The following is a 116,059-nucleotide window of genomic DNA, read 5'->3' on the forward strand; positions in this document are numbered from 1 at the left end:
AAAATACATCAGTCGAAAAGGTTTGCCATCCTGAGTCCAAAACTGTAATTAAATATCAAAGAGATGAAGGAGCTATGAGGTACAAGTTTTCACTTGAAAAAAACAACAACAAAAAAGCTCAGAGTCATTCTGTTAAAAACATCATAGTTCTAGTGTAAACAATGTTATCATTATCCTTTGAAGTTAGCTTTCTTACAGAAATTTGCTGTTCCTTTCAACAGTTAAGTACAGGGTGAAACAGAAATAACCAGCCAATAATAAGTGAACTATAAATATTACATGTTCTAAATAAAACCTTACTATTTCTATTGAAACACTCCAATAAAAAAACAAGCAAAAATAAAGAAAAACTTTCAAAAAATGAATTAAATGTTGGGATGGCTAATATCAATCATTCAAAAACAGTGCAAACAAGATAGTAGGGATGACAATTGCATGATAACAACATAATAACACAGCCACACAGTGTGGTAGAATATTAATAGACAAAAATAAGATAAACTAAACTTAGAGGGGATCAAATAATTACAAATATACATTGATAAATGTTCATTCTTGCCTTTTCTATTATGTAGGGATGATGAGGGCTAAGCTGATAAAATTGTTTCAAATTTGAACCATATATATATATCCTTTGAATGGATGAGCATATTAAGTGAAATGAGAATAAAAACTGCTACTCCCAATCTTGAGTCCTATTTAAAATATATCAGATTCTAGAATGGTTTATTATACTGTTAACAGATGGAATTATCAGGGTATGGTCGTAATATTGGTACTATTTACTATCAGAAAACTGGCTTTAGTAGATTCTTGATATTGAGTTTTTCATTTTCCAAAGACTACAAATCAACTACAGTTTGGGTTAATCCGGAAGGAATAATTTATTTTTATACATTTCATTGTAAGAACAAGAGATATACTTGAAAGCTGTATTTATTCAGGTGTTCTGCAGAAATATAAAAGTTTTACTTTTAGTGCTAATCCGGAAGAGGTTGTTTGCTTTAATATATTTCATTGTCAGCAAACATAGTTAACTTGGAAGCTGTATTTATTCCGGTAGATTCTATAAACGAAAAAGTTGTGTCTCTGAGAAAAAGTACCACAGGTCTTTTAATGTCGATGAAAAATGTATAACATACACCTGGCCATCTTCTCCTGGGTGTTTTATTGTATGGCTTTTTATGATCAGAAAATGACATAGAAATTAAAATATTTTTATTACCTCTGTGAACCATTAGATGACAGAAGACACGTTTTATTATTATCAATCAACGATATGGGATTGAAAAATAGAATTAGACCAACAACCATTAACAGCCCGAATATCTAGAACATTACAAGAGTTACTTCATTACTAAAGTGTATTACAAATATATTTTTAAAAGTTTAATAGTCATAATTTTGACAAACGTTGACGAAGTGATAATTTTCAGATGATAAAATTGTATATAAATTAATGACAAAGTGTTTTTCAACTATAACACTTCATAGACAGGCATCTCTTTCACAAATAAAAGCAAATTACACTGAGTGAGTTTATAAAATGCCTCTGAAACTAGATCAGTGGCTAGAAGGTTATGTAAACATTCTTTCCGAGGTTAAATACACATAGACTGAAACTGTTAACTGATGTAAGAACAAAGAACAAAATATTTTGTTGAAGGGAATTTCCAGTATGCTCCAGAGAAATTGAAAAGCTCTCAGAAAAAAATCGGTCAGGAAAGTTATAGAATCCGAAACGACACACTAACCCAATAAGAACCAACTTTCTCATTCACAAAGTAGGGCTATGGTTAATAAACATAACCCAAAATGTATTGTGATAAAATTAGGCATATCTTTGGTGCTGTTCTCTAAATAATAAACTAACATTCGAAACTAACGAAGCCTCACTACCCAGAACTTTATATGTTTCTAGCTATGTTTCTAACTTAATCTGTCCAAAAAGATGGCTAGAACAATCGAATCATCTTCTCACATCACCCAACGAATGTTTGTATCTTTTTAACTGTTTAAACATGCGCTTAGAAATTGTAGACCTAAGACATCAGCAATTTATGGAAACCTTCAGAAGAGAAGGTAGAAAACTTTAATTCGGCTGCTTTCGAAAGAAATACGTTATGCAAAATTCCCTGAAAGGCCAATGTCAACAGGCAAGGGAAGCAAATAGAGCACTACAACAAGAAAAAAAAGTCTTTAGTAGCAGTATGGAATATATTGACGACTGACGGCCCGGCGTGGCCAGGCGGGTTAAGGCGTACGACTCGTAATCTGAGGGTCACGGGTTCGCATCCCCGTCGCGCCAAACATGCTCGCCCCTTTTAGCCGTGGGTGCGTTGTAATGTGACGGTCAGTCCCACTATTCGTTGGTAAAAAAGTAGCCCAAGAGTTGGCGGTGGATGGTGATGACTAGCTGCCTTCCCTCTAGACTTAAACTGCTAAATTAGGGATGGTTGGCGCAGATAGCCCTCAAGTAGCTTTGCGCGAAATTCAAAAACAATCAAATCGATGTGAAAAAAATCGAGAATCAATTTTTATTGGTTTTTCTTCATGTAACATTAAAAAAAACTCTCGAAAAATTGTGTAAGAACCAATCAACAAGCTTTTACAACTATATAATTCATTTTAACACCACGCTTTCTTTTATAAGCGTATTTTTTAAAAAGAATATTCAGAATTTTAATATTGTTCTTCTTTGGTGTAAGACATTCCTCGAAGAAAACAAAGTGAAAAATTCCAGTGAATTACTGTAGTTTATTTAACACTAAAACATTCATATTAACACAGAAAACTCCTTATCAATACTAAACCAAGGAAAAGGATACTTATAAAACACAATTCATGAAATAATTCATGATGCTATCTCTATCAGTTAATAATTTCATAAACTTCTTTTAAATCCATCATCGTTTATAAACAGAAGTACAAAAATAGTAATGTTACACAAATGACCCATTTTTATATAACACAACATACTAAAATATTTTAAAAATAAAAAACATAATTAAAAAGGAATCATATAATGGATTATTTGCAGAATATTATCGTAATACGGATTTTTCATTGGCTTTTATATATGATAAAATTCTAAATCAGTTTCCTTGAGAGAGAAAAGCAACAAAAAGTTTTATCGCCTTTAACTGGAGTAATGTCATTTATTTATATAAATCTAATTAATCTGCACACACCTGCCCTCTAGTGAGATAAATTAAAAATAAAGCTGGGCTAATTGAAAAATTTTATTTCTGTTGGAAATAGAAGCATATTTTTCAAAACTTTAAAAAATAGATAAAGTATGATGCAGTTTGTTAAATGCTTCTCTGATTCTCACATTTAAAATCTATTCTTGTCATTCAATGCTCTCCAAATAAATCTGCACACTATTAAATCAATAAACCACTAGATTCTTGACGTCAAACTGTCGCGCCAAACATGCTCACCCTTTCAGCCGTGGGGCATTATAATGTTATGGTCAATCCCACTATTCGTTGGTAAAAGAGTAGCCCAAGTGTTGGCGGTGGGTGGTGATGACTAGCTGCCTTCCCTCTAGTCTTACACTACTAAATTAGGGACGGCTAGCACAGATAACCCTCGAGCAGCTTTGTGCGAAATTCAAAAAACAAGCAAACAAACTTCACGTCAAATGTATAACTTTTTAGCTATTCTAGGCCTATATTGATAAACGTTTCGATTTAAACGTCATGTACTCTCTAGCTTACACATAAATGAAAACATCAAAGTTATAGCTCACGACACTTCACTCTTCCAGAATTGCGAATTCATTTGAACAATCCTAATATAAAAATAAAACACTACAGTGCACAGTCCTTTTGCCAATTTTTCTCGACAGTTTTTTATTTCGGAGTCAATGATATTCATATGAGATGGTGTCTCGTTTATTGTTGTAACTGGTTGTACTGTTACTGGAGGAGGTATTCCTTTGCAGATGACTAAGTGAATCCACTGAAGACTAAAAACGTTTCATTCTCAAGTTCTTTGCTGTAGTTATCAATTTAGTTTTTCTTTCACGTACATGTTTCCGAAGATGACCACAGTGGAGCTTTGACTTGGATCACCTTTAAACTACATTTTTTGATTATTTTCTTGTGATGGGTATTGTATAGGTATGCTATGTCATTTTGATAGAATCCAGTCTTATTATCACTAATGCCATAGTAACTGTTCATGATACCACTAGTTGAATTAAGGTTTTCTTAGATAAAGTCAAGTATGCTATCAGTGGTGTTCCTCAATCTTTCTACGCTTCTATTTGAGACTCTTCTGAGTAACTGTTTTCTATATGAAAATACAAAAGGTCCAATGGTACTTTAAATTATTTTCAAACATCAGTGATCTTATTGAGCTGCCTGCTATTCCACCTACTGCTGTATGAACAATGATGATCCATCGGTAACAAGGGAATACCTTAATTCAACATTTTCTAATGTTCATTCACATAAATGGTTAATTGATTTAATACTAATCAAATTTACTGCTAATCCACAACATCAAAAGATGGATGAAAGGTTGTTGTCCTGGTCTTTTGTATCATTAGATGACACATTTTCAAGAACAAAACTTATTTAGAGTCCCTTCCCGGTTTAAGTGAATATCCGTAGGAAGACATCAAATCTTGAAAAGATTTGTTGATCAGTTTCCTTGCTAGAGTTTTTCTTCCTGGTTAAAACAGCTTTGTTTGTGTATATCATGAAATAGTCAACCACAGCTATGATTTACGTATTTCCATTATTTCGCTGTGAAAGAGAACCAAGTACATCGATAGCAAGTGGTGCTCCAACATAATAATACTGTAGCTGCCTATGCTATTCCTTTTGTGGACCGTTTTAATCACAGCACAATTCACATCTTTTACACAAATTCTCTACAGATTTCCAACACTCAACCCAAAATAAACATTTTCTAATTCACTCCAGTATCTTTTTAACACCTAAGCGTCCAGTCTTTGAAATGTTTGAAAATGACTGAATGCTTCAAAATGTGTACACACTGAAAATACCAATTATAGCCGTTGTTTCTTTTCACTGACATTTTCTCATTTTCAAATTTTAGCATTATAATTCTGTAAACTTACCATTTTACCAACCAGGAAGGTCTGGCATGGCCAGGTGGTTTAAGGCGCTTGACTTCTAATCTGAGGGTCTCGGGTTAGAATCCCCGTAACATCAAACATGCTCGCCCTTTCAGCCGTGTGGGCGTACAAAATAATGTTACGGTCAATCTCACTCTTCGTGGGTAAAAGAGTAGCCCATGAACTGGCATTGGGTAGTGATGACTAGCTGCCTCCCCTCTAGCCTTACACTGTTAAATTAGGGACGGCTAGCGCAGAGAGCCTTCGAGTAGCTTTGAGAGAAATTCAAGACAAAAGTTACCAGGGAGCCGTTGAAATGGAAATACTTCGCTAATGGTGCTATAATTAATATGAAAATAAACATAAGTAACTGAATATATGCAACCACTATTTCTTCCATTGATGTCTCTAATTTATTTCCACAAATATAATAAGCTTTAGTTACCAGGTGGAGAAATAATTTGTTGTATTTTTTATATCTCAAGTTTCTAGTAAATTACTAGGTTCAACATTAAGTAAACAAGGAAGCTTGTTTATAAAACTAAATGAACTGTGATGAACTGAAAGCTACTAATTGATAATAGATTGTTTCTTCGTTTTTGAATTTTGCGAAAAGTTACACGAGGGCTATCTGTGATTTCTGTCCCTAGTTTTGCAGTGCAAAATTACCAACTCTTGGGTAACTCTTTTACCAACGAATAATGGGATTGACTCTCATATTATAACGCCCCCACGACGAGCATGTTTAGTGTGACAAGGATTAGAGCCCGCAACCGTCGGAATACGACTCGAGTGCCTTAACCACCTGGTCATGCCGGGCTCTAATTGATAACAGAACAAAACGAATAAACGCGTATTCTAAAATTGTGCAGATTCATCATATGTTCATGTATTCACAATACAATTGTGCAATGATAGCTTCTACAAAGTTGTGCAGACCTTGTTCATGAGGGTACTCTTTTATATCAATATTTCATCAACTATTGCAATACTGCTTTGCAAAATATAACTCTTTCTCCGTTATTATAAATGTTTTGCCTATATGTTTTTCTTACGTGTTTACCAATTCTTCTTTGATATACTTAATAAAGTAAATTCAGTTATAAAGAATGTCAACTCCATAGTCATCTTAGTCAATATTTTTACGCTCTTATTTTGTTTGTTTTAGGATTTAAGAAAGTATTATATATTTGTATCGCATCTATCTGTGGTATTTATCGTTTTCTAAATACTCTACATTTTTCTCATGAAGCATTAAAATTTTATAGCTTGAAATAGTCCCATACCCACAGGTCCCCGTAGCCTTAGCATGCTGCTTGTATTTCTCATAAAATGTGTTGGCTTTTGATCTCACAACTCGCAATACTCCTTTCAAACTTTCTGTGTAAGGACCTGTATTACTTTTACACATAAATAAAATCAAAGTAGATGTTTTATATATACCGTAAAAATGTTGAAGTAATTCACAATGTTTACCCTTACACAATAATTTAAATAAAAGAAAATAACAAATGATCTGTTAGGTGAGGTATAGGTGGAAAAGTTTGTGTGGCCAAGATGCAATTTTTTATTGTAAAATCACAATTTCAGAGATATATTACAACATACTTTTCACAAAGAAATACACAAACAGTTAAAAACATGTATCATGATATTAATTTGCCTTTTAATGTTTTCAAATTCTTTTGATCTTTCACCTTCTTCTGACTATCATGTACTAAACGATGGAACCTACCGACTACAGCACAAATACTTGAAAATATTACCAGAGAATTATGTAACGAGTTACAGAACAAAAGATAGAGATACCCAGGGCGAGAAAATTGAGCTGGTTGAAAAAGGCATTGTTGCAGCCATGTGTATTACAGTTACAGACGAGCATGTAATTATTTCCCGATCTTTCGACACAATCCAGTTCATGGTTTTTATCTGTCACCCATCCACAGCTTCGAATGTATTGATACTCGTTGTTCACTAACAGAATAAAAAATAATTATACATGTAAATAAATACATTAGTGAAGTTGTTATGTAAAGAGTTAAAATAAGTTGATATATTTGTTCACAACATTTTTATCATTTGATGTGCGATATATATATATTATTTTGAATCAGCGTATTCAGTTTTTTTCAATCTAATATCCACTGGGGAAAACAATAACTCTAAATATTAATGTCCTAACTCTAGCAATATATGACCTTATAAAAGTAATATTTCAATAGCACACATGTAAAAGCATGTTGCAAGAAATGTTTGAAACTGTATTTTATATGTTGTCAAAAAAACAACACAAAACACGATTTTTACACTTTAAAATATTTACTTTTTAAATAAATTAAAATATTCTAATATTTCAAAAGTACATAGCACATCAACTACTGGCAATACTGTAAACTATGGAAACTTCAAAAACAAAAGTTAAGTGGACATAAAACTACTTCATAACATAATATAGTCACAAATGAAAGCAAAAAGAATTGGGGATTCTTCATTATTGGTCTTTGGTCGTTTTTTAAAGATTCGAACTTCTGAAAGCAAACAATACACACACTTTAAAACTACTACAGAAGTTACTTAAATATATATTTATCATGAAGAAACCCGCGGTATCTCAGAGGTAAGCTTCATGAGCTTATGATGTTATTTAGGGTTGAGTCTTGCAATTGGCAAAGTACAAATAATAACTCATTCTTTCATGCAAGATAAATTTTTACGTGTTACTTACATATATATATATATATTCACACACAAAATTATACATAAAAATATAACTTTTTTTGCAGAATAATTACCAAACTGATGTTTAAAATTAATCCTTTTGTTTATAACTTGCTAAGTCTAAGTATTTATCATTATAATCAATACAGTACCAGCACTAATATTTGGTGTGGGAAGGGGGAGACAAGCCGAAATTTGTTACGAGGTACCCAAAACATGACATCTAATTCTCACGTGTAATTTTGAAGTGACTCGATATCTCCCACGTTAATGCTAAATTACGCCGAATCAATGTTGGATTTCAGAAAATGCTATGTATTAAGTTTTGAATTCCCAAAATACTCACAGACCTTAAAATATATTAAAAGGTTTTTGACCATTCCAGCATATTTAGCTTGGGGTGGGGAAGTGTATTGATAAATAATTGTCAAAATCATTAACTTACCAAAACAACAACCAGAACGATCCTCCTCTTTGATTTTAAATCAACATTAACCTTGTATTTGGAAACTTAGTAACGAACATGTCAGCAACAACATCAAGATGAATAGAAAGAGTACGCTCTCTGTTGGACACTAATTACTTTTACACACTTCAGTCTCTTTTCTGTCACATTGGTTCTAAGGTGATTTCGATCAGTTTTAGCTGGCTAAACTCCTTTCACAGCCGGCTACACTAACCTGGAGAGTTACTGTTGTCTTTTTAACCTCGTAAAATTTAATAAAAGACGTACAAAGGAGTTTGAGGTAATATGCACACCACTCTACGGCTCCACGTGTCACACCTGAACGATCATTCATTCTCTTAACGTATTTCATTTGTACGTCTTCAAGGAAAAACAGCAACAGCGGTAAGCTGAATAACGTATGAAGTTAATTTTCTAATATACAAACCATAGACACCGAGTTGTCAAGAACATGTCAAGAACGCTTTAACTTGTTCATAACATAAATACATTAAAAAGGCAAGCACAACCAGTTTACGCCAGCATTCATATTATGTTGACAGATATCAGATAACTTTTAAAAGTAATCTTATTTCAAGCAGAAATACACATGAAAGTAAAAACAACAACAAGACTCTTATATTGTTATCACATGGTTCTTTCTCACATGTTATTTCTAATTATTTGGTGAAAATAATTCAATATCTCGTGATGGGTGCTCGTAAAAAGGGGCATTCAAAAAATGCATATATTATGCAGTAAACTTTTATTAAAACTGTAAATTTGTGTTTAAACCCATATAACACATGTTATTTTAGTCTATTGGCTTACACTGTTAAAGCTGATTTCCTGCACAAATGGACTCCATCGATAATATTTTTGTGGGCATTCACGTATCCATTTAATTTAAATAACATTAATTCAATTTATTTCTAATATTCTAGAACTTTATGTCACATCCTTAGAACAAGAAATTACACTCTTAGAGTTTTTCTTAAAGTTTTAGAAGTATCTTAACTTCCTGAACTTAATTTTATCATCAACGACCTGCAACCACCTCTAGCCAACAAATAACAGTTTCCTTTACAACAATAAGAAAACAGAGCTTACAACAATATTGTACCTTGGAGTCCGATAATGTGAGAAAGATTATGACGGTGAAACCTGAAGTGTAGACACATTAAATATAAAAACAGAAACGACATCATCTTTTCTTCACGTAAGAGATTTTGGTCATCAAATTGATTTGAAACCAACAAGAATGTTATACAAATAGATTTTATTTCGTAATTAAGCACAAAGTTATAGAATGGGTTATCTGTGCTCTGCCCACCACGAGTATCGAAGTCTGGATTTTAGCGTTTAAGTCGTCAGACATACCATTATATCACTGGAAGACAACTGGAAAACAAATAAAAAGAAGAACAATCAAATGTTGCTTAATAAAAAGTTTGGATAATTTCAACACCTCCCAAGGTCACTTAACCTTAACAGCTTGCTGACCTTCTGTGTCATTATGGAATTCCAAGATCCTGGATCATCTGGGCGTTCACACGTTTTTTGTTGTTGTTTTTTTGTCAAAAGACAACGTGAAACTAAAGAAGACGCATGAATGTGTTGACAATAGTTTATCTAATATTAAGACTTTGTAACAGTTTCAACCTTAACGGTACCACAACTATTAAATCAATAAAACAGACTACTCAGTTTATATATCGAAACACTGACTTGGGGGGCTAATTCTACCCAAAATAATATTCCCGGGTAAAATGCCACTCTGCATCCGCTAACTTGAGACCAAATCGTGAAAATTTGCAACGCAAGGAAAGTTTTTAAGAGAAGCCAGTCACCACCGTAACCTTGATCAAACAAAATCAATGAAATTCAACTCAAGGCCGCAAACATCATTAAATAACATCTTTTCTCTAAACGTAGACAATGGTTTAAAGATGCCTTAACAATATCTTTAGCATGATATAGGCAATTTGCCTTAAGGGCAGTTGATATTTACAGAATAGGAAACACTGCAGATATATTTGAGCCAAATTTGTCAGTAAGAATCGTAGAAGAAAAAGAAAATTTATTTAATTTACGGGAAGCTACAGAATTCAGGAAAAAAAGATAATTGTTTCACATATTACAGTTATTACTACCACGGTTCCGTAAGTGAAGGCTTTATCACCAGGTAACTAGTTTTAAAACATGTATATACACATACATATATATTTGACCCATGAACCGGGTGGAAACCTATGCACTTACCCTGGGACAAATGAGGAAAACTTAAGTTGATTCGGTTGTTTATAGCTTTGTACGGATTCATTATTCGACTTCTACTAATTTTGAATGTTTCTTGTCAAGCTAATTTTTTTTTTTTACCTTTTCACACACATTAAAAAAATTTCAGTTTTTCCTTTCTTTTTACCGACGAATTGATGTTCAGTTTTCATAACATGAAAACAGAAAATGAGTCCACTTTTCCCGATCTCCATTATCATGAATTTTCTTTAATTCTTATTTACTGTATAATGGGTGTAATTCTTATTTTCTCCTTAATTTGTACAACACTGTACTCAGGGTCCCGCAAGGCCAGTGTGTTAAGGCGTTCGACTTGGCCTGGCATGACCAAGCGCGTAAGGCGTGCGACTCGTAATCCGAGGGTCGCGGATTCGCGCCCGCGTCGCGCTAAACATGCTCGCCCTCCCAGCCGTGGGGGCGTTATAATGTGACGGTCAATCCCACTATTCGTTGGTAAAATAGTAGCCCAAGAGTTGGCGGTGGGTGGTGATGACTAGCTGCCTTCCCTCTAGTCTTACACTGCTAAATTAGGGACGGCTAGCACAGATAGCCCTCGAGTAGCTTTGTGCGAAATTCCAAAAAAAACAAAAAACAATCGTTCGACTTGTAATCTGAGGGTCACGGGTTCGAATCCCCGTCACCCCAAATATGTTCGCTCTTTTAGCCCTGAGAGCGTTATAATGTGACAGTCATTTCCCATTATTTATTGGTAAAAGAGTAACCCAAGAGTTGACGGTGGGTGGGAATAACTAGCTGCCTTCACTCTAGTTTGACATTGCTAAATTAGAGACGGATAACGCTTGTGTAGTTTTGCGCGAAATTCAAACCAAACAAACTTTCTATCCTATGGCAAATTGTCCATAGCATGTGTAATCCTATATCCCATAATAACTCTATCAACTCGATTTTAAAGTATCTCACTGAACATAAAATATGATTATTTAGTACAATTTAAGTTCTGTCTGGACGACTTTCCTGGACAGTGTGATTGGAGTGTTGTGATACCAAGTTATCTAGATCCAAAACTTACTTTCCTAAACTACTTCCCTGCAAAACGTGGTTATAGTTAAAAGCACCAGTAGTCTAGTTACAAAACTTACTTTTACGGAAGACTTTCTTGCACAGCCTGATTGTAGTGTTGAAGTTCCATTAGTCTAGTTGAAAAACTTATTTTTCTTTAACGATTTTCCTGTAAAGCCTGCTTTTAATGTTGAAGTACCAGTAGTCTAGTTGAAAAACTTACCTTTCTTAAATACCTTTCCTTCACAGCCTGATTGTAGTGTTGAAGTACTAGTAGTCTAGTTGAAAAACTTATCTTTCTTAAACGACTTTCCTGTACAGTCTGACTGGAATGTTGGGATACCAATAATCTGTCTTCAGAGCTTACCATTCTGAAGTGCTTTCCATCAGATCCTGGTTGAAGTGTTGGGATGCAAGAAACATATCTTCAAAACTTACCTATATGAAGAACTTTTTTGCACAAAGTTGCTGTTGTGTTAGGGTAATCAGGCAAGGATTTTTGGTTGCAGTCTATCAAAGGCATGGTCAAATTATTGAACGGGTCACTACATTTCGGGTCGTATTGCGAATTACACTCCCAGCATTTTATGGCAGCCCCTAAACGTGGTTAGAATTACATAATACATTTACCAACTTCAGTATGCAAGACTGTAAGCTACTGGTATTTTGTTTTTGTACAATAAAACAAAAAAACAAAAACAAATTCGAAAACATTTCACCGTCTGAAACTTAAAATACGATATCCCATAAACAAACCTCAAATATCCAGTTTTAATAGATCTCATTATTAGCAGTAATTACAAGAACACATGTTAAGAAACTTGTCAATATTTGATACCAAATACTTCTAATGTGAACCAAAATGAGGTAAACTACATAATCCTACATTTTTCGTTATTTTTAATTATTTTTCTTTGTGATTGTTTTAATTCTATATTTTTTGATAAGTGCTTCATTTGAATGTATATGTCAGATCAAAATACTAGAATTATCAATAATTAAATTTATTCTGTGTTACAGTACAATATACACAGATTCGAAAATGTTTATGATACCTACAGGTTCACGAATATCCATGATTACAAAGTAAAAATAATAAAGACATTCACTGTTTTGTTTCTTTGTTTTCCTTTTCGATAAAAGGAACGTTCTCAGGTATTTATTTTTAAGCCTTTTCGAATTGTTTAATCATGGCTACTGTAAACACTTCACGCATTGAAACTAGAAAACAATAAGATATGTTACTTTAATGTATAAAAATTCATAAATCTATCTACTTACATTATTACCACAGTTGAAAATCTACGAGTTAAAAATTAGTACTAGATATCTACTTAACGTACATTTTGAAAGGTTGTATTAAGGAATCTGCTCGAAAGTAATCGCCCTGTTAAAATGCTTGTACAGAGAGGTATTTCGTGATGTCAATCTCTGTTCAGGTAAACATAAGGGTAGAAGAAAATGGAATTGAGCAATTGAATGAGATTTGTACCATCGTGGGAATTACCGCTGTTACCTTTCTGTACTGAAAGAAATATATATATATAATATTTATCAGTGTCCTATTACTTTTGAGCTATCCTGTAATGAGGACTATTCTAACGCGAGTATATACTTTATCAAGTAGCTTAAAAATAATTATAAAATTCAATCTCAAGTGTTTATATAACGAACTCAAAAATGAAAACTATTTCACGTTCATAACCCTAAATATGAAATTACACTAAATGCAAATACCAACCAAAATCAGTTGATGAAGACAAAATCTTACTTATTCATCCCACTTATCTTACTTTACATTTTATTTGATTACGTCTTTGTCGACCATCTTTCATGTGCAAAATATCCATTATTTAGATAGAATTGAATGATAATTTCTATTCGTAGTTTAAATTTTATACATCATTAAACAAATGCAAAACCTTCACATCTGTCTAATGATTTAGGATTCATGTATTCAGTCCTAACTTATTGTACCGGAACAGAATATTGTACTAGGGTTACTTCAATAAAAATAAAAACACATTTTCAACTTTTCTAAATAACCATAAAATGAAAAATATTTGATAGCTTAAGCGGTGAAAACAAACTTAAATGCACAGTTGAGAAAAACTAACGCAATGTGGAACCTACGATTTTGTATTTTATTTTTAGGTTCTCAAACTATTTTATTTATTTTTCACATAACTATTTCTCTCCAAAAAAATGAAAATAACAAAATAATCTTCTTATAATACAACTCCACGTGAACGACTCTATAATAATGACTCTTCGTTATAATGACAGCGAAAAGCAAAACAAATAACTAAATATATAAACAACATAAGCTTAAAGTTATAATGTTATGAAGTAGATAAGTTTAATCTAATGAATTAGATTAGTTTAACAGCTAAATAAAAAATATTTTAGATGGTAGTAAAGGTGTGCAGTGCTTCACCGGTATATGTTAAAAAAGTTAATTTGTAAGTATCAGCTGAATATGACGTTATGAACTTGCTACCGATTCATACGGAAGCACTTTAGTACACCGTATATAACTAGTAATCTCCTCGTACCGGCTAAAGCACTATTGGGAAGAATTTATATTACAGCTCACAAGATGCTTCCTTTTTTTGAGTTAATTTTAGCTTTTATCCTGCATTTTTGTTACCTAATATATTCCTTTATATTGGTTTATTTTGGGCTTTAATAGTTGTATAAGTAAGGCTTCTATAATTTTGCCTTTGTTTATGTTTGTTTCTTTATTTAGTATTTGGGTGTTTTCTATGGTTATATCGTGTTTATTTGATTTGCAGTGTTCGAAAACGTGTGAACGTGACTTTTTGTGTTATTTGAATCTGGTTTCCATTTTTCTACTTGTTTCTCCTATACAGAAGTCACTTATCACATTGTATTTTATAAATAATGTTAGTGTGGTGTTTGTCAGTGTAGTTTTTGCATAGTATAGACCTTAGTTTTGTGCCTGGTTTCGTCATATTTTGTTACTAGTTTTTGCCATATGTTGGTTATTTTCCTGCTGATGTCGGGAATACACGGTATGCAGCAGTATATGGTTTCGTGATTTTCTAATTCGTGGGATATATTTACTTTTGTTAGCTGATTTTGCTTTTTGTCTAAGTGTGTACGTATAATGTTTTCAATGGTATGTGGAGGAAACTTATTGATGTTGATGAAGTATTGTCTTATTTTGTCTAATTCTTCGTTAATTTTATATGGTGAGATAAAATTAACGACGAATTATACAAAATAAAACTACACTGACAAACACCACACTAATATTATTTATAAAATACAATGTAATAAGTGCCACAACTTGCCCCCCCAGTGGCTCAGCGGTATGTCTGCAGACTTCCAACGCTTAGGAGCGGGTTTCGATACTCGTGGTGGGCAGAGCACAGATAGCCCATTGTGTAGCATTGTGCTTAATTCAAACAACAACACAACTACCACGACTTCTATATTGGAGAAACAAGTAGAAAAATGAAAACCAGATTCAAAAAGTCACCATCACACGTTTCAAACACTGCAAATCAAATAAACACAACATAACCATAGAAAACACCCAAATACTAAATAAAGAAACAAACATAAACAAACGCAAAATTAAAGAAGCTTTTCTTATACAACAACTCAAGCCCAAAATAAACCAATACAAAGGAATATCTTTATACCTATATTAATAAATATCGTCAACATCTAAGCATGCCCTCTACATTCCTACACTCAGTTACACAACCGCCTTTAAACATGTGGCCAGCTATCGGTCAGTTACCTCTTTGTGAACCTGACGATGACCGAACAAAGTCGAAACGTTGTTCGCTCCTCAAAATAAATATTTTTCTTAACCCAAACCAGCCGTTTTTACATATATATATTATTTCTCTACAAGTGGGTTTTCTCGTCATTACTGAAATGACACTATTAACTTTTTTGTGTGTGAATACATTTTTTGTGAGGTTTGTTTGTTTTGAATTTCGCACCAAGCTACTCGAGGGCTATCTGTGCTAGCCGTCCCTAATTTAGCAGCGTAAGGCAAGAGGGAAGGCAGCTAGTCATCACCACCCACCGCCAACTCTTGGGCTACTCTTTTACCAACGAATAGTGAAATTGACTGTCACATTATAACGCCCCCACTGCTGAAAGGGCGAGCATGTTTGGCGCGATGGGGATGCGAACTAGCGACCTTCACATTACGAGTCGCACGCCTTAACACGCTTGGCCATGCCGGGCCAGCTTTTGTGAAGTGTCACCCTTCAGATTTTATATGGAACCATTAGATAATAAAAAATTGTAGTTATTATTATTATTAAAAGCTTATTAGTAAACAATTTTGATACAAAGTGTTTTTATGATAAAGAAATCATCATCAGAAATAGTACACTGATGCCAACTCTTAAGTCTGACTGGAAGAGCAAAGCAACGCGTTAGAAAATTCAGTGTCCTAACTTGCAGAAGCATTTCCGCTTGCCGTATTCATTACTTAACAGTGAATTTGGGACATGGAACTCAAACGGATTTGATAATTTATATAATATGTATAAGGCAATTAAAAGACATGAAAATTCCTCCAGTGATATATTTTCAACTCTCGACCCAGTTAGAGTTAGAAAATCACGGATTGAATTCCAACTAAATAACCAACATAATATAAATATGCAAATGCACAATGAAAAGATAAAGAGGAATAGAGACATTCTAAAAAGATTAATCGAAGTAGTATGCTAATTGGACAAACAACAATTAGCTCTTAGAGGTAGTGATAAATCACCAGGCGGCCCGGCACGGCCAGGTGGGTTAAAGTGTTTGATTCATAATCTGACGTTCGCAGGTTCGAATCCCCGTCGCACTAAACATGCTCGCCCTTTCAACCGTGGGAGCGTTATAATGTTACGGGAAATCCAACTATTCGTTGGTAAAACAGTAGCACAAGAGTTGGCAGTGGGTGGTGATGACTAGCTGCCTTCCCTCTAGTCTCACACTATTAAATCATGGATGGCTAGCGTAGATAGCCCTCGTGTAGCTTTGCGTAAAATTCCAAAAAAAAACAAACAAGAAAAAAACGAATCATCGAGCAGTTATATGGAACTGATAAATTTATGCAAGAAATATGATCCATTATTGAAATCCCACTTAGAGAAATCAAATGTATTTTTCTGGCCTGTCAAACAGAATCAAGAATGATCTGGAAATAAAGACTGATTGTTTCCATGAAGAGGAGTTTGGAATTAACATATAGGTAAAGCAAGTCATCGAATATGTCTTGTATTTATCTTTAATTAAAAGTACTTAATGTTAATTAATTTTACCTTTATTGGCCGTCCTGTACATTTTTTTAATTTTTATAATCCACTTTTTTATGATTTTGCTTCCCCATGAGAACAAATCACCGCACGCCCATGGATAACAAGTTTTCTTGGCTTAAAATTTGGAAGATATAAATAGATATTCTTGTTTGTAAGTGTCGTTATTTTTTACATTTTTAGTTACTTCCATATACGTGTATATCAAGAGTGTAAGTGTAGTCTTCTATTCAATAAAGTTGTTTGCATTTGTAAGCATGTAAAAATTCCCATTTTGTTCATTTCAAAATCCTTTAAGCTCCAATGAAGTTACAATATTTATTATTAAATTTTTCATGAAAAGTCTGTAAGAGAAAAGGAGAATTAAAAAAATAAATTTTAATTTGTGAAAGATGTAGTCACTTTTACCTCATTGTAACGTAGTACGATGGTCATACTCGTGGTGGGAAGCTTTAAAAGTTAACCGTGACAGAGATAGTTTACATGTATTCGTCCCCAACCTTCTTAAGTGTATACTGGGTTGAAATCATGACATCGCGGTCTCTTTTCATTTATCGTTTTTTTTATGTAAAATTTAATTAATAATTTCACTACAGTTATCCCAACTCTTCGAAAAAAGCAGTTGCGCAATACTTGTGATAAATATTTGTGTATTAATATAGGTGTAACAAGCCGAAATAAAGACCTAATTACTCTGATAAAAAACCCTATAAACTGAGCACTTATTTCTTCAGGGGTAAATTAGGAATGGTGGTGTAATCGAGCAAGTGATATATTAAGGGAAGTTGAGCGACGTCATGAACGTCATTCGGTTTTGTAAGAAATTTTTGATATATTTTTTCGTATACGGTTATAAGTTTCTTATTTTATGTGCATTGTAGCACGCGACGAGAGCGTTATATGAAAAAAACGTTAGGGACGTTTTGCTAAATATTTGTACATATATAACTACTCTTGTTTTTTGAAGGTAAGCCCAAAGCTACATAATTGGCTATCTGTGCTCTGCCAACCACGAGTATCGAAACCCGCTCCTAAGCGTTGGAAGTCTGCAGACATATGGGTATAACTATACTTGAAAAAGAGTTTTAGTCTGATTGAAACTGATTGAAAACTGATGGAGACTGATTGAAAATTAGATATCAAGCATTACGTAAAAAGACGTTAGGGATGTTTTGCTTCAGAATTGGCTAAATGTATACATGTAAAACTATACTCAAGAATTTAAATAAAATAAAGGCGACACCTAGAGACTGATTGAAAATGAGATGTTAATCTAACCAATTTATGCAAACGGATATTGAAAATTACCTTAAATAAATGATAAGTTTAGTAAAGTTAGGGTTTATGCTACATGATAGAAACAAGTAAAGAATAACAAATATTTTTCTGATAAAGATGAAACCAATGATCAGAGATCGCCGACTCAAAAATCTAGATTAAACGGCGTTTAGATTAGCGATCCAATATGTTTCTTTTATCTCTCTAACAATTATAGTTTTGAATCCTGTTTCAGTGCGGATGAGAGTAACATCGTTAATGGAATGACCTGGTTGGTTAAAGTGTTGACCAATAAGGATGTCGTTTTTGGGGTTAACAGAAGATTTATGTTGCAGGAACGTTCTGTGAGAGTTGTTTGGGTATGTCCCACATATCGGGAATTGCATTTTTCACACTGTATAAGGTAAATGGTATTTGTGTTACACAAGTAATTTCTTGGAATGAAGTTTCTTTTTGCTGTGTTTGTCACAAAATGAATCCGTGAGTTTTATGAAGTTGCAGGTTTGATACCGAGCTTTATTGCAAAGATGAGAACCATTTTTGGGTGCGATGTATTTCACTTTTATGTGAATAATGAAGTCTTTTATTAGAGTTCTGTTTTTGTTTGAGAGGAGAAAATGGGAACTTCAGCAAATATTTGTTAAATATTTGTTGAGTTGCAGGAGATAAAAATGTTTTTCGTTTTGTTTTTTTTTGCAGAATTAGTGAAATATTCGAGTTTAAATTGGCAGGTGATAATAAGAGGATTTACATTTAAAACTTTAGTATTATTTCCGATTCTCCACTGAGTGTTGTTAGCCTTTTCGATCTGTCTGTCGATTTCAGTATTTTTATATCCTCTTCGTAACATGGTTTGTTTTAGGTCACTGGTGTGTTTTCTGTAGTTTGTTTCATCTAAGAGTTTGGCTGTAGGTAGTGTTCCGTTTAGTGAGAGCGGAGTGACAGTTTTTATTGTGAATATATTATGGTCTGTCTGTAGGTTGCTTGTACAAGTCAGTATTGTGTAAAATTCCGTTCTTTAAAAAAGACAGTAATGTTAAAAACGTTATTCTGGGTAGGCTAGTAATCATAGGTGAACTTGATTGTTTCATTAAATGAGTTTGCATGGAAGACAAATTCTTTAAGTGGTTTAAGACCGGCTGTCCAAATGAAAAATATATCGTCTGTGTAACATTTCCATGTATGAGGTTCTACAGGGTTAAGTTATAAAATTTGATTTTCAATATACGCCATAAAAATATTGGAATAATTAGAAGCTATTTTGGTACCCTTTGCAGTGCTATTAACCTGTTCGTTATTGAATTCAGATTGTTCAGAGTTACAACCAGGCTGCTAAGATCAGTTACTGTTTAAAATTCTGATGGTTAGATGCGTTTAATGCAGGCTTTAGAGTTTCTAGTCCTTCATCATGTAGAATATTGGGGTAAAAAGAAGAAACATCCATCGTGCAAAAGAGATTGTTGGGTGGTAACTGTCCATCAATGTTAATATATTTTATGATGTTAAGAAAGTGGATACTATCCTTTATGGAAGAGGGGAGGGTACAGGGAATACGCTTTCGTCTCCAGCTACATTGTACCTGAAACAAGACATTTACAACAGTACGAGTAAAAACAAACTGAACATTTCCTGGAAAAACAAAAGAGGTTCATGGCGTCACTTAATTCCTTTTATATATCACTAATTATATTAAACCAAGGAGCTTGCTTGTTTAGATGTTTTGTTAGCAGTTTTTCGACTTACCTTCTCTAACCTGTCTCGACTTCGCCTTCACGTTTGCTTACCAGCCTTAACATTTTTTTCCTCAAAGTGCAGCCAAGTGGAGTATTTTTGGGCATTTAAAATGCTTCAAATATTTAATCATTATGTGTATGAAGGAGAAGTGTGATGCTTATTTACAAAAGTATAAAAATGGTTATCTAACGACGATTGCCGTGTTGAGAAACTTTCTGTTTCTATGATTATACTAACTACAAGCTGACGCTATCGAGGTCAAGGGAGAGTTACGAAAGTCTCAGTAAAAAAACGAACTGAAAATGTTCCCCTACAGCTTGAAGACGTCGCAGTATGAGCCAAAACTACAGAAGATTAATGGTTTTCATGCACAAAACTGCCAGAAAAGGCATGAAGCCGATGTTTTGAAGAAGTATCAGTAACTGGAATGTGGGTATAAATACATAAGAAGAGGCTGCCAATTTACCGACTCTATCTTCAACCAATGAATAAGCACTTTTGTTTTTGTTATTGAGTATTGCACAAAGATCGAGGAAAAATAACCAATTAAGTATGAGTACTACTTGCGGGAAGTTACGTATACTATTTGGAAGATCGTAAGAACACTAGGAAGAGATTGGATAAAAACTCATGAACTGATCGGAAAAAATCAGTTATCAGGAACTTAAAGAAGGTTACTTGAACACCACGCCAGTTTCTGTCTCTGAGTTGCAGCCTAAGCCCATTGAAGTTTGAAAATAACCATGACCAAAGCAGTGATGAATTCTAATGTGTTCTCAAGACGGCTGATATGAGTATTAAAAAGTTAATTAAAATAAAATGCAGGACAACGTTTAGACCTTGTTAGATCATCTTTAGGTAAACGCTTGGGTGGTAGGGTATTTATCACATTCTATCATGACTTCTTGTACCTACGTGTTTTTCTGACATCAAGTCTTAACTTCTATTATTTTTTTAACCCTTAGGTCAGATCTTTCGTACCTTCGAGTTGAAAGGAGTATGAACAGGGTCCTAATGATGTAAACATATTTTGTGACATTTGTTTACAAAACAGAACACATTTGTTCTAGTGTGCAATTTAAGCCTTTTTTCTTCTCATTTATTTGTTGTAGTTAGACCCTTTTCAAATTCACGTGTTCACAACAACCTTTTCTTTAACCTTTTTACAATAATCTTCTTATTTGAAATAGTAATTCGTTGATATATGTGGCATAATAAATCGGAGACACGTTAGAAATAAATTATGATACGAAACAGACTGTGGAAAAACAACATATATAGGCGATATGTAGAATATAATACAAATTATGGTTTATCACCATAATCAGGTCTGTAAAAACACAAAATACAAATATCATCATCCTGACCTCCCTGTTATATAACAACAAATGTACCTTACCTTCTTGAACTGTCATGAAGAAGATTACGAGAACGCAAAATGTGTGTATCTTCATGTTGACCCTCGTAATCAAAATGTTATTGTTAGCCCTCTTTAATGATACTGAAGCGAAGATGTTTGGCTTTTTACAAAAATGTTTGTGACAATACTATAGAACTCCGCGTAACTCGAAAAAACTCTTTAAGAGTTTTGTGTTGGACTGCACACTCTAGAAATTTACTAAATTGTATTAAATAAGCGCAGGTTGAGAACGTCACAACGCATGCGCAGTAGGGTTACGTTCCACAGTGAAGCAACTGTCGTACTTCTACGTTGTTTTTTTTTTTTCTACCCGGCTAATAATTAACCGTCTCCATTAAAAAAATAATTATCTGAGCGTTGGATGGTAGGTCAAGACAGGAAGTCGTTTATTGTGGTGCATAAAAAAACCAAGAGAAACAGTTGAGACTACAGAGTTAAAAAAAAAAAAAAAATGATTTTTAGAACTATTCAGCTTTTCTCTGCAAGTCTAACACTATAACAAACCAACGTCTTATCTGAGTGCACAATTACACTGATAAGTTATTTATTAAACGAAACTGTGGCAAAAAATTATAAGCTTAAATATTGTTTCCAAACTAGACCCAAAATTCGAGCTCTTTGGAATAGTTTAGTATTCTACTTGTGAAGAATAAAACACGTTTGCATTCAACTAGTATAATAAAATGCACAGGCACAAATGTCGACGCCACTTAAACCGGATATCCAATATGTGTTGGCCTTCAGAAACTAGCCAACTGCAAACACGACTTCCACCTGGTGTCGTCTTATATTTACTTTATCGTGAACTAAGTATGAAAGCGCTTTTACTTTATATTCATAAAAAAGACAAGGCAGTTCAGCAGTCGGATTCACCAAAGTTTTATTTTATGATCTTTGTAATACAAACGTTTAGCTACTTCATCAGATCTTAATGGAGAATCAATTTACAGTTCATTTGTTTGTTTGTTTTTGAATTTCGCACAAAGCTACTCGAGGGCTATCTGTGCTAGCCGTCCCTAATTTAGCAGTGTAAGACTAGAGGGAAGGCAGCTAGTCATCACCACCCACCGCCACCTCTTGGGCTACTCTTTTACCAACGAATAGTGGGATTGACCGTCACATTATAACGCCCCACGGCTGGGAGGGCGAGCATGTTAGGCACGACTCCGGCGCGAACCTGCGACCCTCAGAAATTTACAGTTCAACATTTTGCTGTTACGACTTAGTATAGCGTTTCTTCAGATGACCAGCAATTTAAATGTTAAACGTCAACAAAAACAACAAAATTCATTTCTCGATCTAAGTAAACATATAAACAGGATTAATGGGGAAAAAAACTTGTTTGTGTACAAGTTTTAATCTAAATCTCAAGAAAATTTTGATATTATATGAAACATTTTCCTAGTGATTCTTTTAGATCGCTAGAGCTACGATGAACAAATTAAGTTTGGTTCAAATAATCTCCCATGTTTAGCGGACTGGAGGGTCACACAAAACAACTTGCGGGTTTTGCACATTTGTTTTAATGCTCCTAATCTCCTGTTAAATATTTCACAAAAAAATTCATAACAACGATTTTGTATTGCTGTCTTCCTCGAGTAAAATTTATACCGTCGTTAATTAAAGTGTGGACGAGTTTCACACTATTTTTTCCAGTAGTGCTACAATACGGATGCTACATATGTTCAGTGCTGTTACATATCTGTTTCATATACATAATATTTAAAACTTCCCTCAGTTCTAGTTCGTGTGATGTATTTACTATTATATATTTATTTTCATATCAATGTTTTTCAATTAAGTATTTATTTAAAAATGCATGCAGTGTATACTGTTCAATGTGCATTGCGAAATTCCTACCCATTAACTAAATGTGTAGAAAATTCTCTAGTGTAAAAACCAACAGTATATGTTTCTCGAAAGCACCAGCACATCAAAAGTATTGTTGTACCAGCTGAAATTTCTAAAATTTGCCTAACGCTTATAAAAGATAATCAACGCAACACGGAAAGAACAGTATCTATTATTGGTTTGCTGCAGTTGATATACAGTAAACCCCAGAAGCTTTAAATATGATAAACGCTTATTACTTGCAAACTTCAGATGCTTGACAAGGAACGTTTGTAGATTTCGAACATTAGAAATCATTTAACTTTAGCGGATTGACATCGAAAGTTAGTATTCTTACGAAGACAGTATATAATTTCAGATGTGAAAAATGTGCGTGTGATCAGCGAAGAGCTAGCTAGCTAGCTCCCTGATAAGTAAAATGGACCGATATAAACTAAAATTAATTCACTCATCGTGAACCCTCAACAGGATATCAAGGAAATTTCTGGATCAGATAGAACACTCAATGTTGTTTATAAAGCTGTTGTATATAAATCGTTATTTGTAATAACTGTTATAAACTTTATCATTATATGTTAAAATATATTTGTATTAAGAAAGAAAACTGTGTTTAATAATCTTGTTGTAAACATAATAAATTTGAAACATCTCTATATTTAAATAACTTATAAATTTAAATTGCGTATAACTGAGGTTCAAGCTATTTGAAATCGTAATATTTAACATAATACATTTAAGGCTCCTTAGCAATAAATAATAATACGTAACACTTTAAAAGCCCCAACTTTGGTGAACACTAATTCACCATAGTGACAACAGTACATCATTCCTCAAGTTTTGAACCTCACACTTATTGACTTATGGTGTCAGATTTTACCCAGGATAAATTTTCAAATCTTGATATGCGATTATTCATTTTCGTTTTTTTAAATGATTATGTAAAATATTATTATAGAAGATTTTTATACTTTCCCACCATACATGGTATTCTCAGATGTAATGAATTATCTCTTGATAATTATTCAAAGATAATTAGATGTTTTGTCAAGAACTTCGTAGCAGAGTAAATATAGTTATTACTTTGGTTGGATTTGGAGCTAGAAAGAGACTGAACATAATATAGCGTAAGAGAAAATTAATCTTTATTAACAAAAGTAATCAAAGTGGACGATGCAGTGAACAGAAGCCGATGCTTTAACTTAAGATTAGGACCAACTTTGAAACATAAAAGTTTGTTCCAGACTAGGATAGCATTACATTATATTGTTGTAAGCTAAACTTTTACGTTGTAATTTAAATGTTAACTTGAGAGTGCATGATGTTAAGATGAAGTAAGTTTGTTGGAGTAGGCCTAAAATGTTCCAAATTTGACGCCACAAAAATCTAGTAGCTTTCATATAATTATCCAGGCTTCTCAATTAATAAGCTCTGTAGTTGGCAATGAGATTAGAATCTATTAAAGCCGCATATGAATAACCAAATATACCATCTCGAAGTTACAAAACTTGTCGATTTCAGCTGACGATAACCTAAAATAATTAGTTGGAGAACTAGTTATACAGAATGTAGGAAATAAACCACAAGACAATAAAAAGGACATAGAATAGCTAACAAAAGCTGGCAGGAAGTAATAACTATCACTTCCAAAAGGTACCAGTAAGTGGATGTAGGAAATCTACTTTTATGTAACAGAGATTCGAACCCGCAATGTTCAAATTACGAGTCGAGCGCCCCTATCTTTATTGTTAAAGTATATTTCATTAACTTAGGTTTAATGTTGGCTTAACACAAAACACTATCTATTGTTCTCAAGGTTATCCTGTCAATATTTGCGGTGTGCTTTCTTTTGGAAAATAAACAAATATAAGTAAGTGTAAAGTCGTCAGGTGGGACAGCAATGAATTCAAAGTCTTGCAGCTCTAAGACCTGGTGTTCGATTCCTACTGTTGGAAACATTAGACATCCTAATACGGTTTTGCTCTAAAACAAATTGTAAAAATTATTCTTGGATTATATCTTTGCGATTATGATTTTTAAAGAAAAGATTGATCAATAATAATAACGAATTGTCATTTTTCCCTAGAGTCTCTGTTTTCGAGTTCCACAGCATCATGGCAACTAACCATATCATACCTTTTTTCTTCTAATTTTAATATTATGTGTGGTGTCACACTGTATCAGTGTATTAGTTTTTACTCCTCTGACTAGTGTTAAAGGCCTATAAATTATTCTTCACATTTCAATCTCTAACTTTTTATCTATGATGCAATTCTTCTGCGATTTAATTATTACTATTGTAAATCCCTTTATGGATCCACACTTTATATATTTATTACCTTTACTTCCACGCATCACTTTCAATTAAAACAACTGTACCAATGATACTGTATTTTTAGCTTGAATTATACTATATTTCAATTATATAAGTCATTGTATCTGTTCTAAATTTCCGCGTTTTTCATTTTTTAAAAATATTTTCACGTGTTTTATCTTACTATAACAGACGCAAATTCCACATAACTTTCCAAATCTACCGTTAATATGTAGTTTCGTACTTCCCTTAACTACATTGCTAAAAAAAATAATGCAGTATATATGAATTTTCCAACTATGAGAAGGCACAGCTGCGGGAAGCGACTTGTCAAGAACACATTTATGGGTGCAAAACCTGGGACTTTTTTTTTACTTTGTTTAATTATATCATAAATTGCCCAGTTAACGGAACATTTATGAATGGAAAGCGATCGATACACGTTCGTTACTTATTGTACCGATCGTTAATACGAAATCACCTAGATAAATGAAAAAGGTCATCACATCACATCACATTCATGTTACGTTCACAAATATTTAAACACAGTTCAGAATAACCTACGTTCAAAGAGATAAAAACAACAGAATGTTATACAATTCCAACCCTTTAAGAAAGGTTATGTGTAGAAATGGGAGCATTGACATAAGTTTTTAACATAAAATTATACATTAAATATGGAAAGACAAACGATATCATTTCTCTTCGTGAGAGAAATTTTAACCATCAAAATTGATTTGAAAACAAGTGGTTAATTACATAATGCTTTAGGAGAACCAGTGACAGCATACGGTTCATCTCCAAGTAGAGGTGATCAATTAGACGTAGCTCTGGTCAGGGCCTATTATCCACTGGGCACTGTATTTTGGCCTACGAAAAATGTTTAATCCCTATCTGTACCGTAGTTCAGTTTACAATAGTTTACCGAAGTTGGTCTAGTTCAACTGACTAAGCCTTGGACAATTTTGTTTTTAACAGCTTTTCCACAAGTCAGGCGCCCAGTGTTTTGCAGAACCTCATTTTAACCTCATTCCGGATAGTTTATTTATTGACTAACCAAATCCTTAATGAAAACCGGATACACACCTGGCCACAAACCAAATATCGATATTCTGTGAGAATGCGTATTGATCTTGTATTGTCAAAGCAAGTTAATAAAGAAAAACAATAAAATGGCTTGTAAATGCAAAGTGCGTACCTGTGGTACTTGTGAGAAATGCTCTCGATGTCAGTGTATATACAATTCTTTAGACACAGAGGTCAAAATTGTACGAAAAGCAGGTGGAAATCAGCCGCAGAGCAAATTAAAGACAAAAAAGAGAGAAGGAAAAAATTATTACTCTATTCCATTGGAAAGTGATGAAGATGAAATATCTACAATTTTATTTGAGGATCCCTGGTATTTCGTGACATTATAAACGAGATACAATAAAAGCAATAAAGTACCATTGATCAGAATTATTTTACTGACGCCAAGTAAACAAAGAACAAGAACTGGAACAAATAGCTGAGAACAAAACAAACCATGTTTGGTTTTAATCAAGTGACTGAGAGGATAAGTGATTCTCACAATATCACACGTACATCTTTTAAGTTTATTACTGTGTGGTATAGGAGTAAAAAACTTGCGATAGTGTTACTAAGTCTACGATTTTTTTGTAACACTTTGTGGAAATTTTAGTGCTCCCTGAAAATGTCAAAAATAAGATTTTAGCTCATTCTGAAATGATGTTATATATTAAGGTCTGCCATGCAGCCGAAATCCTAGATATCTGGCCCGTGGTAGCATTGTTAATATATCATGTTAATTATGCTGGTAATTTATCTCTAATAATGACAAAACTGTTGTCTGTTTTACATGATAGAATAGGCTACAGGCAGTTAATTTTCGTGGAATAGATTCGGTGATTTTCATAATTTGTTTTTTCAACTTAAAACCCGTTAAAGTTTAATTATTTTTATTCAGACACGTGACTGTTATGAATTTAGCGACTGTAGACGTAGTTGTAACAACATCTGGGCCAAGTGATAATTATCTAATTATTGAGTTTTTGATATATTTTCTACTTGTTGTTCCAAATTCCATTACAAACTCTAAGCTATATAACTATACAATATTCATCTCAAACAGTAAAAAATTAAATTTTATTTCCTTTTATTATGCAATAATTACCAAATGTTTAAAACAGTTTAATCATGCAGATGCTACATTTGATACTTTAAATAAGGTTTTAAACTTTTAATGTGTTTTTTAAAATATAATTTTAATAAACCTTACGAATATATCACGCTAAGTCATGTAGGATACATTTTTGTTTCATCAAATAAAAAAGTTCCATCGCTTTTCTCAAACAAAAGTAAACGCTGAAAAATGAAAAAAAAAAGTTTTTTATCTGAAATGAACATTAATTCAACCTTATATGAAGGAAGTGAGAGAAAGTTGAGAAGATAAGTGTATATTACTTACAAGGTACTTCCATAACTACAGTGCATTGTCTATATTACACAGAGGCCGGGCATGGCCAGGTGGTTTAAGGCGTTCGACTCGTAATCTAAGAGTCGTAAGTTCGAATCCCTGTCGCACAAAACATTCTCGCCCTTTCAGCCGTGGGGATGTTATAATGTGACGATCAATCCCACTATTCGTTGGTAAAAGAGTAGCCCAAGAGTTGGCGGTGGGTGGTGATGACTAGCTGCCTTCCCTCTAGTCTTACACTGCTAAGTTAGGGACAGCTAGCATAGATAGCCCTGGAGTAGCTTTGCACGAAATGCAAACAAACAAATACAGTACATGGCTACAGACATATCATTATTGTTTATTTTTAATCGTGGTCAGGCTTAACAATGATAATTAATTCTGGTGACTATTATATTTTTTTATATTTGCAAAAGTGTTTAAATTGTTGTCCTTATATATTTATTATTAAAGTATCATTACGCAGTATTGTCATTTGTACAATAATTATAGTTTGGCATAAGAAATTACTTGACTCTATTTTATTAATTTCAGGTAGCCAAAATATCTGATGGTTATATACATCATCATGAAAATGGAACAATTAAAAAAAAGAAAACGAAGACGGAAAACAGAGAAAAAGTATGTCAAGCTCAGATCTCGCTTTTGTTAAACACTCTTCAGAAATATGTTGAGCTAAGCGTAAACAAGAATCTCTTGAAAGTATCTATGTAATTGAAGTTAGAAAGTAAAAAGAAATGGAGTCCAGAAATGTATCGCTTAAAAGATCTGAGCAAAAGCAGTGTTTCATTTCAGCTACTGATCAGAATGTATTTAGTTGTAAACTTTTTGTTTGCAGAGCTGATACATCGTTTCGTTGAGAACCAGAATATATCCACGAGAATCCTCTGGCATCTTAAATGCGCCCCTTTTCGTGTTTATGTGTTCAAATAATAAACTTTACTTTTTCTTCTATTTATAGAGAATATATATCTATAATCATTGGAACCATGACACATAACAAGAAAGCGATAATACACATGCATATTATTTTGAATCACAGTAGAAATAACTTGGTATAAACGTGAAAAATAAGAAAATACAACAAGGGGGAGCGGGCACAAGCTCCTACCTTCATGTCCTCTTGTCGCAAATGCGTTCTTTTCTATGTCATACAAATTGTTATTAACTGCAAAAGATGCAATCGATTCCACACTTTGTTATTATAAAAAAATCACTTTAAAAAATGGCATATAGGATTTCACAGGTCTTAAGAACAAAAACGAAATTTTGATATGTTATCAGGTATTAATACGCAATAATTCTTTGTTTTATTTCATATCATAAAAATATTATAAATCCATCTGAATAGCGACACAAGAGAATGCGTTCGATTCTGTAGTTCTTACCCTGTATTTACCCGAGGCAACCACCAGTCCTTACAGCCTCCTCTAACAACTCTTAAAAAAATGCAAACACGTCCTTTTTAGTCAGTGAGCTACTGTCCTGCTAATGGCTTCTGCATATTACTGTCGTTAAAGCATCGTAGTTTGTTATCAGTCTCCTTTAGCCTCGTAAAGTGATTTAGAGAATCTGTAATTGACGAATTTCGTGTTTTAGATTGTTGTTTTGTTTTGAATTAAGCACAAAGCTACACAATGGTCTATCTGTGCTCTGCCCACCACGGGTATCGAAAACCGGTTTTTAGCGTTGTATGTTCGCAGACATACCGCTGAGCCACTGGGGAGCCTCGTGTTTTAGAGACAGCACTTTATTTTTGAAAGCCAATAGATACCAAATTAAATGAGATATGTGGTTGCCAATGGAGAGAAAACAATTTGTTCGAGATTTTTTTAGAATGGACTTGTTTGTTTGTTTTGGAATTAAGCTCAAAGCTACACAATGGGCTATCTGTGCTCTGCCTACCACGGGTATCAAAATCTGGTTTCAAGCGGTGTGAGTCCGCAAACTTACCGTTTTGCCACTGGAGAGTGAACAGGCTTGTATTTTGTCTTAGACAGTCGTTTATTGTAATGTTGTAAGAATTTAAAAAGAAATTTGATATGCCGTTAAAAAGCAAAGATTCTTCATTTTGGATTTCCTGCCAATAGCCCATACTGATGACAACTAATGAATCTGAAGTTTAAGACATGTGCCTGCCGTTAAAAACAATAAAAGCTTGTACAGTAACATTCAGTGAATGGTTAAGTGCTAATTTAAAGTTTTATAACATAGAATAAAATAGCACATGTAAATAATTAACACTTTCAAAAAATTATAGCAAAATTAACACAAAATTCAATCTAAGAGCATTTAATTTTCAAACATTTCCTGGAGGCATATCCCCAGACCCCTCCTAAGACTAGCATGCTTTCCGCACTATTCTGAGTTTCCTGAACAATTCCAAATTGCTTCTTCCACCCCCTGATATAACACGCATATTCTCTCTCTCTCTCTGTATGGGTATTTGAGTATTTATGTTTATATACCCAGGAGGGTCAGGTTTCGTCGACCTCTTCCTCCTTCCTCTAAATTTTGGTTTCAGCATCTGTCAAGTGTATTTATTTATTATACACAAGGGCCAGAGTAACCCGCACTTACTCAGGCCCCTATCAGGGCAATCAATGCCCATGTACTATCAACACATACACTCAGTGCAAATAAATAATTTCTCTTTATAGTTCCATAATTATTTGCACTTTCATTAGTTAGGTATAACTATAAAGCATTTACATAAAATGTTTAGTAATTAACCCTTAAAATAATGTGGAATCTAATTTATAGGTGACCTTTTTTTTATTTAGGAAAGGTGTTTAAGTCTATCCTCATCATGTATACAGTACCTGTCAAGTTCGCTTACTAGTTCACTTTTTCTCCAATTTTTGTCAAAATATTTTATTGTACTATGTAGGAGTCTATCTGCTATTGTTTCTATGTGTGCGTATTTATGCAAGAATTCAAATGATGTTGTTCTGAGTACTTTATAAGCTGTTGTGAGTAGTGTATTTTGTGTTGTTTGTAGTTTTGTTTGAAGTAGTTTTTTTATTTGCGTTTATACATGCAGGGGCTGCATAGTCAACGAGGGGTCTAATGAGCGTTTTATATATTTTTATGATGTTATCAGCCGTTGCTCCACTATTTTTACCAGTTAGACTGCTGGCATAGTTTGTTCTTCGCCAAATTTTTGTTCTAATATTATTTATGTGGTCTACCCACGTTAGTTTTGAGTCGAATGTAAGTTCTAAAAATTTTGCAGATGTAGCAGTCTGAAGGAGTGCTCCATTCATAAAATCTGAGGTTGTGCTTCTTTATGTTTAATTAACTTTGCAAATACTACTAGTTGCGTTTTAGTTGTGTTTATTTTGATTCTATATTTTTGACAATATTCACTTGTTCTATTTAACTGTGGTTGTATGTTTGTGGCTGCTATTGCCGGTGTTGGTGCACTTTTCCAGACTGCCACATTGTCTACGAACTGTGAGGAGTATACATTATTTGGATTTTTTAGAAGCATATTATTCACATACATGATGAATAGGATAGGGCTAACCACCCCTCCTTGAGGGACACCAGCTTCTGGAGTGAAACACTCTGAAAGAGTCCCTTCAACATTAACCTTACATATTCTGTTTTCCAGAAAGTTAGATAGCCAGCGAATAATTCCCCGCGGTAGTCCCATTTCTTGCATTCGTAGCCGGAGACCGTTATGCCAAACAGTGTCGAAAGCCTTCTCAATATCGAGAAAGCAAGCAACAGTGCATTCTCGTTTATTAAAACTATGAACAATTTCTTCGGTTAATCTGACTAAATTGTCTCTAGTTTGTCTGCATTTTCTGAAACCATTTCGTTCTTCTGGTAATTGTGATGTTATCTTCAGGAATGTGAAGAGTCTGTTACTGATTATTCTCTAAAGAATTTTGCCTACACAGCTGGTCAGGCTGATTGGTCAGTAGCTATTTGGGTTATTAGCTGAATTTCCTTCTTTATGGAACACCCAGTGCGAGAACACTGAGCTGGCAAAAGAAGCATTGTTGTAACCATCTGTATCATAGTTACAATATTGGATGTACATGTGATCACTTCCCGCTCTTTCAACGCAATGTAACTCATAGTTTTCGTCCGTCAACCAGCACACTACTCCAGATTGCCCCATCGGCAAATTTTTTAGGTCTGACCTATAATTCAAAACTAACTTGGATCAATCATGTGAACGAAATTAAAAATAAAGTCTGGCGAAAAACTAACTATGCTAGAGTCTAACTGGTAGAAACAGTGGAGCATCTACAGATAACATACTAAAATCTATAAAACATATATTAGACCTGTAATAGATTATGCAGCTCCAGCATGGATAACTGTAAGCAATAAAATAATTGAAACCAAACTACAAACAATCCAAAACACACTTCTCACAACTGCATACAGAGTTCCAAGAACTATATCACCTCAGTTCATTCACAAATACTCGAACATACCAACCATACCAGATAGACTCCTACATAGTACAATAATGTACTTTAATAAGAATTGGATGAAAAACGAATTACTATGCGAACTAGACAGGTACCTCATACATGATGAAGCTAGTCCTAAATATCTCTCCCCAGTTAACTTATATTTTAAATATAAAAATAAATAAAAAAGAAAAAATATATATAAATTTTAAATAATAATAATAAAAATATGTATACATATATATATATGTATTAAACAATAAAAAAAATGCCACCAACAAACTTGACATTCTGCTGATAGAATAAAATAATCACTATATACGAACCACAATACATGGACATAACCCTGAAAAGGATCAAAATAATATTCAGTTCTACAATTATAAATACCAATCCGTCAAGAACATAAGTACGGGGAGGAGGAAGAGGTCTTAGAGAACCTGACCCTCCAGGGTATGAACTTTTCTTACCCAAACACCGACGACATTCTTCGAACGAACCAGCCACAGTTTGGAATGTATCGATACTCGTTGTTTACTGGTAGAAAAAAGAAATTATACATGTAAATAAATACATTAGTGAAGCTGTTACGTAACGAGTTAAAATAAGTTGATATGTTTATTCACAATATTTTTATCATTTTATGTCGCAAGAAATGTTTGAAATTTTATTTTATTTCGTCTAAAAAAGCAACAACAAAAACCGGATTTTTTAAACTTTAAAATATTTACTTTTTATATAAATTAAAAATACTTAAATACTTTTAAAAACGCAAAATAGATAAAATACGTACAACACTATGAATTACGGAATGTTGAAAAACAAAAATTAAACTTAAGTAAACATAAAACCATTTCATGACATAACAAAAAAACGAAGTTCTTTACTGTTGGCTTGTGGTTGTTTTCTAAAGACTTGAACTATTGAAAAATATCATAAAGCAACTGTGAAAATGTTATTTAAATACTTAAATACCTTTAAAAACGCAAAATAGATAAAATACGTACAACACTATGAATTACGGAATGTTGAAAAACAAATATTAAACTTAAGTAAACATAAAACCATTTCATGACATAACAAAAAACGAAGTTCTTTACTGTTGGCTTGTGGTTGTTTTCTAAAGACTTGAACTATTGAAAAAATATCATAAAGCAACTGTGAAAATGTTATTTAAATGTATGTTTATCATGAAATATATCGCGGTTTCTCAGCAGTAATCTTTAGGGCTCATAACACCGTTTGTAGTTTAGCTTTGTTGTTGCCAATGTACAAATAATAGTTCATTCTCTTATGAAAGATAAAATTTAATGAGTAACTTATATGAAATGATACAAATAATATATATATATATATATATATACAACAGAGTTACCAGAGTTACAGAGCTATTAAACATAAATATACCTCTCTTTCAACGAACATCTGTTAGTCCTTCCTTTCAGAACTTGTCAATAGTTTCACTAACTTTTTAATCCCATATTATGTAAAACCAAGAGTTCCGCCTTCAATATGGCGTATGATTCTGCTTTCTTATACAATGTATGATTTCGGTTTTACTTTTGTTCTCACATATCGGGCCTGGCATGGCCGAGCGCGTAAGGCGTGCGACTCGTAATCCGAGCGTCGCGGGTTCGCACCCGCGTCGCGCTAAACATGCTCGCCCTTTCAGCAGTGGAGGCGTTATAATGTGACAGTCAATTTCACTATTCGTTGGTAAAAGAGTAGCCCAAGAGTTGGCGGTAGGTGGAGGTGACTAGCTGCCTTCCCTCTAGTCTTACACTGCTAAATTAGGGACGGCTAGCACAGATAGCCCTCGAGTAGCTTTGTGCGAAATTCAAAAACAAACAAACAATCTCACATATCGACCAGATTTGCATAATTTTTAACGACGTTTTGTGACATAATTAAAAAGCAAGAACGATCATGACAGTTACGGGACATATTCTGCATGTTATTATCCTGTACTGTTTCGAGCATTATTTAGTTAAATAAATAATTAGTTAGTGCAGTAGCATCATTAGTATAAAACACATAGGGTTAAAGGAAATACCTGTTATGGTAAGATATATCTGGTTGAGTTTTAGCAAACAAGGGAAAAAAACATCCCGCCAAACGGCAGTGCACGTGCGAACGCGCTTTCTTGATATACACATTACATTGCTTTCACGTACGTAGAATTAAATTGGAGGTGAGTGAAAAATTTGAGTGGGTAAATGTCCACTCCTCAAGCCCTCGTTAGTTGTTATAACATTATATAACAAAGCTCCCACTTTGAGTGTCACAATCTTTTATGAAGAATCACATTCTTATTGGACATTTTTGTTTGTTTAATGTTTTCAATACATCATTATTGACAAATTTCTTTATAATGTTTACACTGGAACGTAACGCATCACCTACAACAGTACTGTGATTTACTTCTGGTGTTAACCGTCATTAGTTGTAAAATACATGTAATCTTTTTGTAAAATTACTCTACATACAAAACTTCAGAAAAAAAAAGTATCTTCGAAAACATACTAAAAATCCATTTCAAATTTAGAGCAAACTTAGAGTAAATAAATATTGTAACCATGAATTTAGTATATATGCAATTGATGTCATTCACATAACGAGAGTCTACTGACATAGTTCTATAATATTCTTTCTCTCTTTCTTCGTAGAGACTACTGATATAGTTGTATGGTATTCTTTCTCCTTTTCTCCACGGAAACTATTGATATAGTTGTATGGTATTCTTTCTCTCTTTCTCCACAGTCAGTGAAATGTTTTGCAATATCTTCTTGAACTGTAGTTAAGTTATTGTGTGTCTAGTCTGATCGAATTTAACTATTACACAGCAAATTAGCCAGCTGTATATGCACGCTGACCATCTACCTTTTTTTTTTTTTTATCCAGGATGAGCGATCATTAGCGAAACCATTTCATTCCTGGATGAGAATGACAGTTTAGTGAAAATAAAAGTGTCCCCTCCATAGTTTTTCTGTTGTTGTTCTTTGTTCGTTTCTTGGTTGATATGGTGCTTACAATATCGCTAACTTTAATTATGATAAAGAGGATAATTAAAACACTATTACGATTATCAAACTTTAAGCTTTCGACTTGATCCCGCAATAAAAACTTATATCTAATCAAAAGAAATCAAAATTAATCGACAACGACAAAACATCATGTGTAAAGATTCTTTTAATCACGTGTTGTGAGAAACTCAAATAGGAGCAGATAACAACGCAATTAAATATTTATAATATTAGGCTTTTCTTTCATTTCTTACTAAATGAAATTTAACAACAGCGGTAATTTAGAGAACCTATGAAATTAATTGATCAATATACAAGCCATAGGAACCATCTTTTCAAAAACATGGTGTAAGAAATGGGTATTCTTTAATTTCTTTAATTGGTTGTATAAAAGTGCAATCCTATATCCCATAATAACTCCATCAACTTGATTTTACATTATCTCATTAAATATAAAATGTGAATTTTTGGTATAGGTTAAGTTACTCCTGGACGAGTTCCCTTCGTCTGGTGATACCAAGTAATCTAAATCCAAGATTTACTTCCCTGCACAGAATGATTATAGCTTGAAGTACCATTAATTTATTTTCAAGAATTCCGTTTCTGTAGAACTTCCCTACTTTTTGCAAAATGTGGCTGGAATGTTGGGGTACAAGTAATCTATCTTCAAACTTACCTTTTTGGTGGATTTTCTATTCCATCTCGGCTAAAGTGTTGAAGTACAAGAAATATAGCTTCAAAATTTACCTCTCTGAATAACTTTTCTACACCACCTTGCTGTTGTGTTAGGGTAAGGAGGCAAGGAATGGTGGTTGCAGTTTACCAATGGCAAGGTTTGATTTTCGAATGGATCCTCACATGTTGGGTCGTATATCGAATTACACACCCAGCACACTATGGCAGCCCCTAAATTAGGTGGAAATTACAGAATACATTTATTCACTTTAGTATATACGCTACCAGTATTTTGTTTTTAAAGAAAAAAAAGAAACAAATTGGAAAATATTTTTCGTCTTAAGCTTAAAATACGATATATCATGAACAAATCTCAAATGTCCAGTACAAATCTCATTATTAGTAATAATTATAATAAATCATATTAAGAAACGTTTCAACATTTGAGACCAAATGCTTCTAATGTAAACTATGTTACGCATTATGATTAATTTCAGACAGGTCTCCAGTTCATTACGTTACGTATTATAATTTGAAATAGTCTGACTCTGAGCTAAATTATAATTTGGATTTAGAAGTTAATTAAGTGTTGGAATGTATACAATTTATGACATCTGCCAACAAGAATGATACACACAGTTTTCTTTCTTAACAGAAGTATATTTTAACACACAAACAATAATACAATTTATAATAACGGTTATTATAAATAATTATTTATATGCAAAAGTTTTATATACTTACAAACAATATCAAGTCTTCTATGTGCTCTGGAACTAAATATTTTATCAACGGTCCACGATGAGCGAATTGATTTCAAGGTGGTATTGGTACAGTTCACTTAACGGGTAGCAAGCTAACACTGAAGTATTCTTTGCTGATCTCACCTGAGTTGTTTCTAAACTCTACTAAAGTTATACAGTGTCGTCGTAAAAATACAAACGTGCTAAGTTAATCCGCTGAAGTTAAACATTTTGTAATGCTCGAAATTTATAACGTTTCTTAATTAATATTCTACCGAGGTTTATACTATAACAACAGCAGCAAACTAACAATAAATACGTGTCTCACTGTTTTCTTTTTATAATACCTAGGAGATGTTCTCGAAATTTTAGGCGGTTTGTTTGTTTTTGAAATTCGCACAAAGCTACTCGAGGGCTATCTGTGCTAGCCGTCCCTAATTTAGCAGTGTAAGACTAGAGGGAAGACAGATAGTCATTATCACCCATCGCCAATTCTTGGGCTACTCTTTTACCAACGAATAGTGGGATTGACCGTCAAATTATAACGCCCCACGGCTGAAGGGGCGAGCATGTTTGGCGCGACGAGGAGAACTGCGACCCTCAGATTACGAGTCGCACGCCTTAACAAGCTTGGCCATACCGGGCCTATTTTAGGCGGTAACAATATTGGTAATCACCAGTGTTTGCATTGTTTGTTTACTGAATATCGCGCAAAGCTACATCTGCGCTAGCCGTCCCTAATTTAACAATGTAAGGCGAGAGGGAAGGCAGCTAGTCATCCCCTCCCAGCGCCAACTCTTGGGCCACTCTTTTACCAACAATAGTGGGATAGACTGTCACGTTATAACGCCCTCACGGCTGAAAGGGCATGTTTGGTGTGACGGCGATTAGAAACCGCGACCCTCAAATTACGAGTTAAACGCTCTAACCACCTGACTATGCTGGGTCAGTGTTAAAATACGCACATGGCTTATTACACTATGTAAGACAAATTTTGTTCTTGGATAGTATGTGTTATTTCTTAATTGCTTATGTTGTAAATGGCAATTATTTCCTTCAAACTTTGCTTTTGTGACCTGGATAATGAAATTTATAAATTACTCTATGTTTTATGTAAAAACGGGCAAAATTTGCACATTTTCATTTACATAAGGTCTGAATAAAACAACATATGAATCAAGATTTATATGTATTTATACTAAAGTTATACAAAAATGAAGATAAATATCAGGAAGTAAGTCGTTTCTCGAGATTTGCGACTGTAATGTGAATCACTTTCACGTATCAGCCCCAGATACAGTCTCCCATCATGTTTTCGTTATACGCTCTTTGGTAGCAGCATTTAAAGTCTAGTATATCTTGGTGGAAGCGCTCGCCTTGCTCCTCTGAGTATGCTTCCGTGTTATCCTTGAATTTAGCAAGATGAGCCTCAAGGATATGGACTTTCAGGGACATCCTGCAGCCCATTTTGCCGTAGTTCTTCACCAGAGCCTCAACCAGTTCCACATAATTTTCGGCCTTTTGATTGCTCAAAAGCCCCAAATCACTGCGACAAAGCTGCTCCAAGCTTCTTCTTCCTTTCTTCTGAACTTTTTGGGGAATTCTGTGGAGTCCAGGATCTTCTTTATTTATAGTCCAACGAAGACACCAGCTTTGACCTTTGCCTAAGACAGCTTAGGGAAAAAGTCTTGGAGGTACTTGAAGGCCGCAGATTTCTTATCAAGAGCTGTGACAAATTGTTTCATAAAACCCAATTTTATGTGTAATGGTGGAAGCATCACCTTCTGGAGGTCCACTAGTGGCTCACACTTGATATTGTGCCTCCCCACAGAGAACTCGGTCCGTTGTGGTCAGTGTTTCATGTTTTAGTGCGCTGCGGTGTCCCTGCTGTCCCAAAGGGAAAGATAACAAGGAAACTTGTTAAAGCCTCTTTAGAGACTCATCAGAAATGTCACCATATTGAAGTCTCCGATAATCTCCCAGCCATACTCATCATACTTCAAGGCTTCTAGGAAGGTCTTGACGCTGTTGTATTCCTCTTTGAGGTGCACTGAATCGAATGAGCCAGGGGAAAAGACGGATACTTATTCCCCGTTATGGAGCAGCACAGCTGTGAGGCTTCTACAACATTCCGAAAGTTCTTTAAAATTCTTGTAAGTTTGAGAAAATTCTCTATAAGCTACTCTGCACTGAATCTACCTGAAATGTTTGGGAAAATGGGTAAATTTGAAAATTTCATCACCAAGGTCACAGAAGCAAAATTTGAAGAGAAAAATAAGTCTTTTCCATTTACTTTAGGCAGAAGCAATTTGGAAATAACTATTTCTGCCCAGGAACAAGAAAAAGTAAAACTTTTGTTACATAGTTACATTGATTCTTACACTTGAGAATCTACACATTTAGGAAATAGATGGGAATTTCGCAATACACATTAAACAGTATAAGTTACATGCATTTCTAAATATATATTTAACTAAAACAAATATTGATATTAAAATAAATATATAATAGTAAATCCATCACAACCAAAAAAGAGGTAATCCACAAATTCACTCATTTTTCATTTTTTTAAATTATTTTTCTTTAGAATTGCTTTTATGTCTTTACATGTGCTTCATTTATATATGTCAGAACAAAATACTATAATATTAATAATCAATTTTTAAACATGTTAATACTACGTCCAGGTTCACAAATATCCATAGTTAAAAAAATTATTTTTTTTTTTAAATTCACTGTTTTATTTCTTCTTCCTCCTTTTAATAAAAGGAACGCTCTCAGGTACTTATTTTTAAGCGTTTTCGAATTATCTTGTTCTACTTGCTGTAAAAGCTTGAAGTATTTAAAGTAGGAAGCAATAGGATATTTTATTTTAAGGTATAAAACTTCGTAAGTCTATTTATTTTATTAACACAACTGAAAATGTACAAGTTCAAAATTAGTAAAATATATGTACTTAATACTCTTTTGGAAATGCTGTATTGATATGATTAAACCATTTGTATAAATATGTAATTGCTCGAATATAATCACCCACTTAAAACGTATATATAGAGAGGTTATTCGTAATTTCAGTCTCTGTTCAGATAAACATAGACGTAAAGAAGAATAGAATAGGTAAGTTCAAGAGAATTATTCCATCGTGTGAATTACTACTATTACCTTTCTTAAGTAATTTTAAAAACAATTATAAAATTCAACCCCAAGTGTTTAGATAACGAACTCAAAAAGAAAACTATTTCACGTTGATAATCCTAAATATGTAATTATACTAAATATAAACACCAATGAATTTCAGGTTGTTGATGAAGAACAGATTTTACTTCTTCATACTAATTTTCTTACTTTACGTTTCACTGCACTACGTCTTTCTCGTCCATCTTTCATGTGCAGCAATTACAAGTTAAATTTTTTATACACTAATAAACAGTTGTAAAACATATATACTTGTTTAGTAATTTATAGTTCATGTATTCAGCCCCAATTCCTCTCAGTGGCACAGCGGCATGTCTGTAGATTCTCACTGCTAGAAACCGGGCTTCGATACACTTGGTGGGCAGAGTACATATAACCCACTTTGTAGTCTTGTGCTTAATTCCAATCAGTTAGTCGACACTTATTGTGTCAGAGCAGAATGTAGTTAAATACTATACAAGTGCTCAAGGCCGGATTGAGGGTTTTATTGGCTCTAGGCTTTTCAACTTATAGAGGCCCTCTCGAGACAAAACCTCTACGTGCAATACATTTATAGTCACAACTTGAGGCCTCCAAATTTGTAGGAGGCCCTGAGCTTCAGCCCTGTAAACTCATGTCTTAATCTGGGGTTGCTAGTGCTTTTTCGATAAAAACACATTTTCAACTTTAAAAAAGAACCATAAGATGAAAAAAATATTTAAAAGTTTAAAGCTGTGAAAACAAATCTAACTGTGAAATTGGAAAAAAAATGGCGCAATGTCGAATCTAAGATTTTATATTTTATTTGTAGTGTCAAGCTCTTATCTATTAGTTACAAAAGCATTTATTTCCAAAATCATTGAAAATAACAAATCAGTCTTCTTATCGTACAAGTCCATGTGAACAAAGTGTACTAGTTCGTTATAATGACAGCGTAAAGCAAAACAAATAAATAAATATAGAAAAGAAACGAATATAAGCTTTAAAGTATTATATTATGGATAAGTTTAATTTGATGGAAAGATTAGTTTAACAGCTAAATTAAAAATATGTTACATAACAGATTTTGTTGGTTTAAAATTTGGAAGGTACAAATAGATCTTGTTTGTGGATGACATACTTATTTACATTTTTAGTTACTTCCATATATCAGAATTGTAGCTGTAGTCTTCTATTCAATAACTTTTTATTGTTTTTTTTTTTTTCGTTTTCAACCGTGTTAAAGATTTGCATTTTATTAATAATATCCAATTCCGTTAAGCACCAATGAAATGACAATATTTATTATTAATTTTTACATGAAAAAGCTGGTAAAAGATAAGTGAAATGAAAACATAAATACAAACATGTGAAATGCTTAATCTGTTACGCTTAATTGTAGCATAGTACCATGGTCATACTCGTGGTGGAAAACTTTACAAGTTAACGGTGACAGAGATAGTTTACATGTACTCTTCGATAACTCAGTGATAGATCGCTAACCTTCTTAAGCAGGGCCTGAGTTGAAATAATGATATCGGAGTCTCTTTTCATCTATTGTTCATTATTATTTAATAATTTCAATGACAGTCCGACCCAACCTTTGCAAAAAAAATCAGTTCAAAATTAACATGGTATCAGTATTTATGCTTAACATAAGAAGTAATGGTGGAACATTTGCATCCAAAGGATGCTGCTTCAGGGAAAGAGAGAACAATCAAAGATGAAGACATCGTAGTTTCAAACGCTGTCACCGGATAGCGTGTCGTCAGGATCGCCATGACAGTTGGCCATTATATCATAGTTCAACAAATTGTCATCAGAGCAAGAAGAACAAACTTATAGAGGGCTGATATTATAGTTTGATACCAGACAGACAGCCCTAATGGATGATTACATTATATACCACAAAGTGGAGAACATGTTTTTGGGCAGACATGAATCATACAAAAATATAATTAATCACGAATTTGTTAGTTAATTAAATTGTTTATAATTAAATCGTCATAAAATGGATCCTTAACACTAATTCACTGAATCCTTTAAAGTTAATTCATTAAATCAATTATAATTAATTTGTCCTTAAAAGGATGATTAACACTAATTCATTAGTTAATTAACTCATCATAAAAGAGGTCGCTTAACGCTAATTGATTAGATAATCAAATTTCCTTACCATTTATATGTCCTAAAAGGACGATATCTTAATTAAAACTTACTCTTTTAATTATCAATCAAGTGTTCAAATATTTTTTTATATAATTAATTGTCAAAAACATTAGTTAACGTGACATTTGAATCAGATTACAACTCATGGGGAACAGCATAAGTCCAAAATGAACAAATATATTTGGTAATATTACATAGTTAGTCCAAGGATCAAGCGATCAAATTTTAATAAAAATTTAGTATTTGCAACAAAAAACATTGTTAACTATAATAATTTTATGACAGAAATCACTAATTAATATTCACATTACAGAAGTAATTAAAGTTTTCTTTTTCTTTATCAATTATACAAAACATTTAAAAACTAATTCAGCCGTGAAGTTTACTTAAGTTTGAAACTAAACTTCAATATACAAATCAAGACTTGTAAATTGCCACACATACTAAAATACTGGGGAGTATTTAAATGTGTTCTCATGACAGTGTAAATAAAACAAACCTATTAGACAAATACAGACAGAAAATGCACCATAATCGATAGGTATTTCTATCTTATGTATAAAATGGACAAACAGCCTAGAAATTCTATTTCAGTATCTTTCAAGTATTTCTATGATAAAAGGATACCACGTACCTTTTCTTTCACGTTTTATAAATCTGATACGTTTACCATCAATATAAGATGTTGCATCCGTTATACTCTCTTAGACTAGAACTTGCATATTTGTTTTTTAAATCTTTATCCTTGTTTACAACTGAGAAAACTTTTGTTTCTTTTGGAATTTCGCACAAAGATAAGGTTTATAGCACAAAACTTGCAATAATCAACGAGCTGAGAGCAGCAATTGAAAGAGAATGCACCCAAATACCAAATGAAATGATTCGTGAAGCTTGCAATTCCGTCTGTCCGCGTTATCAGCAGTGCCTGGATCAGAACGGTCATCAGTTCAAACACCTGCCATAACGCAAAACATTCTACACTTGTCTTCTTAAACTTGGATTATAAAACCTAGATATATTTTAATAAACATTGTATTTATAATCATTCAAAGCGTGTATACATTTTTTTGGACACCCTGTATATGTGTTAACTTTCTTCCTATACATGACTAATCCACTAGAATGTAACAAACACGTATTTGTTTTACCTTCTGAAACAAAAAATAAAGGATGCGAAATATAGCTCAACATCACGTTTTCATTTCCGTATATATAACTGTGAAAACAACAACAGCAATGTGTATAGACGATTCTATTGACTTTCGGGTTATATATGCCTACTTCAGTAGAATATAACACAAGTTATGGTTTATTTCCATAATCAGGTCTGCGAAAGCACAAAATACATATATTTATATAACCTATATAAATACATATATTATATAACCTCTGTGTTATATAACACCAAAAGTACCTTATCTTCACGAACTACCATGAAGAAGATTACGAGAACACAAAAAGTATGTATCTTCATGTTGACCCTCTTAGTAGAAATGTTGTTGTTAGCCCTCTTGAATGATCTTGTGGTGCAGATGTTCGACTTCTTACAAAAATGTTCGTAACAATGCTTGCAGAACTTCGCGTAACTCAAGTAAACGTTTTGAGATTCGTGTGTTGGTCTGAAATCTCCAGGGATTTACTAAACTGCATCCAATAAGCGTCGGTTGAGAACAACGCATGAGCAGTAGGGTTTCGTTCCACAGTGAAGCAGTTGTCGTACTTCCAGTTTTTTTTTGTTTTTTTTTTGTGGTAGGACAAGACAGCAAGTTTTTTAATATGTTACATAAAATAACAGCAAGAGAAAAACAGTTAAGACTACAAAATTTTCTTTAAAAAACTCCGATTTTTAGAACTATACAGCTTTTCTCTGCAAGACTTAACAGCAAAACAGCATCTTCTTTGTGTGCACAATCACGTCAATAAGTTATTTATTAAACAAAACTGTGGGAAAAGTTGACGTGCCTAAATATCAAAAACTCTTCTCCCCAATAAAAACAAAACAAAGTGGGACAAGGCAGTTTAGCAATCGAGATACAGTTTATTCAGATGACCAATAATTTAAATATTAAACGAAAAAAAAAGAAGTATTCTATAGATTTTAGTAAATATATAACTATGATTAACAAATTAAGTTTTGTTGAAATAATTCCAGGTTTAATGGACTGCAGATTTATCCAAAACAAATTCATTGGGACAGACATTATAGGTTTTCTACATTCATTTTCACACTCCTAATCTTCCAATCCGCTGGCCCTCCACTAGTACAGCGGTAAGTCTACGGATTTAAAACGCTAAAATAGATAGCCTCATGTGGCTTTGCTATAAGAAAAACACACACGCTCTAATCCCCTTTTAGATATTTCACAAACTAATTTATAAAAATCATATTCTGCTAATATCTTCTCAAATTCGTATTATCGTTAACATGAGGACGATTTACATACTTTTATGCGCATAGCCCTCGTGTAGCTATGCGCGAAATACAAAAACAAACAGACAAACATACTTTTATCCTTAAAAATGGTGCTGTAGTAATGCCCCTGTGTTATTATATATGTATGTATGTATATTTTTAGAGAAAATTAATGTTGATAGAGTTAAGTAAACAAAATCAAAAGGAAGGACTGCGTTAAAAACAGCAAATTCAAACCTCTGACTAATTATATTAGTTTGTTATAATCAAGAAGAAACAAAAATAAATAAAACAAATAAAAACGCAGCACTAATTGAAAGGATCCCAGGGTACAAGATATAATACATGAATATATGTTTCATATCCATAAAATAAAATTCATACTTTTTTTTTTTGAAAAGCCTTAAATTCATCATGAAGTATTATTTCATGTATCAGAGACCGGTCACAAAACATGTATTGTATTTTACTATTCTTTGTGACTGGAGTGTTACTTCAAATACTTCAAGATTCTTGTGATTCAGGTTTCCGATTGGTTGGTTTCAGAAAGGCTATAAACTGTGAACGTAAGTTGATGTTTTCAAAGCCACTTGTTTCTGACTTGGAAAAGGCATGACTTGTCGGTGAAGTCTTGTCCATGTCATGTCTTGTCTGCTGACCGTGCATTTATTTAATGATTTGGAATTTCGCACAAAGCTACTCGAGGGCTATCTGTGCTAGCCGTCCCTAATTTAGCGGTGTAAGACTAGAGGGACTAGTCATCACCACCCACCGCCAACTCTTGGGCTACTCTTTTACCAACGAAAAGTGGGATTGACCGTCACATTATAACGCCCCCACGGCTGGGAGGGCGAGCATGTTCAGCGTGACTCGGGCGCGAACCCGCGACCCTCGGATTACGAGTCGCACGCCTTACGCGCTCGGCCATGCCAGGCCCCGCATTTATTTAATACTACAACGCAATAATTCTACCACTTCGCAAATTACTCTTCGATCTCTTATCTTCAAAAATGAAAGTTTTATTTTTATTCTGAATTCAACACAGTACCTTGTCTCTTTCATTCCACCACAACAAATTACCACATTTGTTCTGGCATGTGTTAGATTTATAAATCTCTAATTGTTGTAGCCATCAAAGAATTGTTATATTAATATATCAATATAAACTGAGTGAAAAGTAATCTTTATTGACAAAAATAACACTATGTAACAAAATTTTAACATTTTCTTGTTTCTGAGCAGAAAATGTTATTTCCCAATTGCTTATGTCTAAAGTAAATGGAAAAGACCTATTTTTTTTCAAACTTTGCTTTTGTGACCTGGATATTGAAATTTTCAAATTTACCCATTTTCCAGAACATTCCAGGTAGATTCAGTTTCAGTGCTGAGTTGCTGGTAAAGAATTTTCTCGAACTTACAAGAATTGTCAATACCTTTCTAGAATGTTGTAGAACTTACGAGAATTTTCAAAAAACCTTTTAGAATTTTCTAGAACTTTCCATAGTAATATATATACAGGGGTTCACCACTTCAGTTTAGTTCTAGTTGCCAAAGTGAATATATAGACCTATCTGATTTGATCAGAGATGGCATCAAGAAGCTGCAAGCATTCTCCAGACGCATTCTGCTATGTATGTGGCCAATTTAGCAAGACAAGAGCAAAAACATACTCGATGACAGCATCTGCTAAAAAGTGTGAAGCCTACAAGGCATATTTCGGCATGTCTGTCGGGAATCAAGACAAACCCTGGATACCTCCTTTTACCTGCGAGCACTTCAAAAGAACTCTGGAAGGTAAGGCGGACAATTTTTGCTTGCTTGAGTAGTAAGATTTTATATTACACAAATTTTAGACCTTTTGAAATTTAAATATCTTTCGGTGCACCTCAAAGAGTAATACAACAGTGTCAAGACCTTGCTAGAAGGCTTTAAGTATGATGAGTATGGCTGGGAGATTATCGAAGACTTCAATATGGTGGCATTCCTGATGGGTCTTTAAGGAGGCTTTACCAAGTTTTCTTGTTATCTTTCCCTTTGGGACAGCAGGGACACCGCAGCGCACTACAACAAGAAGCACTGGCCATAACGGACCGAGTTCTCTGTGGGGAGGCACAATATCAAGTGTGAGCTACTAGTAGATCTCCAGAAGGTGTTGCTCCCACCATTGCATATAAAACTGGGTCTTACGAAACAATTTGTCACAGCTTTTGATAAGGAATCTGCGGCCTTCAAGTACCTCCAAGACTTCTTCCCTAAGTTGTCTGAGGCAAAGGTCAAAGCTGGTGTCTTCATTGGATTACAAATAAGAAAAATCCTGGAGTGCACAGAATTCCCCAAGAAGCTCAGTAGGAAGGAAGAAGAAGCTTGGGATAGCTTTGTCGCAGTGATTTGGGGCTTCTTGGGCAATCAGAAGGCCGAAAATTATGTGGAACTGGTTGAGGCTCTGGTGAAGAACTACGGCAAAATGGGCTGCAGGATGTCCCTGAAAGTCCATATCCTTGACGCTCATCTTGATAAATTCAAGGATAACACGGGAGCATACTCAGAGGAGCAAGGCGAGTGTTTCCACCAAGATATACTGGACTTTCAACGCCACTACCAAAGAGCGAATAACGAAAACATGATGGGAGACTGTATTTGGGGGCTGATACGTGAAAGTGATTTACATTACAGTCGCAAATCTCGAGAAACTACTCACTTCTAAACATTGTTCATTTTTGTATAACTTTAGTACAAATACATGTAAATCTTGATTCATATGTTGTTTTATTCAGACCTTATGTAAATGAAAACGTACAGGTTTACCCGTTTCTTCATAGAGAATTGGTTAATTTCTAAATTTCATTATTCAGATTACAAAAGCAAAGTTTAAAGGAAATAATGGCCATTTTCTGTACTTTTACAATATAATCAATAAAGAAATAACACATACTATCCAGGAACAAAATTCGTGTTACATAGTATAATCAAAGTGGACGATGCAGTGAACAGAAGCCGATGTTTTAACTTAAGATAAGGACCTACTTTGAAACATAAAAGTTTGTTCCAGAATAAGATGGCATTGCATTATTTTGTTGTAAGCTAAACTTTTACGTTGTAATTTATGTTAGCTTCAGGGTGCATAGTGTTAAGATGAAGTAAGTTTGTTGGAGTAGGCCTAAAATGCACTAAATTTGACGTCACAAAAATGTAGTAACTTTAATATATTTATCTCTGTCGTTCGTAATGGGAGTAAAATATATTTAAATCGCATCTAAATAACCAAATATATCGCCTCGAAGTTACGGAATAGTCAGGCTTCCCGCTAGTACAGCAGTAAGTCTACGGATTTACAACTTTAACATTAGAGATTCGATTCCCCTTGATGGGGAATCGGATAGCTTGATGTGGCTTTGCTATAAGAAAAAACACACACACACGGAATAGTCAGCTCGGGCAGTATTGAAACGTCGATTTCAGCTGACAATAATCTTAAAGAAGTAAAATAATTAGTTAGAGAACTAGTTATACTGAATGTAGAAAATAAATCAGAAGACAATATAAAGGACATAGAATAGTTAACAAAAGTTGGTAGGGAATTATAAGTTTCATGCCCTAAAGGGTATCAGTAAGTGAGAACTTTTATGAATGTAGGAAAGCTAAACATTACAGTAGAGACTGCGATGACTCAAAAGCCTTTGATATTCCAAGGATGAGTCTTCGAGCTCAACAAGACTGAAGGAACAACAGTGGGATAACCAAAGATAAAGAAATAAGAATTAACTGAACTTTTATGATAAAGTTCAACTAAAAATACTTTAACTGCCCACAATAATATAAAAATTCATTATTTAAAGAATCCAGTCCATGAATACACGGATTTATTGATGCAAAGCCTTGAAGTATGTTAATCGACTCCTGTTCTAGAACAGCAACAATATATAGAAGATTTTGTATTTTCATTCATTTCAGTGTATATGTGCTACGTATATCACATTTGGTCATTTCAATAGTATAAAAAGAGAACACAATCTCAAGGTATCATCTGGCAAGCCATTGAGAAAGGTCTCTTTCCACCTTTACACAGTATAATACACTTTACAACAATCTTTCCCACGAGAAGGTGCATGTCAAACTATAAAAAAAAAGGGCTCATAACAATAGGGGACTAGAACGAAAAGAATTTTGTCACATTTTTTAAACCATTTATCTATTGTTGAAACTAAACAAACTTTTAAATATGAAAAATTTTCAAAATTCATGATAAACTTGAGACTTTACATTACTAACTAAAGAAAATAATACTGGATATGTGTTTTCATAACACACTGTATTGCTAATCTACACTTCTCATAATTTATTCCAAATTGTCGTTCACATTTAGTACAACGAATTCAACATTTTAATCTTTATAATTCTCAATTTAATAAGAGTGAAATATTATACATAATTCTAATTCACAGTTAATTCAAGTATCATTATTCCTACTCAGAAATTACCATACTTTTGTTATTCTACATTCGATGCACTTTAATAATCGCTGATCTTCCATTCCTTGTTGCTCGATTAACTACAATGCTGTATTTCCTACACCAAGACTTTATCGCAGGTAATCTGTTGAGCAAATCTTTCCGTATATTAGCCATCTTACTATGAAGATTATCCATTATATGTGTATCTGCGGGTTTGTGTGTGTAAGTATTCGTAACTCAGATTTGTGACTTTTGGTATTGTAATAGGAAACTGCCAGACGATACATAAAGGCTATTTTATTTTGGGATTTTTACTCGAGAGGAGAGATAATACCTGAAACAAAGCTTGCATTAAGTCAGAATTGGCTGGCTCCTTACAGTTTTTTTGTTGTTTTTTTTTTTATGATAACTGTCAAACGTGTAAGAGAAAAATTCTGTTTTTGTATTTTTGTCCAAGAAAAGAGTTAAAAAATATAGCGCACTTTCATTTTTCATAGTCTCTTGACTGAGAATTTAAAGACGCAAGTATTTAATCAGTTGAATGAGATATTTATTACAGAGTATCAGTTAGTACTTACTGAGATCGTTAGGGATTTAATAACAAAATAAAGACTGGAGATTGTATAATGTTGTCCTTTATACACTTTTCCATTCCTTAAACGTATCTTTTTATTATAATTTATCTATGATGCTTACCGTCTGTAGTCTCGTTATCTCTAGTTGAGATTTTCGTTGACGTAATTTACGAAAATTAACAGTCAAATACGATGTATAATGTATTCAATTACATACCTTGATATTTCGCTTTATTGTTAAATTATAGTTGATAAGTTTAAGTTTTATGATGGTTCAATATTAAACATTATATATTCCTCTCAAAGTTAACCTATCTATTTTGACGACGCGTTTTCTGTTGGAAAATCAACAAATATAAAAAGTGTCGGGTCACCCACTAGGATAGCGATATATTTAAGGGCTTATAATTCTTAAATCTGGGATTCAATTCTATCGGTAGAAACAGTAGTTAGCTCAATATAGCATGCTATAAAACAAACAAAATATAAAAATTATTCTTGGATTATGTCTTTGCGATGATATTTTTTTTTAAATCAAAGATTAATCAATAACTTTAACGAATTGCCATTTTTTTCTTACAGTTTCTGTGTGTACGAGTTTCATAGCATCATGGCCACTAACCATATCATACCTTGCTTATTTGGAATCATGATGTTCTTTATGTAACTAATATTCCGATTTCAATATTTTCCATCTTTATTTACAATTTTGTCTTCTAATTTTAGCCCTCGCTAACATTATATGTGGTGTCACACTGTATCAGTGTGTAAGTTTTCACTTCTCTAACTAGTGTTAAAGGCCTATAAAATATTCTTCATGTTTCAGTCTCTAATTTTTGACCTATGGTGCAATTATTCTACAATTTAATTATTACTATCCTAAATCTCTTTATAGATGTACACTTTATACATTTATTACCTTTACTTACGTGCATAACTTTCAATTAAAACAATTATACCAACAGCATTGTTATTTTTAGCTCAAATTAGATTATAATTCTTTTTTTAATTGTTGAATCTGTTCTAACTTTCAGTCTTTTTCTTTTTTTTAATTTTACGCGCTTTTACTTGCCATAATAAACGCCAAGTCCATATAAATTTATCGTTTCGTACTTTCCTTAACTACACTGCTTAAAATATAATAGTCCATCCCACTAGTACAGCGGTAAGTTTACGGATTTACAGCGCTAAAATCGAGATGTTTGAATCCCCTCAGTGGGCTCAGCAGATAGCTCAATGTGGCTTTGCTATAAGAAAAACACACAAATACAAAACATAATAATAGGAGTTTCTACGAGAATTTCAACTATGACAAGACACAAATGTAGGTGGTGACTTCTCAAGAATATATTGGCGACGGCAAAAACGGATGAGGTTTTCAACTTTATGTATTTATATCATAAATTGGCCAACTAACAAAACATGTATAAATGAAAATCGGTCAATACACGTAGCTTATTGTGCTCATCGTTAATACGAAATTACTTAGATGAATGAAAGAGGTCATCACAACAATATTGTACGCCACCATTCATGCTACGTTGACAAATATCCAAACATATTTATTACTGGTAATTTATTTATAATAACGACAAAACTCCTATTTGTTTTATACAGAAGAGGCTTCAGGTCATTAATTTTCATTGAATTAATCTAGTGATTTTTGTAATTTGTATATTAAAACTGAGAACCCGTTTGTCTCGCAAATATTAATTATAATTATATTAACTCAGAAACGCGATAGCTGTGAACATAGTAACTGAAGACGTAGTTATAACATCTGGACCGAGTGATCATTTTCTAACTATTAATTATATATATATATCTTGTTTATTGTTTTAAATTGTATTAAAAACTCCAAATTATATAATCACATACCACATCTATTTCAAACAATAAGAATTTGTTTTGCTTTTATAGATAAATATTACCAATTTTTAAAGTGGTGTAGTTATGTAGCTGTAAATTTTCATACGTAAAATAAGTATGAAAGGTTTTACATGTTTCAATGTATATTTTAACAAGTGTTATGAATATGTCACGCTCAGTCATATCAGGTACAGTTGTATTTTATTAAATAAAAATTATTTTGTTTTATTTTTAAACTAAACTTTAGTTCTTTTTAAAAATGAGCATTAAATCAACGGTATAGTCAGGCAGTGAAAAGAAGGTCGAGAGATTTTGTTTATTATTTAAAGAGAATTTCTCTGCAGTACATAACAATAGATGTGTCATTATTGTTTATATTTGAATCGTTTAAACGTGGTCAGGTTTAACATTCGTAATAATTCAGGTGACTATTATATTTTTTATACTTGCATAAGTATTTTAATTGTTTTGCTTGTATATTTATTTTTTAAAGTGTCATTACGCAATATTGTCATTTGTACAATAATCGTGGTTTGGCATAAGAAATTACTTGACTCTATTTTATTAATTTCCGGTAGCCAAAAATGTCCGATGGTTATAAACGTCAGCACAGAAGTAGAACAGTTAAAAGACCAAAAAAAAAGGAAGACGGAAAACAGAAAAGATATGTCAAGCTCAAATCTCGCTTTTGTTAGACGAACTTCAGAAACATGTTGAGCTAAGCCTGAACAAGAATCAACTGAGAGTATCTATGTAATCAAAGTTAGAAAGTCAAAAGAAACGGGGTCCAGAAATATACCACTTAAACAATCTGTTATCTCAGCTATTGATTAATTTATGTTACTTACGATTGTAAATATACGGTAATAGAAATACTTTAATACAAGTATAGTTGTAATTCTTCTATTTCAATATATTTTATAAAAGTGTTTTTTCTTATGTCCTGTGGTCTATAATAAGATTTTACAATTGTAAATAATATGCACTTGTATTTTTTCAATAGTTTTGAAATAAAACTGAAACGCAGTACACGGCAAAAGATACGAGAGCTACGCATTCAAATATTGTTATAAAATGTGAAACGAAATAACGAACAAAAAAAGATGACTTTGCAAATTAATTCGCTTCACTGTCTTAATGAATAACCAACCCACAATGCAGCCATAAAACAAGCCTTGCTCCATAATATCGCCAAAACTCTCGTCGACCGTATTATGTTACCTGTAAGAGATAAAAGACCGAAATTTGTTTACGTTTTCTTTTCCGCTGCACTTCTAAACTTTTTTTTTGTTTGTCTCTCTGTTGCACAGACACACACACTATCTTGTCATCTTCCTATACATACATATATATATATTTATTTATAGTAAAAAATCATAAGAGACCAGTAACGTTATCATGGGGCAAGTGAAAGGGATTTCAACCTCTGATGTTTAATTTTATTTTTAAATCGTTACATGTATCTTAAACCGAGTTGTGGACTCTTTCAGCAATGCAAGTCCCTAGACAGATATTTCGGTTGCCCTCCTTTAAATTTGGCCCTGAAAATTTGCACATCAGACCATAAGACTAGTCATCTGGCACTTGCTTTATATAAAGATTAATTCAGGATGCCATTGACATAACTTAATAGCAGATGTATATCATGTCATAGATAGTATTCTGAAAACCAGTGTGTTTTCTTATAGCAAAACCACATCAGGCTATCTGCTGAGCCTACTGAAGAGAATCGAACTCCTTATTTTAGTGTTGCAAGTCGGTAGACTTACTGCTGTACTAGTGGGGGGCTATTGTGAAAACATTTATTTTTTTAACTTTCCTGAATAGTGTATATTCCCAGTACTAGTGACTTATGGTGTAATATCTTCCAGTTTCCAAATATTCACATCTCTTCTAGTTTACATTACATACAAAAGTTTAACAAATTGATACGTGATGCATTATTTTTCATTTTTCAAACTGTGCCATATCAATCTTTTCACATCTTTCCCTTGCCATCATTGATCTATGCTCCTTATTACATTCTCCAGTTTCTTGAGAAATGCAACAGCTGAAGAATATGCTGTGGAATCAACTTGTGTATACATGACATGTCGCTTTTCTATATGAAGATACTTAATTATGTTCCATACTGTTGCCCAAGGAAAGGGGATGGCTTTTGACACTAACTTATGTTCATGGATTGCCACCTGTTATGCAGTGTTACTTTGCTTATCATTGTTGTAGTATGACTTGTTGCATAGCTCTTTCTGGGTGGTTCTGGAATCCAAGGTTGATCCACATTCCTTTGTTTCCTAAATGCCCCTAATAATGGATATTTCCAAACTTTGAAATTTTAAATTCCTGAGTGGAGCACATCTTTATGATCTTGTATTTATGAATATTTTGTGTTAGAAATGACTGTTACATACCCTTCAAAACCAATCACCTTTCAGTGGCATTACATTACCTATGAAATGTCAAACAATAAAAAACTGATGTTCTAATGCATTATATTCCACTTCAGCTTTACATCAGATGTGGCTGTCATGTGCCTGCCAATTTACATATTCAAAATCTCTTTAATATAAAGTACTCAACCATGTATATATGGCCTCACTCTTCTCAGCTATGTTTTTAAAATATCACTATTGATCTATTTTCAATATTACTTTCATTAATAGTTTTTGTCAGAATCTTTAATATACATTTATTTTCAATATTTATTATTATTATATATTTCATTATTGAGAATTTCTTTACTTTATGGTATATTGATTGGGATCTAAACTTTTTTTATTATTAGTATTAACTTTTGATCAAAGCAAGCTATCTGTATAAATCAGAACTAAAAATTCATTAAGTAATGAATATACCTGTAGCAAATTAATTAGGTACCAACATTGTTAGCAATATTTTGGCTTTAATCTAAATCATATCTGAAAAAGCTTAGCCAGCTGAGGGTTTTTATTCTTCCTGCTCATCCATCTAAGTAGAAGCCTACCCAAAATTCCATACCTGGCTACATCACTGTAAGTAAGAATGGTATATTAAGTCAGGTATATTCATTACTGGATGAATTTTTAGTTCTGATTTATACAAGTGGCTTGCTTTGATCTAAAGTTAATACTAATATTTTCAATACTTTGATTTTTACTCTCATCAGTCTATTACATCTTCTTGTATTTTTATATATGCTATCATTGATTACCATGAAATATTTTACACACCTTAATCTTTATTATAAACATACAGTTATTTTTGTATTCTTTTCAAATATCAATGCAAAAGTGAAGAACTTCACATAGTTACATCTTTACCATGGTTAATTCAAAATGCATTTTCTCTAACTTTTCTCAAAGCATGCCTTGATAACCTGAGATGTATAACCCACACCTTAACTCTTAACACTTAATCTATTGTTGCATTTTATCTCTAACCTACAATAACTTATACATCTCATGTTCTGACTTTATTATCATTGATATATGTGCACTATTTTGAATTTCTAAAAACACACCATCAATAACATATGGTACTATAATTAATACAGTTTATAATTATCAATTTTACTATATACAACATTTAAAAACATTTTCAACAACCTAGTCCTGGAATCATAACCATTAATATTAATTATTTTATTTTGTTATGAACATAGAGCTAATGAAACAGTAATTTTAATTCAGAGTCTGTCTTACAAGTCAAACTTTAGATCATACTGACTCTCTGACATTAGTGTGCATAATTTCCATATAACAACTTTACACATCATAGTCAGATAAATATATAAAATTAAATAAATGGGCCTTTAAAGAATGGTCTTTAGAAGTACCAGTTTCCAAAGATTTACAAATCAGCAAATGTACAGTACGTATTAACTCATAAAATGAAAGTGTAAAAGAAACTAGTCACTCTGATAATAAATCTCACCCTTTTTATAAATTGGTATAAAAATCAAGTACAAGTTAAGACAATACATGTATTAAGTTTATCCATAACACACTGAGAAATATGGTAGACAATACTTGTCATTAATAGTGAAAAACTTGTCCATGAGTTTTCTTCACAGGTAGTTTGCTGAAATGTCTCAACCAATATTAATATAACTCTACTGTTGAAAACCAAATCCAGCAAAAAATATATTATTTCCTTTCTCATAATAGAAATTGAAAACATTTAGAAGATAAAATTATCTAGCACAAATAGTGGTTGCTGAGATGAACAAATAAATCAACTGAAAAAGAAACAAGATAATTAAATGTTAACAGGTTTATGAAATATCAAATAATTTTCTACTTTGTTAGTTTTCCTTAAAATTTCTTAAAATAACATACTTATACACATAATATATTTTATATATATATATATATATAATGTATGTATAATATATTTATTTATGTATAAAAAATATCCAATCTACAAATGAAAGTATGAACAACAAATGTCTACAGCAATTCTTATCAAGGTAATAAATTCTGAATTATCAAGGTAATAAGTTCTCAATTATCAAGATAATAAATTCTGAATTTCTTTGTGTAATTGACAGAAGAATTGAACATAGGAAGCACTTCCACCACTTCCTTGGTCTTCCACCAAGTACCGTCGAAATATTAATTCCAATTTATCTCCTTGGCAAACAATCATCAGCTATTAGAGAAAACAAAATGCATAACTATATAAACCTGAATATTTTTTTACAATATGAGAGATAACTGTATAAAAATAATGTATCTATAGATGAACAATGACATACACTTCACAAGCAGAGCAAAAGCCAAAACCTTATTTCATTTCACCATAATTATATGTTTTTAAATAAATTAAATTCAAACAAAAGTTTTACACCTTCCAAATAATGCTAACTATGACTTGATTTTATATTTAACATTAAAGTTCAAGCAGTGTAAATTTAACAGAAACTTAAAACTGTGAGTAATGAGAAAGTAAATTGTTCTTCTAACTTACAGATGGTCTTAACAACACCTCTGCTTATCTATTAACAAACTCTTCAAAGTCACTCCAATGACTATCATTTCAGTTCGTTCAGAAAAGAAGTGAAGCATATTTTAAAGGTACATTGTCATATGCATGCTAGAATTTAGTATAAAAGTTACTAAATTTTTTGATTGATGAAAAAAATCATATTCTAGATGGTATAAAAATGAATATATAGCATACTAGTTCAATTACCTTAGGTAAAGCTAATCAGGATGTAACATCCAATCAGTTATGACTGATAGAAAATATACTTGCAAATTATAAAACAAGAGAGAAATTTAATGACTGAATTGCAGGTTTATCATTTGTAATTTCTATTACATGAGAGAAGCATCTTGTCCAACTGCAAATACTTTAAAATGTTTACCCATCATCCATCTCTCACTTAATGTAGAAAATCACATAACTGCTTGTATCATTGTCATCTCAACTCTCTTTAACATTTATCCAACTTAAAAAAAAAAAACTGATATTTTTAAATCATCATCTTTCTGTAAGTTAATATAGTAAATTGCATACCCTCATGCATCTCTGCCGTTCGTTTCTAATAGATTCAATGATATTGTGGATACGAAGAGACAGGGGTGTATTCAGCTGAGGTAAGAAAGTCTGAAAATACCATCAGATGAAGAACATTAGAATGATTTTAAACAACTTTGTACCTAATGATACAGTAAACATTAAGGTCTGTTAGTGAACCATTATCGATGATGTGATACTATAAATACATTTCTTAAAATGTAAAAAGTCAATAATAAATTCAGAATTTTATAGAATAATATTAATGATGTGATGATAGGCTTAAGATTAGAAATCATGAATGATCAGTAAAAAAGATATGAATGAAAATGTACATAACAAAACTGGAAGCAAAGTAATCAAACATTAGTATGTTGGCATGCATTATTTTTATAGTTGAGTTTTGAAAAACATGAACAAAAATAATTGCTAAAAATTAGTACTACAAATGGTGTCAGACAAATAAAGATTACAGATCTCAGACAGCCGTTTTACCTCAACTATTTTTATTCTATGTGAAGCCTCAACACCAAGCACATTCTGTAGCCAATCTGGACAAACTGCCATTCCTATCCACATAAACATGTGAATACCATTCTCTAAGAGAGAAAAAGAAAGGGTTCATGATTACTGTAAAGTTGAAAAGCAATTTAAAATTAAGTATAAAAACCTAAAATTACTGGCATATTTCTGAAATAGCTTTTATACACACACAAAAATATTATATAGCAAATATAAGTAATAATTATTTTTCAAGCTAAAATGTGGTTTATAAACCCACTTTGAGGTAATTATGAGACCTATAATATATATCATAAAGTAATTTCCTTCATATTATGATAATTTCCATGAGAAGATTTTAAAAGCTATTCAAAATATTATTTTTACTGAGACTCTCTTTCCATGCCTGTTTATGAACTAAACAGCTACAATACAATTTCATTAACACGACCAGTGCTTAATTTCTCTCAAAGCATATTGGACAGTTGACTGACTATAAGGTGGACCTTTTGAAAGAGCTCAGGTTATAGAGTTTCCATTTCATTCCTAATTTAGCAGTTTAGGACTATAAGGAAGGTAGCTTGATATCATCACCTACTGCCAACTCTTGGGCTACTCTTTTACCAATGAATAGGGGGATTGACTGTCACATTATAATGGCTCCACAACTGAAAGGGTGAGCATGTTTTGGCATTACAGGGATTCGAACCCGTGACCCTCAAATTACAAGTCTAGTGCCCTAACCACCTGGCCATGCCAGGCCTATTAAAGTTAGACCAATACTAAACATTTCTGGCTCAGATTCAGAAACTATATAGAAGTTGATCAAAGTTTAATGAAGCAAAGTACATCTTCAAGAAATGAATAGGGACAAAGTGTATTATTTAATGTTTTCATGCAACATACTTATATACTTTTCATTGAATTAAACCTATGCATTGTTGAACAATCTAGGAAACTGATGCAATAAAGGTTGTCTCATTCAGATAATTTTTGTTTTTTGATACAATCTTCACTTTATAAATAAATCCATAGTAATAATTATGTTTTAAATACAAAATATAAAAAAATTGTGCCCAAAGTGTAAAGGATAATTTGGAAGAACAAATAACTCATGGCTTTGAATTTCTGAAATAAAGCTTTTCAGGAAAAAAAACACAAAAATTTTGGTGACAAGTTCATTGAAATTATTTAAACTACCAATATCAATGGAAAGATTTAAACTTAATTCATACAACTAGTTATAAATGTTTTTCAGATTAAAAGAAGCTTACTTCTGGTGTCTAATCAACATGTACCTAAGGTCAGTAATAAGGAAGATGTATCAGTCAAACCTGTTTTACTTTGTAGTAACTGTATTTATGAATTTTAGTACACTCACCAAGTAGATAAGCACCATTTTCTCGAATATTTCCAATGGAACACCTCATGGGTCTAGGGAAATCTGTAGAGTTTGGATCAAGATCATGCTAGAAACAAAAAGCATAACTATTCCCTTTATTTTTTTAAAATAATGTGCACCAGAATTCTTAATTTTTTTTTAATGAACTGTGAATAAAATTCAAATAATTTTGTTAAAAATAAAAATAACCAACTAAAAACAACAAGTCACCTTATGTAGAAGAAGATTCATCAAATAAATAGTCTACAATATGCTTTTAAATGTTAAGTTGCTTTTTATAAATAAAGTTTAAGGTTATGGATACTCTTCTTTATTTTATACACAGAACAAGGATGTTATTAAGGAAACTACTTGAAAATTAATAACAACACAATTAATGTTTTACGAAAGTTTACTGAACTGCTGACTCTTGTGCACTGTTATTATAAATAAAAATTTTTATTGACGATCAAGTCAAAATCAATACTTTAAGTGTTGAATTAATCATGTTGCCTAGCACATTTATAATATTTTCTACTGCTTGTGGGAAATTAAGTAAAAAAATGTATCTGATAAGTAATCAAATACATTGACTATTTTTCTCCAGAGATACCATACTATGAATATTGACAAATCTCATATAAAACAAATTTTACAATCTTAAAAATTTAAGAAATACAGCAAAGGATATAAAACATACATAATAATGGACAAAAATATTTTAGCAGAGAAAATAAAGAAAAATACACAATACAGTATATGCTCCTGTTTCACTTCTCCTATTATCCTATTTTCAGCAGTTTTGTATATTCACTTTTATTTAAATTGACAAACAAATTTACAGTGAAGTACTATCTAGTTTCCCAAAGAACACTATTAATTTAATAAAAATATCAAGTAAATATATTATGTCAAATATTCATAATTCAGATACTGAAAAAATAACACATGTAAACCAATAATTTAACAAATAAAATAGTAACATCCAAGTAATATTTCTTCAGTTTATCCATCCTTATAAATCTTTGGAAGAAAGTACACATATGCTGACTTTGTTTGTATTTTCTAATAAAATTCACCCCCTTCTCTTCCTCTATCTGTGTGAATAAAGTGTTGATCAACCATTTTTTTATTTTATTATATATCACTGTGTTAATCATGTTCTTTTTGAAGGTTAGTAATAACATATCATTAGTCTCATAATAAAGAAAGTTAATTTACAAAGATAACAACACTTAGGAAAACTTGTCACTTAAGTAATATTTTGAGCAGCCTCTGCTTAAAATTCTCACCAATTGAAGGTAAGTGAAATTAAACTTGTTTTTAGTCCTGTGTCTCTCAAAAACAATTTAAAAATTATTACATAATGACTGTTTGTTTTGGATTTTTGAGCAAAGCTACACAAGGGTTATCTGCACTAACTATTCCTAATTTAGCAGTATAAGACTAGAGGGTAGGTAGCTAGACATCACCACCCACTGCCAAATCTTGAGCTGCTCTTTTACCAGTGAATAGTGGGATTGATAGTAATATTATAATGCCTCCACAACTGAAAGGGTGAGCATGTTTGGTGTGACAGGGATTCAAATTTGTATCCCTCAGATGATAAGTCAAGTCCCTTAACCACCTGGCCATGCTGGGGCCACACATAAAGATATACATTAGACCAAAAGTAAGTTGACAAAATGTAATATTTTATATAGATTCTCTCATTGTTTCTTATTTAATAAATCTGAAAATATTAATTATTTCTGAATGTTGACTGCTAACTTGTAAACTTATGAAGACTTTAAAAACTTCAGAGTGTAGAGTAAGTTCTGAGAAGTAATATAATCTGTCAACTTTGTTTAGTTAAAGTGAAAAGCTTTTAAATGTTTTCACTTTCCTTATTTTATTCAATGACAGTTCTCGTAAAGTTGGTGATTGTTCTTCAAATGAACATAATGAATTTTGATATTTTAAGTGATTCTGTTTTTATTGCTATCATGGTAACTTTTAAATTTTTTTTCATGTTGAATCTGTGAAAAACATAGTTCTTCTAGCATTCAATAGTGTAGTTAGTACTAAACAAACTGAATAAAGAGGAACAAAGATTTACGTTTATAGTAATTAGAAATACAAATTACGTAGAACATGCTCTGTGTTATCAGAAACATATTTCCAGTGGAAATACTGCAGAAAATGACTTATGAGTTTAAAAAGATTAAAATACTTTAAAACTACATTTTTCAGTTACAATGAAACATAAGCATATATAATACTGTGTGATTTAATATATTCCCAATTATGGTGACCTTACATGACATTTACAATTCTTTACCAAAATGATCATGCCTCCCAACACCAAGTCATATTTGAAAACTTTAACAAACCATTAAAAAAGCTGAATGGTGTTATCATTATAAATGGACTATTTATAACCCTTCTGATATGGTAGTTTACTTTTATATCTAATTCACAAACACTGAAAATTTTACATTAAAATTATAAAACATAAAGCCTCTGATGAGAAAAGGGATATTTCACAGTACTTACTATCACATTGTAATGTTCTTTAATTGTATTGAAGATACTTTATGATAATACTAACATACAATAATAGCATGTGGTGTTACCTTGTGGTTAAAGTAGCACATGATAATAGAATGTGAATACACTTTATGATTAAACTGGCACATGATAAAGATTACACTCTGTAGCAGCTTGTAATTGTGATTCTGTGAATACTTACAATAGGTATTAACCGAGGGTAAAAATAACTTGCACTGCAAGGCACATTCATACAAGCAACTGCTTGCATTTCAAAGCTACGATCATCTGTAGATATATTAGGCCCTGAAAAAAAAAAGTGTTCATCTGTAAGAAAAAAGTGCATTAACATGTAAAAACTATAGAAATGTACACTTGAGATAAAACCATGTTAAAATGCCCATCCTAGTACAACACCCCTTTGCATTTCACGTAGTTAGATCACGATTAATATACTGACTTTCAAATATATTTACTTTGCAATAATCACTTTTGTTGACTGTATGGTAAATCCAAACACAGTGAACAATAAAATTTCTGTACTATGTCAGCTTTATGTAGAGCAGAAGGACATATGATAAAAGTACAAGACTGTTTTGGAAGTACTTTTCTGAATTCACTTATTCTAGTAAATATTCATATCATGACCAACAGATTAAAACGTTTACATCAGTATATAAAACATTAAGTTATTGTCTAAAGTTAATGAGAGAGACTTTCACTCTCCCTACAGATTATATAATTTTGTCACAGTCTTTTACAGCACCCAGGGAATATCTGATACTAATGCTTTAGCCACAACATGTTTAATATCTAAATGTTCTTTAACATCAAAGGTTCTGGTCTTGTTGTGAATCTTGTGCTACTTTCAGGGATTATCTAATATCAATCAAGTTTGTCATGAAATATCCCAGTCATGTAAATATCTATATGAAACTGTCCAAAATTATCTGAAAGGATGTTTTACAGTCATGACATTCAAAGAGGATTTAACTCTGGTGGTTTTGTATAACACCTATGGAATGTTTAAGTATGGTTGGTATCTGGAGTTACATCGAGGTAGCAATCTCTAAAAATGTTAGTTTACTGGATTACTGTAATTTCACAGAATGAATACCCAATATAATTAGGAGTCTCTTTTATATTAATATCCAATGTTGGCAGTTTGGTTTAATAACATCTAGGAAAAGTCTGATATTTGTCAGAAAGTAACAATAATATCAGTAAGACTAAGGTATAACTTAAAACACTGCCCATATAGAATAGTTCATTGTCATAAGCTAGTTTGCCCTCATAACACCCACAAAATACATAGTACTAGCAGGACTAAGACCCAGTATCAAAGGATTGACCAAAAACAGTGGTTTATTGTAATAAGGTAGCTTGCCATCACAATACCCAAGAAATGCATGTGAATCTATTGTGACACCTGTAAATGGTCTTGTGCCATCAGCAGATTGCTTTTGTAAAACTAAAAGAATGTATAATATAGTGAAGAGCCTTACATAATCACAAGGAAGTTGTCTAATAACTATACTTAGTATTACAATACCCAAAAATATTCATCATTCTAGTAGTCTATAATATTCTTCTTGAAACACCTAAGTGGGAAGAGCACAACAGAAATGTTTACTGTGTTCGTCTTAGCTAACAAAAGTCATTGTTTTTACAAAAGTATTCTACTGAAGTTATTCTGGTTGCTGGATTAGTACAAACAAACCCCAATATTAATTATATAATCTTGGCATTCATGACTTCAATAATTTTATTTAGGTATTTCTTTCTCATTTTACTTTTTACAAATTTAATAATTTAAAAAAGGATAGAAGTACAGCAATACCTCCTGATAAAGCATCACTTTTAATTAAGCAGTTGATATAAAGTGGTAGCAACTTCATACACTCTGGCAGGATAAACTGGCTAGATGAACAATAATTGCCACAGCTTTTTTTATAGGTAGCCAACATTTGTGCACTTCTATTGATGAAATAGTCTTTAATATAATGAGGAGTTTGTTCCATCACCATTCGTAGACCTAGAGGTTCACAGAAATGTGAAAGTTTTTCTGAGGAGCTCAATAAATATATCTTATTAACACTTAATAGCTCTATATTTTTCAACGTCTTGATCTGATAAATCTTCAATCCTAAATATCATTCTCAACTGACATTTAACAGCCATATTTGTGAACCTCTTAACCCTATCAAGACCAGTAAGCTGATGTCAAGAGTACACCTGCATATAAATATTCAAAATTTAAATAAAAATAATAGCTAACTCTCTTTCAACAACTTTCAACAAATAATTTAAAACCTGCATTTTGGCACTCTGTACATTTAATTAGTACTAATCATAACTGTTTCAAGTGTCATTTCTGCACAGTTTTGAGGAATACAACTTGTAAACAATGCATTTACTGATTTTTGTAGCTTTTCTCCCCATCCCAAAGTACAGGTTTATCTTTGTTAAGAAATTATCATCCCTTGGAAACAAGTCATGTCTTGTTTTTTGAGGAGATTTCCTAGTTTGTAAGTAATTTTTATTACTACAGCCTATTGTGGTTAATCCTATTACAGTGCCACAGTATGTGGTCTGAACAATTACTAATCTAGCTAAGAACTGAAAACTGTAGAACCAATGGCTAAATACCATTGGAGAGAGCAGATTAGAAACAAGGTGAAAGTAAAGTAAATACACAAATTAATCTTAGTGGTAATTTAAATTACTTAGAAATGAAATAAAAAAACTGTAATTTTGTTTTGCAGTTTCTTTAAATATTCTTTTCATTCTAGAAATGTTTTTTGTTAAATTACTGTTAAAAGCTACAGAAACCATCTCCTATAATAAGACATCAGGTAATTTCAATTACATCTAGCAAGTACAGTAGGTGATGGCAAAATACTCTGATAACTGAAATCCTTATTTATAGAACATTATTGTTAAATTTATTATTCAAACAACACACATACTGAAAAGAAATTATATTTATTATATATCAATCAATCTTGACAGTGAATATTGTTAGCAGAAATCACAATACCTAACCTATCAAATTTTTGGAAGATAGAATTCTAGATTACCAATAAATTCTTAACTGTTTTTGCTGTTTTTTTTATTATTATTATTTATAGTCAAAAGTGGTTACTAACTGCAGTAAGCAAAACAAGGTAGCAAAATATATGTTATAAGTCAAATTGAAATTAAATGAATATATTGATTGGAACTTGCTATTTTACAATAAAAAAATGAAATTCTAAAAAGAAAGGAAGCATTTTCAATGTGTTTTTCTTCAAAACAGTCTCAAAATGTTTGAAATTTCAGAACCTAAAAATGATTGAAGTACTAGATTATATTCTATGAATTTTTTAAAAGCTGAAACTAGATACCAGCAAGTTAGTAGAAAATTACATTACATAGTTAAGTATTTCTACAATGAAAAGAATAAATCACAGGATTTCAGTGACAGTCACCTAGTGGAAAGGGTTATTCTGACAATACTTATTAACTCATTTCTGAAACTTAATAAGTTTCAATAAAGCCAATAAGTTTGTGCTTTTATCTGTTTTAACATAAAAGTTTCTTATTTTAAAGATTAAACTTTAAGGAAGTTGGTGACATTGAAATAAAGCAAAGAATTTTGAGTAATTTTCTCTTTCATAAAGGCAAGTAACTAGAGTTCAAAAATTAACTTCTGTGGTGAGTAAAGAGATTTATTACATACAAACACTATTTAGAAATAATTTAAACAAAGATAATGAAGACTGTAATTTTACTTATTTGAGCCCCTCAAAAATACTCCATATAAATATTTTTGATATTAGATCAGAAATGGGGATGATGTAAAAAAATGTATATATACTTATTATATGATATTTCTAAGACTCTCCATATATGTATAATTAAAATAAATCACAGATGTATAAGAAATTCAATAAAAGAAATATAAAATTTAGCAAATTTGATTAAGTAACAACAAATGTTATTAGGACTGCTCAAAATTACTTTTGTATTGAAGAAGTAAAAATATATCAGTTATACTTGATTATACTTTTATGGTTTATTTATTCATACATATGAAACTGAATCTGTTTTACAGCCAAAATTTAGTCTGAAAACACCTTCCAGTAATAAAACTTATTAAAAACATAAAGAACCATTACTTGCACTCAAAAAATGTAATATCAAAAAGCCAAATTTTAAGTTTTAAATGCATGTGCATAGTTAAATTATCAATACCTTGTTTAGAAAAGAAGTTAATGATGGTATCAAGTTCACAATTCTTGTACAGCACCGCCATCTGGTTACACGTGTCGAGTGAAAGATTGTGTACACGAAGTCTACGTTGGCCTCCACTGCTAGTATACAACACTGCAACCTGGATGTAGGTTCCATCTTCTTCAGACAGTTTATCATCATATTTTATTTCTACAGTGACTGCTTTATCTTCATCAATGGCTGCTAATTCAACATCAGTTGTATTGGACATGTAGTAATGTCCATAAAAATCAGTAGGTCTAATGCCTAAGAAAAAAGAGTACATTTGTAACATACAACATTAAAAAACATAGAGTACCAGTTAATTGAATGTTTCAACTGTATCCTTTACTGTCTAGATAAAATATTACATGTAGTGTTATATTCACTGACAAATTCATGAACTGACATCTAATTTGCACCATATTCAAAGTTTTAATTAAGAAGGCTAAACTGTCTGAAATACCAAGATCAAATAAAAGACCAAATTCATTTTCTGCTTTCCACTTTAGAATTGAAACCTTAGCTATTTTATGCTAATATTTCAAACTTTCTTGCCCATAATCTATGTACTTGCATCCTGCTACAGTGATAGTGTTAGGTTAAAAAAAATGTATGTATGAACAGAAATGATTTAAACAAAGATGTGTTTTATTTATTTAATGTTTTTCAGAAATGTTCTATATAAGCGAACAGTTTACACTGTCAGCAATTTAGATGTAAAAGGAATAAGATTATTGTATGATAAACATTTTATAATGGCCATATGAAATACAGAAGATGGCATAATAATCTACCTGTACTTGTTCTAACTCTCATGATCACATCAAATGCAACAGTCTTCTTTACAGAATGTTTTAACTCTTCTAAAAACCTCCTGCCATCTACTTCAGGCTGTTGAAATAAAAAAGTTTTACTTTCAATATTTTTACTATATAAAACAGTAATGTGCAAGTATACAGACCACCTAAAAAAAAGGAATACCTTTATAAAAGGATACAAATGGTCTGAAATAAGTTAATACTCCTACGAAAAGACGTTTCTAGTCCTGATTTCTCTAAGCCCGTTCCCCTGGCTGTGGTTTCGCTAGATAGTAGATAGGGACAGTGGGAATCTCGTTAATCCATTCATTAATAGATTTAAATGGCAATTTCATTTAAATACAAAATTATTAGCCTAATATTAATAACCTTTCAAGTTGCTCTGGGGCCTATTAGGCCCCACTTTTCGTAGGAGTGTTAAATCCAAGTATGCTAGGTGAAGCCAGAGGGAGTATGTTGCCCCAGAAAATGTTTAAAATTGGAAACTTTCTGGTGCACTATCTTGATGTCTTCTTTTGTTACATATTTGATGCCCTTAAACCTTCCAGTAAAGAACTAATACTTTTTTAGTTATTTGATAATTTTGTACATTTTTTAGTAATTTCGTGTATCAAAATTCTAGAATGACCCCATAAAGCAGAGGTTATAAGTTTGTCTCATATCAAGGAAAAAAATATTTTCCTAATAAATCAATCTTTTTAATGAATTCTACCTGTTTTGACTTCAATACCTGTGGTTTACCTACTCCCAACAACAAATATAATTTCTAATTTTTTTATTCAGTCAGTCCTACTAACTGATCAACTCCTCTAACTCTTTATTTATTACACCACTCAAATTTTATTGCCTATTTTAAATTTATTTTATTTTTAAACAGAACTAGCATACAATGTCAATGAACTTTTCATGCATAAAATCCATACTATAAAAAATCATTTTAAAAGATCATTAACTTATTAATTATATTCTGGTAAAACAAACAATTAAGTATAAACTTTCTCCTTGAATTATTGTAAATCTTTTAAACAAAACTGAATGACATCAGAAAGTTAGAAATCCAATGTGTAACTGAAAACTCTCAACCCTACTTGTAAGAACAGTAAACTTTCACACTAAATTCAAAAAGCTATTACTACAGAACTTAAGAAGATGAACAACTGTTCACAGCATATGTCCATTACTTTACAAGTAAAATGAAGGTAGAAGTCATTCTCCTAAATCATTAAATGGACAGTAGATATGTAAGAAAAAGGGCTTTCAACCTAAACTGTAAAAATTTAACTTTTTTATATATTAATTTGAAGAATGTCAATGAAATAAATAGTTATTGTTGATGATAGAATTTTGCTAAAGAAGTTCTAGTGCTAGAAAGAAAACTACTAATCAAAAACTACTACTCTTGTAATACACTCACTGCTCCAAAGTAAGTAGCAGAAGAACATTTTCTTGTGTGTGATAATGGGGCATAAACAATGGATATAAGGACTGCAACCCCAATCACTCACCCCAATAAAAAGTAATTTCAACTTGAATGAGACATAAAAGCTTCTTACAGCTTATCTTACAGTTTATCAGTGATTAAAAACATTTTTTCTGTAATATAACTTTAGAGTGCTAAGTCTATTATTTGAAAATCACTATTTTATTCTTTTGCTGCATTGTAAATTACTTTAGCTTTACTATAGTTTCACCTTTTCATAACTAAGTATCTTGAAAGCATAGTTAAACAGTTTCCACGTACATTTGTCAGCTAAACATGGTATATGACCAACCTACCAACTCAACAGCATCAAATTCTATTTAAAAAATCCTGATACAAATTTAACACACTCAAATTAATTTGTTTGGAAATCTCAAACCACCAAAGCGGAGCAGGCAATTAAGCAATTAAACTCATGTAACAGTGGCAAAGATGTCAAATTGAGTTATACAAAATACATGCCTTCAATGTTCCCATTGTACACTTAGCTATAGACATATTATGATATACAAAGGAAGTACCCCAAGAGAACTTAACTGAAAAAAAGAGTACAACAGCTCGCATTTTAAGCACAAAACAACCATATCTGCAGCAACACTGGACTAGTGGCCAGATACACCAAGGAGATACCAACAGTCAACAAAGGTTATTCAACATAACAAATTCACTCTGTTGATTTCTAGAGTTTCATATGTCAGTGTTTAAAATCTTAGAAATCTGTGCTAAACAAGATATCAACTTGAATTATTTTTACATTTATATTTACATTTTCTTGACTTTGTACATAAACTTGAAGAACTCTTAATTAATGAAAATTTCACTCAACAAAGCACTGCTGAAAAATCTGGATTGCATACAGAAATTCACTATAATAACTGATGAATAGTAAAATACTTTGAAATATTTTTTTCACAAGTTGTGATGAAAATAATTTCCCACTATTTCTCCTATAAAATATCTTGAGTTTCCAACATTGATTATGTGAACTATAGCAGATGCTAATACAGAACAATTAACTATTAAAACCATATTATAGAAACTTCCATTCAAATAAAATGTTCAACACTAAAACACAATCAAATATGAGAATTTGAAAAGTTACTGGCCAAGTCCACCAGTTTCTTTGCAATAAGTGTAATTTTGTGGCAGTGTTCAATTGATGATTGTGTGTTCACTTGGCAATGGGGTGGAATTTTGGACGATGTGATGCAGTTCAACCTTAGGTTATTTTGAGGTGATGCTGTGTTGACTTACATGAAAGTGTAAATGTAAAATGCACATGCACAATGTGTGAAAGTGGAAAGATTTGCAGACGTTGGTTAAAATATGACTTACATGTTATGTGAAAAGTATGACCACATTTATAATGTTAATTTTAAATGCAAAATAAAAACAGTAACATATGCACATAAACTTAGATATCAAATAGAAATATTTCAACAATGTACTCCTGCACTGAGAAATAGATGTGAAGAAAAAAAGTCTTCTAGCTTTCACGAATATCAACTGTAATTTAACAAATATGTACAAAATTAGTGATGGTGAAGCCTACAAATAAGTAAGTTAATGAAGATTTGACTACTGTATTATCTGGTAGTCAAAACACAGCTAAACAATATCTTACCTGGAAGTAAGAATATTTGTGGACCTGCCCTCCATTCAGACGACAGATCTCACCTATGGTTGCTATGTCAATATAAGCACTGGGGAAAAGAAAAAGATCCACACAACACCCAGCAGTAACACATTCCTGGGCTAAGTTGTTGTAAAAGTTGGACTGTGGAATCAAGATAGTCTGTGAAGTAACAGGTTTTGAATATTAAATTCATGTCATTACTAGAGCATATATTAAAAAATTAGGAAAGTGTCACATTAAATTTTAACTGAAGACATATATTTTAGTGAAAACAAATACATTTGGATAAAGTAAACAAAACCACAAGAAAGGACTGTGTTGAAATCAGCAAATTCAAACCTCTGACTAATTATATTAGTTTGTTATAACTTGAAAAACAAGCCAAAATAAAAATAAATTAAACAAGAAATGCTGCACCAATTGAAAAGATCCCAGGATACAAACTATAATGTGGGATTATTTTTGTGATACTATTCATATGTGAAGATATTTCAGTAAAATCAGAAATCTAACAAACAAAAAAAAGGCTAAGCTTATTTCTCAGTGATGACGAGAAACCCACTTGTTGAGAAATTTATATGCAAAAACGGCTCGTTTGGGCTGAGAAAACACTTTTACATAGAAGAGCAAACAACGTTTCGCTCTTCTATGTAAAAGTGTTTTCTCAGCCCAAATGAGCCGTTTTTGCATATAAGCTTATTTCTGTTGTGAATATTTTAAAATCCAATAATAAAATGATAAAACTGAAATAGGTAATATTTTCCAAAATTTCTAGCTATTATTAATGTACATTGAGATTTTTAATGATATACGCAAAAAAGTAAATCTGTCAATGACTGAAATGTCTGAACCTACAAAAGAAAACTAATTTTTGCCTCACTTTTTCTTTGTCTGTTCCAAGAAGTTTCTGATCATCTCTGTTTTTTTAACTTTCCAGGTGCCTCAGCAATTGGCAATGCAGAATGAAAAACGAAGATTTTACCAGCAGATCCAGCAGCCTTGAAAACAAATCACACATTTGAAAAATTTCAACTGTTTGTTTTTTCATTAACAGCTAAATTATTTCTTTGCAAAGACAGATTTTAGTAAACTGTTCATGCATACATTTGTTACTCTTATATTCTGATTCTTTGACAGTGTTTTTAAATATATATATTAGAACAAACATGTTGAAAGCAGAAAAAATATTAGAAAATCAAAGACCTCTTTCATTGCACACAAGTTTGTCCAAATTACATTATAAAATATATGTAGAATCATACACATTCAGAAGTGGATTAAAGTATTACACTAAATATTATTGTGTATAATAACAGTAACAGTTTTGGATAAATATATTTTTTTGTTAAATTTTTTAGGAGTATCTTGTGTATTCACAATATTATATTAATTTATACATAAAGCACATACTTTTGTGCCAACTGTTTATTTATAATTCATACTTTCTGCTAGTCAAACATGCACAGGAAATCACCTTCATAAAGAAGCTTCCAACCCAGGAGAGCTATTCCTTTTTAATGCAATCACTTATAAGAAAAAACATTATAAGTGTATTTGATCACTTGAGAATCCAGTTGCTATGATAAAACAAAATCTGTAAAATAGTCTTACAGTGTAAACTAAGTAATATACTTATATACAGCTGTATAGCTAATTCACACTGTCAATTTCTACTGTTTTGTATATCAATATTTAAAATATCACAAAACTGTGCTAAACAAGACATCAAGCTGAGATGTTTTTACATTTACATTTTGTTTACTTTGCACATACACTTGAAGAGCTGACAGTTAATGAAAATTTCACTCAAGCAATGCAAAAATTCAATATAATAAATGATGAATAGTAAATATTTTGAAACAATCTCTTCACAATTAGTAATGAACATTTTTTCATATCCTTTCTCCAAAAAAAAACTTTGTGTTTCCAACACAGATGATTTGAACCATGGAACATGTCAAAACAAGATGCTTTTAGTTAACAATGACTCTACAATCATAACCAGGTGGAGGAAAGGGTTGTTTGCCAGAAGTTAGAACTATATATAGACACATTCTGTTTAATCATTCTTAGGAGGTGTAGAAAAACAATACATTTTTAATATATTTGCAACCTTGCAATAGCTTACTTCAACAAAATAATAAAGTTGCAACTTTATCAACAAAGTGCCTGGCTAACATTTGATGTTTGTGATTGTGATACAATCTTAATAAAAAAAAAAAGTAGTATCTCTTAGCTTTGTTCTTAAAAGTTTTAAATATAGAACATTCCTGAACAGTAATGTATAGAAAGAAAATTTCTACTAAACTTGTAACTGAATAATACAACCAAAAATTATTTTGAAGAGAAACTGAATTGTTGTAGTTTATGAAAATAGTCTGAATTTATCAAATAACAAAATAAAGATAAACTGCAGCTTTTTTTATAAGAATAAAAGGATAAATATGGAATTTTAGTTTATTTGATAAACTGGCCATGAATCATAGCTGCTTAGTGCCTAGTACCTAAACATGTATAAATAGATAGTCAAATCCAATTCCCTATAGATCAAGTCAGATATTTAAATTCCTTAGAACAAGAAAAATATTATTTTATTTGTTTAAGTTTATTTCTTCTCTGAGGTTAATCTTCAAAAATGAATATGGTGAGTTTAACTTGGTGGCTTGTGTTCTTTTACTTAGTAGTAACTCCGTAATCATGACAAAGTGGAGGAAAAAGATGTTTGTTACAAGTTAGAACTGTATTACTGTGGATTTCACTAAATCATTAAGAAGATGGTGAAGTAGATTGAAAACTAACATTACAGCCTCAAAACTTTGAATAACTCTTTCATTATAGGGAATCAAGGCATTTTTATGTCACATTTTTAGATATTTAGAACCTCTGAAGTCAGGTGATAGCTTTCTGAGAAAACTGTTTTCAACTTAAGGTGAGGCTCAAGCCTTCAAGAGTTAAGCTTTGAAGTTTTGGTTACAGTTTTAAAACATCCTAGCAAAAAACCCTTTCACTTATAAAAGACTCTTATGTTTCTTTGAATTGTAAATTCTTATTAGAGTTTCATTTTTCTTTTATCCCACTCTATTTATTTCACTTCCTCATGCTGGACCAGTAAAAAGTTGGCTGTAGTTTTCAATTGAATATTTAGAGAATTATTGAATTACTTTAAGGAAAAAAAATTAAATGTTTAGCATAAGTTTTAATATTTAATACAGTAATTTTATTGTAATAGTGGTTTCAGTTTCTTTCCTCCCAGGAGAGGATCTTTTAATAAATATTCCATTAGGGCTAAAACTACATGACAATGCTTATATTTTAATTTTTTACTGAAAAACACAGATGAGAAGTTATACTGAACATAAAAATAAATAATGCAGATCCTGTTTACACCCAGTTACAATCTGGTTTTAGTGTGTAATTCTCCATAATACTTTTTTTTGCTCTCCCAGTTCACTAACTGATATTATCTGTGTCAACACATGCTTACTAGCAGAAGCACATGTACTTGAAAATAAAAGCATGAATATTTAAAAAGAGGTTGTATATACAATGCAAACATAAATATATATATATATATATAAATTACTTGTGTGAAACTCCCGATTATCTACTTTTCCAAAATTATTTATAATGTAAGGTTATGTGCTTCTTGTGCTTATCTAAAATTCCATGATGATACACACACACACTTCTTACCTTCAAAGCATCAAGTCCAGCTTGTATAGGAGGTCCCAAAATGGTTTCTGTATCTCTGTTATCCATAAACATCTGTGGTATTTGCTCTGCTAAACTATAGAGATAACACTTGATATAAATCCTTGAGAAATATATATATGTATAAAAAAAACAAGTTCAAACACAATGAATATATTACATATTGTCACCACATGAATATGAATTCATTTTGGGGTTGATATTAAAAATATATTTTCTCTAAATGTGTTTGGAGTTATTGCATACAATTTTTTTTAATGAAAATTTCACTAGATCTGCAAGTATATTTAAAATATAATTGTTATTTCTCCACTACTTCATGAGTTTCATTTAGCTACTTCTTGTGCATAAAGTTAGCAGTAACTCCACAACCATAACATAAGGTAGAGGAAAGGGTTATTTTCCAGAGGTTAGAACTGAATACAGGTACAGTCCATTTAGCTATTCAGAAATTGGAAGAAAACAACATATTCTTTAAAATATTCACAATCTTACAATAGCTTACTTCAACACAGTAGTAAATTAAATGATCTATACATAAAAACAATTTATATTTTTTTTTCAAAGTTTCAACTCTATTTCATTAAAACACTGAGCTACCTCACCACTAATAATATTACTTACTACCATTGACAAGGCATTAGGAAACAACAGCTAAATAAATACTTTATATTACACAGTACCTGTTAATTACAGACTGAGACTCTTCCACTGTTACAAAAAATCCATCCAAAAGTGGAACAAAGGTTTCCTCAACATCAGGTACAACCAACATCTGTGGCTGTACCAAGTTACCCTAAAATTAAAATGAAAGAACAACCATCATACAGATTATTAGTATTCAGTTTCATAAATGCAATAATTTAAGCACTTAGTACTGTGCTTCAAAGTGACAGTGAAGGATCAATCTATACTTAACTTACAATAAGCTAAATTATACAAATCAATACACATCTTTATCAATAGATGACAGATAGCAAGAAGTATTAGTGATGCTGTAATCTTTTGAAAAAGGTATATGCTAGAATGATAGGCTTAACTTATTATAATAAAAGCCTACATCTGAATTAGTAGACAATTACTGATATGGTTTGATCTACAAAGTTTAAAAAGCAATGTCAATAATCTTTGCAGTTTATGCATATTTTACAGCAAAATAGAGGATAAAAAAATTGAAATGTTTATCTACCTGACAGATGTTAAAATTTTAGCAATACGAACTTTGGTAGATGTTTCATATCTTATTTAGAAACCAACAGTACATTTATTGTTAGAATATCCTCTAACAGATTTTGCAAACAAAAACAAAAATTAGGACATTAAGGCTATGACATTTTTACCTACAGCTGAAAATATTTAAAAGTAAATTACTGATACAGAATTTGGAACCAGTTCAATGAAAATTTCAAAAAAATGTACAAATATTTCAGTTGGTATGTTTATATATATATATAATATAAAGTAGTCCTTAAAATTACTATTGTAGCAAGTGAAAGACATCCCAAGTTCTAAAGTCTATATACAAATACCATACAATTGTGAACAATACTTATATTTCACTTGAACTGAATTAAATAAAAGCAGACAAGAATAATGCAAATGGATGTGAATTTAATGCAAGTACCACATACAGAGCAAACAACCTTTTGACCTGCTTACAAATAATATTATAATAATTACCTTGACATTATAGAAATGAACAACCTTGCAATATGTAACAAAACCAACTTTAATGACAGATGCTGGAGCTCCCACATCCCTGTAAAAAAGTAAAAATAATTATAAACCTATTAAATTGTTTGTAAATTTGTTTTGAAGAAGTGTGTATGAAACATGCAACTGTTAGGTTGTAAAGATCAGTTGCCAATTAAAGTGTAAGTATAGAACAGCAGTAAATAGATTTTAACCTTTAATAATAAATAAGAAAAACCCAACAGCCTTTATAGTTCACATTCTGACAAAACAATAAAGTTAAAACTGAAATTTGTGTCACCTAGACTAAAGATATCAGATTAAAGAAATGTGATGGATAAAGAGGGAATGTCTTATGACAATTCAATATATTTTTTTTTCCATTAAATAATATTTTAAAGAAATTTATTATTTTATCCAAAATGAACATCAAACCATTATTAAAAGATTAAAAAATATTACATCCTAAAACAATAAGTCAAACTTATTTAAACAGGAGACAACGCAGATACTCACTGGTACGAGTTAAATTTTGTTTTTTCTGAAAATTGGTACAGAAGAACACTTGAACTAAAATCAAAATATAATGAAATTCTTGAAACTCCCAAGTTGGAAATATTTGTAAATCTTGAAGTCATGGACATAAATAACAGATTTATAAAAGCTTTCTGGCTGAAGTTGGTTACACTTAGCAATAAAGAGCAAATATGCCTTAGAAAACCTTGCCATACAGCTTTACAGTTGTAACTTTTACAATATTCAAGATATCCCATTTTTCTTCGGACCTCACTTCTCATAAATGTCATTGTGTTAACTTACTTTAAACATCTGATATGGCAGAGGAAATATCTAAGTACAGTAGTGTTGTTTATCATTTACTTTTTCCATTATATGATTTTAGTATTACAAATAGCCATTTCCTTATTTAGCTTATCTTTGTATCTATAATTCAATCTCACCAACTAGACAGATGTAGATTGAGAGAGAATAATGGTATACCTAAAATTATGCCTTTTGCTTCAAATAATAATTAAGACACTCAATAAATAATAAAATACAGAACTGAGAATACCAAACACAACTGCACATGTCACAAATATTTTATTTATTATGATTATGGTTTTACCAGCAAAAGCATCATAAGGCTTACTAGTTTGATCAAATTAAAGTTTCAACAACAGCTTTCTAGTTTCTCTGATCAAATGGTAGGGGGTTAAAAACAGATACTAATACCACCTAAAAGTACAAATTTTGAATATTGAAATTATTTGTTGAAAAATATAATCAAACAAATACACTAAACACTTATACAATACATCTTTTTTTCCTGAAAGCCTTTACTATCAAAACCATGGTTGTTATGAATGAATATTTGTGAAATATCCAATTGTCTTTGTTTTCCTCAATTCTGTAAGTATGGGGTTTCACTAGGTACTAACAGTTTTAAGTATTAATTAGATAACATAATCCTATTCATTATGGTTACATGTGAAACAGTCAATGCCCAGAATCTTCCATAATTTAATTGTAGGCACTTTTATGTACTCCACATCAAATCTGGCTATACCCTGATGTTGTAAAACATGCCATAGTTATAATACCAAAGGTTATTAAAAAAACTACACATTAAATGTTCTTTGTATTTATTTTTAAATTAAAACATGCAAAATCTAATCTGATAATTCTTTTATAGGTAATATTTCTGTTTCCTGTTTTACTGTCACAGTATTTACAATTATTGCACAATACATGCAAACTTAAATTTTTTTTTATATAGTCCCAACAGCTGCAATAAACTAATCTCTTTTAAATTAAAGCAAATATTAAATTGTAGCCCAGTCATAATAGCTCACAAAAGCAAAAATACATAAGAAATTAACACACAATTATTCAAAGTAATTTCAGGATTGTGGCTTTGAATTACTATTAAATGCAACTATAGATACTGTCATTACAACAAAATTCCAGCGACAGTAAATTAACAGTTAAACTTCTATTGTCTTAAGTAATTTATCTTAATATATTAATGACAAAAGCTATTTTAAACTATTAATATTTTAATTCTTCAGTGAAAGTCTAGAATTTGTATCACATCTGTCATAAAGAAACAACAAGGTAATATGCACACACCTCCCATCATACTTTATTAAAGTTGATGTTACTGAAATTAGCATATTGTGATCATCACCATTAGCTTTTAAAATGTATGACACCAAATGTTTTCACCATTAAATCTACTTTATTTATAGAGGTATGCAGGAGTACTATGCATTTTCTACATTCTGAAAAAATTATGAATTAAAATGTTTTCTATGAAGTTTCCACATGAGCATGTGGTTCCTAAAACTTTTGAAATACTTTTGTTCCTTTGTTATTTTATCAGAGGTGATAATAATAACTTCTGATCAGAGTAGGTTATGTACTTAGAACAAAACTAAACATCAACCTGGCCTTAAATATAAACAATTAAATATACTTATGTTTCAACTTATAAAGATTAGAAGGGGTAACACCTTGCTATTGATAGTATTTTTTGGCTGTAAACCCAAAAATATCTCACAAAGTTTAGCCAGCTAAGGCGATTTAGGTTAGTCCTAAATACCAATTCTAAAGAACCCACAAACACTAGTCTTGAACCACAAATTTGACATATATTTGCTTTCTATAACAGAGCATTGAATCAAAATTCATTCCAACTACATAACACAAGAGACAACCCTAGCTGTGACAATTAAACCAACATGTTTTAGTTTAACCCATGCAAGGTTGGCAACATCAATTTTTTCACAGCATAAATAATAACCAAAATTTATACGAAAGTTCTACAAAATAAGATATTGCATACACAAATACAATAGGCTTAATTAATATGCCAAAGAAAGTAAATATAAAACTAATCTATTCTAAAATAATGACATAATATTAAACTCAGCTAATATTAACTATATATTATCATGAGTAATAAACAACATTTTGTACATGTAAAACGATGTAGAGATATAAGTGCCAAAAAGAATGCAAGCAAGGATATAAGGATGATACAGCAAAACATAGATCATCCTCATGTGACTCTGAATATTAAAATTTACACTATAAAATACACAAGTACAAAATGATTACAAGGTTGGTCAATTTGACTGACCTCATAGCAACAGCCTGTAACAATCAAGACATGTTTTGACTAAACTTGGTTTTTCTTGTTCTTAAGTCTTAATCTTTTAGTTACACTAAACTGATGCCTACCCTTATGTGACTATGGTAAACAAAATGTATACCAGCAGTCAGGAATATACAACTTCCAACTGCAGTAATCAAGTATGTATTTTACACTGTAACATTAAATTTTGGTATTGAAAGTCATGTAGGGATGATCTGTGTATATCTGTATCATTCCTTAATTCATGCTAGTAAATTTTTGGTTTTTACATGTTACAGTCACTAACGTTCATCTAATATTGGTTGGTAATTCCTATTTCACTCTGTGCTTAAGCTTTTTTTTTCAAAGGCATACCAGATTTCTGTAGGAAAAGTAACTTCAAGGGATAATGACAATATTATTTACATAGATTTACAATTTTTTTACTTACTACTAGTTATTATGACTAAGCGATAACAATGTGCATTGTCCAAACACACAAACTGGATTTAGATTTAAACTGACATTAGTGACAAAGTAGTCATAGAGTTATCTCTACTGAAACAAGAAAAAAGATGAATAATTTGTTGGGTTGGTCACTTTCTGGTTTGGTATTTTAGTGATTGTTTTTTGTCTTGTTTTTGAATTTGTTGGGTGGAGAAACAAATGAGGGTGAGCATCAAACATCTTTTAAAGTAAAAAATTGTCATTGTTAATTTGTTTAGCATGCATATTTGTATAATGCCTACTGAATACCTTGGCCATTCCAACATATCATCTAGCAACTCTATAATAACCAATGGTTGATAAAACCAAGGGTGGTTACTACACTAATGCTGTTTACTGTTATGACAAAATAAAATACCAAGGAAAAAGGGTACACATGAAGTTTTATAGAGATTACACCTGCTCTGTATATTGCTGAAACATTGCTCATTATGTAAGCAAGTCACTGACAACAATGCCCTTGATTGGCCAGTTAGAGGCTTTGGTCTTAAATATGTATGTTGTACGAGAACAACCAATACACAGGTATCACTTATCTCATGTGTATATCTCTATCATGTTATGTAAGGAGCACCAGAATGACAGAGTTCTACTTGGTGTTCCAAGTGAGTTGGCCAACTAAATAATATCCCGAGAGACAACTGTTGACTGATTCGGTGTCAACACAAGTACTCATAATAAGTTTTGTGCTTTGAATAATAATAAAGATTGTTTCACACTTTATATTATATTGCCAGCCTATTTATTTCCTTAGCTTAAAGCTCAGTCATTTTTTACATGGGAATCAGTTTAACCTGAGATACCACCCAGTTCTAAATCTTACTACATTACTCTAATTTTAGATTAAAGTATTTAACATTAGATCTTGTTTTTCTGTCATTTCTATTATGCGAAATTTCCAAACTTTTGTTGTAAAACACACTGATTTGAAAAAAAAAAAACATTTAAAACAATTTTCTTTCATTTTAAAATTTAATATCTTTTTATGTTAATCAGAAGGTTTCATTTGTTATATCAAATCATTTTGAAAGTAATTAATATTCTTTTGATATTTTACTTTGCCAATTGTAGTAGTACTACTTTCAGCTATAACACTGTTAACTGACAAAAATTTACTGGTGACCAAGGATTTTTTTTTTTTTTTAATGATGTGAAGTTAGATTAGTAACCTATCGTTTTGCTAAACAAAAATTCTTAGTCAAGATAAATGTGTATCTAATGGATATAATTTCACTATGATAAATTAACACGACTTTGTTTATGTGCATTGCTTGAATATGATAAACTTGACAATAATATTCAATAAGTAGGGATTTTAGTTATTGGAATATTTTGCCAATGTCTTGTCTACTCACTGAACATAACTATATTCACCTTATGTTTTGTCTCAGAATAGAATTTCCTTAACTTCAGTTTCATAAACAAAATACTCCTGGACCTGTTGTTTACTTTACATCTTCTAAACTACATTTTAGATTGTTGTTTTTCTCTGTGGGAGCTAAATTTAATCACTTTTCCATGAAACATAAATTACTTTTCATACCACTCTTTTCACTCTATACTCAAGTAGTAACTTATAATCTTCTCTGTTGAATGATATTTAAGTTCTGTCTACAGTTGGCCTTCATCAGTAGTTGTTTACATCAAAAGGGTGGGATTGAAAGTCAGCACTAATAAACCCATAGAAAGAGAAAGAATGTGACATGAGAAACTAAACATGGATAATTATACTCAAAAGGAATGATACTTAGCAAATATGAACCTATGTTTTATGATGAGCAGAAACATTCTATAAAAACTAATAAATATATTGTTTCTAGGTGAAGCACCTAGGAACTGTGCAGAAAACAGAATTGAATTTTGATTTTGTTTTTGTTTTCCTTTGCAACTTACAATAAATGTTCTAAAATGAAAAAAGGTGAATTCTAAAATATTTTTGAGTTAAAAATTTTAACTGTATTTTGACAGTTATTATTTTTACTCAGACTTTAAAATCTGACATGTGAGTGTGTATTTGGTACATCAATGCAATTAATTTAGCATTAGGGTAATAACAAATACTACTTACGATGGAGGAAAAAATAAACTTGCCTAATGCAAGTTTTACAAAACCAAGCTTTGTCTATTAATTTTGTGAAACAAATGTTGAAAAATACATTTGCTGTAAAAACCTAACATTAATTTTAATGTATCCATATTACATAATTTTTAGAACCAATTTGTTAAACTTTATGTAACATACACAAAACTAAGAATAGATGCAAAAGTAAATTTTAATAAATTTGATGATAAAAACTTGACAAACATATACATATAGTTCTATGTTTTATGCAGAACAGAGCAGAAATCTGTAAACTGAAAAAATATCTTCATTCCAAATTTTACTATAAAGTTGAATGATACAACTGAATATTTCAATGCCTATGTAAAATCACTCTAATAAATTACAACAGATAAGGCATTCAAGGAGGTATAATTTCAAAGACAATTTTTTCTATATTTATCATTAAAGTAAAATGTTGTAAATGTGTTCCAATTCAGTGACAGTAACAGTTTCTTAGTAGCTCATTGTAAATGCAATATCAAACAAACTTATAAGCCTAGCCCAGAGGACATAAATCTTTTTTCACTAAAACATGTCAGAAATGTACTGTAAAAGAGTTTTGTGGGTATTCAGTTCTAGGCCCCACCAAAAATTACTTTGACTTTAGCACAATACTTAGGTCTGTATAAATAGTATACTGTAGATTTAGTGATAAGTGCCATCTCACCTGCAGAACTTGGATAAAAAAATTATTTAGGCTTGTTATGAAAGTTGATTATACCCTTTCTCAAAACAGGTACAAGCACTACTACACAAGAGGAAAACAAGTCAAAGTTCAACCCCATAAATACATGATCTTTGATCTGCTGTTTACAGAAAGTGTATAATTTTCTAGCACAAATTTTCTAGAAGCAGTTAAAACATATGTATGTAAATCAATTTTTTTTTAATCTACCATGATATCTGGTACTAGAACTCATAAATAGCAACTGTTCCATAATATCCATAGCAAATATAATTCTGGGATGAAATATTTTTGTGATATATGGTAGACCTAAATAGAAAAAAAGAAAAAGGAATCAAATCACCAAACTTTAAAATGCATTTCAGACATTAGTGTAATAAGTACTGAAGTACATTAATTTATATCTGTTGTGTTCAGCTGAACTTTAGTTTGGCTTGAAGAGCAGGGTTATTCCCTCAACAGCAATTTATTGTTATTTTTACACTCTCAATTTCTCTACTATTTTTCCACAAATACATATGTAAACTTATGTCATGAATAAACCCAGAAATTATTTAAAAGTATTTTACCAAACACCCAACACATCAGAAAAAAAAATGTATTTTCAGTAAACAATATATTCCCCATTAAAACTAAGGACACTTGAGTACTTTTTAATTAACATTACAGAACTGTTTTTAAAAAATAATTTAATAAACCAAAAGAAAACATTCTCAATAAGTATGGCTGTTGGTTTTATAAACCTGTGAACATGTATCTTGTGTTTCTAGTTGTCAATAATAAAACTGTGTTTTCAAAATCATTGTCTACAGGTAATTAAACTCCTTATTTAGAACATTAAAATAAATGTAACATCTGAGAAGATTAAAGATTAGTACAATATATACACATAAATATTACATAAGATCAGCAGTCTCATATTAATTAGGATGAAACAGTATCTTCTGTTTTATTATGTTGGTTGATGTGTCCTTGAATTTACGTTTCCCTGTGTGAGTTACAAGTTACTCCAGTTTTCTACCAACCATTTTTCATTTGTTAACAGAATTTACTTCCTTACAATAGATATAACTAATTATTTCACAAACTTGTCACCAAAGTAGCATTTAAGTGATTTTTGTTCCTCCTGTTATTGAAAAATACTGAATGTGCTACACAGTGACACATATTGGTGACCTGTAAGAGTACTGCATTTCCTTAAATTACAACAGGTTGCAAAATTAAATCAAACATGAAGAGAAAAATAACCCATTTTTTAATTTTTTCACAGTTTTAAGGTCTGAATGCAATTTACCAACATACTTTGGTAATGAAGTCAACACTTCCATCATGTTATCACAAAGGAACTTCATCATTCCATTCCTGATACTGTTGTGAGACACATCAATCATGAAAATAAATGCTGGTGGCTTGGGGAACACCCCATTCTGAAATTAAACAAATTATGAAAAATGTTAAAATGAAGAAGGTAATTAATACTTCATTTTAAATAGTTATATGTGAATTATTTCATTTTTAAAAACAAACTTAAAATTACTGACTTAAAATTATTCACAGTGTGACGTTGTATAAACTAGTGTACAACATGTACACATGAAATTTTTATTCAGTTTATGCTTGATTAATTGGCTGTTTATTCAAGTATGTTAAAGCTTTATTACAACTATAAATGCTTCAGTTTCTTACCTATATAACTGTCAGTGCAAATTTTTCTTCAAAAGGTAAAAATATTTCAGATCATTAAACGATTTGTTTAGAGAATAACTAGTATAACATTTGGATTGTTAAAACAAATACAAAGACATTTTAGCTGGTATATATATATATAAAGTATTAGAACAGGCTATTACAAACATAATTACATTAAAACCTATAGTGCTCTTTTTATAAAACCACACCAAACCACCACCACCACTCAAAATTGTATATGAAACTCTAAAGCTTTCCTTTATCTCAAAAACATAACAAACCACCACCAAATAATTAGTACAAGAACCTAGCTGTTCCAAAAAAACACCACCATACCACCACCAAACATTATACAATAATCTAAGAAGTATTTTCTTAAAAACAATATCACCAACATACAATATTACACAAGAATCTACAAGGCTATGTTTTAAAATATATACTACTACTACATAAAATAGCATTAAAATTTGTGTCTTTTCTATAAACCATATCAAGAATAAATCAAATTGATGATTGAACTGACATAGAAACCCTTATAATCCGAGCACTTTCGAAATGTTCACCTTTCAAAAGTGCTCGGGTTATAAGGATTTCTATTTCAGTGTCATTTAAACTTCTTGCACCTACATATTTTAAACACATCAAATTGATTATTAAAATTTAAAATGAACTCATAACAATTACATGCAAACCCTGATAATATTTATGAAAGGCCTTCAACATTTTCATAACTCAATGTATATAAAACCAAATTCCCTTTGTGTTAATGACTTCATTTGTCATAAATATCTGTCCTATAATTACTGAACTTTTTAAGAGCCACTTGACAATCTATTTCACCTGCTTTCATAAAATATTATGCTCTAATGACATTTTACTTAGTGTCATTAAATACACGAGATAGCTGCATCTTAAAAACTTCTATATTGCCATATGGAACACATTTTTCTGGTCCCAGCATATAAATTTTTTGTTTCAGAAAGGGCTGTTATATATTCTTCCCCAAAGTGATAAATTTTAATGGCATAACACAGCCTACAAAATGTATTCTGATACAAGTTTTCCTTTGTAACTTTATACTAACTGTGAATGTTGCACAACTTGCCGATATGCATATTCAAACTAGTTTTAATTTAATGTATTAAACACTCCTGTAAAACACAGCAGTAACACCAAAGTACAAAATATAATTTTCTGGCAATAAAATGAAAGCCATGAACCCTCAAATTCATAGTCAGGGTGGAGAAATTACTAGGTCATTCTCAATCTTTAGGTTAGGAATAATAATTTTATTTACACTTGTCATAATTTTTGTTTCATTTTAAATGTATACAAATGGGCATTAAAAATACTATGGCCATTAAATTTTGATTTTTTTTTTCTACTAAAGAATATTTTAAAATGTTATCAGATGTATTGTACACCACACAGTAAGGCAACAGAAAGAGGTTGTGACAATATTATTTGGAAAGATTAATAAGTGCTGTGCACATATATAAATGAGTGTGTGAACAAATCTCTTTTTTATCAAGAAATGTCTTGAATACTTGAGGTTTTACTACACTCAACATTTTTCAAATGTTTACACAACTTTTCATTTTTGTATGAAAGGAGTGTTCAGAATAAAATAACAATAATCATAAACTGAAAAGAAATTATCAGACAATTATAGTTAGCTGTAAGCAGTAATTTGTCTATTATTAAAAAAAAATGAATGATTTTACACAATATTATTTCTGTAAACTAGAGAGCTACATTTATGTGATAAAAGAGTAGTGAAGTAAGAATTATTTGCTATGTTAGTTCAGCCTTAAGTAATAGTAGGATTGTTATGGAAAAAACACACACATAAACAGAAACATTGATTGATAATTTAATTAGATCACAGGCTGTTTAAGTAAATGCACTAATCCAGTGGTTTCCAACTGTCAGTCTACAGGCAGATTTCAGCTGGTCCACAAAATTATTGAAAAAAAAGTTTTAAAACATACAGTTATGACAGAAAGTGTTCGTACCCCTGTGTCATGAGTAGTTTTTCCTCACAACTTTAAAAGTATCATGATTAGGATAATGAAAGTATAGTATATTATAAATATTATACTAGCATACATCTACATAAATTTCTATGTAAATTGAACGACAAATAAAATGTTTATAAACAAATAACCAAACATAGGAGGGGCAGAAAGTGTTTGTGCATCTACTTTAATGGTCAGTTGTGTAGCCTTTCAGGTGAATTACTTGGTGCAATCTCTCCTCATAGCCCTTCATGATCGTTTGACAGTACTCAACTGGTATTTTCTTCCATTCTTCTTTACAGAAGGCCTCCAACTCTTGCAAGTTTTTCGAATGGCGCTGATGAACCTTGGTCTTCAACTCATGCCAAGCATTTTCAATTGGGTTGAGATCAGGTGACTGCGATGGCCACTCCACAACACTTATATGATTCCTCTGCAACCAGAATTGCACATATTTCGATGTGTGCTTAGGGTCATTGTCAAGCTGGAAGATCCAATGACACCCAAGCCGCAAATGAGCATCATTCTTGACATAAGTGCCTAACATATCAACGTACTCGTCTTTTTTCATGATTCCATTGATGTGGTGAAAACTGCCTACACCAGAAGAGCTGAAGAAACCCCATAGCATGATCGAGCCACCTTCGTGTTTAACTGTATGGACGGTGTTCTTTGGAAGATTTCCTTCCCCCTTCTTACGGAATATATTGAGAACATCATTGTGGCCAAAAAGCTCGATTTTAGTCTCGTCTGACCAAAGAATACTCTTCTGATAGGTAAAGGGTATATCTACATGCTTTCTTGCATACCTCAATCATGCTTCTAAATGAACAGGTTTTAAATATGGAATTCTACGAGGACAGCATGCTTTGAACCCAGAAGAGCATAACATGTTCATAACTGTAGAGGTGCTTACTTCAACTCCAGTTTCCCTTACCAGTTTCTGTATGTCATTATGTGTTCAACGAGGGTTCCTACTAACTTCTCTGAGAACCATCCTCTTGGTTCTCTCTGGAATTTTGGTGGGGCGTAAGGAATGAGGGAGGTTAGCAGTTGATTCTGTAAGTTTCAACTTGGCAATTATGCTTTGAACAGTAAATTTCAGCATATTAAGTTGTGTAGCAATACCAAAAAGAGATAAACGAGACTTGTATTTTACAATAATTCTGTTTTTTAAATCACTGGACAGTTGTTTCCTGTTCGCCATGATGACCAAGCAGACACTGACAGAGACAGTGCTAAATTGCCAGAATTACATATTTTTGCTGGCTAAATTCCAATAAATATGAACCCAGTGTCTAGTTCTGAAATGGTATAATGTAGTTTATTCGCCAAACTAAACAAAATTTTTACGGGAATATCAGTTTTTTCACACATTCTGAACTGTACAAACACTTTCTGTTCCTCCTATTTTTGGTTATTTGTTTATAAACAGTTTATTTGTCATTTAATTTACATAAAAATTTATGTTGATGTGTGTTATTATAATGTTTATAATATGTTATACTTCTATTAGCCTAATCATGATACTTTTTATGTTATGAGCAAAAAACCAGTTGGGATGCATGGGTAAGAACACTTTCTGTTGTAACTGTAACTATTGACGTATGTTGTTTTACAGTGTAATTTCAAAGCTAAAATTGTACCAAATGGTAGAAGAAATTTTGGGATCAGAATTAGGTGGTCCTCAGCTGGACAAAAGTTGGAAACCACTGCACTAAACTAGGTATACATATACAAACACAGCCTAGATTTTGCTAGTTTTGAATATTCTGCATGCAAAATGTGTATTATATTTTGCATGAAATGTTTTTCTTAGCTATTGTTCTTACCTTGCAGTAGTCTTTTGTGGTTAAATACTCATAAGATCCAAGACACAGCTCAGGTCTTTGAAATGTGTCTATTCTCTGTCCCATGTGATCAAGATGGTTAATGTACTCGTGAGGAACTGCAATACATGTGCACTGATAAACAGCATAAAACTTAACCAATCACTAGTCCATGAGGACAAAAATGAGAAACTATAAACAACATTTGGCACTGTGCAATAACCTGTTCATAAAACACTAGCAATTCTGACAGTCAATTAACTAGAGAATAAATCAAATGCTGAAGATTCTGGCAGACAGTTGAAACATTAATATGTCCCAAGAACAGGAAGGTACCAACCATTAGATCAACTGATGATCAGTCACACAGATATGCATTTGTAATACTTGCCCTAACAAAGTTAATCATGAACTGTTCAACTTAAAGAATAACAGCAAGAAGTTCAACAAAGCAATGATTAATGTCATAGCATTTACCAAAGAAAATAAAGCACCAAATCTTGACCACAAAATTAGTAGAATCTCTTAACAATGGATCTTTACAAACTTAATTGTCTTGAAAAAACAAATTAATCATTGAAGTTGTTTATAATTGCAAATAAACCATTAAAATGTCATGTTTATAATTTAGAATAAACAATTAAAGTTTGTTTTCTTTGAAAGATGACTTATGCAGAGTGTACATGATGAACACAAATAAGTTAAATGAGAGGCTAATGCTTACTTGCAGGGAAAGTCTTGAAGGACTAATCTACAACAGTAGCTCAGGTTGAAAGGATTATGCTTCAAAAGCCTTTCTTCACATGGGCTTACACTTATTTTTCCAGAGGTCGATACTGTATCTGGGAAGACTGAAAGTGAATGTGATGTGACTGGCTGTTGGTTCTAGTAAAGTGGTTGGTGGAACGAGTGATGCATTGCTCAGTGATAGCCATAAATTGTTGATTTCAAAAGATGAGTCTCTATTTAGTTATGATTACAAGAACCCTCAACTAATCATATCATGGCCACTTCATTCCTCATGGAATACCACACAAGTCCTTGAAAAAAACCAGTGCAAGCTGGTCTTAAGATAAAAGACAGAAGGCATTCAAAACATCATCCTTTTACTAAAGTCACTTATAAAGATTTGTCCTCCAATACTTTCTCTACAAATGTCACTCTGAACTAAGCAATTACTGCCCATTTCACCTTTGTTTGTTCAATTAAATAGAACATTTATAATTTCAAATAGACCAGTAAGAGTAAATTAGAGTAAAGTCACTAATAAATCAGGTAACAATTGATTAATACAAAATGCAACTTAATTTATAACTAACAAATTTCCTACTAGCTTTGTCAGAATTACCACAAAGGTAATTAATAAAACTTCCCATCTCTTCACCAATAAACTTTAAATTTAGAAACAATGTATTTGAATCAAAATATTAAAATCTTGTAAATAATATCATATTTACAAATGGTAGTTTGTTCTACACATTGTTTGCAAAACACTTTATACTGATGAATATGCAAGCAGAAATGCTAACACTTAAACAATTTTTCTAGAAATGCTAATAATTTTTAGGACTAAATACACGAATATGTTAATTTTATTGTTGCTCTGAGGACTATCAAAATGCTGTGTTCAATTAAATCTTCCAATGGCAGTAAAACAACTATAAAGGTGAAAAGTGTTGAATGATAATGTGCATTTCATGGTGAAAACTCTGAAAGTCCAAATATGGATATTATATGTGCTTAAAACTCAAGACTCTTGGATACAAAGATCTTGAACTTGGCATATTTTCTTCACATGTTTAGAAAGTTAATTAGAAGCACTAAAGAATCATTTATAATCACCAAAGTATTGAAAAAACATCTAATTAACAAGTTTGAGTAATCAATTTAGGGGTATCCTAAAGTAATTTTAAAATTATTCTAAACCATAAAAAAAGACCTTGTCAGAACATTTTGATGAACTGGAATGAAATCTCCAAAGAACCACAACACACTGAATCAAAAATCAAAAACATTTTAAGAGAGGTAGAATGTATTTCAGACACACATAGAAATGCAAATATGAAAATAAAGTTAGCCTATTAAATAAAGCAGAGGCTCTTAAAAACATTAACTTATAATTTGACAGCAGTTTAAGCTGGATATACAAAATATATCTATATATAGTGCAAAGCTCGTACACAAAATAGAGCAGTAGAAAATATTTTAAAAACAACAATAATCACAGAAAATTAACTCAGTAACATCCTTACTCTTAACCATGAATTCCAACAAGTAACAGCTAGAAATCCAGACTTTTATTTCCATCAGATGAAACAAAATACAAAAAATAAAAAATATAATAGCTATACTTCAAAGTATAATCTAATAAATTTTAAAGCATCTAACAAGTGGTGGTATGAGCTTTGATATGATCCTATGTCAAATGTTTACCCATGACCTTACATATACATATATACTGGAATAATACAAAAGTTTAAATCATACTGATGAGAATACTTTAGAAACATCATGCACTTTAGTAATCAGAATATTAAGATCTTGTACATAACATCAAATGAATAGTAGTTCATTAAAACAGTTGTTTGAAGGACATCTTATACTAATGAATAAGCAACCTGAAACACTGATAATTAAACATTTTTTTCTCGAAATGGCTCATTTTCAGGACATAGGAAGCACACTGCAAGGTAACTTACAAACTATTTGTTTATCACATGCTGTCATTAGCAATTGAAGTTAAGTGTGAATTTGATGTCACAAATCATTCTTTTGTTCATTAATTAGCTAGACTAATAAAACTACCAAATAGGTTATATGATTGTCTCACCACTTTTATATCCAAACTTGACATGTATCAGTATATACACTAATTATGGGTAACAATGAAACACAAAAGCCCACTGTTGAAACAAGATTTTACTTGATAAAACTTTTAATGAAGTTAGAAAAATGTATCCTTAACATGTGAACAAATGTAGAATAATGGTTTTGTTTTTCCAAGTTCTTAAAAAAAAGCTATTGCAGTTATTCTTAGAATTAATAAGAATTCATAACCAAGCCCTAAACTTGCAAATAAAGTAACTGTCTAGAAAGGAATGTACATTGTTTCTGAGGAAGGTAAATCCACCTATCAAATAGACATCAGAAGCATGGAAATAGCCATAAACTTACATACACATACAAACATACATATGTATACTCAGATGTCACAAGATAAGTTTAGGTATCTATAATAAACTTGTATAAGTATATATTATTTCTTAAATATATATAATTTAAGTGAAAATTCACCTCATCATTTTGGTGTTAAAAAACTAATTACAGGTTTATTTAGAATAACAATCAATGTGCTATTTAATTCTGTCTGGTTAAAAATTAATATATAGAAAGGAAGTGCTTAATTTAAGCATGAAATTAAATGTTGCATGAATACAAAATCAATTAAGTTTAGTAGATGATGCATGGTTTTATTCTCACTAAGAAAATTAACCTTTACTGATTATGAACTATAAATAAAAAACAAAAAATAAAGAGTTGTATGAAGAACATTCAATAAAAGATCACTTGTATGTGAGAATTCATCTCTGCCACTTATGTTGTGAAAACCAGGGATGAATAAAACCTTCTTAAAAACTATAATTACCAGTCGTTAACATTTTGTTAACACCAACAAGAATATGACACCTTTCTAGCACAGCTAACTCACTCTATACTAAAGAGCACTGTCATCACTTGGAGAACAAAATATTTCTAAAAACTACAATTACCAGTTCTTAATATTTTCCTTCACCGAAAATATATTTCTAATAGATACTCACCTTCTCTCATTTGTGTTGCCTTATATATGTACAAATGAATTTGCTGTAACATGTAAATAAGCATGTGACAACCCTCCACTAACATTAATGTTACACACCTTCCAAGTGTGGCTGACTCCCTGTGGAGTACTATCATCACTTGGAGATTAGGGACAAAAGATACACCAGAAGAGCCTATAAAATGTGAAATGGCAACTGATAATAAGCGATAGCCAAAGAAGATAGAGATGACCACACAGTGCAGGTAAAAAGGAACAAAAGCATGAGGTACAGTTTACATGCTGGCTTGCATAATTTCCTCTAATGGACAATGGAAGTGAGCAGCCATGGAAAGAGTGAAATGATCAATCTGGTGAGAAAAAAACTTGGAAGATGTATTGAGAATCCACAGTCAATAACACCTAAACTTAATGGTACTGATGTAATGTATCTTTGTTTATGCAACCTTCTGGGCAAAAGGAAGACTGCCACTGATCTCAAGCAAGAGATAAACAGCCATTAAATATGTGCTGAACTCAAACACTTCCACCAAGTTTCTATTGTATTAAATAAGAAGATTAACAAAATGTTCATCTTTCACCTGTGGTTTACCTTCCACTGTTTTTTGAAAGTAGCCTGAAATCCAATTTTTGACTTTGTCCTAACACTTTTGCATAGTAGTGTATAATCACTGGAATACCTGAAGGGCAAGAGACCATTTTGTTTGTAGAATCTTGTCAGGACAAGAGAGCTGACTCACCACAAAATTCAGAAGACCCAGACTGTAACAAGTAAGAAGTTGGACTTCTTGAGATTGAGCCCAGAAAAGAAGATCAGTGTTTGAAAACAATAAATGAGATCAGGTTTCCCCTTGAAAATAGATACGAGAGATAACCATAGTCAAATTATTGGAATGGATGACGACCAGGTTCCTCCCATACTACAGGCAGGAAATGATCCAATGACTGACAAAAAAAAAGGACTCCAAAAATGTTAATGTATTGTGTAAATTTGACTGCTAACCAATGACCAACTGTTTCCTGAGAATCCACGTACCCATCTTGTCAGTGGAGTGTTCAAAAGAAATGAAGATTTGGATGAGGAGGGGAAAAAGGTAGGCCAAGTTGTTGTCTTGTTGTCCCACCAGACAAAACTAACTCAGAGGGTGGAAGAAAGAAGAATGGAGGAGTCCAATAGATCCAGAACAGAGTTCCACTGACCGTGCAACAGTCATTGAACACAACACACATGTGCACAACCACAAAGGACAAGGAATGTCATGAAAGCCCAGTTCCCCAAAGAGAGAGAAAACCTTTAGCACAGGAACAGGAGTCCTGGCTTAGGATATCAAACACTCCATACTACTCAAACATAAAGGAGAAGATTGGGTTCTGCTGAGGTAGGAGTTGAAAAACTGAGAGTTCATCACATGGAAAAAAGACTTTTTCTAAGAAAATAAATGACAACACACTTAAAGTTGTCAAAAAAAGGCAGCAAAAAGTTAAAAGTGAACAGAAAAATGTAATTCACTGAGTGAAAATTTTGTAGAACCACATTCCTGAATATCAAATTCAGAAATGATGATAGTACTGTACAGTGCAGTTGGAGTCAGCTCCACTACCAGTGTGTGTCATGCTTCTATTACAGAAAGATTGTTACATGCTAATTTGCATGTGTTAGCATAAGAGTACATGGGACCATCAAGGCAAACAGTGAGCAAAAATGAGAAAATAAAGAGAGCAGCACAAATTGAAGAATGCCATTATATGAGAAGACAAAAGTTATTATTGAAAGTTTTTTTTACCTCTGCAGGACATTTTTTATGCTGTCATTTAAGTTAGGTAAAAACTAACAGATTGTAAAAAATACATTCAACAGACTGTTCTATTTAAAAAGAAGATATTCCAAGGAAGTTGTATGAAAATTGCTATATGTAAACATATAATAATTTTTTATCTGCATGATGAACCTTCCCAATCTAGTATTATAAACTAAAGATAAAATCTAAAATTGTATAAACAAGATTCAACAAGTTTTATTTTTTTTTAATCAGATAATGGCCAATCTATAATTGTTGAAGAATTGTCTTAGAATTTTCAGAAAAGCTACAGAAGACATCTCTAAATATCACACCCACAGCCCCAAGATGTAAAAACACATTTTTATGGCAATGTGACAAACATTCAAGAGCTCTCAGATTCACAGTCTAGGCAATGCTAATTACTAAGGCATACCCAGCCCAGAAATGTATAAGATGTAAAATTGGTACCTGACAGAATTATCTTAATTTTGATACAGGTGTGTAGCTTGTCTGGATCAGATCCTATACCTCCAATTCTGGTACTGAAGGTTAAACATGAACTAAGAAGTTCTATGAATAACAAACACAATTTTATCCAGTTTAGATGTACATTTTATAATGTGTCACAATAACATTAGATCTTAGTTAGTAATGCTATACAAAGCTGAGATTTTAAAGAACATCTCATAAATAAAGGTCAATAGATGGTTTTACTCTCAGAAATGAAAAACTTATTTCTGTGAGAGCAAATTTTTTATTTTGAAACTTTCATGCATAGCTCATAATATAATTGGTATTTTTCATCTATTAAGTTTTATACGTACCCCACCTTTGCACTTTTAACGTGAATTACTTGTCACAAAAACACAAACATAGGTCTTTAACATAGAAATTAAATGTGCAATTTCCATGAATTTTTAGAGGTAAACTGAGTAAATTTCTTAAAATTATATTTTGTATGAAGGTAGCCTTGCTTGTTTGCATAAAGTACTTGAAAGCTTGAAATTTAGATTACACAACTGCTTCTCCTAATAATAAAACATACCTTCTGTTATTCCTTTACAAAATGCACACTGAAATCTTCTTCCACCATCTATAAACTTCATAAACGAGCACATGTAGGCCTTACATCTTACACAGCGAACTGGGCCCATCTCACCTAAATTGGAAACTGGAGGGTATTGCTAAAAAAAATTTTTTCTTTGGAATATTTACCAACAGTAGTCATCATGCAGCTTTAGACAATTTCAAATCACGAAGATAAATGCTTAAATTTGCATAGTCTGATAAAATAATTGAGATTTAAGTTTTCTAACTAATATAGTTTAAAACCAATTACAAATTAAACTTAATAGCTTTATTCCACTGTAAATAAATTTGAACACATACACTCATTTCCCCTTTAACATAAAGTTGAAGACAAAAAATTATAAACTCTTAAAAGATTGAAGAAATTAAAAAAAACAGTTTTGTTTGCAAAACACTTTAATGAACTTTGTGGTTTATCAATTAACACACCAGTTTTAGTAACTAAATTTAATGCTTTCTACAAAATGTTTATTATAATGTAAATAAAAACAAAGATTCTGCAACAATGAATTTTTTTTTATTAAAAATGTTAGTCAGTTTTAAGAGTCTGGTTCTCAGAGGCTCTCTTTTCCTATCTCACTGTTGTTGTTTTTTTAAATACAAGTACAGACAAAAATAAAAATTGTTCACATTAAAATTATACTGAAATGAAGGTAAACATTCTGATAAAACAAAAGAAAAATTCCTGGATAACACGCATACAACGTAAATTAAAATATCAAGTTGTAGACTTCCTAATTATACTTAAACCTATTCATGTAGGCTTAGTTAATTCATTCAATTTTGTAAAAACACGACTATGAAACTCTACATACTATTACTTTTAATGTAATATTATTATGAAATATGGTAACTTTTAATAAACATTACAAGTCTGTTGTACAAAAAATAAAACAATACTGTTTAAAAAGTACTTTACTAAAGATTTGTCTTGGACTTTATGAAGTTTTTACTGAAGCAATCTGAAAGAAGGATGATCTTCATGCTATAATTAAAAATATTCTTTTCATCTTACCATTTCCATATTTCATTTGTATAACCATTAAAATGAATATTAAAAGTTTTTAAAAGTAAAACTTTATACTTTGTCTTATATTTTTTATTCTAGCACTAACTGTAGCATAAAATAGTGAAATAAAGTTAAAAAAGAAATAAAATCAATAAATTTTTTTTTAAAAAATGCATTCAGATTATAAAAGGTATTTACAGTTATTTATCCTTACAGCCTCAACTTCTAACTTTTCCACATTTGTTTTTCTTTAAATTTTATTATGTTGTTACTGTACTATGGACCCTCTCTGTGTGTTAAAAATAATAAATCACAGCGATAAAGCTCAGGGTAAACAAATAATCAAGTTAGAGCCACGTGACTTGTAGACCATGAGGTTCCCCAACTAACTCGTCTCCTTAAAATGTTTAATTTAATTTTCTTTCCATATAAGCATTGCCACCCAGCCTAAGTTTCTAATGTCTTATGTTTTAGCTAATTGTATTAAAAAACCATATAACAATAAATAAAAATATACATAAAAACAAGTAATTTAACAATCACTTCAGTACGAGGTCATTTATACTCAGATGCCACACCCTTCTTTTTACTTATTGTGTTAACTGTCCAAATCATAATTCTAGTAGTTTTCCAGTATGCATTTTAAACCATAAGCTATATATCAGGCACCAGAACATTTATTCAAACTATTACAACTTCTATGATTTTCTAATTAAAATACAAATATATTAAAGACTTCTATCACTGCATGAAGCATCTAATTTATTTAATACGATGATTTTCTTTTGTCTTGCAATCTCTGACCATCAAAATGAAACATCCGAACTTAAGATTCCTGTACGTTACAATATGCTCTATTAGTTATAATCACGTCTATCTGACAAGTGGATGTGAGTGAATAATTGGTTTGAAATGCTTTAAAAAAATGGGAGGGGGCCTTTGGCGGGTTTTGCAAATTCCGATATCTCAACAAACCAAGATGGCAAAAGTTCAAATTTTATATTTTTCTTGTCGGTAAGTTTAATTTGTGTTTATAATTGAATAGGCATTATAGAAGCTGTATTACTGAAGGTATAAAATCTGAATAAGGGGTTCAGATGTGTCACATGGCAGACAAGTAAAGACTGATAATTTAAAATATTTCCTTTTGATATTAAAACTTGAAAAATATTAAAGTTGGAACTATAAACTACAATTTGATGCTAAGTTTACTGACATATATTGGTAATAAAAATATTTAATTAAATTGTGGATGAAATTCTGTAAAATGATCTTGATGTGTGCACTACAAGGTTGGTCAAATTGTTTGAGCCAGTAATGGTTAAGTGATGGTATATTTTTAATGGTAGACTTCAGTGAGCTGTCTCATCAATAGATGAACTAAATATTTGGATGTTACAATTGATTTATAATTGTCTAAGTTTTTTCATTCCACGAGTTGAAACACCTATTTTACTTTATACTGCTCTAAATAAATTAGGTTTTAAGTTGATATAGAATTATATTTCTTTTTTCTACTTAGGTCAAATCAAGAAAATGAAATTAATAATTCACTTTGTATTATGAATAAACAAATCAGTTTTATAAGATTAGGCCAACAGATTACCCTAAGTGCATTGTTCTAAACAAATTAACCCCAGAAACTAAAATAACTAGCTGATACTGCTTGAAACTAATCAACTCAATAATATGAGAAAGTATTTTACGTTCTTGTGAAATAATCACTTCACAAGTTTGAGCACCTAATTTTCCTTGCTCTAAATTACAAAACTTCATAAAATAGGGCAAATAATCTCTATATTTTCCTAAAATAGTCAATTAGTTCATTTTTTTTTAGTTTAAACATTAGAAATTGTGGCAAAAAGTGTGCTTTCTTCCAAGTATGTCACTACCAATATGTAATTTCCTTATCCAAAAACCTATGTAATAAAGTTAACAATAACGAAGAAAAAATACCCACTTCTCCTTTCTTCAGTTTAGCAAATGGACTTATTGTTATAGCAAAGGGAATAGCTGTCTGTTTCAACATTTCAAATGTTGTAGGAACACTGTAGATTGTGGATCTTATAAAACGAGGGCTGCAATTCCCTGGAAACAATTCAGAAAATTAAGTTATAATCACATTAGCTGTAGATGAATACTATCTAAATTGAAAAACATTTACACATATTTCAATTTATTCATGTATCAAAAAATGTCATCAAATACTTTTCTGACACTCACAAGTTGCAATAAGTCATTAAAATTCACTTTAGTATTTGAATAACTAATCTCCAGAACAAAATTTGCTTTCCACCACTCCCATAATAACAATATTATAATAATTGTAAATACTAACGAAATTAGAGAGAAAGAAGCGATAAACTGACAAATTATGTTTGGGGGGGGAGAGGAAATCCTGTTTATTATGACAATAAAAAATCTCTTATGGCATCTAGAAATTTTTATGGCCATGCTTAGAGCACCTGAAAAAAACTAATTTTGTATTCATAAATTATTGAAAGTTTATAATATTGTCACAAACTATGTACTCCATGGTCAAAAAGGCACAAGTGAAACAATTTGGCATCCCAGTGTTTTTGCCACAAAATCAAATCGTGATATGATCAAGCCCAGCAAACATCCATTTTTAAAAAAACATTTTCCCATACTTGTCTCTTATTTCACAAGATTTTTCACATGATTTTATACCAGAACATAAGGTAAATAATATATTTAAACATCTTGCAAATCATAAGTATATTAAGATTTTAAAAATACAAATAAATTTTCACAGTCAACAGTAAAACTAATATTTAGTATATTCAGACAGTAGAAGATAAAAAAACATAGAATATAACCATATATAAAATCTATATTATGGTACAACACACCAAAAAAAAAAAAGGCAAAAAAATCTTAGGTAGATAAGAAAGATATGTCAGTCTTTTATAAAAAGCACCAGAAGCTGTTGACTAGTTTTGTGTTCCTCAAATGTTCCTCAATGTTTTCAACAGTGAGAATGAAAATAAATTTAAAAACATTTCAAACTAATTACAAATATGTTTTATTGTCCTTAGAAGACAGAAATGATTTAAGACCAATCTTCCCACAACTAGCTTGATCATTATATTTCTTTAAAAGTAAGCAAATTTACTGACATTATGTGTACAGAAAAAGCAGAAATAACTGTAATGTATCCAGATTTGAAAATAAATTATCAAAATTCTGAATGTCTGACTGTTCTCATGATCAAGAATACCTTATACTAACTGAACTATTAAGACTGCAGTAATTTAACCTTTGATCTTCAATATAATTTTTCAAATATTTAAGGTAATTATAAAGATTTTAGATACAACCAATGAAAAATATATCTTTTTGTATAAAAGTTCTTAAATAGCAAAATTAAGTAGACTAGTAAAAATTCTAATAGAAATAGATGTTTTAAAATATTTCTTACAAGAGATGTGTACACAGTATTCTAAAAACTTACCTTCATCCTTAACAGTGAAATCTGTAGTAACTAACGGTGGAACTTTTCCTTTTATGTTGGTAAAAAACATACCACTTCTTTCCTTTCTGTCATCTTCTATCACTTGAATCTTATAAATGCAAATTACAGCTTTTATTTTTTGTTACACACTAGAATAAATACCAATACAAAATATACACAAAATAGTTACAAACTTAATTCAAATAACAACCGAACATTATTTTCACAGTAGTATAATTTTAAGTAAAAATCAGTTAATAATATTGTGGATTCTGATTTCTTTAACAAAAGAAGTTTTTATGTCCTTTGAATTTTTTTTTTATTAGGCACATCTAACCTCCTAATTTTTATAAAGTTTTTCTCATTTTATTCCCAACAGAACACCTACAAATAAGCTTAATCAAAACTGACACTTTATTAATCACAGGACAACTGAGCTTACAACACATTTGTTCTGTGATGATTTGAATTACAATTAAAATTTTTATGTATTTAACTTTTGATATACATGAAAGAAAACAGAGAATTCTAGATACTTACGAAAACTATAAAAAGTGAAAATGAGCATGCTTAAAGTTTAAGGAGAGGGAGAAGAACCAATATTTGCTGACTTGTGTTCAGCTTTAGTTACAAATTAACATTTTCCTAATCTGAAGATATACTTTCAGTACATATTCACATCCACAAACAGATATGCATCTTCCATGTGTGTCTACCTATGAGATTTGTATGCCATTAGCCTTGACGTAATTCCCACCTAAATTCATGCGTATATTATGAACTGTGTTGGTTCGTGGTGACATCAACATGCAACGAAGGCTCTTCGCTGATAAGAGGGCAACACAAAATGCATAGGGGAAGGTACTGTACATTATTTCAGGAGACAAGAAGAAATAATATGGACTGGAAATGGAGGAGGGTGTACGAGTGAAAATATGTAAAATGGTAAGTACCTATTGGAAATACATTTTCAGATAAGGAAAATGTTAACGTTTAAGATGATGACTGCTTTTCACAAAGATATGATAGAATCCTACACATATTTACAGCCTGTAGAAATACTTATCTAGATAAGCTCCCTTCAGAAAGCATCCAAAGGGAAGCCCACGAAGTGTGATATCTGATGGACATATCCATGGGAAACAGCTTCTCATTTTGGCTAACAAATATGTTTCACTTGGAATGTTAGAGAAGGAATGGCAAATGAGTTTCAAGTATTGCAAGGACAAGCAGAATGAGAACATGAGCATCTGAGCACTTTAACACTAGTGGTCAGCAAGCCAATATGTGCAGTGTAGTTTGGACACAATCAGATTGTACCATGTGTGCACTTTAATGAACAGACTTCGACTGCAGAAGGAAGGCAAAATAGATTTTTTGGTATTTCTTTTTTGGGGTAACTTGTACTACACTGACAGTGTTATCAATGCCCCACTTCCCACTGTATTGTGAAAAGCCCAACCAGTAAGGACTATCCTTGGTCCATGACCCCAAGAGCTAGGAACTGGTAAATGGCAAGGGTCTCCTTTGTTCAATTCAAAAAAATGGGTAGAGTATTTGCATTGGAGAGACCTGCAGAAATGCTCAGATTCCCACTGAACCACCAGCTGAAAATATCTTTCACTGGAAATTGTACAACGGGTGAGCTTATTTTTAAAAACCAACAAGCATAAGACAAAGAAGTGGGCAGAACACTTCTCTAATGCTATCTTTTTCGATGATAGTGAATGAATTGTTAAAGCCTGGATTGAACAACTGACTAAGTATGTATGCCACAACAGTACCTTGAATGGTGTTGTTGAACAATTTATCTCATAGTTAGTAGTCGTTGAGCCAAAGCAAATGGTTTGAGTGCTTTCTGTTATCCTGGCACAATGCAAATTTTTGGAAATTAGCATACTTTAGATAGCAACACCTGACAGAATTGTAATAAATGTAAAGGAGAAACTGAAAAAGTAAATGTACAATTGGGTTGACTGAAGAATGACAACCAAAATAAGTCAAAATTAGGCAGGAGAGGAAACAGCAAGATAGTATAGACTGTGAGAGTTGAACATGGAGAGAGTTATCCATATTCTAACTTGGAGGATTTTGTACAAAGATAGGAAAAAATGGAAAACAAGAGAACAGGTCAGGTGACAAATGTGAGGTAAAGAAAGGTGGAAAAGCCTGCAAATACTTACATTCAGGAAAGAATATACCAACTGAAGAAACTGACGGAGCCATTTGGTAAGGGTAGAAAGAGAAACATCTGTGGAAGAATAGAAGTTCCAGAGTACAAAAAAAAAAAAACAATAATGGGGACCCAAAAAAGAGAAGTGTGTGATACATAACATTAAACAGCCCAGACTAGATACAATGGCCGATTCAGGTCTGAAAATTTATAATGGTGAGTGACAGAAGGGAGGGATATAGGAGAAAAAATGTAGTCACCTTCCCTAGCAGCTGAAGTTTTAGAAAGGAAAAACCAATCTGGGTAGAAAGTATTTAAGTGAGACTGAAGAGAGTCTAACAAGAAGTGACTGCACAGATATCTGAATGATAGCAAACATGAGCAAGAAAGAGGAGTAAATAAGTCTCAAGAGAAAGATGAGAAGCAAGGAGCCAACAACTGAAATGGTCACACATGACAGCATGCAAAATTATATTAAGGTCCCAGTTACACATGGGATTTGGATGAGGAAGTTAGTTTAACAAAAATGAGTGGAAGAGAGTGAAGAATATAGGGGAATAAACCACCCTGTTGTAGTGGGAAAGGAATAATATAGTGGATTATTGTACCTTGTAGGAAGGTACCCAATGCAGAACCAGGAGGAAGGAACAGGCAATCAAATTCATGTTCCTCCTGCTCAAATACAAAATGAAGTGAAGGAATGTCATGGATGGGAACCAAATGCCTAGCATGCACGATAGTGTCCACAAAATGTTGCACAATGGCCAAGATGATCTCCTCAGTCCATAGTCCCGATAAATCTATTGTAGAAATAGGACCTGTGTGAAGACAACAAATTACAAGTTATCATCATTTGAGAATCATTATAATAAACTAAAGTTGTGAATACAAAAGCCAAAATATAATGAAAAACAAAGTTTCATTAATCAATGCAAAAGTTATCAAATTGAAACCAAACAAGATTTAAACCTGTATGTTCAATAGAGTGTTGAGGAAAAGAATGATGTTATCATGAGTTTAAGTGAAGAGGGGTAGTTACTGTGCATGACCTTTGTGTTTCTCTCTTAATGGTAGAGGGCTTTTGTCATGCAATATCATCATGCACCAGCACAGTTCATGTTAAATGCAAATTTAGGTAGGAATTACCTCCTACCTAGTGACATGCAAATCTTATAGCATGTTTAAGAAGGATAGCATTTCTGTTTGAAGAGGTAAGTGAACATCCTAAAAAAGAAAAAGTTTACTTGTTTATAGACAACTTAATTAAAATTAAAATATTTCAATGAATCTTCAACTGCTATTTATCCTCAGCTATTAACTGTAATACAAATCATTTTTCTCATTATGGTGGCATTACCTAGGGACAGTATATGTTTTGGGCATTGTCTGAAGAATTACCAGAAATCTTAAGTGTGCCAATGAATCAGTGAGTCATGGGTAGCATTATCAACAAAATTCTGGTAAAATTAGTTACAGTGTTAAGAATTACTTGATTTTACTTATTCCACAATGTACTGTTAAAAAATAAAACAACTGAAATAATTTTGCCTCATACAGGGCTGTATTCACATTTGATTAGGAAATAATTAACTATGTCAAGTAAATTATGCCTATAAGAAATTTTCTTCTCAAGAAAGTATTTTTCAAGGAAAAAAAATACATTATTCATTGGTGGTTATTCACTGATATAAAAGAACATACTCCAAAAATACTGAACATATACTAAATCCAACATCTTCACAACAACAACAAACTTCAATATAGTTAATACAGCCAAGGATGTGCACCAGTTGAGAATCCACAAGTCCTTTTTACTGTCATTACATTTTACTTACACACTTTTTTTTAATAAAAATTATCAAATAGTATTGTACAAGTTTAGACATTATCAGACTTACACAGCTTGGCAAGTGATTAGGATCCATCATCCCTCTGAGCTGATGAGCTGTAGATCCCATTTGAACCTGTGGCATTGCTGGATACTGAGGTTCTTTGGGAGGTTGTTGAAGAGACTGTGTATGAGGAAACGGAGACTGTACCCCTGGAACTGGTAGGGGTGGACCACTTGATATTGGGCCATTTGCCTGATTGCAGGGTAAGAAAGAATTCATTGATTGGTTAGCTTTTGAAGGTCCAACATTAGAAAACTGGTGTGGAAGGGAAGGTAAACTTGGAAATGAAGAAACATTTGCACTCAAATGCTCAGGATACTGTGCAGTTTTAGAATAAGACGACACTGAATCTGTTTGTGAAACATAATGTCTTTGTGGTTGACCATAGTGACCTGAAGAACCATGGGGAAAAGGAGGTCTGCCACCTGGTAGCATTTGTTGGAATAATGATGAAGCAGGCAATTTCTTCAGTGGGCTTGGTTCAAAGTGTTGTGGGGCAGATGTACCAGGAGAAAAAGATTCTCCAACTCCTGGTCTTTGCAAAGAAGCTATTCCCTGAACTGTCGGATGAGGTGTTGAATATCCAGTTAATTGTGAATACTGGGGGCCTGCTGGCTCAATGTGCTGAATCAACTGAAGAGCAAAACATTTTAATGAGATAGTAATCTAAAGATTAATCATGTCTTAAATGTGCTTTAAAAACAAATTCAAACTAATGAAACACATTAACACTTTGAATGTTAAAAAGATATAACTACCTAAAATGGATAGAATTACTTTGGTACACATCTCTAATAATGATTACAAGATAGTCATTGGTAATAACTGTATTAAGAACTTCTAAAAGTTATGTGAAAACTGGATAAACATCTGAAAATATAAAAAGTAATATTTAAGCAATACTTAGCATATTATAAATCTTTATAATGTCTACTCTACTAAGCCTTTTCCAATAACTGCTATATTATTGTTTTAATATATGATTCCACTTGTTTACATCACAAACATCAGCCTTCATTTTCAACTCAGATCATACCTAAATATTTTTAATATACTATAATGCCAAAATTAAATGAGAAGTTAAATGTAAGAGTGAAGAGGATGCAATATTCTTCAACAAAGTAGACAACTGAATTACTTCCTAAAAGTCACCAGAAAGCCATAAAAGCTTGTGGTAGGTTGCTATGGTCAAATTCAGACTCGTATGTGTTCTAACAGTCCATATGAATCTTACACCCAACCAACAAAAGCAAAGCAATAAATATGCCAAATAAAAACGAAAAATATAAGGCATCATTCTCATAAAATGGCAAAGAAAAAGTTTCCTCAGAATACAAAACAGCTACAGAAGTTATGTATTAATATGATGATGGTGTTCAAAAAAATCTTCTGCTTTGAAGCCATGAAACAAGGGTGGAATATAAGTGAAAAAAAAGAAATTTGAACATTTGAAGTAACTGGTGGTATATTCATAACAGCAATTACAACTATCTTAACTGGGCACTCCCAGAAGAATAAAAACATTATGGAGGCCAGTGAATTCCAATGATATCTGAAACAGTTAACTAGTGTGGAGAAAAGAAAACATGTCACCAAACACCTAAATAAATGGAATAGCAAGGTGACAATACACTGAAGCTGATAAAATGCGAGACATTAACAAATATGTAGAAGCTGCTGAAACTCATGAAATTTCAAGGGTATATCTGTACACATTTATCTAATTTCTACAAAAAATGAGAGCTTTGTAAATTCAGTATGTGGAAGAAAAAGTGAGGTTAGTTGTTTCAAAGTAGATTAATCTAAAAGACAAAACAATGATGTAGTTTCAATGACATTTAATGCTTTAATTTCTTATGAAAATAAAACATTGGGTTATGACAAGTGTTATAAGTAAAAGAAGAAACAAACTGTACATTCAGGTTAATTACAGACAATATATAAAGACATGAAACTTCATAGTTCTTCACACCTTCAGAAGTTCACTCTCCTCAAAGATCAGAACAAATCTCACCTGAAAGGAACCAAAATTTACAATCACAAAGCACTGTCCCTCTAAAATGCAAGAATACCTCTGCTCCAAATGGCAGGTTTCAAAGACATCTCTCATTGAGAAAGTCAAGCTAAACACAATGCAACCATCCTGTAAATTAATGAATAACCAACAAAAAATAACATCTCAGTCTAAGTTTATATGCAATTTCCATCTGATTAACTATGCTCCAAAATTAGAGCACAAAAAACTTGACAATTTTGTAGATATGAAATACATGTTATTGGAAAGTAAGATATGTAATATTTGCACATTACAAATTCACAAGAATAACCAGAGTTAACTATAATAGAAAAAATTCTGAGATAAGACTGATTTTAATATTGATCTATATAATACAGGGTGTTCGGAAAGTCACTGTGCAGTTTTGTAATCATACATATATAAATGCACAGTGACTTTCCAAACACCCTGTATAAAACTAGAACATAAAAACTTAGCTAGGTTATAAAATACAAAGAAGAACAAAGCGAAAGAGAAAAACAAAAGGGGAAAATATGTGAAACTTTAATTTAAGGCCAGTTAATGGGAGGAAATACAGTATATAAGATGTGACAATTAAGTACCATTCAGACAGACACAAATGTGAAACATAATATGAAGAAAATGAAACAATGAAATAAACACACACAATTTTTACATTTTTGTGATAACGAATTCCAAACAGACATTTTCTTTTGAAATACCGAAGGCCTCCTTTCTCAGTTTGCTCTTAACATAACTCAAGTTCTGAATGATATCAACACAATGTAGTGCACACATCACTTGTTCATAAGTTTTTTACCTTTCATGCAACTTATTACAGACACTGATCAGGAACTCTTACATAAGATCTACTTTCCCACCATAGTTCAGACTTCTATCTTGCTGTCACAAAAGAAACCTACTTATACTGTTGACAGGATGTCAGTGAGAAAGTATTCAGAAAGTAAGTTCCCATTGAAAATTCATTTTAATATTAAAGATTAAAATCAGGTAGACTTACCTCTGAAATACTGAAAGTCAGAATCCCCACAATGAAAATAATTCAGGAACCAGGAAGAGTTAAGATTATACAAAAACAGGTTAAAGGTAGAGGGCTGGATGGTAATAAACCAGACCCCACTAAAGAAATGGTCAAACAAAATCGAACTATAAAGTCCAAAACTAGAAATGTTTGAAGAACTGGACCAGAGAGAAAGTCAATGGAGTGGATCAGCCTTATATAAAGACTGTATCTAAGAACATTCACAGAGAAGATATTCTTCTCTACAGGGTACCTTAACTAACATTAATTTCTACAAAGGAAAGATAATTTAAGGTAGCACCAAGCTTACCTGTGGAGCAAATGATAAAAGCACAGGTGGTAGCATAACTAGATAGGAGGTATACTGTGTTTCATTCTTATAATAGAAAGTTCTTGGCAGAGCAGCAGCCAAGTCAAAAAAGTATCATAGGATATATTCCTGGAGTTTTAGTCTTATTTCATCTATTCTAAAAAAAAGATAGCAAGTAATGAAACCAGCTAAATCAGTGGGCACTCAGGGAGAACTGAAGAAAGATCCAACAATGACTCAACTTGAAAACAGTGCAATGGGAAGGAGCAACAAAATAAGAGAGAAAATAAACAAATAAAAATGTAAATGTTCCTCATCCTTATTAAAGCTATGAGATATCTACTGAGAACAGATGTACACCTCATTTACCTTTAATGCCATATAAAACTGTGCATGCAGAGGTGGGAAAGTACATGTTAATGTACAACTAGCTACTAAATAGTATCCAATGTTCACTTTCATAAGGCATCATCCACTCACGTAAAACCAGGACAGAAGGTGGAAGTATGTTTAGAACAAACCAAGAGGTTTAAACAAAATGCAAGAGTTCCGATTTGATAAATCCATATAAATACAGAATATCTTATGTGAAGGTGAGACCAGAAATTATGCACAAGCACAAATGTATAGGTGGGTACAAACATGTGAAGCCTAACCCTAATAGATAAAAACATGGTATCTCCAAGCAATGTGACATAAATAAAATCATAGTCACATATTTGTATTTCACCACATGCCAGCCTATAAGATTTTGCTCTAACAGGTTCCAAGACAGCATAATTACAGTAATTGTAAAATGGTAAGTTTCAAAAAATTAACTTCTAAGGTGTTCAAATATATTATAATAAAGAGCTCTGAAGTATTTTTGTGGAAGATTTTGTTTGTCTTTGCTGTTGAGAACAAAGCTACAAAACTGACTGCATTATTTGATAGATTTTTTTAGGCAGAGTATTCACGATGAAACTTTCTAGAATGGATGGCAACTGCCTGTTGTGGAGACACAAGTGTAGAGGATGACATTTTGAAAGTCTTCTGCCTTTTGTCTTCAGGACAACGTGTGTGTAGGTGTTGTCGGTCTTTTTATAATGTCCTGATGGATTGTGGATAGTATGTTATGATTGGTTGGATTATCACTGTTTTTGATTGGAGGAATGGCTGAATTTTGTGTCTTCATGAGTCTTGTACTATCTTTGTGTTCTTTTATTCTCAGCACAAGTTTTCTTCCTGTTTCTCCAATGTATGTATCGTAGCAGGTACACAGAATTTTCATTGCAGAGCATACCACGTCAACTGGATACAGAATAAACTGGGAGAAAACTAGAATCATCAACACAGACAAATTCTGGAAGAAAAATCAAAGAATCATTTTATATTAACACTATTGAACCTTCACTAAATAGATATTCCATATTAGATGTGAGTAACCTATGGCTGCCATTGGTTGAATCTACAGGCAATCTCTCCTCCAATTAGAAACAGTGACAAGCCAACCAATTATAAAATACTCTCCACAATCCAACAGGACACTATAAAATACTGACAACACCTACACACAAACTGACCTGATAAAAAGAAAGGCAGAAGACTTTCAAAATGTCGTCCTCTACACTTGTGTCTCCACAACAGGCAGCTGCCATCCATTTTACAAAGTTTCATCATGACTCTGTGTTGTCCTACTGTAACTATCATAACCTGATTTGTAGTGATCTAAGCCCTCAGACTAACTATTGAGAAACCAAGAGGGCTATTTTGAAGACTGAATATGAATTTATTTTCTAAACATTTTGTAATTCAATGTTTGTCCTCAGGGTAGAGTGGATCTGTAATTGGGCAGACTAGAAATATACCAAATTCAACACAAAACCCTTTTAATCATACCTTCTCGGGAACAGTTGTAGGATGAAACTGTGTTCCTGGAGGCACAGCAGATGTAAATTTTAGCTGTTGAAAATCTGAACAGGGAGGTTGTGGCTGTCTTTGTGGTGTAAGACCATTCTGACTATAACATATTGGAACACTGTGATTATGAAATGGTGTTTGTTTACTAGCAGGATGCAATCCATATTCTGAATTTGGTGTGCCTGCAGTGTAAAAGTAAATGGAATTAACTTTTTAAAACCAAGTCTTAAAATTTCATTTGTTTTTCAACCATTTTAATTATAAAATAACAGTGCACTCAATTTGAATTTAAATGGCTGAAATGGTTAAACACGACCTTTTGTTAAGACACTTCTACATTAGTTAATTGTAATAAGCATAGTATCCCTTTGTATATATTGAAATCAGTATGACATTCTTGAGTGCCAAGTTGCTTTCCATTAAACTATTTCTATTACTTTAACTTTCAAAAGTATCATAAAAGTTACTGCTAATTCAAACAGTTCATAATTCACACTAAAACTTTTAACCCAGTAATATTCAAGTTTTAAATTTTTCTATTTCAATGGATAGAACTAATTGTAGGTTGCTTGTTTTTAAAACATTCACTTCTTTCCCAATTGGTATAAGATCTACAGCAGTCAGACCTCTGTGGTCAAATTATATCCAAATAGAAAAGGATACATATTTATTAAACATCTCACCAACTCTACAATGAACAGTACTGAAAAGTTTTCTTCCTTCGAAACTTTTCAGTTCACTCAGTTATCCTAATGAGTGTATTATTGCTGTTTATGTTAAACTATAATTGATTTTTCTGTCATGATATTTTATGAAAACTGTGTGATGTTACCAACCCAAAAAACAGTGCAAGTTTTATTTTTCAAAAAAAATTGTACCACATATGCAGTAAAGACAGAAAAAAATACCAAATGTTCAAGTTGTTTATGATTACATCATGTGCTAACTGCAATTTGCACTAGAATAAATTACAATGTGACACTGTTTGTTTAATTTTGTCTCCATTTCATGTTTCCCTGTCTATATGTTGCCTATTTTATTATATCCTGCCAATTCATATCTTCTGATATATGTAACCATATATTAAATCAAAAGATTATTTTATATATTTTTGTGAAGTATATTAATTGATTTCATAAATATATTTATTTGGTGTGAAATCCCAGTCTTTTGAATCATATTTAAAATAATATTTTGTATATTTGTATGTTATTTTTATGATTTTTGTATTCTTAAAGTCTTTGTCTTATGTTTTTATGACTTTTAAAAGCTTTACTTTGTTATATTTTAAATTGTAAAGGGTCTTCTCCCTGAAATGCTACATGTTTAGATTGTAAAGTATTTCAATTTTATTTCATTAAATATGTTGGCTTTTTTTTTTGCCTAACTAATTTTATTTTATTTACATTTATCCAATTATTTTAACATAGTATATTGTAACAGTCCTCCACTAAACAATCCTTCATCTTGAATAACTTTTTTCTGTATTCTTCAATAATACAGTGTTTATTCTTGCCTGTCTTCACATCAAACCTTCTCCCCTTTTTATTCATCCTGCAACATATTACTACATCTGTCCTTCCAACCAAATACAATAGGCACACAGTATTTTGAAGATCACTTAACTGCAATTTGCTTTATTTTTGGAATTCTCAATAATTAAGCTTTAAATATCAAAAAGCAGATACTCATGCTAATAAAAACTTTGTATTTAAAGACGACTCTTAATAACACAAGACAAAATTCAAAATTAAACTTTTAGCTAAATTTTAGTTAAATTGAAGGAGTATATTTACTTTTTAAACAGTTGACATTTTGCTAATTTGATCAAATTTGTATGTAATTTTTTCATGAAAAAAAACAAGAACACTGTATAGCAAAACACTAAGTAGAACATAATCAAATCCCTTGTGTGTTTGTGTTGGAATTAACGTTTGAATTTCTTACAACATTTTGTTGAATAATTTTATGTATGAGAAAGATAAAAAAATTTGTTTTGAACAGGTAAAATGTGGGTTGTTCAGGCAGTTAGATGATGATATTGATAGGGTAAATAGTTTATTGTTCATTCTAAATCTTAATGTTTTTGTAAACCTACAAATCATTTTAAGCAATGTATCACCTGCTTCTTGTTGGCTGTTTATACCATTGCAAATATTTTCAGAAGTTGGTTGCATAGACAGCACATTTTGATTAGACATCTGTGGTGGTTGTTGCATACTGATGTATTGAGGGTTCATCGTCTTTTTTAACAAGTAAACTACAGGAATAAGAGAGACAAAATCAAATTATTAAATAATCCAATACTTACATCATTTAGAAGTTTAGAAATGTTTACTTACTGATGCATAAGCTACAAAATGTGGCTTTCCTTGTTTGTTGTATGCCAAAAGATTTTTTTTATTGTTTAATCAAGCTCATTCTACAGTATTATTTTTCCTTCTTTGGTCATTTACTTTTAAAGGTACTTAACTTGGAAATTCTGTGTTTGTACATTTATGTTAATTTTGTTGCATACTGCATTTGTTCTTTCAGAAAGTTAAAAATATTAAAAAGTACATTAATAGCTGGATTGATAGAAAATAGCAAATTATACTAATAAATAGATTATTTTCAAATTTAAGGAACATGAAAAATTGCATATTAAAGAAGTTACATGGATATATATTGTCAATACCTATAACAGTATCATCTTAACACTGCAATTTATGTGATCCGCAGAGAGATGACTGGCCTTGGTGTTAATTAGTAGTGATTATATAAAATGAAATATTAGAATTTAACATTTTCTTAATGTTTAACGTGTATTTAGGTTTTGGATATTTAGTATTATTTTATTACTGTAGCTGAGAGAAACTGTTTAATATCTGTGGGTGGTAGTTGTGGTAAATGTTGAATTCATATCATGAAAATTATTTCTCAAAAGTAAAGTGATGAACCAAGACTGGCTCTAAAATTACCTTACCTGACCTAATAAGCTAGAATAGAGCAGTCTGAATACTGTCAGCAGTGTGTTTGAGCACACTGTAACCAAAACTGAATTTCAGTTGGAGTTTCTAGTTGATATTTGCTATTAATATTAGAAATGGCATTCACTATCATTGTATGTAATAACTATAAAAGCTTTGAGAAGTATAGCACAACCAAATAAATGTTTACTGTACATATAAATTAATGAACTATAAATAACTTTACTAGCCCAACTATTTGTCAGTTGTAAAGAACCTAATAAAATCTATAAAAGATGATTATGTAATTAGCAGAGTAATGTTAATAAAAATAATCAAAAAATATTTTTTTTATAGAAGTGAGTAAATTGTCATGATATTAGTTCGATAAAGAGCTACTAGTAAGGCCTGAAGTCGATAAGCATTGTTAAAACAACTGTGTATAGTAATTTGTAAACATATCAACTCCATGACGAATTATAAATAATGAAAACAGTTGTATTACAGAAATGATAACAGAAATGATTCACAAGAAACTGAAAATGTTGTACTTTGAATATATTTATAAATTTTGTTGAACTGTTACAGAATTATTTTGTTTTTCTTGCGTTTGTTCTGCTGACATTATCCTAGACTGAAATTCTAAACAAGTTACTTGAATTTGGATGATGAAGTTCTTATTTGCTGTTTTATTCATCCATCTTTGGTTGTTGTAACAATGAACCTAAAGGTTAAGTCAATTTAAGTATGTCACATTATACAGGTGTAGGTCAACTATATTTGCTGGAGACTCTAATTTACTTGGATAATTGAATCTATTTTGGTTCCGAATTCATAATGACACATTGAATAACTGATAGTATATGTAAAAAATACCTTTCAATATTGAGAAATATAAAATTTAAAAGTTGCATTGTGGAGAGAGAAATATGAAGATCTCACTGCTTAGAACAGTCTGGAGTTTTAATTTAAACTATGTATATGGCTGTTATGAGCTAACCTAACTAGGTAACAAGATCTACCTGTACATAATATTACATTAAAAAGATTGTTGGAACTTCATATAAGAATCTTAGCTACATAGAGTAGCTTACAAGTTGCACAGTGACATTTATTTTTGTAATTCAACTACACGATACGAAAGTAATCTATTACTGTTATAACCTTGAAGAAACTTTAATTTATGGGCTGATAAAGTTGTGATTATTAAAACATACATAACTAGTAAAAACATACTCTGAAATATTAGATCTTAGCTTGTTCTTACTTCACTTGAAATCTAAGTGTGGGTAGTTTAAACGGAATGTTTTACTCGATAATGGTATAGTCTGTGATGATAATTTCTAATGAAACAAAAAAAACAAAGAGTAAGAACCAGCATATTTACATAAATGGAAAACTCATATATTATAGTTCACAGATACAATGACACTTAAGCAGAATTTTACTAGAAGAGAGCAGGACACAGGAACTGTAAGAATAAATTAAGACATTAAATTTAAACTGCTCAGTAGTCAATACTAATAGTGGGAAGTTTCTGTACCATATCGTGAAATAATATTTATTTCAAATGGTATTTACTGACAAATATTTAAAATGTATATAATTTTACTAAACTTAAAATTTATTGTCTGGTTATATTCTATGCTTAACGTACATACCTCAGCCTCGTACTTCAACTAAAAAAGTTGTCAAAGCTCTGATCACCGTTCTTTAGCTCCACGTATGTAAAGTTTTTATACGAGTAGTTTACCGACTAAAATTCCTCGCATGTGCCACTGCCACGTAAGTAAACATCAACGCAAGCGTATTGTATTTTGTTTTCTTTTAGATATCACAATCAGGGATAAATCGCAAATTGCACAAACCAAACCACTAAACTGAATATAATATAACAGTAAAATTTAATATTTTTTCGACTAATAGCTATAATAGTTAAAACGTGAGGAAAAGCACGGTTTTCAGATCATTGAGTTTAATGAAGTTGCAATCCAGGTATCAATCCCAGGAGTTGCGCCTGCAATCGCTGACTCTTCATATGTTTGTTTGTTTGTTTTTGAATTTCGCGCAAAGCTACAAGAGGGTTATTTGCGCTAGCCGTCCCTAATTTAGTAGTGTAAGACTAAAGAGAAGGCAGCTAGTCATCACCACCCATCGCCAACACTTGGGCTACTCTTTTACCAACGAATTGTGGAACTGACCGTCACATAATAACGCTCCCACGGCTGAAAGGGCGAGCAAGTTTGGTGTGACGGGGATTCGAACCCGCGACCTTTAGATTACGAGTCGAGTGCGTTAACTACCAGGCCATGTCTGGGCGAATCTTTATATAGAGGTCAGCAGTTTATCAGGAAATATAATAACGTTTCTTTACTAATGCCCGATCTGCCGGACCAAGTGCACGTGCAATGTTATACTAAAATATTCTATAGTGTGATGTAAACATTTAGCAAAATCTCAAAAACTCCGTTTTCCTTAACTTCTGAGTGACGTGCTAAGTATACTTTGGGAAAGTTTACGCTACTGTAATATTAATATATCGTGGTTAGCTCTATAATTTAGTCTATATAATATCTTTAGCATACTCTATTGAGATTGTCTATCTTTTGCTTATCTAAACATCTAGAGCGTAATGTTTAATCAATCATCATTCTTAGTTAAAGGTTATCAGCACACTTGAGAATACCTCAGAGTAAAGTAATAAGGGTCAGTTTTTACGCCATAACCTCAGGATTTATTATTGTCCAGTTTTATACTTTTTGTGTTTTTATCCTCTTGCAGAGCTGTGAACTTCAGTAAGAAATCATTTCAGATGAATGAATTATGGACAGACCACAATTCGAAACTAGTAAGGTCTAAAAGAAAATCTAGAATGTAGTTCTTTTGTTAGTGTTTGTGAAAGTCATGTATACAATCCCAATACAACCTCAATTCAAGAATGAGAACTACAACAAGCAATTTCTATAGCTGATGACAAGATTTTGCCCATGATTATTTTTACCCTTGACTTACCAAAGGCATGAGTGATTGAGAGTTGATATGGTTATTTGAGAGTCTGTAATTCTGATACTAGATGAGGAAGTCTCTGTAGAACATTTAGATTGTAAGCAATAAGGACAGCCAAATTCCTTTCCTGATTAATACCATCCTTGACCACTCACAGGAGGCCAGAATATGAAGTTTGTCAATTGTAGCTATCTTACCAACAGGAGAGACAGTAAGTGGTAAAGAAAACATGTGGGGAGGAAGAGGATTTCTCTGCAAGAATGTTCAAGGAGAAGCCTGAAACAATGCAAAGCTGAACAAAAAAATTAACTTGGTAAATATTTTTTCTATCACTCAGAGCAGGTGATAAACATTTACCCATTCATAGAGGTTCTTGAATATCAACAATAATTCAAGACCGTTACGTCTTGAATGTCTCAGACTCGTGTTAGCTAAGGTGCCACTGGAGATACCTTATTCTTGCATCTGACCTTGTGAGTAAGGTAAAGCAGATATTTCCTTCAATGTTAGAGGGTATGACTAAGAAATAGCTGGGTGTTTTCTTTAATGTTTCAAGCAGGTCAATGCATAAAATGGTTGAACTCGAGGACAACAAATGATGTTAATTCTCAGTGAAAAACAATTTAGCATAGTCAAGGTTAAGCTATGCCAACCTTTAGAAAACGGACCACTTACATGGATGATTTGCATGCACTATTGAGGAAGATATATTCTACAATGGCAGCTGCATAACATGAAAAGGTTGCCAAGCAAAGAGACATTATCTGGGATGATCACATTTGAAGTTGTAAGTTCAAACACGTCACAGGAGAGGAAGGAACTGCAGCATTAAATGTTATGGTTATACTTTAGACATGCTATGCTTCAGAAATGCCTTTATTGCACAAAACTCTATTTCCACTACAGGCTACCCAGATGCAAGAACATCCTAGAATCTCAACATAACTGATTTTGTGTCAGTGGGTACACAGGGCTTCAGAGAATTCCCCCTTGTGATTGTGCCATGATAAATGATACTTGAGCTTTTGCACAAACAAAACATGTAGCTCCGCTCAACTGGTCAACAGTTGTAGGAAGGTCGAAGGCAATCGATAGTTACCATCAATCTGACTCCAAAAAAACTAATCGATCACATGTTTAACTACCAGCATAAGAATAATCTTCTAATGTCTAAACGTTTGGTGCCATCCCAGTTCAAGCATGACTGTGTAATATATGTTAATAAAAACACATAGAAGTGAGGTCAAGTTCCTAGTTCAAACAGGAACAACTATATATTATGGCACTTTTAGTGAACATACCAGTTTGATTAATCAATTAAAAACTTTGTTCTGGCAAATGATTATCAACTAGATGCGAACATAGAAGCATATTTCTGACTAGATGTCACCCACAAAGTGAATGTAGTTGTAAGTTATCTTGCTTCGGGTTTTGGGCTCTTGTCTTGGGATGTACTTGCTGTAGAAACTATCAGTCAATTTTGCAACTACATGACAAACTTTCTAATGCTGGTCGTAATAGGTACGAAACATATACTGCATGTTTGCATGTTGAGGAGGGATTCACAGTACCCTGAAAGCATGAGTGGATTTCCATGGTATATCGCAGACTCAGCCCATGCATTATCACTGTATGCTGTAACTGATGAACGAAACATTGTTTGTTGTTGAAAAAGCAGGTTTCACTTGGTTAAACAGTTATCAGTCAAAGTAATGGCATAATCTTGGTGTGGGTATGGAATAAGAACATATAACTCTTCAACTTCTTGCTAAAACAGTCACTGGCACACGAGTAAAGTACATTCACCTGGAGCTATCTGTACAGCTATTGCTCTTTAGTCATACCAAGTCTTTTTTTTTGCACATATGTTGATGTGAAAAAGCAGTTTTCTGGCCAAACTCACATCTAGATGAATGAAGATGCAAACCCTATCTATTTCTAACAGGAAATGTTAATCAAAATAGGATAAATTCTGGCAGAGATTTCTTGGTTTTCTGCTTTAGAGAATAGCCATGTATGTAGCTGGCCTACTCTTAGAGACTCGTTGAGGTAACACTATATTCTGGTTCTTATTAATTACTTGACAACATGGAATTTTATTTGTTTAGTTAATACGTTAAACTACTTTTTGGTCGATACATTAGCGCAATAGTTTGTTGTTGCATTGATTGAACAGTGTACAGTGTGATTTAAAACACCAAAAACATCCATATGGAAAAAACAAACTAATTAAAAAAACTATCCATATACCACAGGGTACAAGATGTTGGATCTCGTGAAGACATTCACTTCACTATATTATGTTAGTCTGATGGATTGACAGAATGGATAATACAATAAATATCATGAAATATGTTACTCCAAACTAAATCAACTGGAATATTTGTCTTCCATACATTATCTTGGGTATCGTCCAATGACGCAGTAACCAAGTGGCTGTCCAGGAAGCTTACTAGCTCGTGTTGGTTGAAAAGTACAATTTCCTGTGGACATTACCTAAGGGCTTCCCTCTACTGAAGATGTAATAAAAATTTCAGATTAATATGCAAAATGGTTGAGAAATTCATTAATTCACTGACAAGTTCATCATGATTTTGAAAAAATGTTATAACAAGAAAGTGAAAGAAAGAAACTGTACAAATTGGATACAGCTTTGTTATGTACCTGTAGCATAAA

At 31.8% G+C, this 116,059-nt stretch overlaps 1 protein-coding gene and 1 pseudogene across 2 annotated transcripts; both read right to left on the reverse strand.

The window, feature by feature from the left end:
* Positions 1–2,737: 2,737 nt before the first annotated feature.
* LOC143255920 (UPAR/Ly6 domain-containing protein crok-like) lies at positions 2,738–21,530 on the reverse strand. The gene is made up of 3 exons (XM_076512348.1): positions 21,285–21,530; positions 12,012–12,170; positions 2,738–7,066 (listed from the first exon to the last, which is right to left on the reverse strand). Exons 1-3 carry the CDS (start codon positions 21,337–21,339, stop codon positions 6,855–6,857), a joined length of 426 nt encoding a protein of 141 aa, XP_076368463.1. The 5' UTR covers positions 21,340–21,530; the 3' UTR covers positions 2,738–6,854.
* A 33,114-nt stretch (positions 21,531–54,644) lies between these two features.
* On the reverse strand, positions 54,645–112,142 carry LOC143255921 (protein transport protein Sec24C-like; annotated as a pseudogene). The gene is made up of 23 exons (XR_013030927.1): positions 112,039–112,142; positions 111,645–111,720; positions 109,552–109,689; positions 107,409–107,611; positions 102,168–102,794; positions 98,097–98,205; positions 96,582–96,709; positions 93,569–93,707; positions 86,926–87,041; positions 82,686–82,810; positions 74,940–75,018; positions 73,943–74,055; positions 73,242–73,335; positions 70,429–70,546; positions 69,537–69,707; positions 66,409–66,505; positions 65,594–65,878; positions 63,198–63,392; positions 61,560–61,663; positions 58,829–58,916; positions 57,442–57,545; positions 56,947–57,036; positions 54,645–56,076 (listed from the first exon to the last, which is right to left on the reverse strand). The product of XR_013030927.1 is annotated as a protein transport protein Sec24C-like (transcript).
* Between the last annotated feature and the right edge of the window lie 3,917 nt (positions 112,143–116,059).

This window comes from Tachypleus tridentatus, chromosome 7 (genome assembly GCF_004210375.1).
Source record: "Tachypleus tridentatus isolate NWPU-2018 chromosome 7, ASM421037v1, whole genome shotgun sequence".
Classification (NCBI taxonomy): domain Eukaryota; kingdom Metazoa; phylum Arthropoda; class Merostomata; order Xiphosura; family Limulidae; genus Tachypleus; species Tachypleus tridentatus.

What these genes read in the sequence shown, in the direction of transcription:
- LOC143255920 (XM_076512348.1), bottom strand. Translation starts at nt 21,339, where the DNA reads ATGAAGATACACACATTTTGCGTTCTCGTAATCTTCTTCATGACAGTT. An exon ending in CTTCATGACAGTTCAAGAAG is followed by an intron (nt 12,171 to 21,284) that starts GTAAGGTACATT and finishes AACCACGTTTAG; the next exon opens with GGGCTGCCATAAAATGCTGG. An exon ending in CAAAAAAGTTCTTCATATAG is followed by an intron (nt 7,067 to 12,011) that starts GTAAGTTTTGAA and finishes TTATTCTGTTAG; the next exon opens with TGAACAACGAGTATCAATAC.